This window comes from Dipodomys spectabilis, unplaced genomic scaffold (genome assembly GCF_019054845.1).
Source record: "Dipodomys spectabilis isolate Male_0828 unplaced genomic scaffold, ASM1905484v1 ptg000234l, whole genome shotgun sequence".
NCBI classification, from domain to species: Eukaryota; Metazoa; Chordata; class Mammalia; order Rodentia; family Heteromyidae; genus Dipodomys; species Dipodomys spectabilis.
The window spans coordinates 3,618,089-3,762,267 of record NW_024870911.1 but is presented as its reverse complement, the minus strand read 5'-3'; the positions used below and the strand labels follow the sequence as shown (position 1 = coordinate 3,762,267).

At 38.2% G+C, this 144,179-nt stretch overlaps 2 protein-coding genes across 4 annotated transcripts; one reads left to right on the top strand and one right to left on the bottom strand.

Moving 5' to 3' along the window:
* Nucleotides 1-31,565: 31,565 nt before the first annotated feature.
* Zdhhc17 (zinc finger DHHC-type palmitoyltransferase 17) lies at nt 31,566-103,567 on the top strand. Of its 3 annotated transcripts, XM_042698619.1 has the most exons (17): nt 31,566-31,768; nt 55,473-55,576; nt 58,473-58,595; nt 61,014-61,091; nt 61,643-61,787; nt 69,019-69,083; nt 69,711-69,873; nt 76,990-77,115; nt 83,285-83,427; nt 85,246-85,346; nt 90,543-90,667; nt 91,482-91,544; nt 94,978-95,071; nt 96,050-96,133; nt 97,509-97,666; nt 99,389-99,483; nt 100,707-103,567. In XM_042698619.1, the coding sequence occupies exons 1-17, from the start codon at nt 31,676-31,678 to the stop codon at nt 100,843-100,845; spliced, it is 1,899 nt and encodes a 632-aa protein (XP_042554553.1). In that variant the 5' UTR covers nt 31,566-31,675; the 3' UTR covers nt 100,846-103,567. The 3 variants fall into 3 exon arrangements, with proteins under 3 accessions (XP_042554553.1, XP_042554554.1, XP_042554556.1); XM_042698620.1 differs by lacking the exon at nt 96,050-96,133; XM_042698622.1 differs by lacking the exons at nt 31,566-31,768; nt 55,473-55,576; nt 58,473-58,595; ... (1 more) ...; nt 61,643-61,787; nt 69,019-69,083 and adding an exon at nt 75,684-75,793 and having other exon boundaries at nt 69,785-69,873.
* A 1,307-nt stretch (nt 103,568-104,874) lies between these two features.
* Nucleotides 104,875-122,983, bottom strand: Csrp2 (cysteine and glycine rich protein 2). The gene is made up of 6 exons (XM_042698623.1): nt 122,887-122,983; nt 111,670-111,782; nt 109,756-109,924; nt 106,726-106,855; nt 105,790-105,883; nt 104,875-105,169 (listed from the first exon to the last, which is right to left on the bottom strand). The coding sequence occupies exons 2-6, from the start codon at nt 111,779-111,781 to the stop codon at nt 105,093-105,095; spliced, it is 582 nt and encodes a 193-aa protein (XP_042554557.1). The 5' UTR covers nt 111,782; nt 122,887-122,983; the 3' UTR covers nt 104,875-105,092.
* Between the last annotated feature and the right edge of the window lie 21,196 nt (nt 122,984-144,179).

Genomic DNA, 144,179 nt, shown 5'->3' with positions numbered 1-144,179 from the left:
CAATTACTTTTCTTTCTTCATTGGAACCAATCTGAGACAATATGAAACACCAATCAGTATCTATTTCTTAAAATCACATAAAAGTCATTATATTTGCTGAGATCTGAGGTTCATGGTTTGAATCCAATCTAGAGGTTTATTTGGATCACAGTCTCCCTCAGGGTGTGTGTGTGTGTGTGTGTGTGTGTGTGTGTGTGTGTGTGTTTCTGTGTCTGTGTGTCTTAAAATTTTTACCATCTGCAGATGACATGAAACAAGAGAAAAGTGTTTACTAATACTAATGGTTTCATTGCAGAAACGTCCTTCTCCAAATATGCAGGAGAGAAAAAAAATATTTTCTTTCAACCCCAAGTTGTTGAAGGCAATTCAGCCTTGGCCACAGTATTAAACACATAGCTGAGTGCCAGTGACCCACAACTGGAAGAAAGAAGTGGAGGCCGTGGGGAATGGGGGAGGATATCATGTTCAAAAATCCAAAGCCTTTATTTCTGCAATGAGTTGAAGTTCACGCCAAATGGTTCCAGTTACATCTTTTCCTTGATAGTTTTGATGAGGAAAGGAAAGGGGAAGGAATTGGAGAGAAACTTGAAGAGAAGAGACTTCTTTTTCCACATAAAAGAAGGTAGTAAAGAGATACTCAAGCGAAACCATTTCCTCCTTGAAGTTTTGCCTGATGGACTGGTTGGAGAAGCTGGCTAAAGGACAGAGGAACTTTTTTAATAAGAAAAATATTCATGAAAATATTCACAGTGAGTAGAAATAGCTGTAAATATGCAACGGGAGAAGGAAACCCATTAAGAAACACTTATTGCCAGCCATCTGAGAAACATGAGATGGAAAATTAGAACTAGCTTACCACAAAGCTTTCCTGAGATGTGACTTTTTTCCATAGTTAAGACTATGTTTGGTAAGATTTGAGAAGATGCCACTACCCTATTCCTATTTCTACTCATAGGTAAATTCAGCTGTATTTTCTTTTGGAAGATTTTAGTGCTTTGGGAATTTTATTGTTAGAAGAAACACCTTATGACATTTGTCATTTTTGTAGATCTCTATGGGAAATAGACATAGAAAAATAACTATAGTATTCTATAGTTATTATAGTATTATTATAGTATTATAGTATATTATTATTATAGTATACTATAATAACTATAGTATTCTATGGGATTTTTATTATAAAGCTTTTTTTTAAAGAAATTGCATATAAATGATAGAAAGGCCAATATATAAGGTTTTGCATGACCTTTTCATTGTACAAGAGGAAAGCACAGCAGGAACCATCCACCTAATACTTATTTCATCTAAGGCTCACAAAAATCAAGATATTTAACCATCGTTATGGAAGATGAAACTAGAATGTAAATTAATTGGTTTCTGGCTCAGGGGTATTTTCACCACACTAAGTTGCCTCCTATATTTGCTTCTCTGTCTAAGAAGAATATTCAGTTATTAGACACTTCATTGAGCAAGCACTCTCCTTAACAATTTTTCATATATATTCGCAGATTTGGCCCTTCTGGAGTTTGAACTCACGTTTATTAGGCAAGTGCTCTACTATCCACTTGAGATGTGTTACCAAGCCCCAAGAGCCTCTCTCAACCCAAATGTGCTGTTCCTAGTGAGGCTGGCAAGCTTGACTTCTTGCATACTCATTCCTTACTGTTTTCCATATTTCCAGGCTCCCTCTGAAAGCTATTAAAGTAGTGAAGAGATCTCAGATTATTGCCATTTTAATTTACCAATACAAAAGTGGACTAAGCCTCCTTACAAGAGTGGAGAGTTAGAGAGTGTTCAGGGCACAAGGGGGTGATCTTTAATCTTATAGAGAACAGTTACAGGAACTGAAGATCAGTGACAACTTTTTTAAAAAAGAATTTTAACAGCTCAGTTACAGCTCATCAATCTGTTTGGGAACAACTGTGTTTAGGATTAGTCACTGTGCAGAATTCACACTGTTATTTGAGTGTTATTTACCAGAACATTTTTATAATTCAATTTACTAGTTAGATTTTACTAGTATTAAAACATATTGTGAGCTGGGAATGTGGCTTAGTGGTAAAGTGCTTGCCTCGCATGCATGAAGCCCTGGGTTCAACTCCTCAGTACCACAAAAACAGAAAAAGCCAGGAGTTGTGCTGTGGCATAAGTGGTAGAGTGCTAGCCTTGAGCAAAAGAAGCTCAGGGACAGTGCCCAGGCCCTGAGTTCAAGCCCCAGAACTGGTAATATGTGTGTGTGTTTGTGTGTGTGTGTGTGTGTGTGTGTGCGCGCGTGTGTATATATTACACAGATTTTCTGTGAAATTAATTATATATGATCATTTAAAAGAATGAGCTAACACATTTTTAATACAGTAGGATGATCATTCAGAAATTCTGATTTTTTTTTTTTTTTTTTGTATCAGTCCTAGGGTTTGAACTCAGAGTCTGGACAAAATCCTTGAGCTTTTCCAGTCAAGACCACAGACCTCTTATTTAGGATTACTACAATAGCTAGTGGCAGATGTATACCTCCATACCCAGCTTAAGGGCTCAAGAATTCTTTCCCTGAATTGGCTTGATTGGTACTGTGTGTCTTCTACCCCAATCTCAACTTCCTGTGTATCTGAGATAACAGGTATGTGCCATCATGCCCAGCTACTAGTTGAGATGAGTGTCTCATAAATGTTTCCCCCCCAGCTGGCCTCAAGCTGCAATCCTCTAATCTCTGCCTCCTGAGTGGCTCAGATTACACACCTGAGCCACAGGGCCTTGAAAAATTGCTTGGGAAAAGATTGGGTTTTGTAGAGTTCTTTCTCTTCAGTATGTTTACTAATGTTTGACAGAATACTATAGGAAGTTGTAGATAAAGTTAAAAAGTCTTCTTCCTGCCAGGTGCTTAACATCTGTAATCCTAGCTACTCGGGAGGCTGAGATCTGAGGATCGCAGTTCAAAGCCAGCCCTGACAGGAACATCCATGAGACTCTTATCTCCAATAAACCACCCAAAAACCAGAAGTGGCACTTTGGCTCAAGTGGTAGAGTGCTAGCCTTGAGCTGAAGAGCTCAGGGACAGCACCCAGGCCCAGAGTTCAAGTCCCATGACCAACAACAGCAACAACAACAACAACAACAACAACAACAACAAAGTCTTCTTCCCCATATATTTTTCAGGCTCTCATGGTTGCCTATACTATGATGCACAAGGACACAAGCTATGGCAAGGTGCAGGTGGAGGCTGGCGTCGAGCCTAGGTTCAGGTCATGAAACTCTATGACCTGAGAAGGGTTGAAGTAGCTGAGAGGGATGCCAAAGCTTCTCCATTGTCCTGTACTTGCCTTCTCGTACCAGACTCCTGTGTAGAATGAACCTATTCAAGGGCCAGACCACCAGAGTGAAAGAACAAGGCACCAAAGGAACTAAGAACCACATTGAATGGCCACGTATTTCTCCCCGGTAGACATAATTCCCCCAAATGCCTCTTTTTATATCCATTCTTTATTGGTCCAAATTAGGGATCAAAGGTTCATATTGGACAAAGACTACATTGACGCAATGAGTGGAAAGCCTTTCGATTAGAAATTAGGTCTTGATTATGGAAATAGGATAGGAGTGAAATATTATAAAGGTAATGAGGATGTGAATGGGAAAACCTTCACTTCTAGTTTTATGTGACACCAGAGAATGATGGGAAAAGAGAGAGAAGGAATGCCCTAGGTGTGGGAAGTCCTGCATCTGCTGCCCAAATATTTTTGCTCACCAGAGAATTCATGTCCAGCTAAATATACAGCAGTGCAGTAAATGTGGAAACATGAGAATTCAGTGGAATGGAAATTTCCATTTGGATCCAAGATCCTTTAGTAGATTTTCAAGTCTATTAAGAACAAATCCCATGTTTTTCTCATTGAATTTTCATTTTACTCTGCAGAAGGCCACTTAGTAATGGTTGTTGGTTGATGTGTTACAAAAATATAGGAACTATCTTACAACTTGTGGATTTTTTTTACTTTGTATTTGTTACTCAGTGCATAATCTTTTGCTTGTTCTTACGCTATTTTAGAAATCTTTCTCCATCACTTCAACTTAACATCTTAAATGTCAATCCCTTTGTCCAGCTGTCTTGACTGTCCTAAGATAGACCTAGAAAATAGCATAGCTAGTTAGTAATTGCAAAGCTAAGACTCAACCTCTGGCTAACTGGTTGAAAACTTCATGGTATTAAGTATGATTTGATTTACTTCCACTATTGGCCAGTATTTACATTACTTTTAGGGATGGGTGGTATAGGAAGTTTGGCTAAAGGAGGACCTGTGAAATTAGCTAATATGTCATTATAGATCTTCGCTATATTAGTTTAAGCAGCATTAGCTGTCATAACAAGGAACCCTCAATGTACCATATCTGAAATATACTATAAATTTGACTCTCACATACGTGAGGCTCAAAGTGAATGCTCTTGATGTCAGGTGACTTCCCTGTAACTCAGACCCAGCCTTCCTTCTGGCTCTTTCATCTTCACAAATGATATTTTTAGGTTCTGTGTTTAATTGAATCAAACCACAGAAAGGAGAACAACATGGAAGATTTTTATAGACCAGTCCTGGAAGGATTTTCTCTCTTCAACATTGATTAGAACTCAGTCACCTAGCCATAACTAATTGCAAAACGTTATCCAAAAAGGGCTATTTTAATTCAAAAAGTAGCTTGTAATAAATAAATACCGTGTGCCAAGTACTTTTCAAAGAACTTTGATATATTCATCATTGCTTAAGAGAAAAGCAAGTATTTTCCCCCTAATCTAAACCTTTCCCAGGACTCTTTGTACATAGCTATTGTTGATCCAGGTGTTCAGGCCAAAACCATAGAGCTTTTCTGCATTCTTGATTTTATTATAACATATTCTATTCCACCAATGAATCCTTTAGGCCCCTCCTACAAAATGCTCAATTCTACCATCTCACATTTCTTTTCTGTGGTAAATACCTTGTTCTAAGGCTCTAGAACTCTGTTTATTATTGCCATAGCAGTTAATTTTCTGCTGTTTTTATTGGCCCCCTAGTAAGTATTCCTTACATAGCAGTGACAGTGATTATGCTAAAATATAAACTAAATCATGTCTTCCTCCCTACCTTCCCAGTGGCTTCCTGTGTAGAGTAGGTAGATTGCCATCCATTCTAGTCTTCTACTGTAAAAACCCTGCTGGGATTAGAAAGTTAGAAAGTACATTTCTTTTTTAAAAAACATATTTTCATTGTAAAGATACTGTACAGAGGGGTTATAGTCACATGAGTAAGGTAATGAATACATTTCCTGTTGAGCATTGTTACCCCCTCCTTTGTTTTTCCCCTGCTATCCCTTCCCTCTCTACCTCCCCAACTCCTCCCTCCCACACTCCAAGTTGTAAAGTTCATTTTCAATACAGTGTCTTGTACATCTCATTGTTACAATGGGTCATCCTGTATCCTTGTTTCAGCATTTTGTTATTTCCCTTTCCCTCCCCAGATTAGAAAAATGTATATACAAGATGAAGGGCATCATAATCAAATACAGTAACAACAGAGGTTATACCATGGGGGAAGAACATACAAAAGAAACAAAAAAAATCACATAGTACATTAAAAACAACAGCGACAAAGAAAAAAACCTCTTGTGTCCCTATCTTGGGGTTCATTTCACTTAGCATCATCTTATATGGTCATATGTACATAGCTTTTCACCTTTTCTGATTGTCTGGTAAGATTATCCTAGATGTTTACTAATTAGTGCAAATAAGGGAAACCATGGGACCTATGTTTCTTTGGGGCAGGCTTACTTCACCTAATATAATTTTTTCCAAGTCTTTCCATTTCCTAACAAATGAGGAGGCGTCATTCTTTCAGATGGAGGCATAGAATTCATATATATATATGTATGTATGTGTGTGTGTGTGTGTGTATACATATATACATATATATCACTTTTTCTTGATCCATTTATCTACTAAGGGGCATCTGGGTTCGTTTCATATCTTAGCTGTGGTGAATAATGCTGCAATAAACATAGTTATGCTGGTAGCTTTAGTATACCCCTGTTTGTTATCATTTGGGTAAATGCCCAAAAGTGGGATTGCTGGGTCATAGGGGAGCTCTATGTGGAGTCTTTTGAGGAACCTCCATACTGCTTTCCAAAGTGGTTGAACAAGCTTACACTCCCACCAACAATGCAGTAGGGTTGCCTTTTGGCCACATCCCCTCCAGCATCTGTTGTTATTAGAGTTCTTGATTATAGCCATTCTAACTGGGGTGAGGTAGAATCTCAATGTTGTTTAGATTTACATTTTTTTTTTTTTTTTTTTTGGTCCGGTCATGGGGCCTGAACTCTGGGCCTGGGTGCTGTCCCTCAGCTCTTCAGCTCAAGGCTAGCGCTCTACCACTTGAGCCACAGCACTACTTCCGGCTTTTTTCTTTTTGCTTATGTGGTGCTGAGGAATCGAACCCAGGGCCTCAGGCATGCAAGGCAAGCGCTCTACCACTGAGCCAACTTCCCAGCCCAGATTTACATTTTTTTCTATGGCTAGAGAAGTTGAGCATTTCTTCATGAACATTTCTAATGGCCATTCTTGTTTTCTCTTCAGAGAAGTCTCTTTTTAAGTCTTTAGCCCACTTATTAATTGCACGGCTGTTTCTTTGAGGATTTGAGCTGGGGGATTTAGAGAAAGTACATTTCTTAGCAGACCCTGGTGGCTGACACATGTAATCTTAACTAATCAGGAGACTGAGAACTGAAGGTCATTGTTCAAAGCCAGCCTAGGCAGAGAAAACCAAGAGAATATTATCTCCATATATCCACCAAAAAGCTAGAAATGGAATTATGGGTCAAATGGTAGAGAGCACCAGCTATAAACAGAAAAGGCAAAGCCAGAATTCAAAGGCCTGGAGTTCAAGCCCCAGTAATGGTACACACACACACACACACACACACACACAAAACGCACATCTCAGACTGTCTTGCAGATGTCAGTTTGGCTAGCCTGAGTGTCTCACCAATTACATACACATAAGAAAGATTAGGAATGGAGAATGTAGTTGAGGCTGGGTTCTGGCTGCTTTGAATGCTGTCATGCATAAGCATGGCTTGATTTGAGTATTGGGATATCTGTGACAGTAACAAGGGATTCCCGTTCCTGGGATCATACCTGTGACAGATGTTCTTTAAATCACCCGTCCAGTTGACTGTCTTCCTGGTCAAAGCAGAAATGGCAGCTTAGCTGGCAGCCTGATTGGGTGACCATGTTCCTCATGTCAGGTTAGAGCTTGATCTTGCAAACCTTTTAACGAATTCATGAATACCCATATTCTCTTTCTAATTAAAGTCAAATATCTTCCTAATACTGAAAATATTTTATAGCTCCTAAGATTGACCCTTAACTGATATACTTCTAATCACACTTTGAATTAATCAAAACTCCTACCAAAGTCTGTCAGCCCAGTATGATAGAATCCTTACCTACTTTCTTACTCTCACTGATTCTGCTTTAAGTCATACTTGTCTTATATTTTCTTTTAATTTAAATGCATTAAACATGCTTTCAGGGACTGGGAAGGTGGCTCAGTGGTAGAGCGCTTGCCTTGCATGTATGAGGCCCTGGGTTCGATTCCTCAGCACCACATAAGCAGAAAAAGCCGGAATTGGTGCTGTGGTTCAAGTGGTAGAGCGCTAGCCTTGAGCTGAAGAGCTGAGGGACAGCGCCCATGCCCAGAGTTCAGGCCCCATGACCGACAAGAAAAAACAAAACAACAAAAAAATCATGCTTTCGCTTAGGGATTTTTTAAATCTGTTCTTTTTTGAGTGGGAAGTAGACAGTCCTGGTGTTTGAGCTCACAGCCTAATGTTGCTAGACAGGAGCTCTACCAGATAAGCTATACCTCCAGCCATCCTCCTGCTATTCTTATACCCTGACTCTATACTATGATTTGTTCATTTTTTTATGCCTGTACTCAAACATCATTTCTTCAGAAAAGTCTTTTCTAACAACCCAGCTAGAATATTCTTCACTGTCTTGTCCTTATACCTAACTTGAATTTTCTTCATTATTCTTAATACCCATGATAGTGAATAAGGTGTTTAAAGTCAGTGTGCTCCACTGGAAAGAAATCTGATCTGTTCATTGTTCCATTCTCAGAGGGTCAATTGTTACCTTCTGACTAAATTCTCATTTTACAGATGGAAAAACTTGAGGCAAAGAATGACTAACCCTGTGTATGTTCAAGGTCACTCAGTGGGAAGCAGAGCTGGGCTTTGACCCAGGCAGTACAATGTGGAAGCATTTTTTCCCATGCAGCACACCAAAATATCCCCAGGGAGGCTAGCCTTCAATCAAGCATGCAGGAAGGAGGGCTGCTAACTCTTCCTGGACAGTGGGGGAGGAGGCAGTGCCTGCCGCATGAAGGCTGAAAAATGAAAAACAGTTACTCATGTGCCCATCCAGGAGGGGTATCCTGACCTATAAACATAACTGCCTTCCTTGGGAGTTTGGCACATCCCTGCGGTGGAGACAGGTGGTAGAATGGAAAAAGAGCTGGCTCAGTGCCCCAAACTATTGAGGCCATCCTAGTAACTCCCCTGCCTCAGCCTGATTCTAAGTCACCCATCTTCTGCTTCCCAACCTCCAATTGAATGTCCTTAAAAGGCCCTCCTCCTCCTCAGATCCTTTGTATTCTATAGGTTGTCATTTGATCCCACAGGGTTGGTTCTGATGATTTCCTCACCATCCTTACTCATTTTTCCTCTCCCCTGTCTCCCTTTTCTTTCTCTTGTCTCCATAGTTTAATAATAAACAAAAACATTCCAATGTTAATTGTAGACAGTTAAACATATTAACTCATATTGAAAAAAATAACCAAAAGTATTTTTCTTGTCAATATTTTCACTTTCAGCTACCAGGAAGAGAGATTGATGGATTTGTATTCGCAATTGTTTTTATCACCAGACTAGAGTCAGGGTCATCACCATTTCTTCATGAAGCTTCATGAGAGCTATCCAGAGCAAATGGGGAAGGAGCAAAGTCCCAGAGACAGGCGAATCTCCCCTCACGTACGGCTCTGCCTCTTACTGAAGTCTCTTGTGCCAAATTTCTTACTTCTCTTAGCCTGTTTTCTTATTTTTAAAAATGGAACAACAGCTGAAATCTTCCTTGCAGACTTCTGTGAGGCTTATAGATAATGTACACAAAGAATGTGGCACAGGAACAGAACCAGTAGGAACGCAGTATTTGCTCTTCTTTTTCTCTACATTAAAGCATAGTAGCATGAAGTGACTATTCTCTGATCAAATGTGAAAATATTTATATAATTCATATTGTGAGCATATGTATCCTACTCAAGATTGTACTTACTTTTAAAGTTTTTTTTTTGTTCACGTGCCTATTGTGAGATATTTTTGCTTAAATATAATCTAAGATTTGGTCAATTGAAACCCCTTTGCACAACTAATTAAAATAGATAATTTAAACTGACACACTATTTCATCCTATACCTGAATATTTTAAAAGCTAAGACTTTCATAAAGGTAAGAAAGATTTTCATCTCAGTTTAAGTTTAATCCTATAACATTGCACTAGGCAGTCTATTTCGCTTTAGAATGGTAGAATTCACTGCAGGATTTGTTGTTGAGAACCTATACTATTTTAATTAACATGAGGCGATTATTTATAACTGATGATACTTAGTACTTATTAGGATGCAGGAAAATATTCATAAAAAATTCTGATGGGGGCCTGGGAAGGTGTCTCAGTGGTAGAGTGCTTGACTTGTAGGCATGAGGCCCTGGGTTCGATTCCTCAGTACCACATAAGTAGAAAAAGCCAGAGGTGGCACTGTGGCTCAAGTGGTAGAGTGCTAGCCTTGAGCTGAAGAGCTGAGGGACAGCGCCCAGGCCCAGAGTTCAAGTCCCACGACCAAAAAAAAAAAAATTCTGATGGAAGTATAAATTGAAAAACTTGTTTTGTGAGATTATTGATTTAATAGAGTTCTGTAATTTTTTCATTAATTATTTCCATTATTTTCCCTTCCAGAAATCTAATTTTAAAAAAATAGACAAGGTGGGGCGCTGGTGGCTCATGCCTGTAATCATAGCTACTCATGAGGCTGAGATCTAAGGATCATGGTTCAAAGCCAGCCCAGGCAGGAAAGTCCCCATGAGACTCTTATCTCCACTTAACCACCAAAAAACCGGAAGTGGTGCTGTGGCTCAAGTAATAGAGGGCTAATCTTGAACTGAAGACTAGTTGCAGATTGAGGGACACTGAGGGACAGTGCCCAGGCCCAGAGTTCAAGCCCCACAACCGACCAAAAAAAAAAGGCAAGTATGATCACTTTTTGATACTTTTGAACAAGGGTTTACCAAAGCATTCCATTAAAAATTATAAGCATCTGGGGCTGGGAAGGTGGCTCAGTGGTAGAGCGCTTGCCTTGCATGCCTGAGGCCCTGGGTTTGATTCCTTAGCACCACATAAGCAAAAAGAAAAAAGCCGGAAGTGGCGCTGTGGCTCAAGTGGTAGAGCGCTAGCCTTGAGCTGAAGAGCTGAGGGACAGTGCCCAGGCCCAGAGTTCAGGCCCCACGACCGGACCCAAAAAAAAAAAAAATTATAAGCATCCCTAACGTTAACAAATAGAACAATTAAATAAATTGTATAAATGTATTAAAATGTTATATAACATTATATGTGTATTTACATATATAAACAGTATAAAATACACACTATCATGCTCAGCATGAAAGAGGCTGCAGGTTTAATCCTCATAAATATTTTTAAATTTTTTAAATAAAGCAAAGTTATTGAAAGTATTTTTTCCTAGCTTTGTTGTAAAGACTAAATAAGTTGATAGATAGGAAGTGCTCAAAACAGTGAGTGCTTGGCACACGTTCAGTTAACTGTTAGCTATTCTTATGCATAGTGGGGACTGTCGTCACAAAATCACCTAATCACGCAAATACTGACAACTGTATTCCATGCTGAACATTGCCCTTAGCTTCAGAGAATTGCTTGCCTGTTCTCCAGCTTCCTCTCACGTACAAGTCAAAGGTAAATGGGTGGCCCATGCAAAGGTACTAAGCGCTGCCTCCTTGCCTCCATGTGGAACCACATCCCAGCTCTATATCTCCTTTTAGAATCAGCTGAGATTTCAGGGACAATTGTGTTGAAGGTTAACTTCCCCCTCCTCTCAGTACAGCCTTTCTCATAGATATATTTCCCAAGTTTACTCCCTATGTAAGACCATTCCTTCATACAATTTGGGGTCTCAGGGTCTGTTCTAAGGCAGTGTAAGAATCTCAACACTCTTCATAGGATACGTGGCTAAGCCTGTAGGACATTTTATGAGGTTCTTCTCAGTTGAACCAATTCTGTTCCTTTCTACCCTTATCTCTCACAATTCTCCATTGTGCACCTTTTCTTATAAGCCATCCTTCATGGCATTCACTGCCCTACAGTTGAGCTTTTCATATTTTTACTTATATTTTACTTTAACTCACTCCTTCCTTCCTTCGTTGCTTCCTCCCTGCCTTTCTCCCTTTTTCCTCCCTCCTTTCCTTCCTCCCTCCCTCCCTTCCTTCCTTCCTTCCTTCCTTCCTTTTCTTCCTCCTTCCCACCCTCCCTCCCTTCCTCTTCACTATTAAGAGTTTGAACTCCAGAGCTTTATGGTAGATGTTTCAAGGTAGGGAATAGATTGGGATTGGGTAAATTTTTGGCAAATAGTTTAATGTTGATTGGCATACTGAGGTGAAGGAACTTTATACAGGTAAGAAGACTATTGTCTCAGATAATCTACTTGCAGGAATTTCTGGAAGTAAACTAAAAGTTATTTATTGGCTTATGTTCTTACATTCTCTCGGCAATTTTTCCTGGAACAAGTAACTAAGTCATGGTGACACAGGTGTCTCAGTTGCTAGGCCGTATAGCTGCAGCACATTTATGCAGATGGCCACAGTTTATTTTCATACATTTCCAATTAAGGCAGAACAAAATAGACTATATCTCCCCAACTCTTTCCTTAAGATCTTAAAGTTGGTCTATTTAACAACAAAGACCAGTAATAATGCATATACTTTCCATGAGTATAGTAAGTGAATTCTATGACTGGAAAGTGAACTGAACATAGTAGTGTAGGAGTAGTGATAGGAGCCCTTATACCAGTATTATACAAACTCTACCATATCACAAATTTCTATCCACATATTTTCTAATTACCATTTCTAAAAGTACCTTCACTAGACAACACACTCAGCTATTTTTTTCAAATGTCAGACATAAAGCAATTTCATCTCTTAAATAAAAATAATAAATTTTATAACTTTTTTTTGAAACAAAGCAAAGAAAGGAAAATTTTAAAATATAAGTATAGTAAAGTGATGGCCATCATTGTGTTAACTATTTCTCAAAGGACTTTCCACACCAACACTCTGTTTACTTAAAAAAAAGTCTCGAGGCACCTTGCTACATTCTGAGAAATCTTTATAATTTATGAAATATCTTAATTAGTGTTTTGTAATGCAATGACTTTGTAAGACTTTATTCATTAAAAAGGGTTTTCTAAATAAAACTTTATGTATTAGTATGTATATTAAGGAAGTAGTAAAGTGAAGCTAATACATTTGGAAAGAAGGTGGTAAACTAATCATAAGTTTATAAAAATCTCTAAGAAATAGATGCACTTATAAATATATAAAATCATCCTTAAAAGTCTAGCATATTGCCTGAAGAAGCTTGGCTCAGATCTAATTAATTACACTAATATTTTCAGAAGATAGGAATTAATAAGCATACAAATGCACAATGATAAATAGTAGCTAGAGCCTAATATTTCACTTGTCTCAATCCAACTGGAAGTCTGTGCACAAGAACTCCGGGGGGGAGGGGAGGGTGTCCTGTCAAGCAGTTCTAGAAGTTTCTAAGGGAGAGACTAAGGGGAGCCAATCCTTCACATAACAAGGAGCTAGATTCCTATCGTGAAATAAGCATACTATTTTTCCTTCAACATCATGGCTACTTAGGCTATTTTAGGGGAGCTGAAAGACATTGGGAGAAGCTAAAGGTCTCTCAAGCTCTTTCTTACTACCATGGGTTACTCTTCTATTGGAAAGCTTCCTTTTAAGATATTTGGGGGCACAAGATTATTATACATTGTTTTCCAATTCTTGCCACATCTGTCAATTGCATGGTACAGGCATATATTTTTTCTTTTCTATTCTTTTCTTTTTTTTTGGGTCCGGTCGTGGGCCTGAACTCTGGGCCTGGGCGCTGTCCCTCAGCTCTTCAGCTCAAGGTTAGCACTCTACCACTTGAGCCACAGCGCCACTTCCAGCTTTTTTTTCTGCTTATGTGGTGCTGAGGAATCGAACCCAGGGCCTCATGCATGCAAGGCAAGCGCTCTACCACTGAGCCACCTTCTCAGCCCCTATTTCAATATTCTTAACTTGATGGTAACTATCTCTATTTAGTTACTTAGTATATTCACAGGAATAGTTCTCTAGAGAAATAGACTCAATAAGATATATCTATCTTATTAGTAAGTGTGGTGACACTAGCTCATAATTCTAGTATTCAGAAGACTTTGGAAGGTCAGGTATTTGATATTAAATTGCAAGTTTCTGTCTCACAAACAAAACAAACCTAAAACAAAAATAATTCTATCTATCTACCTACCTACCTACCTACCTACCTAACTACTATCTATCTCTGTCTGGCTGTCTGTCTCTATCTGCATGGGCAGGAAGAGAATGGGAATTAGCATAAAAATTAGCTATTGTGATTATGGGGGCGATGATAAGTGCGAAATCTGTCTAGTGGATAGGCACACTAGACCAGGGAGAACTGAAGGTACCATTCCAAAGGCCAGTAGGCATAGACTCGGGAGAGACTCAATACAATAGTACTGATGAAGTCCAAAGCCAGATAAAGAATTTTTTTTCTTGTTTAGGGAAACCAATCTCTGTGGAGTGGATGAGACCCACTGAGGGGCAGTCTGTTTTACTCTGTGCTCACTTACTTAAATGTTAATCTCCTCCAAAAACAATCTACAACCTGAGGCATAAAATTAACATCCCAACAGGTTTGCTTTTTGTGGGGCTTGAATTATGGGTCTGGGTGCTGTCTCTCAGCTCTTCAACTCAACTACTTAAGCCACAATGCCACTTCCACTTTTCTGGTGATTAAGTGGACATAAGAGTCTCATGGAGACTTTCTTGCCCAGGCTGGCTTTGAACCATGATCTTTAGATCTCAGCCTCCTGAGTAGCTAGGATTACAGGTATGAGCCACCAGCTCCTGGACCAACAGGTTTTCAATGATTAAGGTGTAGAATGTGGATTTCTTTGGTGAGACCCATTATTCTACTTACTACAAATATCTGTATGTTGATATCCATATTTGAATCCTGCATCTACCACTTAAAGTTATGCAGTTTGTCCACCTAACTATTATAGACTGCCGTATCTCAGATTCAGGTAGGATAACTGCAATATAATAGAGTAGATACAACAATAGCATTGTGCACAGTATGCTATGGTAGCAGCACAGAAGCAAGTGATGCAGTTTGGGGATGGGAAGTTCAGACGAGGAAGAAGGTCATGGCAAAGGAAAGCTTTCTAGAGGAGGGTGATGTGTAAAGTAAAATTTCAAAGATATGTGGGAGTGAAAGGGAAAGGTGCTGCTGCCAGAAAAGATAACTGGAGCATGGGGAAATAAATCCTTCTTTAGGCCTGATTTTGCATCACCTGGCAGCTTTCTCATTACAATTTTGAACTGGCTCTTGAAGGAATAAAGGAGTGAATATGTTGGTCAGAGGACATGAGTGCCAATTCTTTTGGCAATAACTTCTTTCAGTGCAAATGTCTAAATTGGCATTCAGATATGCATACCAGACTATGTGGTGTACTAGGCATTATTAGTTACTGATCAAACAACTTCGCTGCCCTGACTTCTTTTTAATGTAAGTTCGATTTCATATATTGGGGCAATATACCCAAGGAATGTGGGTCCCTTTTTTTTTAGCCCCAGGTGCTGCTTTGTAAGTGTCCTAATTCAGTTGGAATATCTGATCACTTTTGTTGTGGTTGGTTCAGGGGAGATGGTTGGCCATAATTGAGGCCACTGAGACACAAAGAAAAAGAGAAGTCAGTCTGGAAAATATTTCCCTTCCTGATTATAAAAAACAAAAAGACATCTTTGAGGAGAAGCTTTCCGTCTTCTTTCCCGCTTTCTTTATGGCTTTGTTGTTGAGACCTGGGATGATTAGAGAAGAAGAAAAAGGAGAAGAGGAAGAAGAGGAAGAAGAGGAAGAAGAGGGGGGGGGGAGGAGGAGGAGGAGGAGGAGGAGGAGGAGGAGGAGGAGGAGGAGGAGGAGGAGGAGGAGGAGGAGGAGGAGGAGGAGGAGGAGGAGGAGGAGGAGGAGGAGGAGGAGGAGGAGGAGGAGGAGGAGGAGGAGGAGGAGGAGGAGGAGGAGGAGGAGGAGGAGGAGGAGGAGAGAAAAAAATGACCTGAGCTAATACTTGTTTCTCACTTCCAATTTTTAGAACTCTCAGGTTGCAGGTACCAAGAAAATGTTTTCTTTTTACTTTTAGTGTTTTAGTGCTTACTCATTAGATGTGGAAGGGTTCAACTGTACACAAAATTTTTATCTTTAAGGACATGCAGAGATTTTTAAATTTAGGAACCATATGGTTAGTTTGCTTTTAAATTTTGCTTTGTACTTATACATATGAAAGTATATCTTCTCTGAGATTCTCTAAAAATCACAAATTTGATTGTTTAGAATGCCAAACTAATGAATAAAAACTAGAGAATATGCCTAAAATAAGTCTTCTGTTCAGCAGCTTCTTGGTTTTTAAAAAATATTTTCTATTACTCTTAAGGAACAGAAAATGTTCCCAGCCATTATTGTGCATCCTTGCATTATACATTGATTTACAGCACATTTAAGTAGCAATTATTTTCAGTTTTGTGAAATGCTGTACTCTGCTCACTCAACATGCAAAACTTCAAATTACAGTACATTAAGATGTCAACGACAAAAGAGAACATTCTAAAAATAAAATGACTTTTTAAAACATCTTACAAAATGACTCTTTCTTTTACACTGAATACATACTCTACATTCTCTCAAATGCTTCTTAGAAAAATTTATGGAACAAAATAAGGGTATCCTGACTGCAGCATTTATTACCACAGAATCAAGGATGCACAGAAATAAGTTCATGCACTTTGTTGCTTTTGACTAACCTTAATCTTTCAGTAATGGCTAAAATGGTACATTTATCTGATAACTTTAGACAAGTTTTTTTTTTTGGTTGGTTGTGGGGCTTGAACTATGGGCCTGAGTGATGTCCCTGAGCTCTTCAGCTGAAGGCCAATGATTTACCACTTGAGTCACAGCGCCACGTCCAATTTCTGGTGGTTAATTGTAGATAAGAGTCTCATGGACTTTCCTGCCTAGGCTGGTTGTGAACCCTGATCCTCAGATCTCAGCCTCCTGAATAGCTGGGATTACAGGCATGAGCCTCCAGCACCTCGCTTAGGCAAGACTTAAAAGTGATATTTTTAGTTATCACACATAAATGAGGGGGATGTTTAAAAAATAGTACTGCTTCTATGTGTTAATAAAGTTATTTGTCACTTAGTCTTGAAAAGTTTCACTGAGGTCCCTATATAGGAATGAACATCTTTATCATTTCAGAGGTGAACTTGACTCACGTTTCTGGATAAGATTTCTCTAAGTTTTATTAATATAGTATCATGAGCCATACTCCAAGTGTCCCGGCTTCCTATAAGGAAAGAAAGGGAAATTTACATAGGACTGATCCAGTAAAACAGATCCCACTGACCTACAAAAGATGGAGTGAAAGGCCACCAGGAGAAATAACTGACTTGAAGACAGGATTCTTAAGTCACTTCGATTGGCTATTAAAAAATATAGTTCTAAAAATGGGCACTACTGGCTTAGACCTGTAATCCTACCTACTCAGGAGGCTGAGATCTGAAGAGTGTGGTTTAAAGCCAGTCCAGGGAAGAAAAGTTCTTGAAACTACATCTCCAATTAACCAGTAAAATGCTGGACTGGAGGCATTGGGTCATGTGATAGAGCATGAGCCATAAACACAATAAGCTGAGCACAAGTGGCAAACCACATAATTCCATACAATAAGCTTGACTTCATAACATAAACTTGAATTCAGTAGTTCATTTATATTAGTATTTATAGTATCTATATAAACTGAAAGGTGACCTTCAAATTTCACTTTAATACACTCTTGGCTGAGTTTTATACTTCAACTTATTAACATCTTACACTATAACCCAGTCACTGGGAGAGCAGTTTATATACTCTAATACTGACTGATTTCATAGTAGAGCTTAATTATATTTTTATTGTTTTATAGATTGTACAGCAATGCAAAATTATGACTGCATTTAAAAGCATATTTTAGGGTTGGTGGCATAGATCAAAGAGTACAGTACCTATATAGTTCTGAGTTCAAACCCTAGTACTGTGAAACATAAAAAAGTATATTTTCTTTAAAGAGTGATAGCAAATGTGTGCAAAAAGAGCAATAGCTGAACAGTTGAGGGGAAAAAAAAAGAACTTATCTTGTTCGTTATTCTCATTTAAATTCTGCTCCCCAACTGTCAAAACCACTTCAATTGTGTCATTCCAGATATTTAAGCATGTACAGCTTTTCCTTACAAATCAGTTTGTTACACACATACACAGATTAGTGTTTCCTACTTAAATATTTGCCCACTCCATGAAGATATCATAATACACAAGTACTAAAACAGTTAACAGTTTCTTTATTGAAACACAATGAGAATGATTTTAGGTTTTTACTTGACAAACAGTGCTCTAATAATTTTGTAATAAAGTTTTTTTGCATGCTGATGTGATGAACCTCTAGGGTACCTTTAGAGAAATAGAATTGTTGGGACAAAGAGTAGATGCATTTGAAATTTGAATAAATACCATCACAATGGCAGCCAAACAGCTTGGACCAAACTGCGCTGTCATCAGCAGCATGTGTCTGAGAAGTCTGTTCTTAAGCTTTGCCAATCTGGTAATAAAACACAGTGTAACATTAGTAAGTATTTGTTTAATCATGAACAATATCTAGTACCTTAACATATACTTATCAATCACTCACACTTCCTTTTCTTTGAATTGTATTTTTTTGGAATATTATAGTTTTAAAAATTCAGACAATTTGGATTTCACATTAATACTTCTGAAAAATTTAAAGTATACCAATGAATTTAGAATTAGAGTGAGAACAGGTTCATATATAATAGATTTTTTTATATAAGATATTCAGTTATGTGCTGATGATGGCTCATGCCTGTTATCCTAAACTCAGGAGGCTGAGATCTGAGGATAATGGTTTGAAGCCAGACCAATCAGGAAACCCCATGAGACTCTTTTTTTTTTTTTGGTCTGGTCGTGGGGCCTGAAGTCTGGGCCTGGGCACTGTCCCTCAGCTCTTCAGCTCAAGGCTAGTGCTCTACCACTTGAGCCACAGTGCCACTTCCAGCTTTTTTCTTCTTTGCTTATGTGGTGCTGGGGAATTGAACCCAGGGCCTCATGCATGCAAGGCAAGCGCTCTACCACTGAGTCACCTTTCCAGCCCCACCATGAGACTCTTATCTCCAAGCAAAAAGCCAGAAGTAGAGCTGTGGCTCAAGTGCTAGAGTGCTAGTCTTGAGCATAAAATCTCAGGGCGTGCCCAGGAGTTCAAGCCGCAGGACTGACACCCAAAAAACAAAACCAAGAAAAAGGAAAAGAAATTTAGTTCATATTCATATCCTTGGAGCCTCTTCTTTCCCACAACACAAAGCTGTAGCCCACTTGTATCTGTGTTGTCATTCTTAATACATGGGAAGCAGAAGATTTAAATCATCTTTAAAAAGCTGCAAAACAATATGGTTTAATGTAGCCCCAGGGCTCAAAATATAAAAATCATAGGGATGGTTGGTCCAGTGCCAACAATACAGAAAGCCAGTTATAAGAGGCTACATAAGAAAGAAGTAAAGCACAAAATGATTATGCCATATGTAAAACTAAAAAACTGGGATTGTCCCAGAACTCAAATGCAGCTGTGCCAGAAACAGGCAATAGTTACATGCATTTCTCTAAGTATGTAGGGAGACTTTGAATAGTGTGATGTTACACAAAAATTAATCCAAGGTTCTATTTAGCCTATGTTTAAGTCCAAGATAAATACTATCCAACACAGAGAAACTCTTCAGTAGGATAGACCAACTGCTTTGATTTTTGTACTGTCGGTAGCTGTTTTGGAATGCAAATTTAAGAGCCCAACTCAAACTAATTCAAACTAAAACAGAATTCTTTTTTTTTCCTTTTTTTTTTTGTCGGTTGTGGGACCTGAGCTCTGGACCTGGGCGCTGTGCCTCAGCTCTTCAGCTCAAGGCTAGTGCTCTACCACTTGAGCCATAGTGCCATTTCCTGCATTTTCTGCTTATGTGGTGTTGAGGAATCAAACCCAGAACCTCATGCATGCAAGACAAGCACTCTACCACTGAGCCACCTTCCCAGCCCGGGAATAACAATTTTCAATAACAATAAATCCATGACTGATGCTTCAGGGTTCTTCTATATCCTCCACTTTTACTTGCTTTTTTTTTTTCTGATGTGAGCTTCCTTCTCAGTGGACAAGCCAGAGAAATCTCCACTCCTACATTCCCTACATGGTAGGAGAGATGGCCAGTAGCTACATGTGAATCTTATTTCAGGGCAATAAGTTAATGCTGGGTGAGCTGTAAATACATACTTGCAAAAACATGTCACCTGAATTCCTTTTTTCTCTTAATAAAAATGTATTGATTCTATTTCCACAGGATTCTAGAATTCTAACACTAATACTATTACTTATACAACTATTTCTATTTTTTTCTTGGTCAATTTTCCATCTCTTTCCATATGTAAGCATTGTAGTAAATCCTAGAAAAAAATATATATTCTTTCCTCCCTCTTTACTTTCATTTGTACTTGTTTATAACTTGATTTTTATGTTTTATTAATGGCTGCATAGTTGTTTATTGGTTCAATATATATTTTCAAAGTATAGTTTTCCTTTGGAAAATATACAGTGGTAAAGAGCTCATACTCTAAGCATGGAGGCCTGAATTATCATCAAAGGAAAGGAAAGTGTTAGATCGCCTAGAGGCCTAGCTTTGGTTTGTTTCCTGTTGTCTCATTTACTGAATATCTACTACATGACAGTAAGCATTCTGACCAGTCATTTAGACAGATAGAGATTCATATTTTGGACAGATTCCATACATGTGGATCTAACAATATGTTTATGCACATACACACATATGTACATATATATGTGTGTATATGTATACATTTCACTTAAAATTTAAAACTTTCATTTCGACGTAATTTCAGTCTTTGGTACAATAATCTTATAAAGGACTGTCATATACCCTTCACACTCTCAAATTTCTTGTTTCCCTAAATATAACATTTTATTCTTTTAAAAAGAAAATGCACCATTATCTTTAAAATACTTCATCATATATTTTCTAAAAACTGATTTATTCTTTAACCACCAAGTATAATGATCAAAACCAGTAAATAACCATCGGTGCAAAAATATTTAACTTTCAGATAATATTGAGAGTTTGCCAATTGTTCCAATAATGTCTGTTTCAACAACAAAAAATTCTGGCTCAGATATTGCATTTGATTTTTATTCAGCTTGGAATAATTCCTTTGTCTTTTTGTTTTGTTTTTCATGACATTCATACTTTCTCAGAGCACAAGTTATACATTTTATAGGATGTCCTTTAATTTTGTCAGATCTTTCCTCATGATGAGATTCAGGATGTGGCTTTTGGCAGGAATGCATGTTGTCTTCTTCTCAGTGAATCACTTCAGGAGGCTTCTGATGTAATTTATCCCATGTTCCTATTTTTAAAGCACCAAGTATCTAGGAGAAGTGACAGGCACACAGAGCAGAGACTGTGATGTGGTCTGATTAGTACAGTAAGAGAGGCACAAATGTGTTCCTGACAGCCTTTATTTTCTCCTCATATTCTCTTGGCTTCCCTTTTGCTCAGGCCTTTGCTGCTATAGCCAATTGTGCTCTCACATAGCCTTGTTTCATTGACTATCTCTTGCTTTTTGTATATTAATATTCTTTTTTTTTTTGGTCAGTCATGGTGCTTGAACTCTGGGCCTGGGCGCTTCCCTGCGCTCTTCAGCTCAAGGTCAATACTGTACCACTTGAGCCACAGCGCCACTTCCTCTTGCTTTTTGTAGTGGTGCTTCTTTGCCACTGCCACATAGAAAACCTAAAGAAACTCATCTAGTTATTTTAACATCTGCATAGACTAGGAAGAGTGAAGGAGATGACATTCACTGTGCCACCTTTTATCACTGTTGGTTAGAACCATGGAAACAATTGTGTTTTCTTCTGTGTCACAAAATTTTGCTAACTCTGAGCCACAGTTTGCAGAGCTCTTCAAGGGCTCCCAGTAGGATCAAGTTTCAGGTGCCAAATATGGACACCAGTTTGGAAACCTACCCTTTTCACTGACTTCCTTTCCTCCTCCCATTTATCATTTTCTCCCATACCTCCATTTCTGTCGCCTGGAATCATTTTCCAGACTAAACAACTGCATCCCAGCCCTCGTTTCAGATTGTCCTTTGGCGATCATAATATAGTTCATATCAGGGGTAGTTTAGAAAGCAGATGCTACCTCCCCACCCTCCTCTCCCCCTAGTACTCCAGAAAGGGCTCTAGAATTAAATATCCACTGCTGGTGGAAAGTATGGTGGTAGGGATGAGGCATAGGAGGAAAGTCATGAATCTGTGGAAGGGATGGCCACTGAACAATTTGAAGGCCATGATCATTGTAAGACCTATGGATCTGTTCACCTTTGTCGAAAGCATTGAGAATTAAAAAAGAAAAAAAAAGACTCATGCGACCAACTTTTAATTCAAGGCAAGCTTTGAAAAACAATATCTACGCCAGCATATCAAGAGATTATCTTCTATATCTACTTAATCAGCCCCACGATTGAAATATGGGTTCAAAGGAAAATGAGTGTACTGTCTTGACAAGTCTATGTCAAAGGCAAGTTGTTGGTAGGGGAAGAATGGAATCTTGAAATCTGTCATGGCAGCATTCAGGTGGACAAGCCTGAGAAATCTCCACTCCTACATTTCTCAGAATCTGTTGGTACAGGCAATTTCCTCTGTTTGGCCTGAAGAGAATACCCTCTTTTGCCTAGAAACCCTTGCAAAAAAAATCAGATGAGGCCATAGTATGTATATAACAAAGAACAAGATGTGGTTAACATTTACCTGAAGGAACAGAGTATACAAGTATGGGAGTGGATCTTGACAGTGTTAGGTCAGGAAGGGAAGAAAACAAAAAATGGACAAAAATTGACATTGGCAATCTGCAGTTTCATGACACGGAAAGGATTAATGGAGTTTATTCTAATATAGTCCTGTCTATTAGGTGCTCTGAAGCTTGGATGAGATGAAGAGGAAAGTTAAGGAAAGATCAAAAGAGTACCTTGACTTGTCAGAAGGATAAGGCAGATTAGAATGTCAGAGAAAGGTACACAATGTGGCCTGAGAATCTACCATCTATGTTCCTTGTAAAATCCAACAAGCCACACTCATCTCTAGGGCAGACATACCCTGATCATAGTGCTATTGGCATCTTTGGGATGCTCAATTGTGGCTATTCATAGTCAATAGTAAGAGGTGCTGCTATGAAACTGGACTTCTTAATACAACAGAATCAATAAACATCCAAAATAGCAGAGGCCAGATGGTGGGATGTGACTGACAGAAGGAAAATACATATATAATTATGATAATGGGCCATCAGGCCAGAGGAGCAAGCAGGATCTCTTCACTCACAGGGATCCATGATAATGACTAATAAACCATTGTGTTCCTTGGGGCAAGTTAAATGAGTATCCACTAGGGTGTTACTTGACCTAGATGTATAACTAGAAAAAAAAAAGGTGGCCAGCTGGTGAGCAGAAGGCTGATGCCAGCTGTCTCAATAGAAAATTGCAACCCCTAGTTTACAGTGCTCAAACCTAGAACTCATCATCTAAAGGGGAAACTTAAAGAAAAAACCCTGTAATGTTAACACAAGTTTAAAACTACTATTCTCCAGTAATTCCCCAAAGAGCATTTACTCATTTCTGAAGAAAATGTACATTGACAAAACAAGAACACTGTGAGTCTGAGCTAATATTAATACCTGAAAGCTAGAAGCATTATCATAGCCTCCACATAGAGGAGAAGCTCATGGAGATCAGAAGACCCTTGTTTATCACATAGTAAGTAGTGCAGTGGAGTTACAGACTTACCCTCTGTCAATAACTGAAATGTGCCCAGATAGTGGCAGGTGGAACCTTCATCTTAACTCTCTGGATTATGTACAAAGAATTAATTATCATGACAGGAAGGACCAGTGGAAACCCTTGAAACAGCACAATCTCACCGGCTAAGATAATAAATCAGAAGCAACACAATATCCTGAAATGAAGGGGTCGTGTGACTATCAAAGACTTATAGGATGTGGATATGTTGGTATACATCATATGCTTGCCCAAGCCACTGACTAAACCTGAAAAAACAAGACCTATCACAGTAAATGATGGTGAATGACTGCAAACTTGATTGAAGAATAATCCTAAGTTTGGCTACTACACCAAATGTAGTATACATACATAATATGTACACATACCTAATAACATACACTTTGAGGCCTGGTAGGTTACTATTGCCCAAGTGAGTAGGTTCTTCTCAAATCTCCATTGACAAAGACAGGCAAAACCAGTTGCCTTTTATGTGGAAGGGAAAGTGGTGCATACTCACTCTTGCTGCAAGACTATGTAAAATTCCCTCTCTCAGTGATAATATAAATAATTCACAGGACATTGATCAACTTGACAATCTATAGACTATCATGTGTCATCAAGGACACCATGCAAATTGGACTTCTTAGTTCAGTCTCTCCCCAAATGATGACCATAAATGGGTAAATGCAACAATTTTATTAACCCAACAAAGCTAAAGGAACTAAATGCTTGAGACACTACAGGATGAAGAACTGGCAACCTCCCAGGCAAACAGCTTAGACTAGGTAGTAGCAGAAAAGAGAGAGGGGGAGAAAATCCTAGTTATGACCTTGAGTACAATTACAGCACCAAAGACTCTCCATGTTTCTTTAGCACTGTTGTATGAATCCTTAAAGGTACTGTTGTCAGCTACTACCTTGAAGATCTTGTAATAGAGTAATGAAAGCTACCAGCATATTGAGTAATACATACTTGGAATAAGTCAGACATCTCATGACCATTTCATATTCATAGCTACCAGTTGAACAAAGATGACATCTGATCATTCCACAAGGCGAAAACAGAGGCACATTAGGAAGAAGAGTTTTTTCATTGTCTCTGATACCACTGTGTGACGAGTATTTACTATAGTTGCTGCAACCAGGTTGAGAACATAAAGTTTGTTGCCTCTGAGAATAACAAAACAGAAAAACGAGTCTGATAGGATCTTCATGACATTACTGAACTGTCGAGTTAAACTGAAAAATCGTTGGATCTTTATATCATGGTTGAATTAAGCTAACTCTTAACTTCTTGTGGTAAGAAATCTTTATTATGTAAGCCACCTTAGTCAAGTTTTCTGTTACTTAAAGCCAAAAATATAATAAATGATATAAAGGACACAGAAGAATATTATGTAAAGTCATTAGAAATGCTGCCTTAGAAAGATATCTGAGATAGTCTAGGCTAATGTAAAAAAAGAAGTGTGGAGGGGCTGGGAAGGTGGCTCAGTGGTAGAGCGCTTGCCTTGCATGCCTGAGGCCCTGGGTTCAATTCCTCAGCACCACATAAGCAGAAAAAGCCAGAAATAGAGCTGTGGCTCAAGTGGTAGAGCACTAGCCTTGAGCTGAAGAGCTGAGGGACAGCGCCCAGGCCCAGAGTTCAGGCCCCACGACTGGACCCCCCCCCAAAAAAAAGAAGTGTGGAACATTTTGCATAGTTAAGATGTCATATTTTGGGGCTGGGAATGTGGTTTAGTGGGAGAGTGCTTGCTTAGAGTGCATGAAGGTCTTGGGTTTGATTCCTCAGTACCACATAAACAGAAAAAGTGGTGCTGTGGCTCAAGTGGTAGAGTGCTAAACCTTGAGCAAAAGAAGCTCAGTGACAGTGCCCAGGCCAAGTTCAAGCCCAGGACTGGCAAAAAAATGATGTCATGTTTTAAGGATATATATGGATGGATATATATGTATTTATCAGACTGAAAAAGTACATCATTAAATAATTCCATTATTGTATGAACATTGTAAAGTATACTTACACAAACCTGGATGGAGTAGCTTATTACAGAGCTGAGCTATGTGGTATATCCTAGGGCCATTATGAATGAAATAACTTGAGATTAAATGATACTAAAAAAAGGGCAATCCAAAAATGCAAGGAATACAAGAACATGAGGCTGCTGCTGGAATGCCTTTTCATACTGTAGCAGTAAATCTTTAAAAAAAAAAAAGTACTAGACCAGATCCTGGTGGCTCATGCCTGTAATTGTAGCTACTCAAGAGGCTGAGATATGATAATCATGGTTTGAAACTAGCAGGAAAGTCCATGAGACTCTTATCTGCACTTATCTATTAAAAGCTGAAAGTGGAGTTTTTGGCCAGGGAGAGCATTCAGACCCTTATTTCAACACACACACACACACACACACACACACACACACACAGTACTAGGAGTCATTCTAAAAGAACAATAAAAAGTATAGAAAAAGCCAGGTCCCAGTGGCTCATACATATAATCCTAGCACTCAAGAAGCTGAGATCTGAGGATTGCAGTTGGAAGCCAGCCTAAGCAGAAATGTCCATGGATACTATTATCTCCAATAAACTACTTAGAAAAAGCTAGAAGTAGTACTGTGGCTCAAATGGCAGAGCACTAGCATTGAGAAAAAGAAGTTCAGAGACAGCACCAAGCTCCTAAGTTCAAGCCCTAGCACTGACAAAAATCTAACAAACCAAAAGTATAGTATGTTAAACTCATAAACCAGTAGCATAATCACTTACTCTGATTTTCTCTATTATGTAACGCACATAATTGTGTGTCATATTTTTATATGACTGGCAGTGCAGTTAAGTGGCTTATATCAGCTTCACCACAAATACATGAGTAATACATTGCAATATGACGTTACATTGATTGCACTGTCACTAATCAGAAAATTTCAGTGCTATTGTAATTTTATAGAACCACTGCCATATATGTGATCCATCAATGACTAAAATATCATTATGTTTTACAAAACTATATAGACCTTAAGATCTTACAAAGCTTATGATTGACCATGACTAATCCTAACTAATCCAACTAATGTTGCTGGGATGTATGAGGAAGGAAAAGAGATTTAAACTTAACTGTATTCTTACATAATTTTTTAAAACACATTTAAAGTTCCTGTAATTACTCTGGATTTGAAAAGAAGAAGAATTGTTGCCTTCCTACATTGAGAGGTAATTTGAATAGGATTCTGGGTTGTGGCCACTTAATGCTGATGCCTAGAATGGAATATTCAGAGAAATGATTTCATGTTTATTCTTCTTGAGTGGTACCATTAGCTATGTCACCTTTCCTCTGAGTTGAAGCTTAGAAAGGTATAATCTAGAATAGAAAAGCAAGGAATACCAGATACTGCAGCTACAACAGTTTAGGCCTCTTATCTCTCTAAGAGACAGAATACCCATTGGGCTACCTTTGGGTGTTATACCGTGTCTTGGCTCATTTGCCATCTGCATTAATAATTCACAATGTGAAATTAAGCCCTTCTTTAGTTTTAATTAGTAAGACTTAACCTAACCGTAAAGAAGTAGAATATTAAGATGAGGAGGAGGAAAAGAAAAAAATGGAAAGAAAAACAAGACCTACAGAATGAGGGTTTAGGATGAAAATCAGGAAAACAATGTAATAGTAAAAACTGTATCAGAACAGAGAAGAGGTTGATTACAGAAAGTGTGGAATTTTCATTATGGCAGTTCAAAAGAAAACTATTATCAGTCTAAGATGATATTGTTATTATTAGAATCATGGAGATGAAAGAAACCTTAGAAAACAGTTATTTCAAGCCTTTTATTTTACAGATGACAAAACTGAGACTGAGAAATCGGTGAAATGATAAGAAGCATACTGTAAGAGGCAACTTTGTTTTGCTGGGTCATGTAAATTAACTAAAAGTCCCCTAACTTGGTATTTCTGCTCTTGATTTGAACTCTTCTCTGCTGAAGTCAACTTTGCAATCACCTTGGGTTCTAGGAAAGAGACAATTCACTGATCAGCATCTTGTATGGAAGGAAGGTCAACTACCCCTCAACCTGGCAAAGCAGCCCCCAAACACCTTGTTTCTGTTATATTCCAGTAATAAAGTGATAATACTTCTTTGGAATTCCTCTGGGAACAAAGACTAAGACAATGGCCAATCAGGTCAAACCTGTGACTTATAGTTTTAACCCTATACTCCCAGCCTCTTATTCTCCCTGTTTAGCCTAAGGCCAATCAATGTATATACCATGAAAGATGCCTTAAGGTGTACTGAAATTTTATTTTTCCATAGCAGCCAGGTTTTAAATATGCTTTCTCTGCCCTCCACCATGTTTTCTTAAGTTGGCATATGAGATGAGTGGACAGACTTAACCTGGGACTCCTGGCCTTTGGGCCTGGGGTCTAAAAACCCTAGTTCAAGGCCACTATAAGGCTAGCTATAAAGCCAGAATCAGTATTATCCTACAATAGTTTTGCTTCTACTCTATATTTGCTGAGAATTATCTTATCTGAAGATAGCAAGAATTCAATTAGATTAAGAATTAAATTAGATAACTTTCCAAAGTCCTTTGTAAGTTAACTACATTAGTTAACCAAAGCTATAACTTATCACAATCACTTGGTGACCATAAAACATGCTAAAAGAGCTCCTGAATCCCCGAATATTTATACAAATTTAGCTGTACATTTAGGTGTGTATATTTTTGGAAAAATCTGATAAAAGCTGTAGACTCTCTAGGAAAAAAATGTGCTTATGCAGATAAGAAGGGCTTTCATTAATCACTGTTTCAGTTGAGATGAGAGCAGGGTCTTAAGCTTAGTGGATCATTTCTCAGATGATCTTCCTGTCTCTTACAGATGCTCTGGGGTTTGATTTGTTTGGATTTACAAAGCCTTGAAACTTGGCAGAGTCAAGGTTAAAAATCAAAGAACTAAATCTAATAGCACTTCCTACCATGGCAAAATTTGATTTATTCCTAGAGAAGCAAAATAATAGAATTGGACCTAGATGATTGCTAAGGCTCTCTTTGGCTTCAGTAGTCTCTGAAGTTGCCTATTGAATCATATTTATGCAACAATGCCATATTTCTCTGTCTCTAAACCCATGTCACAATTATTATTATTTTTTTTTTTGGTCCATCATGGGGCTTGACTCTGGATCTAGGCCTCTCTGTCCCTGAGCGCTTCAGCTCAAGGCAAGTACTTTACCACTTCAGCCATAGCACCACTTCCGGTTTTCTGGAGGTTAATTGGAGATAAGGGTCAAACGCACTTTCCTGCTGGGCTGGCTTTGAACTGTGATTCTCAGATCTCAGCCTCTTGAGTAGCTAGAATTATAGGTGTGAGCCACCGGCACCCGGCATTAGTTTGATTTTGAGACAAGGTCAAGCTGGCCTGGAAATCCTGAATCTCTGTCTCTATCTCCCAAGTGCTGGGATTAAAGGCAAATGCCACCATATCTGCTTTTGTTCCTGTTCTTCCTCTCCCCCCACTCCAGTTTTTCATTCAGTAACTGTTTCTATTTTACAGTATGATCAAGGCAGACATGGACCCTAACTGATTTGTTTGATCTTCTTTTCAGCTACTTTTTGTTTTTGCTTTATGTTTAAAATTATACAGTTCTAAAAGGTCATAAGTAAAAAGTCTTCAGAAGCCAGCCAGGTATCAAAAATGAATAAAGACCACTGGTTTTAGGCCCAGTAGAGGTTGAAGAAGGCCAAGTATTCCTCATATTTTCCAGACAAAATAGAAATCTAGATTTAAATGTAGATTGCCTGATTTATTGAATTTTGGTATTAAATATCTTTTTAAAAATTACCATGTGGGCTAAATCTCTCTCACACACACACATTTTTTTTTTTTGTCAGCCCTGTGGCTTGAATTCATGCCCTGAGCACTGTCCCCTGAGCTTTTTTGCTCAAGGCTAGCACTCTACCATTTGAGCCACAGCTCTTTTTCCAGCTTTTTGGTGACTAATTGGAGATCAGAGTTTCATGGACTTTCCTGCCTTGTTTTAAAACTTGATCTTCAGATCTCAGCTTCCTGAGTGGCTAGGATTACAGGTGTGAACTACTAGCACCAAGCTAAAAATGACCGTTTTCCTTCCTTCCATCCATCCATCCTTCTTTCCATCCTTCCTGTCTTCCTCTCCCTTTCTTTCTCTTTCTTCCTCCTCCCTCCCTCCTTCCTTCCTTCCTTCCTTTCTCTTTCCCTCCCTCTCTCCCTTTCCTTTCCCTCCCTCCCTTCCTTCCTCCCTCCCTTCCTGCCTGCCTTCTTGCCTTCCTCTCCCTTTCTTTCTTCTTTTTCTTTCTTCCTTCCTTTTCTTTTTCTTTCTCTCCCTCCCTCCTTCCCTCTCTTTCCTTTCCCTCCCTCTCTTTTTCTTTCTTTCCTTCTTTTTCTTTCCCTCCCTTTCTTTTCCTTTCTCTCCCTCCCTCCCTCCCTCTTTCTTTTTTTCTTCTGGTTGAATTTGGCTTAATCCTTCCATTCAGGCCCTAGGTGAACTTGGTAAGGCTGAAATTTTTCATTTTATGGCTATCTCCACAAAACACACTAATGTTCCTAATACATGGCACCTAGGATACACGTTTCTCTTGCATCTCCACACCCAGTTTCTTCACTCTACTTCTTTCAGTACTATCTCTATGCTGCAATCTCTATTTCCATTCTTTCTTCCTTCTTTTCTGTATTTGTAGGAAGCATGGCCTAAGGGTAAGGAGGAACAAGATAACTGAAATTTTGTAATGAAAACGACGTATGCCCAAGTTATCATGTGTCTGAAAGCAGTTTCATGTACCAAAGGTGAAATTCTAATTGTTATGTTTCGCACGGTTCCAGGCAGGACCAAAGGAATGAAGATCAAAAGGAGAAAAAGCACTTGTGTTGGGAGGATCCACACAAATGAAGCCAGAATCTTCTCTTTGCTACCACCATTGTGAAGCAGCTGAAGAATGCCATATACATTTCTCCCTCAGTGATTGCTACTCTTTTACCAATGAGGCCTCTAGTCTATTTAGCTAGTTTCACTGATTACTTTATATACCCCATTATTAGATAATCGAAATTTCGCCCAAGTCCAAGTTAACCAGAGCAACTCTCTCCCTAGACCCCTTTAAACCTCACAAAGAGGTCTGTGCTTCTCTTCCTGTGTTAACCTTTGCTTCCCCCCTTCCCCTCCCCGATTTACAAGTTTGGTTGGGCTTCAGGCTTCCTCCAGCGGGTCTCTGATAGAAGGCAGAACAGATCTTTCTTAACTCATCATTTCATGGCCGTTACTAAACTACCTCTGAGCTGTTCAGAGTTACCGTTTTTAACGCTAAAAACAAGAGATGCTTCCTAAAATTATTTCACAGCCCATTTCTAGGAAGCAATCTCTTCCTCTCCATCCCACAGCCCACATAAGATCATTTGAGGGGGGAAAAAAATGACTCGAGTCATGTTATCTGGGTCACACTTAAGTGAATGCCGTTCAAAACGACTTGAGCTCTGAATTCCAGGTTGCACTAAAATGCAGCCGGTGGGACGCGCGGCCTTGCAAGTGTTTTACGTGCTAGTAATACAAGCTGGAAGGAGGGCGGATCATGTGCCAAAGCCTTTCTGGAGGAAGCCCCCCCATTTCATCCTCGTCTTCCTCCCCCCCCCCCCCGCCCCGTCCCGGCAAGGTGGGGAGGCTGATCTTTTTCTTTATCCTTGAAAACCCCCAGCTTTTATTCTTGAAAGGCAGCTGGGCAAACTGGCCAAGGTCAGTGTGCTGCCCGTTCAAGATGGTACAACGATGCTTCCAAGCGACCTTTTCCAGGGTGGGGACAACCGATGCTTCTCCGTCCGAAGGAGGGACGCACGCTGGTCCCGGTCCCCAGGTGCGGGGTCGCCTGGATCCTGGACGCGGGGGTCCCCGGAGAGGACCGCGGAGAGCACGGTTGGCCGAGGCCCCGGGGCTCGGTCTGCGCTCTCCCGCCGCCGCCGGATTTCCATAGCGATGTTATCAGCCCGCGCAGCTTTCCCTGGATGGCCGCAGGCGCCCGTCAGCCCCGAGGCCCGGACCCCGCCCCCGACCCGCCGCGCCCCGGGGCCGCCGCCTCGGCGCAGTGCAGCAGAGCGCGCTCCCGGCCGGGGCCGGCCCGAGCTCGGCGCGCACGCGCACAGGGGCGCGCGTGCGTCCTCCCGAGAAGCCGACTGGGAGTGAGGGGGGAGGGGGGGCGTCACGGGGGCTGAGGGAGGCCGCGTCGCCTCCGGCGGGGCTCGCGCTCACCCTCACGCTCGCCCTCCGCCTCGCCGGAGCCCCGCGAGGGTGAAACGCTTTCTCCCGGCATGCAGCGGGAGGAGGGATTTAACACCAAGATGGCGGACGGCCCGGATGAGTACGATACCGAGGCGGGCTGCGTGCCCCTTCTTCATCCAGAGGTGAGGGACGGCTCCCGGCGCCTCCCGCCACCCCGGCCCGCCGGGGGGCCTCTCTCCCCTAGCCTCGCCTTCGTGGGTGGGTGTGTGGGGGGGGAAGGGGAGGGAAGGAGTGGGCCGAGCGGAACTTGGGGAGGGTGGGGAGGCGAAGCCAGGCCCGAGCGCGGCGGCGGCGGCGGCGGCGGCGGCGGCGGCGGCGGCGGCGGCCAGCGGATAACGGGGAGGAGATAGCGGGGCGGGCCCGGCCGGGGCGGGCCCGGGGACGCGGGCCCCGGCGGGGGCCCCGGCGGGCCGGGGTGGGGATGCGGACGGCTCGGCCCCGCCGCGGCGCGGCTGGCGGGTGCCGAGGCCAGCGGGGCCTGGGGCTGCTCGGGAGCCGCAGCTGGAGCCCCTCAGTCTGGCTCGGAGCCGCTCCGGGACCGGCAGGAAGTGCGGCTGGCTTTGATCCCCCCCCCCCCCCCTTCCCTTCCCTTTCTGGTAGGGCGAATGACACTGTCCCCATCCACTGAGGCCAGCGGCGGGGGACAGTTTCTTGGACAAAGAGATGACCTTCCGGGGTATGCTATAGGGAGAACCTCCCCGTGTCAGGTGCCCTGATTTGAGCATTTGTCCTTAAGCGTTTGCAAAGAGAGGTCAGAACTTTGAAGAGACTCACGTTCACCTCAGCTGGTCACACAGTTTCATTACTGTTGCTGTTGTTCTTGTTATTATTACTTATTTTCAAAGCATCAGGAGAGGACGGTGCAACACGTTTCCCCATCACAATCTTAAGTAGTATCTCCCCGTGCAAGCAAACCGTTCTCCGTGCCTTCTCTGGTCACATTCTAAACTTGTTTATCTCGTGAGTTTTCCAGCCGAACTAGCGCTGATGCAGACGCAGAAGCTATTCTTTTATGGATTCTGGTTTCTAATGATCCACAGTGGTTGAGGCGGGGGTGCTATAGTACAGCATCCTCAGGTACTCAGAGTGTTCGTACGGTTGTGTGTGTGTGTGTGTGTTGGTACTGGGGTTTGAACTCTGGGGCTGGGCACTGCCCCTCAGGTTCTTTCGCTCTATCACTTGAGCCATTTCGGCTTTTTGCTAGCTAACTGGCTTTTCCTCCCTAGGCCATCCTGGACTCTGACCATCAGATCTTATTCTCTTGAGGGGTTAGGATTGCAGGCGTGAGCCCCTGGCGTCGGGCTTCACGTAGCTTTCGAAGTTAAGGGATGAAGACAGATTCATTCTGGATGAACAACCCTGGAAGTCTACCTGCTTACTTGGTAGTTTGCTTTTTTTTGATCCGTTGTGGGGCTTGAACTCTGGGCCTGGGCACTGTCCCACAGCTCTTCAGCTCAAGGCTAGCCCTCTATCACTTGAGCCACAGTGCCACTTCCGGTTTTCTGGTGGCTTATTGGAGATAAGAGTAACGTGGACTTTTCTGGCCCAGGCTGGCTTTCAACCGTGATCCTCAGATGTCAGCTTTCTGAGTAGCTAGGATTACAGATGTGAGCCTCGGGCTCTGGGAGTTTTTTATTTTAGATCCGCTTTCGACTTGAGAGAGAAAACATGCGTGGCTTGCCACTTCCAGCTTTTTTGTGTGTGGTTAATTGGAGAAAACAGTCTCACAGACATTCCTGCCCACACTAGCTTCAAATCACAATCCTCCTATCTCAGGCTCCTGATTATCTAGGATTACAGTCCTGAGCTACCAGTGCCTGGCTCACTTCTGGCTTCCTTTGCTGGTTAGTTGGAGATGAGTCTTTCAGATTTGTCTACCTGGCCTTCTAACCTTGATGCTTAGATCTCAGCCTTTTGAGTAGCTAGGATTACAGGCCTAAGCCATCAGCATCCAGCTAAGAAATATTTCTGTTATTTATTCCTGTACTGTGTTTCATAAACCTTTGCTCTCTAGTATGCTATTTTTCTACTTTTAGAATAATTTTAACTATAATAAATCCAGAGATTCATTGGTATAATAGAGTGGCCGGTTAGCTCAAAGTTTAGAGACCAGACTTCAGGTTGCCATTTAAAAGCTCTTACTAGAAAACAACTTCATCCTCATTGAACATAGGAGTTGGTTTTACTGTTGTACATACCATTCTTTTTCAGCCCCACAAAGCACATGGTCTAATTAGTTTAAATGCTTTGAGTCTTAAGCTCCAGAACCATGTAGACTTGTGTTGTTGTTGTTGTTTGTAGTAGTACTGGTTTTTAACTTAGGACTTGGAGCTTGCTAAGCAGGTGCTTTAGCCATGCCTCCAGACTCTGCATTTTTCTAATGGTTAGTTTCTTGCACTTGGTATAAATCTGGCATTGTTTTGCTGCTTCCTGCCCTCGTGTTCATGGGCATGCTGCCTCTCTGAGTTTTTGTTTCATATTTATAATAGTGGGGTGATAATAGTGGGTCTTGAGACCTATCCAGCAGATTTAGATTCTTATTTTAAATCTTTAATAACTAATTAAGCTATTATTAAGAACTTAATTTCTTTGTGCCTCACTTGTGTATTAGGAAATACAGTGTTGCTTAATTTACTTGTCTATGTTGTGAAACCATGTCAAGGTTCATGACTGGACACATTGTAGATGCTCAGTTAATGTTGTTTCTTTGCTGGAAGAAAGAGATAAATGTTGCACACTTTCATTTTGGTGAGTGATTTTGACTTTTTTTTGGGGGGGGTCTGGTCGAAGGGCCTGACCTCTGGGCCTGGGCGCTGTCCCTCAGCTCTTCAGCTCAAGGCTAGCCCTCTACCACTTGAGCCACAGCGCCATTTCCGGCTTTTTTCTTTTTGCTTATGTGGTGCTGAGGAATCAAACTCAGGGCCTCATGCATGCAAGGCAAGTGCTCTACCACTGAGCCACCTTCCCAGCCCTGGTGAGTGATTTTGAAATTTGAGTTTTTATTGTGTGGAGTAGAATCTTACAGGAATATTTTGTTTGCCTTTAATCTTTAAGACAGTCATACATCTAGTTTTTCATCAAGTAATTGTTGAACAGATGACTTGTATGGAGGATGAAGAAATTAGGCATTGCCAGGTATGGTGATGCCATCTATGCATTATACCGGTAAATCTAGCACTTGGGAGTTGAGGCAGGAAGATCCCAAGTTTAAGGCAAGTCTGACTACATAGTGAGATACTTCTCCTTTTTTTTAGGGAAATTATTAATCTTTTGCTGACTGCTGGCTACTATTAACATTTTTTTTGTAAGGGATTATACAATTAGATGAACAGTGTAGGCTTTTTTTAGAGGCATGTAGAATAAAAGTACTTTACTTTTTAATGAAATAAATAATCCATTTAGTGAGTCATGTAAACATTTGTTTATAAGGTTTGAGTCAGGTATTGTGTGGGACTCTGTGTTGGAGTTAAGAATCTTTATAGTACAGTCAAAAAGAGGCAATACAGAATACTGAATAAGAACCCAGTTTTTCAGGTGGGAATTGGAGAATCTTGGTATCAGATTGCATTTTCCTGCTTACCTTGTGAAATTATTGCATTAAGAAAGATATCTTATAAAGCAGCCATCACAGATCTAGGCTGTCATGTAAATCAGATCTTTTAAAGTCTGTGGTATATAGTGAATATGAAAAGTGAACTTCCTTTTGCTTTGGTTCCTGATGAAATAGGTACTTATTTAATCCTTTTTATCATAATGGAGAACTTAAAGTCTACTTGGAAAAAGATGAATTTATTGTCAGAGGATTAGGGTGCTAGTTCTGGCTCTGTAACCTTAAGCTAGTAAGTGTTTAACTGCTCTTAGTTTCTTTGCTTGTAAGATTAAGATGTTAGACCAAATGATCCCTGAGATGCCTTCAAACCCTAATGTTCTGATTGAAAATTGAAATCTATCAGATAATGAACTTGAAAGTCTAATCACTACATTCATGGCTTTGTTCTTGATGATAGGGTTAAAATAGAATGAAAAGGATAGTGTATGTTTTCCAGAAGGCAACCTAACAGGGAACATGCATGCATATGACACTTTGTCAGAATCCAAATAAATATTGAAGTGTTGCCTATAAGCTTTTCACATTGCTATCATTTAGAATGGCTAGAATAAAGATTTTAGTAGAGGGACAGAGACCATATGGTGGTCTGCAGTTCAGCAGACTTGCTATCATTATTCTTCTTTCACTTCTAGCACATCCTCTGTAAGGCCTTTCAGCTCTTTATAGAATGAGATCACAATACCCCTTCTGCCACAGAATTGTAGGCGCTCTGTATTTCAGAAAGTTCTGACTCATAGCTTTGAATTAGATTGCTTAGATTATCTGGAGCTCTCATCTCTTGCTTTCTTTTCTCCTCAATTTCAAAACTTTTGCCTTTCATTCTAACTACTCCATTTTTATTTGCATAATAACACTTTATTTCCATTCATTTTATCCATATTCTTGTGTCACAGTTTTTCTTGCTTGAATATTAAAATGTTACCAGACTTTTTTTTTTTTTTTTTGTCAGTTGTGGGGCTTGAACTCTGGGCCTGGGCGCTGTCCCTGAGCTCTTGGCTCAAGGCAAGTAAGTGCTCTACCACTTGAGCCATTCTGGCACCACTTAAGTTCTCTGGTGGTTAAGTGGAGGAGATAAGAGTCTCGTGGGATTTACTGCCTGGGCTGGCCTTGAACCGCAATCTTCAGATCTCAGCCTCTGAGTAGCTAGGACTACAGGCGTGACCCACCAGCACCTGGTTTGGCAACTTTTTTTTTTTTTTTGTCCGTCCTGGGGCTTGAACTCTGGGCCTGGGCATTGTCCCTCAGCGATTCAGCTCAAGGCTAGTGCCCTACCACTTTAGCCACAGCACCACTTCCGGCTTTTTTTTCTTTTTGCTTTTGTGGTGCTGAGGAATCGAACCCAGGGCCTCATTCATGCAAGGCAAGCGCTCTACCATTGAGCCACCTTCCCAGCCCTTGGCAACTTCTTTAAAGCATATTTTTCTAAAGACTTCAGCAGCTGATTTCCTTTTTAATGTTGCATGTCATTTAATTGTAACCTAGAATTAAAAACACTATATATTATGCATGTCTAATATATAAAATTAAAATGGGACAAATTGGTGACCTCATGGGTTCTAGCAAATCCAAAATCGAAAATTACTGACATAGAAAACAAAATTTTTTTTGTTTAGTTTGAGGAATGGTCATTTTTCTGTCTGCTTATTATTATTGTGATTTGTGAGTATTATCTCAGAAGTATTGAGTGGAATGGGCACATAGGAGAACTTATAGTATGAATAGTGATGTTAGGATGCTTGTATCAAATCCCAGTTAAGTTATTTAGTACCTATGTGACCCTGAGTAAATTACTTAACTCACTGTCCCAGTTCTCCAAACTAAAATGGAGATACAGTAATACTAACTTTATGCAATTGTAAAGATTATATGAACTAATACTAAGTTCTGTGTCTAGTGATTAATAAACATAATAAATGTTACTTATGTAATATCTCAAGTTTTTAAATCAATAGTGTCAGACAAACACTAACAACAACAGACTGAATGGCTAAAATAATATTGATTGTCTCTGAGGATTGAGGAGAGGATAGGCAGAAGGCTATTATAAGCCATTTTTGCATTTGATTTCCTTCCTTCCTTCCTTCCTCCCTCTCTCTCTCTCTATTTCTCTCTCTCTCTTTCTTTCTTACTTACTTTTGTCTAATGGGGCTTAAACTCTGGGCCTGGGCGCTATCCCTGAGCTCTTCAGCTCAAGGCTAGTGTTCTACCACTTGAGCCACAGTGCCACTTCTGGTTTTCTGGTGGTGTATTGATTATAAGAGTCTCATGGACTTTCTGCCTGGGCTGGCTTTGAGCCGCAGTCCTCAGATTTGACCTGAGTAGTTAGGAATACAGGAATGAGCCACTGGTGCCCAGCTGCATTTGGTACATTTTGATATGGGGAGTGCTTGTTGAACATGTAGGTATGGCCTTGACTGGTAGGCACAGAGTAATATTTGCAAAATAACACTTTGTAAAATAATTTTGCCTAAAGCTTTCAGATACCTTGGGATAGAAGAAGAGGGTATATGTCTGTTCACATATGTATGTGTGTTTAATTAAAAATGAGTTGTAAGCAGAGTACCAGTAGCTTGTGCTTGTAATCCTAGGTACTCAGGAAGATGTGATCCAAACTGTCTGGTTTAAAGCCAGAAAAGTCCATGGGTCTCCATCTTCCAAATAACTAGCAAAAAGCAGGGCCCAAAGCATGGGTCAAGTGGTTGAGTGTTAGCCAAGCAAGCATGCCAGTCTAGTTCCAGGTCCTGAGTTCAAATACCAATACTAGCAAACAAGAGAAAAGTCTTTTCAAAAAATGAGTTGTAGTCCTCCTTTCTTCTTAGAGTGTCCTAAGGGCCTGTAAAGATAGTCAGGGTTAATCAGCTAATATGTCTTCAAACTATAGCACTCTGTTTAAGTCTTTAGTAGTTGTACAAAGGATTTGCCATTTAACAAATACTTTATGGATAGGATGCATTTTGATCCATGGTCACACTTTATCCTTCTTCCCCATTGCACTATTATTATTATTATTACCACTACTACTACTACTTTTGTATGTATGTGTGTGGTAGTCTTGGGGCTTGAACTCATGGCTTGGGTGCTGTCCCTGAGCTTCTTTTGCTTAAGGTTAATGCTCTACCACCTGAGCCACAAGTCCATTTTTGGCTTTTGGTAGTTAATTGGAGATAAGAGTCTCATATACTTTCCTGCCTAGGTTAAATTTGGACCACAATCCTCAGATCTCAGCTTCCTGGGTAACTAGGATTACAAGCCTGAGCCACCGGCACCTGGCATGCAATACTATTTTCATAAAATACATACAAATAAAGTTTCCTTCCAATAGGTATATTCATCCAGCTTTGGGATGACATTAAAATTTTTTATTTTTCAAAATAAGAGCTATAAGTAGCTGATTTTGAAAGTACAGTGAAACTTCAGCCTTCTGTAAGGGAGATAATTGAAGAACTTTATATCCTGAGTTGTAAAGGGTTAAAAGTCATTAATTTCTTCATGTTGAAAAATTGCCAAATGTATTACTCTACTAAAGTTAATAATTGGATAATCAGAATATTGTGTCTTCTTAGGATCTTTTTGATTTGTCATTGTTGGTTTTGAGGAGATGGACATATAAGGTTGGAGATACCTAAAGCATTTTTTGGCATATATCAAATAGTTCTTTCACTTGTGCTTTGTTTAGTTTTTAGTGGAAGTAGAGTCTGAACTCAAGGGCCTTGGGTTTGCAAATAAGTAGTTGTTGTACCACTAAGCCATGCCTCTAGCCCTGAAAAATCATGTGAAAGATAAATTCTTACTGAGATGTTACTATACTGTCTGAAAAACATTCTCTGTGAATAATCTAGATGAGGAATTGGTAAACTTTTTTTAAAATAAGATCATATAGTAAGTATTTTCAAGTTTATGTGTCATATGCTTTTTTAGCCACTTCTGAACTGTGCCATAAGCAGTGTAGAAATGAATAGGTATGCTGTGTTTTTATAAAACTTCATAAAATCAGATGATAAGGACTCAAGGTAGGGGAGGAGGGCAAATGGAAAGATGAAGAGTGGCCAAATACAGTCATAATTCTCAGTGCACATATGTGAAAATGGAACCAGGTGATTTGAAGGGGGGATGGATGCATTTGAGATAAGGAGGTGGAAGAAGAGTGATGGACAAAGTAAAATTGATCTGTCTTGATAAATTGAAAGATATGTATCAAGAGTCGCATAAACTGACATGTTGAATTACAATCCCTTTGTGCAACTATTTAAAGATAATAAAAAATCAGATGCTAGATCAAGGGTCCTATTTTGTCAACCTCTGATCTAGATAACCAACCGAAACTAAAAAATTGGTATTGAATTATATTCCCATTAAATTTTATTAATCTCTGGCATATAACTTTAGAACTATACTCATGGGGAAGATAAGTTGCATGGAGAGAAAAAGAGAAAGAGTTATTTATTTTTCCTTTTTGGTGGTACTTGGCTTTGTGCTCACTAAGCAAGTGCTATATCACCTGAGCTACATTCTTAGTCCTTTGTGGCTTTAATTATTTTCCAGATTAGGGTCTCACAATTTTTTCAAGACAGTGACCTTAATTGCTCCACCTATTCCTCTTACATAGCTGTGATTACAGATGTGCTACCATGTCAGCATTCATGTGGATATCATGGTAACTTTTTTTTTTTGTCAGTCATGGGGCTTGAACTCTGGGCCTAGGTGCTGTCCGTGAGCTCTTCATTGCTGTAGAGCCACAGTGCCATTTTTGGTTTTCTGGTGGTTAATTGGAGATAAGAGTCTCACAGGGAAAAAAAAAAAAAAAAGAGTCTCACGGACTTTCCTGCCCGGTCTGGCTTTGAACCCAAGTCCTCAGATCTCAGCCTCCTGAGTAGCTAGGATTACAGCTGTGAGCCATAGGTGCCCAATTCATCCTAACTTTTTATCTAGTCTGGCCTTGTATCTTGATCCTCCTTATCTCTGCCTCTGGAATAGCTGGGATTGCAAATGTGAGCCACTGCACCCAGATCCTGTATTAGAATCTTATGGGTAGCTTTGTGAGAATATACACTCTTCCATGCATAACCTTTCAATATGTGGGTTTGTGATCTACACACATAAAAATCTTTTTTTTTAAAGTTCCAGGGGCATTCTGATAAGCACTGCTCCATTTTTATCCTTCATTCTCCAATACCCACTTTAATATGTAGGAAAAGTGGTATTATAATAATAGGAGGAGCAATGGCACTAATTTTACATTTCATGTATGAGACGTTGCATAAACTATTTTTTTAAATGTATGGTAGGGGTATATGTGTATGCCAGTCCTAGAGCTTGAATCTAGGGCCTGGGTGATACTCCTTAGCTTTTTTCCTCAAGGCTGGCTTTGCATCAGTTTGTGTGACAGCTTCACTTCCAGCTCTTTGGTTGATTGGAGATAAGAGACTAAAGGACTTTTCTGCTCAAGCTGTCTTCGAACCTTGATCATCAGATCTCAGTCTCCTGAGTAGCTAGGATTATAGGCTTGAGCAACCAGCACCACTTTGTATGGAGTACTTTTAATGGGTTTCTCCTCTGTATGACACATAATAATAATGTTAACACTTACCAAATTATAACTATGAGCGAGGCATCTCAAATATACATGCACATTAAATTCTTAAAACTTTTGACATCTATTTGACAGTTAAGGAAATTGAAACGTTGAGAGATCAAGCAACTTTATAGTAAGTGGCAGGACAGCATTAAATCCAGGTCACCTGTTTTTAGTAGCACAGGACAACATGATAAAGATAATGATATTTAAGATAGAGAGTTGATTACTATTTAGAGGTCACTACTGGATATGGTTTAAATTTAAAATTTTTTTAGAGTCATTTCAAGTTTTATTCTACAAAGTTGAACAAGGAGTTCCCATCTACCCTCTCCTTCTACAGTGTGTTCCTCCTACCGTCAGCATTCAGCAGTAGGGTGCTACATTGGTTAAAATAGATGGATCTACATCAATGCATCACTCATTTAAAGTTCGTACTTTATATTAGTTATCACTCTTCGTGTTGGGCGTTGTATGATATTTAGTGAATGTAGAACAATGTGTTTCTGCAAGTGGCACTGTGGCTCAAGTGGTAGAATGTTTGCCTTGACTCAAGCTGAAGAGTTCTGGGGCAGCACCCAGGCCCAGAGTTCAAGCCCCATGACCAACAAAAAAAAAGAAAAAAGAAAAATGTGTTTCTAACATGACAGGTCTGCCACTTAAATTTTTTCTACTTACCATACAAATAGGAAAAAAAATCCATACTTCATAATTTTTTATTTAGATGTTTTTTTTCTGGGATGGCAATATGCAGGTACTTTTTTTATAATGCTGGGTTAGGCAGAAGACCACAACTCTCAGCAATGTAATCGTAAGAATATACCTAACTTGCCAGGTGCCAGTGGCTCACGCCTGTAATCCTAGTAACTCAGGAGGCTGAGATCTGAGGATTGCAGTTCAAAGCCAGCCCAGGCAGGAAAGTCCATGAGACTTTATCTCCAGTTAACCACCAGAAAACCAGAAGTGGCACTGTGGCTTAAGTGGTAGAGCACTAGCCTTGAGCTGAAGAGCTCAGAGACAGTGCCCAGGCCTAGAGTTCAGGCCCCATGACCAACAAGAAAAAGAAAGAATATACCTAACATATTCTAGGCTAGGTGAATCAAATGCATTTTTAACTTATCATTAACTTAAATTGTCATGCGGAATAGTTTCACTGCCTTAAACATTCTCTAATCTGACTGTTCCTTTGTCCTTATTCCTTAGCTCCTGGTAAGCACTGATTATTTTTAATCTAAAATTTTATTTTATTTGTGTTTATGTTTATGTATGTATATGTATGTATGCATGTATGCTTGTATGCTTATGTATTTGCCAGTACTAGGGCTTGAACTAATAAAGTTAGTTTTCATAATCACATTGGTGAAAACAAAAAAGTGTGCAAACATCCAACATTTTTTATAATCTCATGTGTGTAAGCACGTGCGCGTGTGTGTGCACCAGTGTTAGGGCTTGAACTCAGGGCTGGGTGCGGTCCCTGAGCTTTTGTGCCGAAGGCTAGAGCTCCAATGTTTAAACCATAGCTCTACATCAGGGTTTTTGGTGGCTAATTAGAGATAAGTGTCTAAAGGGCTTTCTTGCCTCTGCTGGCTTTGAACCATAGTACTCAGAGCTCAGCCTCCTCAGTAGCCACAAGTGTTAGCCACCAGTGCACAGCTGCTATGTTGTTTCTATTTGGTTTTAAGGGAGAGTCTCACTGATGTTGTCCTGGCTGGCTTTCAGCTCTCTATCCTCCTTCAAGTAGCTTGTATTACAAGTGTACACCAGTATTCCCAGCTAACCATCGATATATTTACTTTCTATAGTTTTGACTTTTCTGGTATGTCATAGAGAATGCTATAATATGTAGCTTTTCATATTGGCTTTTTAGGCATATTTCTTTTCAGTTTCTTTCATGTCATCATGGCTTCATAGGTCAATTCTTTTAAAAACACTGAGTAATATTTCATTGAATATCCCACACTTTAGCCATTCATCTACTGAAGGTCACTTTGTTGCTTCTCAGCTTTGGTCTTTTATTTTCATCGTAGTTCTGCATAGTAAGTGCATTTTATTATTTATTAAGAAATAGAAGTGAAGTAATTTGTTCAGGTTCATATCTTCAAAGTTGCTAGTTTGTCTTAGAACCTAAACTCTCTGATTGTCAAACCCATGTTTCTCTACTATATAATTTGTAGGTTGAAGTATCATCTTTTATTATTATTTTTACTTTATAGTAGATAAACTGTCAATTCTGATAAATTCTTCTATGATACTAAAGGACTTAAAAGATGGAGATCTTATCTTGACTTTAGTCAGTGGTAGTGGTTTTGGGCTGCTAACCTTCAGAACAGTGAGATAATAAATTTTTACATTGATTTAAGCTATTAAGGTTGTGACAGTGATGATAAATTAACACAAATGCCATCACATAATACTTGTTTGTAGCAATGTTTAGAGTAGCAGACCTCTTGAGGGAAATAAGAAAGGCTTTGGTGAAGTTTGAATTGTGAATCTAAGAATTTATAAAAAGCTAGCCCAAGCTTGAGATGTGATACATTTATGAATAGCAATTATGAGCAGAAATACTGAGGTTTTTTTAAAGTGCTTCACTGCTAACCATGTAGCATTTGTAGAGGGAATGGTGGATATTAAAGCTGGAAAAGGTAAATTGAGACAGATTCATAAAAGCTTTTGAATTACTGCTACAGTGGTATCTGTTTCTCCTATATGTGTGATTTTAAGAATTTTAAGTAAGTTATAGGGACAGTAATATGGAATATGGAATAACTACTTGAAAATATATTAACAGGGCAATAGAAGGGGGCCAATTGTTTTGAGAAAAGGAACATAGTGGTAATTTGTAAATAATTGCTCCTGAGACTTGAGGGATAAGGAGTCAAGGTCAAAGTTGAATATATTTTCTAGCTTGGATAATAGAAATGCCTAAAAAAAAATTGAGACAGAAACTCATGTAGCAGGCTGGCCTGGAACTCATATTTAGCCAATGCTGGCTTAGAATTCCTGCATCTGCTTTTCTCTTTGTAGGAATTGCAGACTTGTGCCATCATACTGGTGGGATATAAACACCTTTTGATAAACAGGACAGGGACTCAGTGGTAGAGTGCTTGGTAAATGTGAACAGTTTGGGTTCCATTCCAGGCATAATACCTTCTTTAAAAAAAAAAAAGTATGGAGAAAGAATAGGTTTTGGAGGTGTTGAGAAAATAAAATTCATTACATAATTTAAAAAGGTTTCAGCAAGTATTTATTTTTGTATAACAGGGTTAAAGTATGAGTGAAATAGGAAAAGAAGAAAAAATAATTCCTGTTCCTCATGCAGAAAATGAGATTTAAAGACTCGTAGGTGATCTTTAAAGTTTTATATCTAATCCTGTTATTTCCTTACTTAAAACTCTGATTACCTGGCCATAGGTGGCTCCCACCTGTTAATCCTAGCAATTTAGGAGACAGATTTGAAGATTGTTATTGGAAGCCAGCTCTTGCAGGAAAGTCCCATGATACTCTTATCTCCAGTTGACCAAAAATAAAACCAAAAACCAGAAATGGAGCTGTGTCTCAAGTGATGGAGTGCTTGCCTTGAATGAAAAAGCTAAGAGACAGTGCCCAGGCCATGAGTTCCTCAGAACCAGCACCAAAAGAGAAGAAAAACAACCTCCCTGAGCTCTAACCTACTGAGTGAGAGTGCTAAATGTATGTTTATTCTCACTTGAAGGTAGGATTTTCACATTACTCTAAGAAACTGTACAGATTCCTGTTGCCTTTTTGGATTTTCAGCCCTGTTTCTCTACGTTTTTGTATTTAAATAATTTAATTTACATGTGCATGTTACTCATATATTAATTTTTTTTACAATATTTAAGAAGTGCTCCCTCACAATTTTCCAGAATTATTTTTTTCTGCTTCAGCTTTCTGGAACCTAATTGGAAATGTGTCCAAGACTTGAGTTTGGGCTGCTGGTCCTTTAGCTTTTTCACTCAAGGCTGAAACTCTGCCACTTGAGCAACAGTTCTACTTCTGGCTTTTTGGTGGTTAATGGGAGATAAGTCTTAGAGACTTTCTGCTTTGACTGGTTCAAACCAGAGTCCTTAGACTCAGCCTGTTGAGTAGCCAGGATTACAGGTGTGAGCCATAGGCACCCTGCTTAGAACTAGTTTTCAAAGAAGCTAAAGATGTATGAACATTTTCCTAGTGCAAAATTTTCATTTATTATTACCATGCCAAACATTCTCGTTAAGTTGATATTTTGACTTGAGTCAATGGTGGTATTAAAGCATAAAGAGAACCAGTGTCATAAATTGGACTCTTTATTAGAACCAACTATCTAATACTCTTCTTGAGAGAGTGGCGCTACAGCAAGAATATATTATATGAGTCTGGTTTTGACTGAAAACTTAATTTGAAATCTTGCCATTCCACATTCCCAATTAACCAAGTCATTTTGGTCCATTCTTCCTTAAGTAGTGCATTAAAACCAGAGTTAATGAAGGATTGTGACATGAAAGTAGTGCCATCTGTTGACATAGTAAATGAATTACATTTTAAAGGAACATTTCTTTAAAAAAAATGTCTTACTAGCAGCTGGTTTTCTTTGCTATCTATTGCCATTTATGTTCATTATATTAATGTAATTCATTATATGAACTTAGGGCCTAGGCATTGTCACTTGAGGTTTTAGTTGTTTGTTTTTTTGTTTTTGGTGCTGTTCCTGGGTTTTGAACTCCGGTCCTGGAGCTATCTCTGAGCTTCTTTTTGCTCCAGGCCTAGTGTTCTACCACTTACGCCACAGTTCCACTTCTGGCATATTTGGTGATTTTTATTTTTTTATTTTGGAGATAAGAGTTTCATGGACTTTCCTGCCTGGGCTGGGTTTGACTGTAATCCTTAGATCTCTGCCTCCTGAAGAGCTAGGATAACAGGTGTGAGCCATCAAGCACCTGGCCTGAAGGCTAGCCCTATATCATTTAAGACACAGTTATACATCTGGGTTAGTTGTTAATTTAGTGGAGATAAGATAAGAATCTCGTGGACTTTCCCATCCAGGTTGGCTTTGAGCAATCATCCTCAGATCTCAGCCTCCTGATTAGCTAGGCCCAAAGGCATGAGCTACTGGGACCTACCCACTATTCCTTTTAAAAAGTTGATATATTATTTCCAGAGGTTGGTTCATTACTACCTAAATTTTCCTTTCTTGCCAGAATTGTTTACATGTTTCTGACTGTGGAGTGAGTACATTTATTTTACAATAAAAGAATGAAGTTTTATTTCCAATGAGCTTCATCTGTATGCTTTTTGTTTCATTTTGTTTTAAGAAGATTTCACATTTGGTTCAGTATTTTCTTTCCATTCAGCAATGCTTTATAATGTTGTAATAGTTTTATAAACTTAATAGAATTAAATTTGAGCAGCTCAAATAAATACTTAATTTAATTTAGCTTCTCTGTTCAGAGTCTTAACTTACTAGAATGATAACTGGCAGCAGCCATACAGTGCAAGTCAAGAACAAAATATGGCTGAATACCTGTGGGCTTGTTTACATACCTATGTATGTGGGCTATGTCCTAAAGGCAGCAGCAGCTAACCTGTATATTGTGGCACACGCGCGTGCGCGCGCGCGCGCGCGCACACACACACACACACACACACACACACACACACACACACACACACACACACACACACACACACACACACACACCCCTATCATTTTATTGGATTGTTTTTCACTCCTCTTCCCTTAACCCTTCTCTCCCTCCCCCCCCCCCCCCCCATGCCAGTACTGGAGTTTGAACTCAGGTCCACATGTTTGCTAGGCAGGTGCCTGTTTTGGTTTAGGAATTTATTTATTTGAGAATTGGAGTGTCTTTTCTTATATATTTGTTATTATATTTTACTGTCTCTGAATTAATTATATTTTGCCTTCCAGAAATAAACTGTTCATGAGTTTTATGTTCTATTCCAAGAAACATGATGAAATCTATGTAATGTAGCTCCATTTTGTATAGGATTATATATATCCTTCCTTTGTCTAGTGTATCCATACTTTATATACAATGTGGCCTTTGGTTCTTTGGTAGAAATGTCAGTTACCAGATCAAGAAGTGTCTCAAAGTGATTGTGTTCAGACTACCCTTACTTTACTTAATAATTTCACCAAAGAATAAAGGTTATAATATTGGCAATTAGATCATGGCTAAAAGAAGCAATAAATAAAGGAAAAGGTAAAACTTCTTAAGGTCAGAAAAAGGTTGTAGGCTGAGATTGTTAAGATATAGGGTAAGAGTCTTCCATCTGTGAAGCTGTGAAGAAAGAAAAGTTTTGCTATCATATTTTAGAAGGCAACAGTTAAAATTGCTGTATGTAAGAAGTTTTTAGTCAAAATGGAAAAGCCATGTGTAAAAAAAAAGCTGTACATAAAGTTCATTATTTTCTGGTATTTTAGGTATCCATTTGTGCGTGCAGACTCTTTACATTGTACCATTGTGTAGAGGGTACAAATACTGTGTAATTCTACCAGGGCATATGAATGAAATTGTAATACCATCTTGACACATAAACTAGCACTGGCTCCCCACCTGCTCTGTAAATTTGAGAGTTTGAATCCTGTCATAATATACTGATTGATTGATTTCTTTTTATGTGTGTATATGTGTGTGTGTAGCACATGTGCCAGTACTGGGATTTGAACTCAGAGCCTCACACTATTGCCTTTTCTTGCTTAAGGTTGGTGCTCCACCTTTTGAGCCATACTTCCTCTTTGAGCTTTTTTGTGGTTAATTGGAGATAATAGTCTTTTGGACTTTTCAGGCTGGTTTCAAATTGTGATCTGAGCCTGAATAGCTAGAATTACAGGACTTGGCTATCCTGGTATCCTTTTACCAGCAGTATATATTTGAGTGAGTGAGTGAGTGAGTGAGTGTGTGTGTGTGTGTGTGTGTGTGTGTGTGTTCCATGTAAGATTTTACCAGCAGTATATATTTGAGTGAGTGGTGTGTGTGTGTGTGTGTGTGTGTGTGTGTGTGTGTGTGTGTGTGTGTGTGTGTGTGTGTGTGTGTGTGTGTGTGTGTGTTCCATGTAAGATTATACCAGGTCTTCTCATTTCTGTCTACACTTGTAGTGTGGCTTATTTTAGAGGTAAATGTTCTCCTTTGAGTCTGTTCAACAGCTGACAAAACCAGCACTGTCAAAATCTGTGGCTGACAACTAGATACATGAAAAATTTTGCCAAGTATCTTCTGTTTTATATATAATTTTATTGTATATTAGTCTTAGAAAGAAAGACTTGTAACCTAGAAATTTATATGTGTTTTTGCTGGGTTGAACCCTGAGTCTCGTGAATGCTAGGGAAGTGTTTTGTTACATCCCCAGCAAAATTTCTGAAACTTTTTGGAAAGCAAATGAATCTTTTCAAGTTGAAGAAATCTACTTAAAGCCCTAAATAAAAGAGATTTAATTGAGAGGTCATTAGGCTGAGGTGGATCTAATGCTTTGGGTTCCTACATCAGCAAACGAAAATCTAATTTGGTGAAAACGGAAAAATGTAACTTGAACTATATCAATCAAAACCTGCCGATCAACATCTAATAAAAACTTTGCCAATTAGCTGTTACCTGGGGACTTCCCAATAGACCATGTCTAAATAAAGCCAGTGACTAGTAGCCAAGCAAGTAATTAATTTTGCTTTTGAGTTCAGCATACAAAGGCTGTCTGCTCTCATTCCGGTTCTCTTATAATATTAATATTGTCTAATCCAGGAATTGTTCTTTGTTCAAATACATTTTGCTAAGTTTATCTAAACTTGTTTCTAACATCTAGTGTTTAAAAGCGATAAATAACAAAAGTACCTTATTTTGTTTTTTTTTTAAATTTAATTTTATTGTTAAGGTGATGTACAGAGGGGTTACAGTTACATAAGTAAGGTAATGAGTATATTTCTTATCAAACTTGTTACCCCCCCCCCATTTTTCCCCCACTTTCCCTCACCCCCAACTCCCACCCCCAAGTTGTACATATCATTTCCAACATATTGTCTTGTGAGTATTGCTGTTGCATTGGTTCACCCTTTGTCCTTTGTCTCACCATTTTGTTGTTCCCCTTCCCTTCCCTAATTCACATATATGTATCTAAATACCCATGGTACCAAAATCAGATACAGTGGCAATGGGATAAACCATAGGGAAAAAACACAAAAGAAAAAAAACCACATAGTACATTTAAAACAACAACAACAAAGAAAAACCTTTTGTTCCCATGTTTTAGAGTTCATTTTGCTTTGCATCATCTTATATGGTCATATGTACATAGCTATTGAGATATTCTTTTCATCTACTAGGACTATCTTAGACATATACTGATTACTACAAATGATAGAAATCATGGGTCCTATATTTCTTTGGGTCTGGCTTACTTCACTTAATAGAATTTTTCCAAGTCTTTCCATTTCCTTATGAATGGGATGATGTTCTTTCTGATGGAAGCATAGATTTCCATTGTGTATATATACCACATTTTGTTGATCCATTCATCCACTGAGGGGCATCTGGGTTGCTTCCATATCTTAATTATGGTAAATAATACTGCAATAAGCATACTTGGCTGGTAGCTTTAGTTTGGTCTTGTTTGTGGTCATTTGGGTAAATGCCCAGAAGTGGGATAGCTGGGTCATATGGAAGCTCTATGGTTAGTCTTTTGAGGAACCTCCATATTACTTTTTAGATTGGTGAACAAGTGTACACTCCCACCAAGAGTGTAGTATAGCATTCCCTTTTGGACACATCCCCTCCAGCATCTCAAAAGTACTGTTTAAAAAAGCGTTTATGCTTAAGGCTAATGTTCTACCACTTGAGTCACAGCTCCACTTTCATCTTTTAGTGGTTGATTGGAGATGAGAGTTTCACATACTTTCCTGTCCAGGCTAGCTTTGAACCATGATCTTTAGATCTCAGTGTCCGGAGTAGCTAGGATTATAGGTGCATGAGCCACCAGCACCTGGTTAAAATTCCTTTTTGTTGAAAATATTAATAATAATTATATATCAATTAAAAGGTGGTAATCAAATTGCTTGTCTTCTAAATTTATGGCTCAAATTAGTTTTAGAATTTTTAGCACAAATTGAGTAGTGATAGTAAAGCATAGATTTGTTTCCAGTGAAATCCCCTTACTTTTGTGTTATTAAGTGATTGTGGTAGGTGATGTGACCAGAAAGAAGTGAATATAAGTTGTTTTAAGGATTTCTTTCTATCTACATATTAAATGATTTATCCTTTATTCATATTTATATATTTATGCCAGAAAGATACCAAACAATACAATTTCACTGATGGAAGAAGTAATTTGTTAGTGCTGTAATATTCTGAGGAAGCTGACTATAGCAAATTTTGTATTTTAAATAGAAAATTAAAAATAGTATGTAAGCTTTGAATGAATGTAGTAGTCTTACTGCCATGTAATTAATTTTTATGTAATATTACATTTGATATTTTCAGAACTATCTTGATGAGTTGCTTAATGAATAGGACATGGTCTGAGATGTTAGGTGACTTCATCACCATGTGAATATCATAGACAAATCTCGACAGTGTGGTTACAGATGTGCTGGCTAGGATCCTTTTGTGTAACTCAGATGGAAATCATGAGTAGAAGAGGAATAGCACTTCTAGGGTTGGTAGTCCTGGGTCCTTAATTGATGAAGGCTTATGAATTGGACCAACAGGTTCAGAAGCTTATAGCTTCAAGCCCTGAAATTATATAGGTCAGAGACCTATAGCATTAGATATACAGTCTTATCACTGTGAGCCTTAATTGCCAGTAGCCTCGCTCTTTGCAGCTAGTAAATCTCTCAATTCTAAGTACTAGTTACAGGTAGCAGTAGCATCAGCTACTAGCTACTACTAGCATCAGCTAGTGTTGCAGCCTTGGGCTTTGAGACTCTTAGTCTTCAAAGCTTCGCAGCTTCCAGGAATTCTTCTAGTCGCCGAGGCTCAGTCTTGTGCTCACCACTTTTTGCCATCTTGACTTTCTGTCTTGTCTTGCCTTCTTTATGCTTCTTCCATCCTCTGTCACCCTTTCTCTCCTGCTTTAGATTGCTTCTGCTCAGCAGCTATTTTCTACAACTCTCACCACTACTGCTGGTGTAAACATTTGTTGCCATCAGCCTACTGAGGCTCTGTTGTCTCTTTTTTTGTTTGTAGCTCAACCTACTGGACTTGATTTTTAAGAAAAGTAGACCTCATAGCCCTCACTAGGTGATCTCTATCTCATCTTGTAAGTAGCTGCAGATGATTAGGCTCACAAAGGCTTGCCTTACTTACTTGTCTTACTACCTTCCAAGTCTAATACAAGTTGTCTGGAATGCTTCTGTTTGGAACCAGGCCTTTTGGTATAGGATTTCTGGGTGCATTTGAAGTTACATTGGAATTAGGGTGTCTAATATTAGAGTGGTTATCATAACCCAGCCTTGCAGCTGGGTTGCTGCAAGGGCATTCTGGTCAGTTGGCATTTGCTGACAGTTACCCACTCAAGGCTACCAAGCATGAAGGAAAGAGTGTATCCACTACCATTCAAAGGCCTGAAGGCCTCACCAGCAGTTTGTTTCATTCCATAAAAGGCATTATAGAATGTTTATTCAAATGAAGAGTTAAAACTTAATGTAAAACTAGCATTCTCAACAGCACTTTGCAGTAGTTAGCAGCATTTAATAATGCTATTTAGTTCTTAACCCCTGCCTGAGTGCTTTTGGGAAAATTGGATACCTTTATCTGTAAACTTAGATTTTTTTTAAAATTTATATATTTTTTGTGAACATACTGTAAAGAGGGGTTACAATTACATGGGCAGGATAATGCGTACATTTCTTATCAAGCATTGCAGCCTCCTCCTTTGTTTACCCTTCACATCCCTTCCCTACCTCCCCCTTACCCCCCCATCTTTCCCCCTCACCCTCCCCCACCAACGTTGTAAAGCTTGTTTTCGACATGACCTTGTACTTCTCATTGTTGCAACAGGTCCACCTGTATCCTTAAACGACTTGTTTTTTAAACTTAGATTTTTAAAATATGTATCTTATAACCTTTATAGATTTTTAAAATTTTAATGTTTTTATTGTAAAATACTGTACGGAAGAGTTACAGTAATATGAGCAAGGTAGTAATAAGTACATTTCCTATCAAGCATTGTTGCCTCCTCCTTTGTTTTTCCCCTACCATCCCTTCCCTCCCACCTCCTCAACAACACTCCTCCTCCTTCCCCTCCTCCACTGCCTAAATTGTAAAGTTCATTTTTCTACATAGTGTCTTGTACATCTCATTGTTACAATGGGTCAACCTGTATCCCTATTTAAGCTTTTTTTTTTTTTTTACCCTTCCCCTCCCCAAATTAGAGAAGTGTATATACAAGATGCAGGGCACTGACACCAAATACAGTAAAAACAGGGGTTATACTGTGGGGGAGAAACATACAGTGAAACAAAAGAAATCACATGGTACATTATAAATACCTTAGAAACAGTAGCAAGAAAGAAAAAAACCACTTGTGTTCCTATCTTGGGGTTCGTTTCACTTAACATCATCTTATCTGGTCATATGTACATAGCTTTTGCCCTTTTCTGCTTGGCCCAGACATATACTAGTTATTATTGCAAATAAGGGAAACCATGGGACCTATTGTTTTTTGGGGCCTGGCTTACTTCACTTAATATAATTTTTTCCAAGTCTTTCCATTTCTTAACAAATGGGGCAATGTCATTCTTTCTGATGGAGGCATAGAATTCCATTGTGTATATATACCACATTTTCTTGATCCATTCATCTACTGAGGGGCATCTGGGTTGGTTCCATATCTTAGCTATGGTATGTAATGCTGCAATAAACATAGTTGTGCTGGTAGCTTTAGTATGGTCTTGCTTGTGATCATTTGGGTAAATGCCCAAAAGTGGGGAGCTCTATGTGGAGTCTTTTGAGGAAACTCCATACTGTTTTCCAAAGTGGTTGAAAAGTTTACACTATTACCAAAAATGCAGTAGGGTTCCCTTCTGGCCACATCTGTTGTTATTAGATTTCCTGATTATAGCCATTCTAACTGAGGTGAGGTAGAATCTCCATGTTATTTTAATTTGCATTTCTTTTATGGCTAGAGAGGTTGAGCATTTCTTTATATGTCTATTGGCCATTCTTATTTCCTCTTCAGAGAAATTTCTCTTTAAGTCTTTAGTCCACTTATTTATCAGGCAGTTGTTTCTTTGAGGATTTGTTGTTGGGGAATTTAAGTGTTTGATTTCCAGGTATATTTTAGATATGAGACCCTTATCCATTGTATGGCTAGTTAAGATCTTCTCCCAGTCTGTGGGCTTTCTATTGATCTTGCTAGCTATGTCCTTTGCCATGCAGAAGCTCTTCAACTTCATGCAATCCCATTTGTCCAACCTTCTTTGATTTGTTGTGTTTCTGGGTCTGTATTAAGAAAATTTTGGCCTGTGCCAAGGAGACCTAGGGTTTCTCCTGTTCCTTCCTGTAATATTTTCAGGGTGTCTGCTTTGACTTTGAGGTCTTTGATCCATTTGGAGTTGATTCTAGTACAGGGTGATACAAGGATCTAGCTTTAGTTTTCTACAGGTGATTAACCAGCACCATTTACTGACAAGGCTGTCTTTCTTCCATTTTGTTTTTTTAGCTCCCTTTTTGAAGATTAGGTGGCTCTAGGTCTGTGGGTTCATTTGTGGGTTTTCAATTCTATTCCATTGGTCCTGAGGTCTGTTCTTGTGCCAGTACCAAGCTGTTTTTATTACTATGGCATTGTAGTAGAATTTGAAATTTGGTATTGATATTCCTCCAGCACTATTCTTTCTGTTAAGGATTGCTTTGGCTATTTGGGGTCTTTCATTGTTCCATATGAATTTTTGGATTGCTTCTTTTATTGAAGAATGAGGTTGGAATATTGATATTTGTAGATAGCCTTGGGAAGTGTTGCCATTTTCACAATATTGATCCTTCCAATCCAGGAGCATGGGAGGTTTTTCCACTTCCTAAGTTGTGCTTTGATTTCCTTTTTCAGGGTTTTAAAGTTTTCATCATAGAGGTCCTTCACTTCTTTAGTTAATTCCTCAGTATTTTATTTTTGTGGGGCTATTACAAAAGGAGTTGCTTTCCTGGTTTCAGCTGCACTCTTCCCATTGTTGGCATACAGGAAAGTTATTGATTTTTGAGGGTTAATTTTTGGGGGGGGGGGTCCGGTTGTGGGGCCTGAACTCTGGGCCTGGGTGCTGTCCCTCTGCTCTTCAGCTCAAGGCTAGCGCTCTACCACTTGAGCCACAGCGCCACTTCCGGCTTTTTTCTTTTTGCTTATGTGGTGCTGAGGAATCGAACCCAGGGCCTCATGCATGCAAGGCAAACGTTTGCTCTACCATTGAGCCACCTTCCCAGCCCATTGAGGGTTAATTTTATACCCTGTGACTTTGCCAAAGTTTCGAAACAGCTTGAGTAATTTGGGGATGGAGTCTGTGGGATTCTTTAAATACAAGATCATGACATCTGCAAAGAGGGAGAGTTTTACTTCAGCTTTCCCTATTTGGATCTACTTTATGTTTGCATCCTCTCTTATTGCTAGGCATTCTAATACTAAGTTGAAGAGAAGTGGAGAGAGTGGACATCCTTGTCTCATTCCTGAGTTCGGAGGAAATTAACCTTTAAAGATTTTGTTTATTACAAATCTGTACAGCACGTTACTGAACTGAATCCAGTAGACATTTGTAACATTATAAGTACTTGTATATCTAAACATAGGAAAAGTACAATATTGGGTGCTAGAATTTTTTTAGATATAGTATAATTTTACAGTATTACTATACATGTATTCCATAACATGTCTGAAATGTTATGATGGCCATGATTGTATTCAAATAGACTTAGATTTTATTAGAATTGCACATCATTTCTCTTGTTGTTGGTCATGGGGCTTGAATGCAGGGCCTTGGCGCTATTCCTGAGCTCAATGCTCTGCCACTTTGAGCCATAGTCCCACTTCTGATTTTCTGGTGGTCAATTGGAGATAAGAGTCTCCAGGTCTTTTCTGCCTGGGCTGGCCTTGAACCATGATCCTCAGCCCAGGCTCCTGAATAGCTAGGATTATAGACATGAGCCACCAGCACCCTGCTCCATTGTTTCTTATTCAACTTGGTAAATGCTTAGCAAGTCATAAGCATAAACTAGTTTAAGTAAAGGTAATAGCTGATAATAATAGAAGAGGAATATTCTTACATGTTAGATTTTTCTGTAAGACCATAGGAATTCTTTTCCTTTGTTAGGATCTTTATTTGGAAAGTACGTTAGAATCTTATACTTGGGAGTTGCGCAGATAGAGTAATAGGAAAATGGATCTGAAAGGGGAAGAGTTGATTTCTTGGAGAGTTCTGTAGCATTAAAGATGAATTTCAGCTGCTAAATTTATCACACATTTCTAATCTTAGCATTTAATTTTCGGAATATCAACCAGGGGTAAATATATTTGATCATGCTTTTTCTCTAGAATACGGACTCCAGAATAAGGTAAAGCTTATTCATTTGAATAATAAACATTTTCCAACTAGCACAAATGAAAATATTGAAATGTTTTTTTACTTTTCATTCCTTTGTGTGTGATTTTTCTCTTTAAACAGGAAATCAAACCCCAAAGTCATTATAACCATGGATATGGTGAACCTCTTGGGCGGAAAACTCATATTGATGATTATAGTACATGGGACATTGTCAAGGCTACACAGTAAGGATTTTGTTGTAATTATTTTCTTCTTTGACATCTTTTTTTATTTTCCAAGTGAAATATGAGTCTCAAGTTATTGTCACCTTGGGAAAATTTCAGCATCTCAGCTTCCTCATCAATTTATTGAATATTGCTTTAAGTACTTGCTAATCAACTAGTTTATTATTGTGCCCTAAGAATATTAAGATTGATTATAATTATTTGGGTTAAACCAATATAAAAATAGCTAATGCATAAAAAGTTAAATATGCTTAGTATATAGAATATACTCAATGCTACATATTTTCTCTTGAAATATTCTTTTTTGTTTTTGTCTCTTGATAATTTGGCTATGTCTTTTTGTTTATCCTACTTGGAATTTATTAAGCTTATTAGATGTATTCATTATACATATATTTTATAGACAGATAAATAAACCTTGGATTTTCATCAAAATTGGGGAGTTTGGAGCTACTGCAAATATTCTTCAAATATTTTTTTCTGTTCCTTTCCCCAGCTGAAACTATAATTATATTGGTCATATGTGATATTTATTGCTCTGAAACTGTTTATTTTATCTTTCTGTTCATCACACTGTACAAACTCAGTTTAAAAATAAATTTTGTGCTATTCCTTCTACTTCTGTTTATAATTGAAAATTTTCATAATTAAGAAATTACAAAAATCTTATCACACAGTGATAAAAAATCAGAAGCAAGGGGGGGCGTGGATGGGAAGGCATGGTAAGGGGAAACAAAGGCGGAGGCAACAATGCTTGATAAGAAAAGTACTCCTTACCTTGCCCATGTAATTGTAACCCCTCTGTACGGTATTTTCACAATAGAAATACAAAACCAAAAAGAAAAAGAAAATCAGAAGCAAGGATGAGTCTCTCTGTATGTGCTGATGAGCATGTACTCTTTCCCCCAAAACACCTGTTTTTGTTTACCTTCAAAGAATCCTAAGACTTAATTACACATCGATTCTTGATTTTCTTTTTTTTTCTTTTTCTTTTTTTTTTTTTGGAGGGGGGTCCAGTTGTGGGGCCTGGACACTGTCCCTTAGCTCTTCAGCTCAAGGCTAGCGCTCTACCACTTGAGCCACAGCACCACTTCCGGCTTTTTTTCTTTTTTGCTTATGTGGCGCTAAGGAATCAAACCCAGGGCCTCATGCATGCAAGGCAAGCGCTCTACCACTGAGCCACCTTCCCAGCCCCTATGTTTCTTGATTTTCTTCTAATCACTTAAGTGTTTTTGTTACTTATTTTTATGTATGTGATATTTTTAGTGGTGTGTATTTTTATAACCTTCCAGTGTTTTGTAGAATAAGTGGTGGTGGAGGAAAATAAATAACATTGAAATTTTATTTCTGGTATTCTGTTTACTGCTACCTCATGAGAGTTTTCATTCTTGCAAATAAGATTTTGTGTGTGTGCATGTACATATGCTGGTCTGGTGTGCATAAGCAGGACCTGGGTGATGTCTCTTAGAATTTTGCTCAGGATGAGTGTTCTACCATTTGAGCCACAGCTGTGCTTATGGATTTTTTCTGATTAAGAGTTTGCTGATAAGAGTTTCACGGACATTCCCTGCCTAAGCTGGCTTTGAACTACGATCCTCAGATCTAGTCTCCTTAGTAAGATTATAGGCATGAGCCACCTATGTGGTTTGAAGTTATGTATGGTAGGAAAGTTGAGACTCTTCAGTTAAGCACCAAAAACAAAGCTATAAGTGGAGCTATAGTTCAAGAGGTAGAATGCTAGCCTTAAGCAAAAGAAGCTCAGGGACAGTGCCAGGGCCCTGAGTTCAAGCCCCAGGACTTCAGAATATGTGCCCATGCCCACATGTACCCACACCCTTTATTTATTTGTTTATTTATTTATTTACTTACTATTGTAAAGGTGACGAAGGGGGGGGTTATAGTTACATAAGTACCGTAATGAGTACATTTCCTTTTTAACACTGTGACCTCCCTCCCTCATTTTTCTTCCATTTTCTCCTCCCCACTCTCCTCTCCCCCAAGTAGTAAATTTCCAATGTAGTGTCTAGTGGGTATCATTGTTGCATTAGTTTATCCTTTGTCTTGCTGTCTCTGTGATTTCCTTTCTCTTCCAAGGATCAGATAAATTTATATACAAGACAAAGGGTACAGAAAACTAACACACACACACAAAATAGAAATAACTGCAAACAACATAATAAAAACCTCTTGTTTCCACTTCTTGGAGATCATTTTGATACCTTCATTGTATATGGTCATATGCACCTAATGATTGGCCTATTGTGATCCTTTGCTAAGAATGTTGTAGGCATATTCTAATTATTACAAATGAGGGAAACTTTGCAACCTACATTTCTTTTGCCCTGGCTTGCTTCACTTAATGTAATTTTTTCCAGATCTTTCCATTTTCTTATAAGTGGGGCAGTGCCATTCTTTCTGGTAGAAATATAGCATTCCATTGTGTATATATACCACATTATCTTGATCCATTCGTGTACTGAGGGGCATCTGGGTTGGTTCCATATCTTAGCTATGGTAAATAATGCTGCAATGAACATGGTTTGTATGGCCTTGTTTCTGGTCCTTTGAGTAAATGCCCAGGAGTGGGATTGCTGGGTCATAGGAGTGCTCTATGTTTAGTCTTTTGAGGAACCTCCATACTGCTTTTCCAGACACACCCCCTTTAAAATAGATTAGTAAAAGTTGCTGAAATATTGGTATTTTCAAAGAAATGTTTTACGTTTTATGAATACTTTTCTATAATGTTTATGAATAATGTTTATAATAATGTTTATGAATACATTTTAATCTCTAAATATGGAAGTAGACTGTGATTTTCTTCTGAAAATGTTACTTTTAGCTTTAAATGTATTGTTAAATGGTAACTGCTTTTTTTTCCTCTCTCTCTCTTTTCAAGGTATGGGATATACGAACGTTGCCGGGAATTGGTTGAAGCAGGTTATGATGTACGGCAGCCAGACAAAGAAAATGTAACACTTCTTCATTGGGCTGCCATCAATAACAGAATAGATTTAGTCAAGTAGGTGTGCTTTGCATTTTTGACTACTTAATAGTTGATTTTATCTTAAAATTGTTGAAGTTTCTAATCATAAAAATAATACACTTTAAACTGTATATTCTGCATATCTTTTTTTCTGGAAAAAATGCTTTTAACACATTGGCAGCTTCTGTGGTCTGGTAGTATACTGTGTGATTTCTCATGTAACTTTTTTTCACCTTTTTTTTCTTTCTTTCTTTCTTTCTTTTTTTTTTTTTTTGGTCAGTTGTGGGTGCTGAACTCTGGGCCTGGGCGCTGTCCCTAAGCTCTTCAGCTCAAGGCTAGCGTTCTACCACTTGAGCCAGAGAGCCACTTGTGTTTTTTTTTTGCTTATGTAGTGCTGAGAAATTAAACTCAGGGCCCTTGTGCATGCAAGGCAAGCACTCTACCACTAAGCCACCTTCCCAGCCCTCGTGTAACTTTAAAAAAATCTTATTCTTAAAATAACCCCATATGAAATATAACAGTTCTGTTTTGCTGATGAGGAAACTGGAGTACAGAGATTAAATATGCTGCCTAAAGTGAAATTCATTAAAAATTGTTTGCAAAGGGGGAAGAATGATATGAAACAGAATGATAGGAAATTTGATCAAAGTAGATTATATGCATCTTTGGAAATAGAACCAGGAAACCACTTTTTACAATTAATATACAATAATAAAAAAATTTTCAAAGCCCCATTACCACTAGCAAACAAATAAAGAAATAAAATAAATTGGCTACCTAATGACAGAAACACAATAAAAAGTTTAATAAAACTTGGAATTCAGTTTAGGCAATTTCATTTGGTACTTATACTCTGAATGTGGATTTTTCAGACAAAGCAGCAGAAAGAAAGCCAAAAGTTGAGACAGTAATAGATCACACCACTATACATAGCAAATACTTCATATGCTAAATATAAACTGTTTTTATCCCTTTCTTTATTAGAAAGTCTTTCCTAGTCATCTTTAGTAGTCTGATACTTGGGACAGATTTTTCAGATAAAGACTGAACTGTTTGCAGCTGTGCAATTAAGCACAGCCTGCAGAATGGAAAGGGAAGTAAAGTACTAATGACAAGTAAGAATTCGTCCTTAAAATCCTAGACGAATATTAGCCAAATGAATAACTAAAAATTCAGTTCCATGCTAGTTTGCTTTACTTCAGTGAACATGTTTCATACTGCCTTCAGTATGGATCTCCTCATACCAAATTTATTTTTGTTATAAAATATTTTCATGTCATCTTTTTTTTGAGGAAAGTTTGTTTTGGTGTTTACCATTTTCAGGCTTTTATCTCTGACTCTTATTAATCTCCAATCTGAAAGTGGTAGAGCACTATGCTAGAGCACAAAAGCTCTAGTGCCCAGATCCTGAGCTCAAGCCCCAGGACCAGTACCCCACTCCCAGAAAATTTCTGTATTAAAGATGATTTTATTAAATGTTTTGAACTATAGCCTAAGTCCGTCATTATTTAGAACAGCTTGAGAGCCTCAAATACATAGATTTGACTTCAGATGCCTTGAAATCATTTATGTTCAAGATTCATTGTATTGATCAGTTCCAAAGAAATTATTGTAATAAGTGGTAGATGATGCTCATTTCAGAGAATACCAAGATGTTATGGTATTAATATATAGGCAACATGATTACTTTTTCTGTTTAAGAACAACATGCTTTTAAAGGCATGACAAATAGAAGGCATAATAGGGAATTTTATGTTATAACATACAGCTCATAAAATTCTTTGTATGTTCAATCTACAGTAATCTTAGGAGAAAAATAAGCTTACAAAGCTTCCCTACCCAAAGAAGACTATATCCTACCTATTTTGTAACTGTCCTGATTCCAAGGGTCTGTAGGATATTTAAATCTTTGTGATTATTTAACCACCTTCCTTTTATTTATCAATTTTTGTTGGTTTATTTTTTTGTCAATTGTGTGACTTGAATTCAGGGTCTAGGCACTGTCTCTGAGCTCTCTGCTCAAGACAGAAAGTAGTGCTCTACTACATTGAGCCACAGCTCCCTGTCTGGTTTTCTGGTGGTTAATTGGAGATAAGAGTTTCCCAGACTTACCTGCTCCAGCAGGCTTTTTGAACTGTGATCCTCAGATCAACCTCCTAAGTAGTTAGAACTATAGGGTGAATCACCAGTGCCCAACCCGCCTTCCTTTTCATACAATTATTTGGCATTTCTATTTTTTTAAATCTTTTGTAAAACTATTTCTAGAAATTTTTTTCTTCTAGAAACAATATATTTGATATAAAACAAGTTTTTTTAAACTATCTGAAAGATTTTTTTTTTTATAAACAAGGCCATTAGTTTGATCAAGATCTAAAATGGTATACATTATTTTTTACATAATTCTTAAAATTGAAAATGAAAGCTACTTAAGTTGTTACAAATTTTGTCTTATAGGTACTATATTTCTAAAGGTGCTATTGTGGATCAACTTGGAGGAGACCTGAACTCGACTCCATTGCACTGGGCCACAAGGTTTAAATTTGCTTTGGAATATTTTTCTCTTTGGCTTGTCTTTTTTTAATGATATGCTAAAATGGAATAATATATTATGTCAATAATTAATATCATTGCTATGCCAGGGTGGTACTATCCAGTGTTACTTGTAGTAGAAGAAAATTTTATTGTCCAGTGTCCTTAGTGAATTAATTATGCTAAATCTAGTTAATATTGGCTTAAATTTTAGATTTTAAGTATACTATTTTTGCAGCTCATGTGTGTATATATATATATATATATATATATATATATATATTCATAATTACAGAACAAGCTCAGTTCTTGGGATGATTAGTATCATATTGATAGAGCAATCAAGTTATCAAAGACAGATACTCTAGTTAAGACTTTTAAGGCCCATAAAATTCTCTTAACATAAATCTTATTTTAAAATAACATATTCAGTAACTTAACTAAAATAGTAATGTGTGTGTTATCTTACCACCATCGTCTTGCTTACTCTTTTCAGAAGATCTTGTTTGAAATAACTACACATCTAAGTATTTATCTTTTTTTTTATGTTTTAGACAAGGCCATTTATCCATGGTTGTGCAGCTAATGAAATACGGTGCAGATCCTTCATTAATTGATGGGGAAGGATGTAGCTGTATTCACCTGGCTGCTCAGTTTGGACATACCTCAATTGTTGCTTATCTCATAGCAAAAGGACAGGTAAAAAAAAAAAAAAAATGACAGTGATGTGGATTTTAAAGAGATGTTCTTCATGGCTTAAATTCCTAATATTCTATTACATTTTTAGTAGTCTGGTGATAAGTAATACTTTATTATGGATAAATTTGATTAATGCTCTTAACACAAGAACAAATGTAAACATGAATCAGATAATGTTTCATTGAGTGTGATGGAAATAAACTCTAGATGGTAGGGGAGAAATTTAAATACCTGTTTTCCCTTACCTTTTTCTGAATATGTTACTTGAATTCATCTAAGGCTTTTGACATTGCTTATTGGTTATATTCTATTTTAATACCTTTTGAGAAGAATAATTTCTTTAATATGATTTCTCATTGTTATGCAAAATAATTACAGTGTCAAAAATGGGCAATAAAAATTCTTTTTTTTAATTTTAATTTTTTTATTTTATTGTGAAAATACAACAAAAATTCTTGAAGTAGTTTCAGATTTTTGCTGAATGCAGCAGTGACCATGATCACATTAAATATTATCAGTTTATCTTATTGTTGTAATAATTATATTTTGTTGAGAGTATTATTAGTTTTTCTTGAATGAGATGTATCACAAGAAAAACAAAGAAAAAATGAGTTCATTGATAACACATTTTTGTTATTATAATTTAAAATTTCATACTGATTTAGAATTGAGTAGTTTCTCTTTAAATGAGTTTTTAAAAGGTATTGTTGACATTGTCAAGGAATAGCAATTGTGTATCGAGCATATAAGCTTAGGAAAAGAGGCATAGATTGATTAAGTTAATTGCTGGAAGAGAGTTTATTATAAATGATCATATTAACAAACTAACCACAAAATCAAATGATTAAATGTGGCAATGGGCATTTGTAAATCCTAGCTACTATGAAGGAGGTATCACAAAGTTAGTGAGACCATCTCTTAAAAACAAGCAGGTTATGGCCATACACATCTACTTGGAAGAGAGGTTAAAAGAGAGAACAACTCTTGTTTGAAAGCAAAAGGCCTTGCAGGATATGGCTCAAGTGGTAAAGTGCTTGTCTAGAAAGTGGACGGCACTTAGTTAAATCCCAAGTAATATTAAAAAAATAACAGCAGGGGCTGGAAAGGTGGCTTAGTGGTAGAGTGTTTGCCTTGCATGCATGAGTCCTGGGTTCGATTCCTCAGAGCTGCATAGGCAGAAAAAGCTGGAAGTGGCACTGTGGCTCAAGTGGTAGAGTGCTAGCTTTGAGCTGAAGAGCTGAGGGGCAGGGGCAGCGTCCAGGCCCAGAGTTCAGGTCCCACGACCGACACAAAACAAAACAAAACACCAACAACAAAGGACAATCTGATGATTAAAAACAGCACCAAGCATTCATAATATTTTACATTTCTTTGTAAAATATAATATCTTTGGGCTTGGGTGGGTGGTTCTTTTCCTTGTTAATAATGGGTGAGGGTTATAGTCATCTGAGGGCTTGACTGGGCTGAAGGGTTCTCTCTTTTATGTGTGTTAAAAGAAATGACAAGAAAACTGTACTGACAGAAATGGTTAGAAGACTGTTCTTAGCTGAGCTGCTAGGACTACTATGCCTCAGTCTTTATCCATGCACTGGAATACCGTAATGCAGTTAGACTACTCCAGGTAGTCTTGAACTGGGAACTAGACTTTTTACTTGCTGCCTCATTGAATAAAGGTATAACTTGTTCTATACCTATTTAAGTCTTAGCAACTGACACACAGGTGGCACAGGTCCAGCTACTATTCAGGGTAAAGAAGGGTCAACAGAAGGATGAAAACACTAGGTGAGGTCTACTGAGATAATCTACCATAGATGATGGTAGTTATCCCTATTCTCTTACAGTTTTTTTGTTTTTATTTTTAGAACAAGGGTTGAAAATTTTACGATACATATTCAGTTTTTTCATATTTTAATTGGGAAAGAAATATTTTTGGATCTTCATAGTCTTTTTTTTTTAAAACAATGGATTTTCAGAGTTTGGGTGATTATTAGCAGGCTATAAAAATACCAAAGGGAAGAATTTCCACATATAGTACTTTTTGTATAAAAAATACATTATGATAATGATGTGTCTGCCAAATAGTTTTTTTCCAATGAGTAATTTTTCTTCTACATACAAAAACAACATGCCTATTATAAAACATGTAGGTTTAATAGAAGAGTATGATATAACAAATTAAATCCCTCTTCTCCCTTTGTCTACCCCATACTGAAATCACTTACTTTGGCAGTTTAATATATGTATTTCTATGTGTACACTGGCACTTTGTCAGAGACACTCTAATAATGTGTGTTATATTGAAATGGGGTCAAAATTCTTCTCTGTCTTATGGAGTAGTTGGTAGGTGTAGCCAATGGAGATCTTTTAAGTTCTCCTACTGTCATCCTTTTTCATCACTCTGCTTCAACCATAGTGCTTTTTCTTTTGATTCCTGAAGCAACTCTGACTTGCTATTGTCTAAGGGCCTTCTTGTATGTGCTGTTCTACCTAGGATATTCTTTCCTCCTACTATAGTTACACTCTCCTCTTCCTTTCTCTGTTTATAAGTTCCATTTCTTTATTATAAGTAACAAGTAAGATTAGTGTTTTTAATTATTTTCCATCACTGACTAGTTAGCATTATTTTTCTTAATGTTAATTTGTGATATATGTAATTACATTTATATCTTGGTTTTTCAGCTTTAGATAATACCCTTTGACTCATAGCTATTCATATAGCATTTCTTCCCCCCCACCCTTTTTAATTCATGGTTTGGTTACAGGTACCCATTTCTATTTTTAGGGTATATAACATTTCCACTCAGTTTTGGCACTTTGTTACATTATCTCATTTAAGTTACATATATATTCAGAGCTTACTACCAATTATTCTGGATAGTTTTCAGGTGAAAGAGAAATGTTAAGTATAGAACTCTCTTGATCATGGATTTCCCATAGTGCTTTTGATCTGAGCTTATTAATTCTTCCTAATGAAAAATACACATATATCCAGTCTGAACTTGGGGGAAAATGCAAAATTTTAAGCTCCAAACACAAAGATGGAATAGATAGAGTTTTGTTTTTTTTGTCAGTCGTGGGGCTTGGACTCGGCTTGGGCGCTATCCCTCAGCTCTTCAGCTCAAGTCGAGCACTCTACTGTTTGAGCCACAGCGCCACTTCTGACTTTGAACCGTGATCCTCAGATCTCCTGAGTAGTTAGGATTATAGGCATGAACCACTGGCACCCTGAAAGTTTCATTTTTTTGTACTACTCTACAGATGTTACAATTTTATATTTCTTTTTCTTTCTTTCTTTTTTTTTTTTTTTTTGTCGGTCGTGGGGCTTGAACTCTGGGCCTGGGTGCTGTCCCTGTGCTCTTAATCTTAAGGCGAGTGCTGTACCACTTGAGCCTCAGCGCCACTTCTGGTTTTCTAGTGGTTTATTGGAGATAAGAGTCTCACGGATGTTCCTGCCCTCGCTGGCTTTGAACCGTGATCTTCAGATCTCAGCCTCCTGAATAGCTAGGATTACAGGTGTGAGCCACCGGTGCCCGGCAGATCTTTTTTTTTTTTTTTAGTGTGAAAATACCATACAGAGGGTTACAATTACATGGGCAAGATAGTGAGTACATTTCTTATCAAGCATTGTTGCCTCCTCCTTTGTTTCCCCATACCATCCCTTCCCATCTCCACCCCCCCATCCCACCTCCCCCTCCCTCACCCCCCTCACCCTGCCAAAATTGTAAAGGTCGTTTTTCGACATAATGTCTTGTACATCTCATTGTTGTAATGGGTCCACCTCTATCCCTATTTAAACAGTTTGTTTTTTCCCTTCCCCTCCATAAATTATATCAATATCAAATACAGTGAAAGCAGGGCATATACCATGGGGGAGGTACAAAGCAGCAAAGAAATCATTTTATAAATATGTTGGAAACAATTGCAAGAAAGAAAAAAACATTTGAATCTTTTTGCCTAACATCAACTTGTCTGACAGTGTTTCTTTGTCTCAGACATATACTAGTTATTGCAAATAAGGGAAACCATGGGACCTATATTTCTTTGGGCCTGGCTTACTTCACTTAATATAATTTTTTCCAAGTCTTTCCATTTCCTAACAACTGGGGCAATGTCATTCTTTCTGATGGAGGCATAGAATTCCATTGTGTATATATACCACATTTTCTTGATCCATTTATCTACTGAAGGTTAATCACTTGTAGAAAACTAAAGCTGGATCCTTATATCACCCAGCACCAGAATCAACTCCAAATGGATCAAAGACCTCGAAGTCAAAGCAGACACTCTCAAAACATTACAAGATGGAATAGGAGAAACCCTAGGTCTCCTTGGCACAGGCCAAAATTTTCTTAATAGAGACCCAGAAACACAACATATCAAAGAAAGATTGGACAAATGGGATTGCATGAAATTTCAGAGCTTCTGCATGACAAAGGACATAGCTAGCAAGATCAATAGAAAGCCCACCGATTGGGCGAAGAACTAGCTATACAACGGACAAGGGTCTCATATCTAAAATATACCTGGAACTCAAAAAATTAAATCCCCCAACAACAAATCCTCAAAGAAACAACTGCCCAATAAATAAGGGGGCTAAAGACTACAGAGGAATTTCTCTGAAGAGGAAAGAAGGATGGCCAATAGACACATGAAGAAATGCTCAACCTCCCTAGCCATAAAAGAAATGCAAATCAAAACAACAGTGAGATACCACCTCACTCTAGTTAGAATGGCTATAGTCAAGAACTCTAATAACAACAGATGCTAGAGGGGATGTGGCCAGAAGGGAACCTTACTGCATTGTTGGTGGGAGTGTAAACTTGTTCAACCACTTTGGAAAGCAGTATGGAGGTTCCTCAAAAGACTCCACATAGAGCTCCCTCCCCTATGACCAAGCAAATCCCACTTTTGGGCATTTACCCAAATGATCACAAACAAGACCATACTAAAGCTACCAGCACAACTATGGTTATTGCAGCATTATTTACCATAGCTAAGATATGGAACAGGCAGATCTTTAAATTAGCATACATTAGCTAACCAAGGGGGAATTTCATTGATGTTTTCACACATGTGTACAGTATATTCAGTCTACTCACCACTTTCTCTCATCACTGTCTGTCTTTTTATACCATTTTAAGAGGTTTTGTTTTCTGTTGATATTTTAAGTGCCTTTACTTTTTGAAAAGGATATAGAAAGATTTGTAATTAAGAAGAAGAAACTGAAACACAAGAATTTGCAAGTTTAAGGCCTAGGGTTGTATGTAGTTCAATAGTAGATAGAACAGTTAGTTGGCGTGTATGAATGAAGTCCTGATTTCATTCATCTCCAGCCCTGCAAAGAAAAGAAAGTACTTTAAGAACAAAAGTGCTTTGAGCCATCAAATTTGACTGAGCTTTCTTGAAATTAATGTATTAGGAATAAAATATATTTTATATAAGTAACAGGCAAGTTGGTTGTTTCTTCAGAAAATACTTTTTAAGTTTATATGAACATAAAAGAACAATCAGCTAGTGTATTGGAACTGTTGAATGAGGCTGTAGAAGATACTCTTGGTGACACTGTTAAACTAATATATTATTCCTTATATTTCTGCATAAGCTAGAGAACATGTTTATTGCAGTATTCATGGTGAAGAATAATGACATCAGAGGAAACATTCATTTTCTAATGCAGTGTCTCAATTTCTTTTTTCTTTAGTTCACTTGAGTAATGTGCACATTTGAGACATTTTTAAGTAATGGTGTTTCAGAGAACTGCTGCATGAAGGCATGCAGTGTTTTAAAGTGAACTATCTATGTTATCTTTCCACTAATTGATAAGTAATACATCTTTGATTTAAACTGCCGTATAGGAGATGGGAAGAGAAGCAGAAGAAAAGTAATATTTAATGAATGTCTTAAATGTTCTAAGATTATAAAATGAGTACATTTTTTGGTTGGTCGTGGGGCTTGAACTCTGGGTGCTGTCCCAGCTTGAGCTGTTTCAGCTCAAGGTAAGTACTTTACTACTTGAGTCACAGTGCCACTTTTATGTTTCTTTTTTTTAACCTTGTTGCTCCTACCTTAGTTTCTTGAGTGCTGGGATTAAGATGTATATATCACCAAACTTAGCACATTATTCTATTTAATCATAGCAGGACCCTTAGGAAATCATTTGTGTTCATATTTTTGATGGAAAACCTGAGGCTCAGAGTTAATTTCTCCACAGTCTCATAGTGATGAAATGGAGGATAGAAACTCTGTATTATATTTGCCTCATCCTAAAGTCTTTTCTCTCCCTAAGCATAGACTAAACTATAGATAGGAATGTTATCAGGATTGGGTGCAGTCCCTGAGTTTTTTGCTCAGCATTACATACTACCATTTGAGCCACAACTCCTCTTGAGCCACAGCCTTTTGGTGATTAATTGGAGATAAGTCTCATGGACTTTCCTGCCCAGGCTGGCTTTGAATCGTGATCCTCAGATCTCAGCCTCCTGAATAGCTAGGATTACAGATGTAAGCCACCCATGCCCAGCAGTACTGTTGTGTGAACTGAATCACATCTTGCCAAGCAGGTTCTCTACTGCTGAGTTGCACCCATACTTCTGAGAAGTTCTTACTTAGTACACTGAACAGAAAAATAACACTTAATATTGAAAAATCAAGAAGTAGTCATTTAAAGATCTTTAAAGATTTTATTTTTTTGAAATAATGAGCTAAGAAAAAGTAGAAAATTGTGGAATGTAAAGCAGAGGATTACTTTTTTTTTTACAAACTTTATGGAATTATTTAACTGAAAAATGTACAGGTGTAGCAATAAAATACCAAACACGAGAAGAATACAGTAAACAGTTCTGAGTCAGTTAAAAAGGTGGGGTCTTTTTGTTTGGAAATGGCTATGAATATATAGGGTTTTTATTTCTCCAGTTCACATTCGTATAAACAAGCTTAACCTTAAATTGCTTAACCTTCCCTTTGTGGCTGAAGGATCAGAATAGGTAAAGACCTTTAAATGTAAAATACTGCATCTTGAAAAGGGCAACTATAAAATATAATAATATGTAAATTAATTCGAGTATGCAGTGGCAATACTTTTTTTGTTTTAAAGTTAAGGAAGAGGAAGTTTTATAAATCATCCTTGATTGAGTAGTATTATATTAGCTTCTCCTATGATATATAAATTAGATGCTTCCAAATAATTTGGGTTAGGATCTTAAAATCTTACTGTTTGACTTTACTCTATCAGGATGTAGATATGATGGATCAGAATGGAATGACACCTTTAATGTGGGCAGCTTATAGAACACATAGGTATGTAACCATTATAAAATACTCAGATCATTCCAGCATAATACATTGTAAAACAATGATTAGAGAAAGCAGTAAATGTTAAACTTACTAATACTTGCAAGTTTTATGATGAATATTATATATAAGAAATTACCACTTTGGATGGTTCGGTGTCTATGTTTACCTGTACTTCAGTAATTATAGCTTCTTTAATCTATTCCTCTTTAAATAATTTCTAAGAATGGAGAAGAGATTATCTTCTTTTAAAAAGTAATTTTTATGTGATTTACAAATTGGCAAATTTAATACATTTGTAAATTGTCTTAAATCATTTTTGGAGTAGTCCAAATTAAAATTAAAAACTTTAAATTCTTTAACTAAGTATTCATGACATCAATTTTTAAATTAAAAGTAAAAAAAATGTCAGTAGCAATGCTATCCCTTGGAACCATATTACTTGATTTGGGGGTCATGCATTCTTAATATTTCATATTAGAAAATTGTCTCATTACTGTTTGAGTAGATTAGACTGAAAGTGTTCCAAGATGAAATGAGAATGCACCCACAATCACATTAGTATTTGTAATGATTTTGATAATTGAAATTAGGGTTGTTGTCTGTTGTTTGTTTGTTTTTTTTTCCTTTCAGTGTGGATCCAACTAGATTGCTTTTAACATTCAATGTTTCAGTTAACCTTGGTGACAAGTATCACAAAAACACTGCTCTGCACTGGGCAGTACTAGCAGGGAATACAACAGTCATTAGTCTTCTTCTGGAAGCTGGAGCTAATGTTGATGCCCAGAATATAAAGGTAAAAATACCCTATATTGATGATCCTTGTGGCTAATGCATCAATTCCTCAATAAAACAGTTTTTTTTTAAAAACTGTGAAAGTTGGGAAACCGATTTAGTGCTACTCTTTTCTTTCATGTAGTAGTTGTTGAAAAATTGAATCACTTGCTATTCTTACAGTATTTTAGTAATATTTGTCAGTGGCTGTTTCATTAATGAATTCATATGAGATTTTAGAAATTATGTATTTGTATTTTTTGTTGATGAAGTAAAATAGGTTTCTAATTTTTCTAGAAGATCATTACAAAAAATATAATAATTTGTAACTAAATCACATAACTTATATTTTAGCAATAATTTTAACTTGGCCATTTTATATTGTCTTATTTTTTTAACAATTAAGACTTTATATTTGATAAATACCCTTATGATGTTTCTAAGAGAAACCCCCCCACCCTACCCAAATGATGACCTAACCCAGGATAAGTATAATAAATTATCTAAGAGAAATGCGTAATTAATACGTAATCTCTGGGTCTTTAAAAATATGTACACTTTTTATGAATACATAATGAGAATCCATATGTCTTATGACAACAGACTCTACATCTCTGAAATGACGTTAAATATTAGTATAAGATAAAATTGTGTCTATTGAGTAATGTTTTTAAATTTTTGGTTGGAATTCATAGTATTTTGGGAGCCATGTTTCATAAATGTCTAAAGAATATGTGCTAGCATGAAGTAATTAAAGCCACAAATTAGTCTGAAATGGCCAATCAAAAAGTAGGTATCTCTTGCTGGATCAGGGCATTTCTTAATGTTCCAATGAGTAATTCTTCAATTTGGTTTCTTTAAGAAGAGAAGGTTAAGGTATAAAATGAAATAACCTAGACCTAGAATTTGATTCTTTATTTATAGTATAACCAATTTTTAGAATGAAGCTAGTTATAAATATCATTTGTACTTAAAAAAGTGAATATTGGGAACTTAGAAATTAATAAAAATCATATATTTTCTTTTTAAAACTTCAAGTCCTCGTATCCTACCCAAAGTGCTCAGAATGGCCCAGTATCTACTGTTGAATACAAGAAAAGAAAAGTCAGTATAGCATAGTGCCTGGCGCATGATGGGCACTCTGTTTATTGTCTAAATGAAGACTTCTGCATAGTCTTTCATTTTACCTAAGCTGGCTGTCATGACTCTGCCAGTCTACTTTTCTGCCTCTTTATATATTAGAACGATGTTTGTTTTATATATATAGTAGGTTTTGAATTACTTTGTAACACTGGATTAGTAAATTAGGCTGACCCCAGGCCAAAGAATAAAAAAGGAAGAAGTTTGAGTAACCTGACAAGTATTCCCATAAGAAATATTTAGTGAGATTTATCATGTTCCAGTATCTAAATTGCTTTCTAGTGTTACTTTCTTTTCCTTTGCTGCCAGATGGACATTCCTAAGATGATCATGTATCATGAATATATTTCAGTGTATTTGTTGTTACATTATTTTAAAAAAAATAGCCAATCTTATGCTAGCTTGCCAGTGGTGTGCTCTTCTGTATAGAAGTAAATGTTGCCTTGCTGAGACAAAAGAAATGGAAAAAGAACTCATATTATCAGTATGGAAAATAGTCTCTGTATACTTTCTGTCAATAGTCATATCAATATATAAAAATGAAGGGAATACCAAGAATTATGGCAGTAATAGAGTTCTGTGATTTGAAATGAGTAATATGTGTGTGTGTGTGTGTGTGTGTGTGTGTATATGTATATATGTATTTATATGTATATGTGTATTCATATATATATATATGTATATGTGTATTCATATATATATATACAGACACATATATATATACTTTTATTTTGTCAGTTGTAGGGGCTGAACTCTGGGCCTGGACGCTGTCCCTCAGCTCTTCAGCTCAAGGCTAGCGCTCTGCCACTTGAGCCATAGTGCCACTTCTGGCATTTTTCTGCCTATGTGGTGCTGAGGAATTGAACCCATGGTCTCATGCATGTGAGGCAAGCACTCTACCACTGAGCCACCTTCTCAGCCCCAATTGTATTGGTTTTTAATGTTAGTAAAAGAGTTAATCCATAATTAATTTCAACTGAAAGATAATGGTAAAAATAAAATACTTGAATTATTTAAGTGCTTTTGTGCCTGTTTAAAAAAATGTCTTTTAGGTTTAGACACATTATTTATATGGTACCAAGACCAGAATACCTTGTGGGGTCTACTGTGTCCAGTAATTGAAATCATATTGTGCTTATACATCTTTTATTTTAATTCATGACTCTTTTTCATGCCCACATTTCTTTTCATTGTTAATTATCTCATATATATTTAGGTTTGGCTATTAACAGAAAATGTTATTTTTTTTATACATTTTTATTTTGAAAGTTAGATCTCAGGATGCTTCAAAGGAAGGGTAGGATGCCCTCCCCCAGTTACCCCCCTTTTTTTGTAGTACTGGGGATTGAACCCAGGGTGTTGGACTTACTAGGCAGGTGCTCTACCACTTGAGCCATCCACCCACAGATTTTTTTTTTTATGTAATTCTCTGATAGTTTCTGGAGTGAGTTGACCTCCAAAGAAAAGGAATTCCAGGGAAGTACTTCCTCATGCAATATGTGTACTTTCTTGGGAAAATTATCTTTCATCTGCTTTGCTGATAAGTAGTTTTCTGTTTTAAAATAACTTTTTATGTAATTAGAAGGATGAAATAAGTATCAGATACTTTTTCTCCTGAAATCGAGCATTTCCATTATTCACAGAAAAGCCGTATTTTTCTTCATCCTACAAACACTGTTTATTGTGAGTAATGACAATGTTCAAGGCAGGTAAGGGCCTTTTTCTCTCAGAACTTACAGTCAGTCTGTTGAAGAAATAGACAAGTAACTTTTTTAAAACTAGATGATTGAATGACAGGGCTGAGGGCCAGAGGAAGTGAGCATGATTTGAGAATACCTCTGAGGAAGTGACATTTGTTTTGAAAATTAAGAATAGGGGCTGGGAAGGAGGCTCAGTGGTAGAGCGCTTGCCTTGCATGCCTGAGGCCCTGGGTTCGATTCCTCAGCACCACATAAGCAAAAAGAAAAAAGCCGGAAGTGGCGCTGTGGCTCAAGTGGTAGAGCGCTAGCCTTGAGCTGAAGAGCTGAGGGACAGCGCCCAGGCCCAGAGTTCAGGCCCCACGACCGGACCCCCCCAAAAAAGAAAAGAAAATTAAGAATAGTGCTTTGAAACTTACATGTAAAAAATTGCATGTAGAGAATCAAGTGTAAGCAGGGGTAGGCTTCTAAGTGCGATATGGTTGCCATGTGAAAAGTAGAAATAAGTACAGCTTAGCCAGGGTATAGTGAGCAAGGAGGTAAGTCAGTTGAAGCAAGTAGGTCAGGCAATCCCACAATAAGAGCTTTAATTTTACTTTCAAGTGATGGGATATACTTACATAGGATGGCTGTGTGGTATGATTTTTGTTTGAAAAGACAGATACTTCAAAAATACTATTTTGTTATAATGAAGAATGCATTGGATAATTAAGAAAATTGGAATGTTGAACAATCAGGCTTTTCTATTTAATTAGGCAAGTGATGTGTTAGTTTGCCCTAGGATTCAAGAGTAGAGATAAAAATGAATGGATTTGGATGTATTTTAGAGTAGAAATGAAAAGATAGATTTTATTTGGGTATAAAAGAAAGTACCACTGATGATGTAGGTTTAATTTTTATTGATTGTCTTGATATATGCTGAGGTTATGAAGACTGAAGGAGAAATATATGGGAATAAGGATGATAGGTTGATAAGGATGATTTGTTTTGATAAAATTTAATTTGAAGTGGTGTTTTTTAAACCTACATTGTATTAAATTAATGAAAGATTACAGCAGATTTTGAAAGGAAACAGTTTTATTTTAAAAACTTTTATTTTCTTGAGAAAATTGACAAAGTGTACCTGTACTTACAATTTTTCAAATTTTCATTTTAAAACATTATATTTTTTAAACTTTAAGAGTTAGGAAAGAACTTTATTGTCATATAAAATGGTAAAATAGAGTTGGCATTGGTGGCTCAGGCATATAATCCCAGCTAGTCAGTGGCTGAGACCTGCAGGAAGCAGTTTCAAAGCCAGCCTTGGCAGAAAAGTCCTCAGGATTCCCAACTCCAATTAACCAGCAAATGCTGTATTGAAGGCAAGCATGGCTCAAATTGTAAAGAGCAAACCATGAGCAAGCAAGCAAGCTGAGCCACAGCTTGAGGCCCTGAGTTCAAGCCCTAGTGCCAGCATTTAAAAAACAAAACAAACAACCCCCCCAAACCAAATGTACAATCTAGGCTACAAATCTGGATTTGATTGCAGGAGCTACAGAATGTTATATTGGTCAAACTGAGTAGCTAGGATTACAGTCATGAGCCACAGGTGCTTAGCTTCTTTTTCTTCTAAAATGATTTTTTTGTGTATGTACCAGTCCTAGGGCTTGGAGCCAGACACTGTCCCTAAGCTTTTATGATCTAGACTAGTGCTCTACCACTTGAACTACAGCTCCATTTTTGGCTTTTTTTGGTGTTTAATTGGAGATGAGTTTCACAGACTTTCCTGCCCAGGCTGGCTTTGAACCATGATCCTCAGATGTTAGTCACCCAAGTAGCTAGGATTATAGGCATGAACCACTGACACTTGGCTAAAATGAAATTTTCTTCATAAGATTTTTAAGTTTCTTAGAAATCTTTCTTTATATTAACTAGAGATTTACCCCTGCAAATTAGTTTCTGTATAAGGAATTCCATTTTTGTATTAAATGAATGAGTCTTTAATCAAAATAAAATGTAACCAATTTTGAAGACAATTAATATTAAAATGATAGTCGATACAAGATAGCTGTTGGAATCCTTGGGAGAGGATCAGGAATAGCTAAAAACCCTAGTTGGAGATTGTCACTCTTGATTCTGACTTTGGATGGGGTGAGCCCATGGATACCTTGCATTTTTCTGCAGTCAGGCCTAGTGGCTTTCAACAGATACAACTCAATAGAATATATGAACCATGGTCCTAGATAATAGTTAACATACAAATTTGAGTCGTGTTCAGTAACAACAATAGGGGGACAACTGATTTGACATACAAAGAAAAAATTATAGACTTTGCTTTATAGACTTCTTGTGATATCTCACGTGTGAATTTCTAGAAGATAATGTTTTATTCTATACCATATGATTTTGGTTAAATGAGGTAAATTTAGATGAATTGAGTTTGGGGAAAACAGTTAATCCAGGGCTTTCCCAAGCTTTCCCCCCCCCCCCCCCCAAAATTATCAAAAGGACATAAATTTTGGCTTGTGTAGAATACAAATTATGGAGCTCTGCTAGTATATTGAAAGATCTCTTGGTTTCTTGAAAGGAGGTAAGAAATATTTCACAAAGTAGTTTTTTATTACCTCTCAAATACCTGACCTAGATGGTCTCTAATCAGTTTTCCTTAGTTTTGACAATAAAATTCAATCTCAGGCAAAATTTTAGATAATATTTCATCATAGTTATGATGTTGATCTGATCAAAACCCTTGAAGAATTTATTTTACCAGTAACATAGTCTGTAAATACTCCATGTGGATTCTTACTGATGTTACTGTTACTACTTTCTTTGACTAGGACATGGAGTGATCAAATATAGACTTGAATCAGAATCCCGGTTTTACTATAATTCTTTAAGTTAACTGCTTGTTTATTTTACCAGCTGAATAAAAGAAGTATTAAAAACAAACAAACAGTCAGATGACTAGAGGAGTAGTTGAAAGATTTTTTAAAGCTCCCTCAATCTTTTTGTCTAGGCTATCCTTAGGTGTCACATGGCCCTCTAGTGGAAGGGATGCTCAGCTGGACCGAGGCAACTGCAGGATATTCTCTGGGAGTTGTTACCCAAGGGATTGCTATTATTCAGGTAATATTTATAGTTTGGATTAATTTAGCTGGTTCTGACAATTTAGGTGATGGAATTCTGGAATAAGCAAGGAAATATGGAAAATAAATATCCCTATTTTTAGAAGATTCAGTTAGATTAGCCCATTCTTTATTAAACATTATTAGTTCCTTAATTAAAAGATTGGTTGAGCTTTTGTTGTTACTTTTGTAATAGCTGTTGCCATTGGTGGTAGTGGTTATGTTTTATTTCATTTTTTTGTGTTTTTTTAAAAATAAACTTTACTCCATATTTGATAAGTAATCATCCCTCATAAATAAGATATCTTAAGATCTCTTAATCTTGTATTCTTTTTAACCAGTATTTTGAAATAAAATTTTAAATTTTAAAGTAATTTGAATATCATCTAACATTCTTCAAAATTAAGCAAACAATTTTAATTTCCTAGTTAAAGAAGTAGATAAATAATGGAGGACACTAAATATTAGACTTAAACTGTAGGTATGACCAATTTGCAAAAGGAGAAATCATGATTTTAAATTAGTAAAAGCAAAATGAAGCATATGTATAGGGTTTGAAATATTTACTTGTTATTTCTTACTTTGATATGTATTAGATCTATTATACTCAGTGGTGTTCTTTTCTTGGTGTTAAGGGACTTTTTAATTTCTCACTTGAACTAAACTACTATTTTGTTCTCTTTGGAAATTTCTGTATAAGTGAATGAAATTAAGGTATGTCAAGAATGTTAGTAGATTAATAGGAACTGACTCTTTTTCTTCCATATTCTCTTCTTAAGGCTTTTCTCATCACCAAAATAAGGCTGAGAGATACTTTTTACAAGTTGATTTATTGCAGGGTGGTTTTCAGCAGTAGGTATTACTTCTGAAATCTGTAAAGAATATAACTCATAAACTTAGTAATAGCCTCTGATCCAGCAGGTGCTAAAATACCTACTTTTTGATTTGCTCTTAAAGATGTCAAAATGCTAGGAAAGATATAACTACAAAGTCAGTTGAAAAAATACATTTTGTATTATATTTTGGCTGGGAAATGGTAATGAAGGTTTTCATTTAGATTCTATACATTGACTTTACTCAATGTCAAAATAATGTTAATGAATTAATATGGTCAGCTTATTTTTATGGAAGTTCTTAATTACTCAAGTTACTAAAATAGTTATTTTTAATGTGAATTTTGTCTGTTTATATTATCAGGGTGAATCAGCACTTGATTTGGCAAAGCAGAGAAAAAATGTGTGGATGATCAACCATTTGCAAGAGGCAAGGCAAGCAAAAGGATATGACAATCCATCTTTCCTCAGAAAGCTAAAAGCCGATAAGGTAAACTTACGACTAAAGATTTTCAGTCTATAACCTTTCAAGTAAGATTCATAACCATATTTTCTAGCATTTATAGTCACAGACTTCAATTTTGAGATTTCCCAGCATAATTTTTAAAATACTGTTTCAACCAGAATAAAGTCAGGGTAAATAATTTTTCTGAGGTTTTTTGGCTTGTGGTCTATTTGAATTATTTCATAATTAAGAAGGATAAAAATGTATAAAATTATATCTCTACAGGTTACTAACTTAAGTTTTAGTTTACTGACTCACCTGGCTTTTGTTAAATAATCATAAAAATAATGGTTGTCAGCTAGGCACAGTGGCTCACACATGTAAGTAATCCTAGCTACTTGGGAGGTGACCAGGATGATTGTGGTTTGAGGCTAGCCTGATCAAGAAGTTAGCAAGACTCCCATCTCACCTAATAGTTGGATGTGCTACTTGTTAACCTGCTACATACAAAGCATAAATCAGAGGAACTAGGTTGGTTCAGGCTGGCTTATGCAAAACATGTGAGGCTTAACTATAAGAAGCAAAAAAAAAAAAAAAAAGCCTAAGGAATAAGTAGCTCATGTGGTAGAAAACTGACCTAACAAGCACCAAGTCCTAAGTTCAGCCCCTAGTGCTACAAAATAAATACTCTAAATAGATGGATAAAGTAATAAAATAAAAATAAAGGTTGTCCCTGTATATGTTTATTTTTTAGTGTAGTAAATTGTGTGAACTATTGCAGTCCTAATATATATATCCATTTTGGAACTAACAACTGTAGCTCCAATTGAGGAGTTTTCCATAGTCTTGTGACATGCTATCAATTTTTTAGAGAGAAAAACTAGTTTTGACTATGGACAGTCTTTTTTAGGTTTTCCACATAACTTTAGGTTATACTGTATTGATATTGGCTCACCTGCCTAAATATAGTAATGTAAATTCAAAACTTAAAAACATTTCTCAAAGATGGGCTGGGAAGGTGGCTCAGTGGTAGAGCGCTTGCTTTGCATGCACGAGGCCCTGGGTTCGATTCCTCAGCACCACATAAGCAAAAAGAAAAAAGCCTGAAGTGGTGCTGTGGCTCAAGTGGTAGAGCGCTAGCCTTGAGCTGAAGAGCTAAGGGACAGCGCCCAGGCCCAGAGTTCAGGCCCCACGACTGGACCAAAAAAAAAAAAATTTCTCAAAGAGCAGAATCTAGCTTCCTTAAAATATTTCTACTAAAAGAAAAGTTGACTGATTGGAGTTGATAGTTAATGAACTTGCCCTGCTTTCAAAGCCTGAGAATAATGAATAGTTCTTGAATGCTGTATAATCTGTTTAGTTAATATTAGAAATGACAGAGCAAATTATTTTTATTTTGTTCTGTCATCCAAACTTTAGAGCAGTATTTTAAACAGAGTAAAAAAATGGCAAATGTCTTATAAGTAAGCTAGAAATGAGAATGTTACGCTGGAAAATCCCATAATTTTTTAATAAGTTTTTTATTGTGAAAATACTTGTACAGAGGGGTTACAGTTACATGAGCAATGCAATGAGCACATTTCTTATCAAGCATTGTTGCCTCCTCCTTTGTTTCCCCTACCATGTTCAGTTCCCCCTCCTAAACTGTAAAATTTATTTTTCAACCTAGTGTCTTATATATTTCATTGTTACAATGGATCAACCTGTATCCCTATTTAAACATTTTGTTTTTCCCTTCCCCTCCCCAAATTATACCAACATCAAATACAGTGAAAACAGGGGATATACCATGGGGGAGGGACATACAGAGCAACAAAAAAATCACATGGCATAACTTTTATATTTCCTTTTTGAACATAAGTATTCTGGACTTGTACTTTAATATGCATAGTCAGATCAAAATTACTTTTAAATTCTAGATGTTGTATTAATGTGTAAAGTTAAATTTTATAGCACAATCCATAAAAGAAAAGCAATAATAATAAACTAGCCTTAATGGAAATTTAAAACTTTTTTCTCTTTTGAAGACCCTATTAAGAGTGTTAGAAGAGGCTGCCTACCACCAATCAGGAATTCAAATACCAATCTCACTAAATAAGTGAAATCTACTCACTCTGCCTTTTTAAAAAAATAGACAACCTACAAGCTAAGTGGGTAGCACATATCTGTAATCCCAGTACTTGGAAGAACCTAGTGTTCAAGGCCAGTCTGGACTACATAGGGAGATCAAACTAGCCTGAATAGTATCTTAAGACCCTATCTCAAAACACCAAGAGTTATTGATACAGTTCAGTGCTATAGAGCACTTGCCTGTCAAGTGTTTGAGCCTTAATTACTACGGGAAACAAAAACAAGCAAAATAAAACAGCTGCATGACTAGGCTCATTAAAGTGGTAGAACACTTGCTTAGCAAGCACAAGGGCCTGTATTTAGTTCCTAGTTACACTCATACTCACCAAAAAAAAATTGCTAGTGATGGGGAAATAATATTGGCAGGACATGTGTCCAACAAATGATATATCTTTATATATCCAAGGTATATAAAGAACTCTCAAAACAACAATAAAAAGAACAAATAATCTAATTTTAAAATGGGCTAAAGAAAACATATTTTGCTAAGGAAAGTATGCAGATGGCAGATAAAGACAGATATTCAATATCATTAGGGAGTAAGTGAATACAAATTAAAATCCTAGTGGTTTACATGTCAGGATGACTACGAATTATAAGTTAGCAACAATGAACATCAGTGAGGATCCAGAGTCTGTATAAAGGACTCAGACTTTGTCCATGGGAATGTGAAAGAGTAAACAGTTTGGCAGTTTCTAAAACAACAAGAGAAAACTAAACATAATTGCTATTCATTCCAGGAAAATTTAAAACACCTTCACACAAAAACTTGTACACTAACACTTATAACATAGTTATAGCCCCAAGTTACAGACAACTACAGAATGTAGTAATTTGGATGAATATTGGAGCATAATTGTATACATGAAAAAGCCAGTATCATAGGTTACATATGATATGGTTTCATTTATGTTTTTTTTGTTTGTTTGTTTTTGGGTCCGGTCGTGGGGCCTGAACTCTGGGCCTGGGCACTATCCCTCAGCTCTTTAGCTCAAGGCTAGCGCTCTGCCACCTGAGCCACAGCGCCACTTCCGGCTTTTTTTTCTTTTTGCTTATGTGGTGCTGAGGAATCGAACCCAGGGCCTCATGCATGCAAGGCAAGCACTTTACCACTGAACCACCTTCCCAGCCCATGGTTTCATTTATGTAACATTCTTGAATTACAGAAATGGAAAGCTTACACTTTAGTGATTTCCAGGTAAAAGAGGTACTAGAAACTATTTTTAGTGATTGAATATTCTGTATCTTGACTGTATCAAGGCTAATAGTCTGGTTGTGATGGCATACCTAATTACAACAAGAGTTGGATATAGATTACTTGGAATCTATAAACACATTCCAGGTAATATGTTTATATAATTTATTATAATTTTGTGTGGATCCATATTTCAAATGAAAGGTAGAATTAGGTTACTGAGTTGGGTACCAGTGGATCACACCTGTAATCCTAGCTACTCAGGATGCTGAGATCTAAGGATCACAGTTTGAAGCCACTCTTTGCTAGAAAGCTCATAAGACTCTTTTCTCCAGTTAACCACCAAAAAGTCAGAAGTAGAGTTGTGGTTCAAATGGTAGAACATTAGCCTTGAGCAAAAATAACTCAGGGATAGCACTTAGGTCTTGGGTTCAAATCCCCAGGACTGACACACACACACACACACACACACACACACACACACACACAAAACTATCGGTTATTGAGTTGTAGAATCTAAGTGATGGGTACGCAGGTATTCATTATAAAATTCTTCAAATTACTACAGAAATGGAAATTTCCATTATAAAATATGGAAGGAAATAGATTTTTGATATGTATATAGCAACATATCACCAATACATCTTTATAATATTATGTATAGTAAATGATAGTTTGAAATTTTTTGAAAGATTTAATTTGACTTAAATGTCCTGCATAGAAAATAAAATAAACAACTTCATGAAAAAACCTGTATGAAAATGCTTGTAATGGCTTTATTGATAAGTCTCCCAAACCAGAAACAGTTCTGATCTGTTATATGAGGCATGACTAAATATGGTATATATATGCAATAGAATTATTTTTTTCTTTTCTCTTTTTGGGGTGGTGGTGGTGGTTATATTGGAGTTTGTACTCAGGACTTTGCACTGGTGTTTTGCCCCACTCCTTTTTGCTTTGGTTGTTTTTTGAAATAAGATCTTACATTTTTCCTAGCCTGGACTACATTGTTTCTCTTTATGATCCCCAAGTAGCTGGGATGTCACCACACCCAATTTTTTATTGGTTGAGATGGGGTCTCAGACTTGTTGCTTGGAGTGAACTCCTAACTGATCTTGAGTAGCTAGGATTATGGGTGGCTTCATGTAATAAAATTCTACTCAGCACTGAAAAATGAAAATGATTGACACACAGCAACATAGATAAATGTCAAGCATATTCTCTGAATGACAAGTGGCAAATACCAAACTTAAAAGGCTACATTCATTATATCCCACTTATATGACATTCCTGCAAAGAAAATCTTACAGGGGTGGAAATTGGATTCTTAGTTTTCTTGATCTAAAACCAGAAGTTTGGGGGGTGGAAGGGGGTTGCGTTTGATATAACTGTTAAGTATTTTGATTTTGATGCAGGTTATAATACTAATTAACCAAAACTTCAAGAATTGTACACACCAGAAATCATAAAATATTTTATATATTAATTTTTTAAATGAAAAATTGTGATAAATGCTGATGATGAACAAGTGCCTTAACTAAAACTAAATTCAAAATAATTTTAGAAAATACTGTTTCAGATTGCAGCACATCTACCTTCTCTCCAATAGTTACCTACTTTCTCCTCTAAGTTTTAAATCTTCTCTAATATAAGCTTACACACACCATGGATTTGTTATTGTGGTAACAAAAGGAGACTCTTAAAACTTAACATTTAAATTAATTAGACTAAGTTAAGATTATATATTTAGTTGGTAAAATCATGGTCATTTTTATGAAAAATTATTTCACTAGAAGTCAACAATACAAAATAGGTACTAAAAGTGTGTGATATAATCTTAGTTCTCAGAAAGATATTTGAAGAAGTAATATTCATATATTGAGCTTTGTTAGACCACAACTAAAAATTACATAATTTGTTACCTAAGGTAATTCAGGAGATACTCCATAGCCGATAAGTTTGTAAAGGCTCTTATTAGAAAGAAACAAGAATAGTTAGTACTGTTTTGTTTTTTGGGGTTTTTTTTTAGTTTTTTTTGGGGTCCGGCCATGGGGCCTGAACTCTAGGCCTGGGCACTGTCCCTCAGCTCTTCAGCTCAAGGCTAGCGCTCTACCACTTGAGCCACAGCGCCACTTCTGGCTTTTTTCTTTTTGCTTATGTGGTGCTGAGGAATTGAACCCAGGGCCTCATGCATGCAAGGCAAGTGTTCTACCACTGAGCCACCTTCCCAGCCCCTTTGTACTGTTTTGAAAGTGCACTTGTGGTAGGTATTACAAGGAAGAACATAAGTTTTATGCTTCTAAGTATTGGTTTTCTAATAAACAGCATAAAAGTGAATTGGAGCTAACTACCTCTAAAGTTTTGAGCACTGTGCCTTGATAGGTATTCAAAGGTACATATCTCCAAGCTCTGAGACTCCATAGATTGTTTGGTTTTATTCTGTATCTGATTTTAATTTTTAATATATTTGGAATATCTTGTCCATATTAGTATCCTCAGCTTTCCTTATCTGATATAGTTCATGGATTATACACTGTTATTTTCATTGTCTCTATAGATAACAATGCCTGGATTGAAATGGAGTATTTGTCATGAATCATCTTCTAGCTAGTCTTTGTGTTTGCATGGAGTACTGCTATCTTCTGTATCTGACTTTGTAGACCCAACTCATAACTTCTCATTTTTTTTTTTACAATCATAACCAAGTCCTTTTGAAGTGTTTAATATATCTCCAGAGATCCAACATATTGAATACTATCTGCAAAAAGGCATATATGAATAAATGAATTAGTTTTACCCTCAGTTGCATGCTTTCACAAAGATAGCCATGATTCAGATTAAGGTTACTTGAAACATACAAAAGCTTTCTAATTGTTTGTTTCTGTACAGGAATTCCGGCAGAAAGTAATGCTAGGAACTCCTTTCCTAGTTATTTGGCTGGTTGGGTTTATAGCAGACCTAAATATTGATTCTTGGCTCATTAAAGGGCTAATGTATGGTGGCGTTTGGGCTACAGTACAATTTCTTTCAAAGTAAGTGTGTTGTTTTTAACTATATTTTTAACTATACTTGAAAGAATATAATTATGCTGCTATGTAAAAGTTATGTTTTATATGCTTAGAAAATTATGTAGCATGAATACTTAAATTTTTGCTTAAAATTTAAAATTAAAAGTTGATGTGTAAAATCTTTTTTTAAAAGTAGTTTTATTGTTATTAAGGTGTACAGTGGGACTACCATTTCATAAATTGGGTTATAAGTACGTTTTGTGTGAAATCTTCAAAATTTTTTCCATTGTTATCACATGATTCTGAAGGTCTAATGACAAAAGTATGTTATATAATTTTAAAGCTAAAATACAGTTTTAGAAATATTTAAAATATTTCAGTAGAAGTAAACTTGAGTTTATTAAACTGTAAATTTAATATACATACTACTTACTTCTAGGTAATTATGATATTTGAGCTCATTTTTCTATAGGTATTATATTAACTTTGGTCATAAGCAGAAAGCAAAAACAAGATTTTTTTGGGGGGGGGGAGGGGGGTCCGGTCGTGGGGCCTGAATTCTGGGCCTGGGCGCTGTCCCTCAGCTCTTCAGCTCAAGGCTCGCGTTCTACCACTTGAGCCACAGTGCCACTTCCGGCTTCTTTTCTTTTTGCTTATGTGGTGCTGAGGAATCGAACCCAGGGCCTCATGCATGCAAGGCAAGCGCTCTACCACTGAGCCACCTTCCCAGCCCCAAAGACAAGATTTGATATTATTAGTAACCATAGTTAGGAAGCAAGAATGCTTCCTTTTCTTTAAACATTATGATCATTTTCTTTTCTGCTTGTCCATAGGTCCCAAAGCTCTGAAAGTTTCCCCATTCAGTAAACCTAGGAAGGTGACTCTTATCCAGAACTTCCAGATTAATTTCTATTCCTTTAGTATCTTATTTTCAGCCAGTATATTCCACCATTTTTAGAAGACATACACATACAAAATAATTCGTATAGGACAGGGAAGTACAAGATGTCTTAACTCCAGGCACTCTTAACATTCTGAATCGAAATTCACCAAGACCATTAAATCTGCATCAACAATGATTCTATTTATGTTTAATAACAGTTAATACTTCTTCCTAAGTTCTAAGTAATGTAAACATGAAGTTCTACTAAAGCAGACAATTCATTCTTTTGGAAAGATGTGCCTAACTAACCTTAACTGAATTCCTGTAGGTAAAAAGAAGTGATGAAACAGAGAAAAAGTTGAGCATTATTTTATACTTACTTGTCGAAATATGGTACATCCTTGAATAATATGGTAGATGATTATGTTGCTATATACTTAAAAATGAATTATTGGCTTAAGGAAATTGGAATACACTGAAATCTTGAACATCAACCAGTACATGGATATGTACATGTAGTATGTATGCAGTACTGAGATTTAGACTCCAGCCTTGTACTTGCTGAGCCAGGGTGTCTAGTAATTATGTGTGTGTGCGTGTGTGTGTGTGCTTGCCGGTATGCACGTGTGTGTGCTGTCGGTTTTTCACATCGTCAAGCTAGGACAACAGAATTGTGTCACTGTGTCTAGTTTTCATTTGAGAAGGAGTCTTAACAAATTTTTCTGCCTAAGTTTGCTTTGAACCATAGCCCTTCCAATCTTAGCCTCTCAAGAAGTTAGAATTACAAGTGTGAGTCACAGTGCCCTGCTTAGTTTTAATTCTTAGTAAATTAAAAGTAATTTCAGAATCTTGTATTTTTGTTAGGCTAATGCTTTCTACAGAGTTTGTATAATTTTAATTAAGTATTCAGTTTACAGTGAAATACAGGGCTCATATTTGATAAAATTTGTGTTTTACAGGTCTTTTTTTGATCATTCAATGCATAGTGCATTGCCCCTTGGAATATATTTGGCAACCAAATTCTGGATGTATGTGACATGGTTCTTTTGGTTTTGGAATGATATCCTTTGGTTATAATGAATATATTTAAAACAAATTTTGTTTATTACTTAATCACATTATCAATAATAAATAGTTTATTCACATTTTGTAAGTTAGTATTATTGCCTCCATTTTATTGAAGGGAAATAGTGCAAAGCTACATAGCTATACTCTGGTAAAGCTGAGATTGAACCATTTCTAATTTTTAACATGTTTTGAAATATTCTGTCAAGCTGAATTTTTTTTTTAATGTTTCAATATCAAACTTGTTTTCTGTGGATTTTCCTAATACCACAATTTATTTTACTTTGGCAGATGGTATGTAATGTTCTTTTTTTTTGGCGGGGGTGGGGGGGCGTTGGTGGAGTCAAGGGCTGGTATTAGAGCTTGAACTGAAGGCTGGACACTTAACTTTTTCCTCTTAGCATTTTCCACTCAAGATTGTTGCCTACCACTTGAGCCACAGCTCTACTTCAGATGTATTCTCTAGAGACTTCATCTCATGCTTCACTAAAAGATTGTAATAACATAACTTTAAGAATTTGCTAATGCCATCAAATTGACAGTATAATGTGCTTTTTATTAAGTCGCCTTGTGTTTTAGTTGAAAGCAGTTTAATTTTCTTTTAGACTCTAGTTGAGAAATCATAGCCATACTTGGAGTTCTCATATTTTTTTAAATTTTTTTATTGTGAAAATACCGTACAGAGGGGTTACAATTACATGGGCAAGGTAATGAGTACATTTCCTTCTTTCTTTCTTTCTTTCTTTCTTTCTTTCTTTCTTTCTTTCTTTCTTTCTTTCTTTCTTTCTTTCTTTCTTTCTTTCTTTCTTTCTTTCTTTCTTTCTTTCTTTCTTTCTTTCTTTCTTTCTTTCTTTCTTCCTCTCTCTCTCTTTCTTTCTTTCTTTCTCTCTGTCTCTCTCTCTTTCTTTCTTCCTTTCTTTCTTTTTCAGGTAAGTAGTAGGTTTACTCATCGTTCTGGCTGGCACCAGGACATCTTGGCCCTCCACGAGATGGGGAAAAGCCTGGGAAAGAGAGCTGGGAGAGCTGGGAAAGAGAGAGCTGGAAAAGAGGTGGGAAAGAGAGAGAGAAAGAGCTAGAAAAGAGAGAAAAGAGCTAGAAAAGAGAACGTCAGGGAAAGGTAGGAAAGAGAGAGTTAGGAAAGAGAAGAGAGCCGGGAAAGAGGAAGGAAAGAGCTGAGAAAGAGCTAGAAAAGAGCAGAGAGAGAGCTAGAAAAGAGAAGGGAGAGGGCATCTGGGCCTGGGCTAGGCCTTATCTAGGGTATGGGCGGAGAAAGGTGTGGCCACATCAAATTCAGATGTGACCTCAGCAGATGCAGATGTGACCTCTTCCAGGTGTCCCAGTTGCCTAGGTAACGCAGGTACTGGGTGGAGACTTTGCTGCGAGGAGGGTGGAGTCTGCTCGCCATCCAGGAGCAGACTTTACATTCCAGCCTTTTAATAATCATGAAATAGGGCACTGATTCTCTCTGGCTACTTCCTGCTGACAAGGGGCATCGACAATAAGGGTAAAAGGCTGGAATTTGGTCCCCTCCCAGAGAAGGCAGTGAACAGCAGCTGTCCCTTGGTGGCGGGAATCCTTAGATGAAGTCTGGAGAAGCCTCATGAGCATTGAGGGGCTGAGAACAAATAAATGGCAAGAGGAAGGACTTGGGGCTGAAAATGTTGGTAGAAATGTCCCTAGCTACTTCTGAAATCTGGCGACTAAGTAGAGAAGTCAGGTGACAAAGGCAAGAATATAAATTCCTATTGTTAATAGGTAGACAGGTATGGACATTGGATGGGCAGGCTTCTACTGACCTCCCAGCTCTGGTTAATTTTGAAAGGACAGGCATAAAGTAGCTGATGTGACATCATCTCCTCTTACTCCTCTCCATGTTCCCTTGTTCCCCAGACTGGCTGAGTCTAGGTGCTCATTGCTGGGATGGCTTGTCCCAGTTGGTATTCAAGGAGGATTGAACTCAAGGCCTGGGCATTGTCCCTGAGCACTTATGCTCAAGGCCAGCACTGAACCACTTTGCGTTATAGTACCACTTGCAGAGTTTGCCTGGCTCTTTGCAGGTTAGTTGGGAGGTGGAGTCTTAGGGATTTTTCGGCCCGGGCTGACTTTGAACCCCAATTTTTGCCACAAAAGCCCCTATTATTTCCAATTAAAGCAACAAGGAGATCAAGTAGAATAAGTAGAGCTTACCTGCTCCTTATCAAGAACTGACCAACAAATATTCTGCAATGACAGAACTCATTAGATGTGATGAGAATTTTAGCATAGATTTGCCCAGTATTTTAGAACCACGTAGTCAGTAGTAGAATACACAACACAAACCACAAAAGGCTAAACTCAAAACCTAAAATTTTGACAATGTTTAGACATCTTTGCTAACAAAGCACATCAGATGGTTGGGCCTCAGTTATCAGGGCCTGTGAAAAGAGCAACTTGTTAGCAAGGCTCCTTAGAATAGATGGATGGAGTAGTAAGCTTGGTGGAAGGTTAAGGGTCAGATGGGGCCAAACCCTTAACCCACCATATGGCCAAGATGGCGAATTTCTTAAAAAAATGCAAAGAAATCCTGAATGTAGATCAAGCCTACATTGGCCAGCCTTTGAGAGGGAACCTAGAGGGGGGTCCCCGGAACCCAGCCTGCGTGGCACTCGTCAAAGCACAAGCCAAAAAGTTGTAGAGAAAAGGGTAGAAAGTTGGACATGAATGGCAGAGAGAGCAAAGAGAGCCTGAAATTAAGCAGACTTCTGACCATTTACCATTGCAGTAGCAAAAACTGTGTACATCTGAGGATGGCATAAAAATTAGGCTCTCTGGCTTTCCAGGGAGCGCAGGAAGCATTTCAAAGGGGCTTCACCGCACGGGCGTGACTCTCAGCACCCCATTAAATGTGTAGGAGAGTCAGTCTGGTGAGTAAAGGAGAGCTGACCAGGCAGAAGCGGCGTCCCGACTTCTCCCAGAGCCTCTAGAGAGAAATGGCCAAGCCCCCAAAGCCAAGCGTCCTCAGCTTCAGAGGTGACAGGCCTTTCAGCTAAAGGCCGTAGGAGCTCTTTGTCGTGGTGCCACGTCTGGACAGAGACTGAGCAACAGAGAGCCGTAGAGAGTAGTTTCACTCACCAGAGTAGAGAGTAGTTTCACTCACCAGAGTAGAGAAGTGGTGTGGACGTGGATGTGAAGGTCAGCAATGGTATCGATGCGCTGTGTCCGCAGCAGACAGATGGGTTCGCAAAAGGCCATCAGAACTGTGTGTATTCCTCAGAGCAAAAAGGGAAAAACAAACAAAAAAGAAAAAAGAGGAAAAAAACAGAGGAATCCCACCTATCCTGACTTTAAGCCCTTTATCCAAGTCACGGCACCATTTATGTTAGGTTTTTAAAAAGAGGTAGCCGAGTAAGAACATCACCACGCACGTGGTATTCAGGTAAGGGGTAGGTTTATTCATCGTTCCAGATGGCACCAGGCCATCTTCGTCCTCCACGTGGCAGGGAAAGGCCTGGGAAAGAGAGCTGGAAGAGGTGGGAAAGAGAGAGCTGGGAAAGAGAGAGAAAGAGAGCTAGAAGAGAGAAAAGAGCTAGAAAAGAGAGCGTCTGGGAAAGGTAGGAAAGAGAAGAGAGCTGGGAAGGAGAAGGAAAGAGCTGAGAAAGAGCTAGAAAAGAGCAGAAAGAGCTGGAAAAGAGAAGGGAGGGCATGAGTGCATTTCTTATCAAGCATTGTTGCCTCCTCCTCTGTTTCCCCTTCCAAGTTCTCATATTTTTAAGTAAGTGATTATTTTTAAAAAGCACAGTTCTTTGCACTTTTAAAATAGTTCTTTGTGTTATGTCTTACCAAACACATATAATATGAATAAAACAGATTGCTTATTTTTCATTACCTTATCTATTTTAAATTTGGAAATTCATTGACTTCTGAAATGACTTAGTATCCTAGACGTATTTGCTAAATTGGACATTCAGTTTATATTAAAGGAAAAGACCTCAGATTCATATCCCCAAATAATCTAAAACTTACTGTATTTAGCTGCAGGCTGGTGGCTCATGTTTGAAATACCTGTCAGGAGGCAGAGATTTGAGGATTGCAGTTTGAAGCCAGCCAGGGTAGGAAATTCTGTGAGACTTCTCCAGTGAAGTATTCAAAAAGGTTGAAAGTGGAGCTGTGGCCTAAGTGGTAGAAGAGGCATAGAGACAGTACCTAAGCCATAAGTTCAAGCCCCAGGATTGGCACAAAAAACAAAACAACCAAAAAAAAATCCCCTCTTGTATTTATAATCTGTTAAATATAAGTAAGACTGGAAAAGTAGCAAATTACAAAAAATGAATAGTGGCTCATGCCTGTAATCCTAGATACTCTGGAGGCTGGGAGGCTGAGATCTAAAGAGCGCAGTTCAAAGCCAGCCTGGGCAGGGAAGTCTGTGAGACTCTTATCTACAATAAACCATTCAGAAAACGGGAAATGTCACTGTGGCTCAAGTGGTAGAGTGCTAGCCTTGAGCTGAAGAGCTGAGGGACAGCATCCAGGCGCAGGCCCAGAGTTCAAGCTCTAGGACCAACCAAAAATAGAAAAGAAAATGTTTGAAAAAGTAATCACATAGTATAGCTTGAATGTTCTCCTTTTTTTATTTGGTTTGGTTTGGTTTGGAGATAACATACAATATGCAAGTTTCCAAGCTGGACAATTAAGAATAAAAGTTAAATTTTGAAGGAAGGGAAGAGTCAAATCTTATTTAAATTACCCAATTCATATATTTGTGCCTTTAAGATACATTGATATGTATTTTATTTTTTAATACATTAGATACATTTTGTTTGTTCTATCTTTCAAATAAAAATATAGTATTAAAGTACTTTATTTACACTTGTTTTCTTAAGTAGAGATAGTAGTAGTACTGTCTCGAGTTCTTGAGCTTAAGACCTCAGCACATACCTGACATGTAAATAGTGTTATAAATCCATGTTATTTATGATGGCTTTGAAAATCAAATTGAGTTTTATCTAAGAGTCTAATAGACTTTCCTGTTCATTTTGGCTATGAACTTCAATCCTCAGATCTCAGCCTCCTGAGTAGCTAGGATTATAGGCATGAGCCACATGTGCCTGATAAAATTTGTAATGTTGTAACAAATGTTTTGTGGTAAAATCTTATGAATTAAAATTATATAATAACTCATCATTGCTTCTTTAGATTCCTTAACTTTAAGTACATCTCAACTTTTTATCTATTCATCTTCCGTTCCTTGCTAATAGTGTTGCACTTTTCTACAATTTTGGAAAATCTTGGAAATCAGATCCAGGGATTATTAAAGCTACAGAAGAACAAAAGAAAAAGGTACAGTTTATCGTATCTATAGCAGATATGTAGAATACATAGTTAAGAGTCTTTCTTTTACAATATAAAGAAGTTCCATATCAAATTAAGATTATGCATAGTTAATTTGCTCACCCTTTGGGCTTTTGAAATACCTGTCTTACATTTTCATGATATTTTATGTTTATGTTTCTTTGAAGCCTATTGTGATTGCTTTGAGAGACAAATGTATTTTTTTTTCTTCACTACTAGGGATTGAATACAGAGATTGAATACTTAGGCAAATGCTGTTATCTTTGTAAAAAAAAAATCTCTAAGTCTTGAGTAAATACTGTGCAATCAATAAATGATTGTTGACTAACTGTTAAAACTGGCCACCAAACTGATTAATAGCTCAGAAATCCCAGCCCAGTAAATATAATATTTCTATGTATGATCCAGGATATGTTTTCTATAACCCATATGCTTGAAACTAGATTCATAAAATATGCTTTATAGAGAATTGAACTGAAAGCATGTTATGTTATTTTAAGAGCTGTTTTCTGACCAGAATCTAAAGACTAAACAAATTTTAAAATTTGTCCAGAATAAATGGGCAGTAACAAATTCTAATGCTCTAACCTCTTTTTCTTCTGAGCTACTTGAATTTGCTGCTCTGACTGTACTCATATTGTAATAAAATTTTAATCAAAAGATTTTTTTTTGAGTTGAAAGTTCAGGGAATGTAAAGATGAGCATCATGTTTAATGCATGGTAGTGATTTGTAGTGATGGCATAAGAGTTGGTGAACATATTCAGTTTTGAATAAAATAATATATATTCTTTTAATTCACAGACAATAGTTGAACTTGCAGAGACGGGAAGTCTGGACCTCAGTATATTCTGTAGTACCTGCTTGGTAATATTGTCTTTTCTGTTTTCCTCTCTTTCCTCCTGACAGTTGTTTAATACATAGGATGTGAGGAGCAAGGAAAGTTTCTTTATACCCTTCTCCTCCAAAATATGTTAGCCCATGGTACAAGAGGAAAGACAGAGGATTTCTCCTTTCCAGTGTACCTGCTTCTTTTAGTAGACCTGACATTCATTCAGTACTACTTTTCATTCATATTCATTCTCTTTCTAGTCTCTTAAAATGTAACTCAATAAGCTTAAAAATCAGTGATGAAATACTTATAATTTAAAATATTGTTTTCTGAACTACATTTTAAGAATTTTAAAATTTAAAACATTGAAAATTTATTAGATCACTTTTCAGACAAGATAGCTTTCCAACAAGTTCTATTTCAGTACTATTTGTGTAACTGAACATTATTTTGTCATTGATTCTAAAAGCAGTCATCTTTAATAGGTCATATATAATCAAAATAGTATGAAGTGGAGTAACATTTGTTTTATAGTCCATTTTAGTAATAGTGACACTTTATTTTGTTGTAGACATCAATTTTTTATCAAGCAGTACTTTTCTCTTTTACTTAATTTTGTATAGTATTTGGGGGAAATAACAGATTATTGCAGTGATTCTTTTAAATGCTTTTAAATGATTATCTTCATTCTTAGAGCCCATTTGTATCAATATCCCTGTAAGTTCAAATTACTAGAGTATTTTTTCTTATATGTGATTGTTACAATGCTTTAATGTGTTTTTTGTTATTGGGTGGTTTTTTTTTGTATGTTTGTTTTGTTTTTGCCTGTCCTGGGGTGTGAATTTGGGGCGTGAATTCAGGGCCTGGGCACTATCCTTGAACTTTTTCACTCAAGGCTAGCACTCTACCACTTTGAGCCACAGAGCCACTTCCAGTTTTCTGTTGTTTAATTAGAGATGACTCTCATGGACTTTGCTGGCTAAGCTGGCTTTGAACCACAATCTTCAGATCTTAGTCTCCTGAGTAGCTAGGATTACAGGCGTGAGTCACTGACATCCGGCATTAAATGACTTTTTGCCATTGAAATATCCTTAAATCATATGTGAATATCCCCAGATCATATATGTACTTTATACATCACAAGTAATTAATACTTTAGTGTTGGTTAATAAGAAAGTGGTTGACTTAGTTGAAAACTATGGAATAGTTTTTGGCAACGGAACCCTAATTTCCTAGATTAGGTGGTTACATTTATGGTTCTTTGATCAGTTCAGATATTGACTGCTCAAAATAAACTTTCGGTAGTACTTTTAGGGTATTACTAGATTCAGTTTTGTTTTCAGGAATTTGTTTATAAGGTTTTTTTTTTGTGTGTGTGTTTTACAATGAATAATTTACGTGCTTGATACACTACTTTTCTATGGAAGTACTCATCACATATGATGACACATTATACAGTCATTCAATAAAGGTAGCAGTGGGAATTGTTGTTCTGGCTGATACTAGTGCTTGAACTCAGGACATGGGTGCTATCTTACAGCCACAGCTTCACTTGAGTCTTTTTGCTGGTTAATTGGAGATAAGACTTTCACACTGTTTTCCTAGACTGACTTTGAACGGCAATCCTCACATCTCAGCTTCCTGAGTAGTTAGAATTATAGGTGTGAGCCACTGGTGCCCAGCTAAAGTAGCAGTTTTATTATTAAATATATATCTGCTGACAAGTTCAAGACATTTTGTCTTCATAACAGAAACCTTTTATTATATACTTTTAAACAAAGTCATATTCTTTGGGAAAGCTAATGTCTTGTAAAGAGCATATTCTCTACTATAAAATGATTTAAATCTAGGAGGTAGTTGTCACTGTATGGGTATCCTTCAACATTGATAAACTAATCCCTAAGAAAAATATTGATCACTTTTCTAAAAATGCATTGAATGTTAGTGAGCTAAGAATACTATTATGTTCAATAATCAGACATTTAACCTTTTCTTTTTTTTTTTTTTTGGGTCTGGTCATGGGGCCTGAACTCTGGGCCTGGGCACTATCCCTCAGCTCTTCAGCTCAAGGCTAGCGCTCTACCACTTGAGCTATAGCGCCACTTCTGGCTTTTTTCTTATGTGGTGCTGGGGAATCGAACCCAGGGCCTCATGCATGGAAGGCAAGCCTTTACCACTGAGCCATCTTCCCAGCCCAATAATCAGACATTTGAGTCACTTCTTCACCAGTTAGTCTCTTAGTCATATTTTTGTTAGTGTTTCCCAAAGGGAAAATATAGATGAGGTTGAAAGTTCTCTCGTAAATAAATTAATCTCAAATCAGTGATGATGAACAACAGCTCATCTTTTCTTTTTATCCACAGGTTTTTTTTAGGTATAAGAACTATTTTTGGAGGGAAGGGAAAAAAATCAAATCGTTTAAATAATGATACAGTAGGACCCATTGCAACAATGGGATGTTCAAGTTGTTATGTCGAAAAATGAACCTTGGTGGGGGGGGGGGGAGGATAGGGTAAGGGGTACGGGGAGGATATGAGAAGGAATGGGAAGGGGAAACAAAGGAGGAGGCAACCATGTTTGATAAGAAATGTACTCGTTATCTTGCCCATGTAATTGTAACCCCTCTGTATGGTATTTTCACAATTAAAAAAAAAAAATGTGCTGGTAGAAAAAAAACAACTACATTGTCTACCTGAGCCTTTTCCTGTTACCTCATTATAGGGTATAACCTTATACTGAGTGATAGGAAATGGCACTGCTTTTATTGAAACACCAATGTACTTAATTGGTGGAGGATGTTAGAAAAAATGTACTCCTGTCTTGGGGTAAAAACTCTAGGTCTTGTCATATAGTTAGCATTGGAACTGCAACTCTGAAAATCACCAATGAGTTTTGTATTTTCTTGTCTAATTTTGCACAGAGGGTAAAAATCATTGCAAGACACTCTAAAAAGACAATTTTTGTTGCCTGTGGAGCTGAGTAAGGGATTTTACATTTCTTCTTTTCATTGTAAAAATCAGTGACTCAATTCTGAGAAGGGAACATGATGAACTTTAAAATCTCAAGAATCACTTAAGGAGAAATCAGTGTATACATACAGGACTAATTATAAGAAGGCAATTTTATTAATAATGACTTTAAATTTTAAAAGGTGCTTTCACTCACTAGTCTTTTTTTAAAACTAAGGAACAGTTTTACTTTGTAGGGACAACCAGTAATATGGTCACTAATGAGCTTTCAGAATATTACTAGTTTTTTATTCAGAGGTTTGAGAGAGATAATTAAATATCAGCTTGGTCGTTAGTATCTTTTTAAAGTCTGTGTTGTAGTAGTTGTTCTTACATTAAAATAATAGTAAATTTTTTATTTTGTTGCTTTTTGAAACAATAAACTAGTTAAAAACATACTTTATTTTTTCATAATTATATTTTGAGAAGATAAAAATGTCCTTACCATGCCTTTTAACAGATTCGGAAACCAGTGAGGTCCAAACACTGTGGTGTGTGCAACCGTTGCATAGCAAAATTTGATCACCATTGCCCATGGGTGGGTAACTGTGTAGGTAAGTAGTAATTTCTAAGTATATTGTGCATTTAAGTTAATGTGAGTTAGTAGTTAAAAGTTCATTCTTATGCCCCCTCTTTGGCCTAAAACAGCAACTCAATTGGGAGAGAAAAAAAGTTAAAAATCGGTGTCTAAAAGAGATTGACGAGGACTAGGAATGTGGCTTAGTGGTAGAGTGCTTGCCTAGCCCTGGTTTAATTCCTCAGTGCCACATAAACAGAAAAAGCCAGAAGTGGTGCTGTGGCTCAAGTGGTAGAATGCTAGCCTTGAGCAAAAGAAGCTCAGGGACAGTGTCCAGGCCCTTAATTGAACCCTCAGGACAGAGAGAGAGAGAGAGAGAGGTTTTGTTACCATTCTCTCTGGTGCCTTTGTTCTGTCTTCTCTTCTGGGTAACAATGACACATATCTCATAAAGAGACTTCTTGTTTTACATCAAAACTACAGTAAGTAAAGTGATAATACTTGAAATGACAGAGGAATGAAAGGTAAGAATTCTGCGCACTTCCATGTTCAAGAATAATCATCCTTCATTGTAATCTGAAGAGATGGTGAAGTTATCTGCAAGATGGCCTAGGAAATTGGTTGAGGCCATAGAAGGGAAGCATTATGAAAGCTTTGACTGTAGGAGAGAAGCCTCTGAAGAGCTGGTTATAAAGAAGTAGTATTATAAGATAAGATTATTTTGAATCTGTTCCTCAAAAAAAAAAAGACTTGGATTTAAAGTCGACTGTTAATCAGATTCTTGGGGACTTTTACCTTTGGAACAAACATCATTGCAGTCATCACATCTTTGTGTATAATTATAAGCATTTTTATTTTAGGACTTATTAAAATATTTATTTTCTGAAAACCAGTTTTTAAATAATAATGTACATTATTATCTAAATTGTATCACACCTTTCATAGCGTACCCCTCAAAGGTGTTTACCAGTTGTTTTTTCTTAGCTGAAAAAAAAATTGCTTCTGTGTTCTTTAGGTGCAGGCAACCATAGATACTTTATGGGCTACCTATTCTTCTTGCTTTTTATGATCTGCTGGATGATTTATGGTTGTATTTCTTGTGAGTACAATTAGTTTTTTGGCTTCTTAAATGTTTGTATACTCAGGTTATACTTAACTGGATTAACAAATTAATGTAATGATAAAAGTCTTTAACAAAATAAATGGTTTGCACAAAAAAGGCCAGAAGTAGAGCTGTAGCTCAAATGGTAGAGTGCAAGCCTTGAGCACAAAAGCTCAGGGATAGCATCTATGCCCAAATTAGAAGCCCTTAGGACCATCGGGGGGGGGGGGGGGGGGGAGATCTATATATATATGGTTTGGGGCACCTGAGGAATAAAAAAAATAAGGTAGATTAATTATATTTAACATATAGTATAAACACTTCTTAGTGTATACATCTTTTGTTGGTTTAGTAGGCTTTGAAAAGCTCCTGGGTAAAATACACTAACATTTCACTACACATGCTTGCATGACTCTAGTAATATGTAAACACAGAGATGGTGTTAATTCCTCTTTTTTACCAAATATTTGAAAAAATAAAACTAAGTTTGTACAGTACATAAGATGTTCTGAAAAGCATGATTTAATTATTACCTTATTCTTAGAAGTTACCTTCTTAAGTTGTTACTCTTGATAATGAGTTTAGTGTCTTATGGGAAAATTGGGTTTTGCATTGAAAACCCAAGCTGGACTTCAAAGTACAGATGTACTACATCCTGCCTTAAAAATAACTCTTAGAAGGATTCTTAGTCCTCCTACCCACTAAAATATTTTGGCACAACATATGAAAGATGAAAGCAATAAAAAGCCAATAAAAGCAATTCTTTTGGTAGCAGTTCTCTGAGAACAGGGAGTTTTGTTTGTTTTGCCAGTCCTGGGGCTTGAACTTTGGGCCTAAGTGCTGACCCTGAGTTGCTTTTGCTTGTGGCAAGCACTCTACTACTTGAGCTACAGTGCCACTTCTGGCTTTTTTGAGTATTTTATTAGAGATAAGAGTCTCATGGAATTTCCTGCCCAGGTTGCCTTCAAACCACAATCCTCAGATCTCAGCCTCCTGAGTAGTTAGGATTACAGGTATGAGCCACCAGTGCCCGGTTAAGGTGCAAGTCCACCTGAAATGATCCTGTTCTAGATCCTCCAAAACATTTTCACTTTATCTTTGACTCTTCTTAAGTATTATGTAGATTTGATATCATAGAAAATAGTTAATTTTAACATGCAGTTCATTTTTTAAGATTGCTTTTTTATTTCTGTGTTCTATTTTTTTGCTAATAAGTATTAAGATTATTCAGGGACATAAAAACATTTGTTCTTATGTATTATCGGTTAAATATAGATTGTTAGATTGTGCTAAGTGGTACCAGTTCAGATGTCTACCTGAGGTAGTTGGATGATTATAGAGTGAATCTCAATCACATGTCTTCTGACTTTAGATTGGGGACTTCATTGTGAGACCACCTACACCAAGGATGGATTTTGGACATATATTACTCAGATTGCTACTTGTTCACCTTGGATGTTTTGGATGTTTCTGAATAGTGTTTTTCATTTCATGTGGGTGGCTGTGTTACTCATGTGTCAGATGTACCAGGTATGTGTAAGTGCATTTTGTTTCTTCAGTGCTTAAAATCCTTTAAAAATTCCTTCCCTGCCTAAAAGACAATAAGGTAATTCTCTCTTAACTTCTCTGGCTTTTTAAGGATTAATTTTATTTTCAAAAAATTATTTTTCTGCCGGGTGCTGGTAGCTCACACCTATAATCCTAGCTACTCAGGAGGCTGAGATCAGAGGATCGAAGTTCAAAGCTAGCCTGGGCAGGAAAGTCCCTGAGACTCTTTTTTTTTGGGGGGGGGGGGGCGGGGTCCGGTCGTGGGGCCTGAACTCTGGGCCTGGGCACTGTCCCTCAGCTCTTCAGCTCAAGGCTAGCGCTCTACCACTTGAGCCACAGCGCCACTTCCGGCTTTTTTCTTTTTTTTGCTTATGTGGTGCTAAGGAATCAAAACCCAGGGCCTCAGGTATGCAAGGCAAGCGCTCTACCACTGAGCCAACTTCCCAGCCCCATTGTTGTTTGTTTTGTTTTTGTACATACATGGTTGTAAAGATCTTTTTTTTTTTTTTGTCAGTCATGGGGCTTGAACTCTGGGCCTGGGCACTGTCCCTCAGCTCTTCAGCTCAAGGCTAGCGCTCTACCACTTGAGTCACAGCGCCACTTCTAGTCCCTGAGACTCTTATCTCCAATTAACCACCAGAAAACCGGAAGTGGTGCTGTGGCTCAAGTGGTAGAACACTGGCTTTGAGCTGCAGAACTGAAGGACAGAGCCCAGGTACTGAGTTCAAGCCCCACGATCGACAGGAAAAAACATTTTTTTTTCCTTTTTACCTCCCTCTTTTCCTCCTTTCTCTTGTATTATGAATTTCTGACTTGGTACTGCTTTCAGTAGAAAATTTTGTTACTCCCAATTTAGATACATGCAGTTGAACATGTCGTTCACTTTATATTATATATCATTACTTACTCACAGAGCTTACAAACTAAGGATTTTGTTTTCAGTTTTTTGTTTTTTTGGTTTTTTTTTGGGTCCAGACGTGGGTCCTGAACTCTGGGCCTGGGCACTGTCCCTCAGCTCTTCAGCTCAAGGCTAGCGCTCTACCACTTGAGCCACAGCGCCATTTCCGGCTTTTTTCTTTTTGCTTATGTGGTGCTGAGGGATTGAACCCAGGGCCTCAGGCATGCAAGGCAAGCGCTCTACCACTGAGCGATCTTCCCAGCCCCCAGTTTTGTTTTTTGAAATCCTGTATTGCCCTCTTGAATTGTCTATCTACACTTACAGTCAAGTGCCTGGCTGAGCTGCAGAGTTTTTTTATTGTGCTGGTACTGGGGCATGAACGCTTTTCTGCTCAGTTTTTTCCATTACAGCTGGTACTCTTACACTACTTCTCCAGTTTTACCTTTTTGGTGGCTATTGGAAATGAGAGTCTTGAGAATTCTAGAGTGACTGAACCATGATTCTCAGATCTTAGCCTCCTGAGTAGCTGAGATTATAGGCACTCACTTAAATTGTGGATTTTAAAGAAAACTCATTATAAAAACGGCTAGAGATGTTGTCTGTGTACACACACAGTATCCATGTGTATAAGGCACAATTACTGGTTACTTGTTCTAAAATATTTTTCATATTTAATTGACTTATTTTCACAGTCAGTGATACCATGTAGACTGGCTTGATGGGAAACAATGCTAGTCCTCTTGAGAATTAACTTTTTACATTAAATATTAAAACAAAGTAATGAGTTCTGTTCTTTTTCTTTGTAGATATCATGTTTAGGCATTACAACAAATGAAAGAATGAATGCAAGAAGATACAAGCACTTTAAAGTTACAACAACATCTATTGAAAGCCCATTCAAGTATGTACATATTTATAAATTTACTGTTTTCCCTTGTACATAAATTGTCTCTAAACAAATTCAGTAATTGTCTAGTGAATACATCAAAGAAAGTATTGTCTATAGGGATGGCAATAGGATGTAAAATAAGGAATATTTCTTTTATCTAGCAATATGTAAACTGCTTTTAAACATTACTGAATTCAAGGCTAGTTGTGGTGGCTCATGCCTATAATCTTAGCTACCTAGGTGATTTAGGTTGGAGGATCATGGTTCAAGGTCAGCTTGGACAGAAATTTCACAAGAACCCCCAGTCTCAACCAGTAAAAAGCTGAGCATTGTTGGCACACCAATCATCCCTACTACTCTATGGGAAGTACAAGTAGGAGGATTGGGTCTAGGCCAACCCAGGCAAAAAGTGAGCTCCTGTCTTAGTGCCTGCCTAGTAGCTAGGATTATAGGATTGAGCCACTGGCTCCCAGCTTCATTAACTTCTTGAGGGAGTTTGAAATCAAGTTTGCTTCAGCCTCCCTCTCAGGAGGCTGAGATCTGAGGATTGAGATTCAAAGCCAGCCCAGGCAGGAAAGTCTATGAGACTCTTATCTCCAATAAACTACTCAGAAAAAGCCAGAAGTGGCGCTGTGGCTCAAGTGGTAGATGTCCAGTTCAAGTTCCAGGACCAGCCCACCCCCTATGTCCCCCCCAAAAAAGTTACTAAATTTCAAATTTTTGCTGAAGTAGAATTGGTTAGTTCTTAATACTATAACAAAGAATTAATCTCATTAACTGTACATGTTTATGGTATTGGTTCATGTATATTTTGAGAATTTACATTTAGTTTAATGCTTTGAAATGGTAAATAGTAGTGTCATAATTATATGAAATCCCAATACTCTTTACTCAGGCTTTTGTAGTATAAATTATTGCACACTTCTGGGAAGCTAGCAAATCTTTCAATAAAAATAAAGAATTCTTTAGCAGGTATAATAATTACACAAGGTGTAAAACTGGTATTTCTTCAGATTGTTACTCTTAGAGCCACTGCTCAGTTCATGTTGTGTTTGTCTTATATTTTCTTCCTCAGTTATAGAGACATCATTTGTCTCCTTATCCAAAACAACCAGTAACAACCAGTTTTTAAGTTTAGGAAAAAAATGTTAACATAAAATTGAGTTATTTTTATATTAAATTTGAATTAAAGCATTTGTACTAATTAAGTCTTTTCTGTTGGGGGTTGTTTTTAGCCATGGATGTGTAAGGAATGTTATAGACTTCTTTGAATTTCGATGCTGTGGCCTCTTTCGTCCTGTTATCGTGGACTGGACCAGACAATATACAATAGAATATGACCAAATATCAGGATCTGGGTACCAACTTGTCTAGCAACATCTTTATCCAATGAAGCATATTGCTGAGTGGTGCCTGAAAATTGTGTCTGTCTGTGTCTCTCACACTCAAATCCACATCCTTGGAACAATAGCATGCTATGTGTAGAGCTAACAGTGAATTTTACAGTCTTTTTTTTTTTTCAACACTTTTATTAATAAAAGTAAACATGGACAGAACACACTGCCACTTCTGGAAAGAATAAAGATCATAAAAATAATTTTAATGGTTCTTAATGTGGGAATTCACAACATACTCAACCTTTGGTTTTTGTTCTCATAACATTTTTCACAGAGTGCACTTACTCTGTTGATAGACATGGCATACTGATCAGAAATGTTCCGTTCTAACCAAAACTAAATTTATGTTATGTGGTAAACTTTATGATGCAATACTAGGGAGTATTTCATCTAATTCCAAGAAGATTGTCTTAAAGTGATTGATTAATATTGTGTACATTTTAGAATGTACATGTGAATACTGTAATGAGAATCATGTGGTTTTATTAGGGATCTACTATAATGTGTCTTCAAAGACACAGGAAATAATGTTCACAAAGAAATGTGCTATTTTGTTTCCATCAGCTGTTGCAATGCTGGCCTATTTCTAGTTCAGTGAAATAATTTGTAGTAACCTTGCTCTGAGGTTTTATGGTCTGATAATAAAGCACTTGCATGAGAATACTAAGTCATATTATTCTGTTGAAATTTAAATGCCCTACTAAGTGCATGATACACTGCATAGATTGTATATTATCAGATAATATCCAGTGAAGCATAAATTACAATTTAATTTCATGTGCAAACCTTCAAATTTTTAAGAGTTGGGATTTCCAACAAAAGGCAAAATAAGCTCGTGCAAAATTCTCAGTAATAGAGATAGATGGATGTATTTTTCAAATTCTGAGCTGCAAGCTGAAAAACAAATTGTAGGAAAAAACCAACAGTTTAAGCTGAAGATGGAGCATGACCTCTGTACATAGCACATGTGAATAAAAGAAAAGCTAATGGTACATTCCTGTGTTTTTAAATAACCTAAGAAAAAGTAGAATTTAACCCCCCAAATCATTTCAATTTTCTTTCCAGTATTGAATGTTCTGAAGTTTGTTAATGCTGTCAGAAACAATTTCAGGAAGATTTTGTTGCTGTTAAATGTGATGCACTGATCAGTTTTTGTTGCAGCATTTCCATATCCTCATGGTGAACTACTAGTCACTGCTTCATGAGTATTGTTTACAGAGTGAGACTTGGTTTAGTCCTCTTTAAATGCTGTAGCAAACTGTGGTTCCAGCAACCTGTGGGAAACCTGTGAGAGGGAATAGGGTAGAGGGAGGGTCCAGGGAGGGAGGTCAAACTCATGACAGATGCTATACCAGTGTAAAGAATGTGTATCTGTATATAAATAATTTATCAAGTAGTTTTCTTAAGTGTCTGTGTATTAGTGTTTTTAATGCTGCTCATCTCATTTTTTCCAACCAAAAAAGAAAAGGGAGATATTAATGAGCTTCCAGTGATGTTCAATATTGCTGTTAATAGGCATTATACTCTGCAAGTTCACTGCATGCCTGATGCTTGGTAAAAATTAGTATTCCCTGTAAAATGCAAAAAGTACAGGTATTAAAGCAATCTAGTGGTATACCCGCCCCTTGCCTTAGTAAGAGGAGCAGTGAAAATGTATATAGTTGATGTTCAGTATTTCCAAGTACTACCATTTTTATATAGTAATTTCTTTGACCACAGTCAGACATCAAAAAGATGACCCTTAGTGTACCTGAGTGTTTTAATATTAGAAAATTGGCATATGTACTTTATTTTTGAAAAGGGAAGAGATGGGTGTGGGGTGGCAATAGCATCGTGGCATTTTGTCATAGGATGTAAAAAAATTGGTTTAACTGTACAAAAGTCTCTGATAGTTTTGATTAATAATTGGGGGAAATTTTAGATAATTTTTTAATTCAAAGTTATTTATAAAATACTAGGATTTGTTTTAATTTTTTTGTATTTTGATCACTTCACATGAAGACTCAGTTGTAATTTTTATCAAATACATTTTTATCTACAGTTAAAAGACTGATGGTTTTCTCGGAATTATAGTAAGAATGTTGTTACCATGTGCTTTCTTTGTGGTACGATATTCTTTTCAGTACAAAAGAGATGCCTCTCAGTTAAACAGGGGAAAAAAAACTCTTTTAATTGTGTTAGTTGAAAATACTTGCAAGGAGAATCCTTTTAGTACTAACCATTTCATAGCAGCAGTGAATCTACAACTCAGAATTGTCAGATGGCTGGGAGCCAGCTTTGCAGCAGTATGCCATCTGCTTAATTATTTCGTAGGTCCTGTGTTGAACTAGTAACCTAGCTCTAAAGTTGGCTATGAGGTTAAGTTTTTGGGAATAGTTGATATATATTAATTGGATTCTTTCAGGAAATAAGAACTTAATTCTCAGCTGTAAACAAGAATTACTTCTTTGGGGTTTTTCATTCATTTTGTTGTTTGTAGGAATTAATTTGAAATATTAACAGACATAAAATGGCATCATACTTAAGCTATGGATGTTTTTAATTTGTGTTTATTTATAACTGTGCCAAGTATTATTTTGCTACTTACTGTGTTACTTTGTGGAAAGGAAAACCTGTAAAGTGTTTAATAAATTAGTTCTCCTTATATAAATCTGTCAAAATTTTGTAAAATATTAATCAGAATAAATATTGACTCTTAAGTGTGTGCTTGTTTATAATTTCACTCAGTTCACTTGAGGAAATTGATGACACATTGGTTGTGGTACCTATATGAATATTAATCCTATATATTTATATACTATTAAACTAGGAATAAAGTGACATAGGCTTTAGGAATTTGCAAAAGTAGATCATATTCTAAAAATTCCCAGTTCTCGAATTTTCAATTCTGTGTGTATGCATGTGTGTAATGTTTTAATAAAAGTAATTTTTTCTTTATGAATTCTGGAGTTAATTTTGGAGTTACTTAGGATTCTCGGGGTCTATATGAGCCTGAGTTTTAAGTGTAAGTCAAAATGCAGTATCTAAAATATTGTATGGTAAAGCAATCAAATTTAAAACAAAAGATTTCCAAAAGCAAGAATTTTTAAGGGACTCGTTCCCATTGTTCCTGTGGTTGTTCAGTTTGAGGACCAATAGTATTAAACAAGAGCATTTTCAGAATGGTCCAATTCTTAATTCATAATTCTTTTATGGTATTGAAAAAAAAATAACTTCCAAGATGTCCAGAGCTTAAGTCCCAGTATTTTGTAGGACTTATAAAGTGAAACAGGCCAGCAGTTTTCATACCCATCAGGTACTTTTCTGTCTTCATTATCCACTTGGTGTTCATCCCAGAATAAATGTTTCTAGACAATGCAAGGTTGTTGGCTTCTTGCAAAGAACTTGCTACATGCACAGAACTGAAACTGAATTAGAAGTAAATAAAGCACCTCAGTTTTCAGGATGTAGTTAAGTCGTATCTATTAAGTGGAGTTTCTAAAAAGTCCTGTTAAGCCTCACATTCTATAGTTACCTGTAATGATGTTAAAATACTGATAAAAGAACTTGAGGGTTTGTTTTGTTTTAACAGTGTTACAAGTCTGGGTCACTGCATTTTTGAGAATCTTCTTAAAAGGGTTCCTGTGGCTGACCTGCCTCTAGAGATTCTGCTTTGGTAGAGATAAATTAGGCTTTTAAATTTGCTTTTTAGTACTCTTAAGTGATGCGAATTCAGATTGCAATAGAGAAGAGTAACCAGGCTACAATATATAATAGGGCAGGAAAGAATGAGATGCTGTGTTGCTGAATGCCAGTTCTGAGGAGATGAAATGATGCTGTTGCTTAGCAACCCTCACTTGAGGCATACTTGCCAGCTTAACAGAGATCCTGTCATCACCTGTAATGCACACATTCACAGAATGAGTCAACTGAGTAATGAAGCTGAATTCTGTTAACAAAATAATTTTCTACTAACAGAAATCATAGCAATTCTTCAAAAAAAATTAATTACAATGAAGACAAACACTTAAATCAAGCTGAATTTTATTTAAAATGGAAAAGAAATGGTTCCCAAAAAGTGGATGAATAAATCAAAAAGATACAAAGTTAGCCAACCTATATGTACAGCATAATGTACAGTACTTAAGGCTGGTAGAATTTCACAGTAGAGTTTGGTGTGATCAGACTGTGTCTAGATTGTGAAGGGATTCTCAGTGTGTGATGCTTGGTTTTGGGTTTACTCCTTTACTGAGCATGAACAAGAGCTCCTGCTCCTTGACCATAGCCAAATCCCTTAGGCCCAAAGTTCTTTGCATAGCATCCTACAAAGGAAAAAGAACAATATAAATCCATCATCAGGCTTTTTTTAGCCCTGCTTAAGACAAATCTCCATAAACAAAGAAAACCATAAGGTGTTCCAAATTACTTAAGGCAGATTGTGCTTTCTTGTGAATATCTTCATGTGGTGAAGGTATGTCCAATCATTCTGGTTCCTGTGTTCAGCTAATGGCCCCACTGAGTTAAAAATATGAAAGCTAAGCAGCTTAATTTTGTCTTTCATTGTGTGCTGTTAGGTTCTTTTTAAAAACATGGAGTCAAAAGAAGACTATTTGTGGCATGTTAATCTGTGGGAAAATTTTCAAGGTTTGTTTGCTTTTCTTTTTCTTGTAGTTCGGAAGATTAAGCCCAGGGTTTCACAGATTCTAGTTAAGTACTCTTACCACTGAGCTACAGAGTCCAGCCCTGTGGGAACTTTTAAATGGACAGGAATTTAAGATTATAATTCTGTTCATTTGTAAGCATCTCTGACTCTGCATCTCATTTTCAAATAATGATACTATGTCTACTTTTCTGTTTGCAGAGTACTTTTTAAAAATGATGTCACTTTACTAAATAATACAATGAGACACCTACATGCATAGTGTTAAGAAATCGGCTTTACCTTTACAATAGATTTCACCATCTTTCTCGGTCAGAGTTGTTGATTCAAGACTCTTGCCACATTTGGCACATCGGAAACAGTTTTTGTGCCAAGGCTGGAAGAGACAGATTTGTTAGTAGGTTCAAGAGACCCATTTCTTGCAATATGATTTAGATGTGACAAGAAAGTACTTGGGAAGATCAAGTCACAGCAAGCCCATGATGCTAGAACATTGAAATTGGCTCTCTTTTGCATTTGTATTCTGGCAAGCCACAAAGGGCTATCTTCAAACTCCATTCAGAGACCCTGACTGGGAGCTCTGCTGTAGAAGCCTGTTTCCCTAAGAACAGTCTCTACTTGTGCAACACATAAATAGAGTCAAGTTGTTTCTTACTGAAAACTTAGCATTCAGAGGTGATAGTGCCAATAACTTTTTCATATCCACTTTGCCTAATTAGCATCTAGGTTCCTGATCTTGATTATATTGAATAACCTGCAGATTCCTGATTTTTTACAGCATAGCCTTTTAAAATTAACCTTCAGGAACATCCTTATGAAAATGAGTTGTTGGGTTTTGCCTATAATGAGGATAGGGGGTTGAACTCAACCCTTTATGCTCACTTTGCTTGCTTGCTCAGTTTGTGTTTTACTATTTGAACTATACCTCCAGCCTGGCCTTTTGCTGGTTATTTTGTATGGAGTTTCATGGACTTTTCTGCTGAGGCTAGCCTTGAACTATAATCCTCCTGACCTCAACCTCTTGAATAGTTAACAGCATGAGCTGCTGATTCTATGTTTAAAAAATTAGTCAAATAAAGGTATCACTTTCATTAATGATTCTGATGAGAATTCAGTTAAATAATTACTTCAAAGTAAAGGACTGTGCCTGAGTGGGATACAGTTAGAAGAGAAAGGGGGTGGAGAGGGGTCATTCACTTATATAAAACAGCACTGTACCTTTCCAGCTCCAATTATCTTCTCAGCTGCATATACAGAATCCCCACATCTGGAACATTTTTCAGCGCCTCCAAATTTCTGAGCAAATTTAGAAGTGTTTGGATTTGTTGTAGGCCTGTGAGGCTGAGCACTTGTGGAAAGGAGAAGAAAAAGTGAGGCAAGATTTCCCAAAAGACCTCAATAAAGACCATATGCCAGAATGCTGGATGGAACTCTGGAACTCAACTGCTAACCTATACCAAAAATAGAGATTTTAAGGCTTAGATAGGGAAAAGACTAAAGTCAAAATTATTCTCATGTGCTGACCATAGTTATTTAACTTGTTTTTTTTTACTTAAAAATATAGCCAAGTCCCCAAACTTAAAATTGTCTGTGTAAATAATTCATTACTCCCCAGTAATAGCCTATCCACCAAACAATTACTTCTACCCCAACTTCATGTCCTCAACACCCCTGGAATCATAGAAGAGAGAAAAATCAGTGTTAAGCAGCCCTGCAGTTTAAAAATTCTACAAAAAGGTCAGGTAATTTAGGGGTCTAAAGAGCACATGTCTTACAGATTTAGTTTCCCAATCCATCTTTATTAGGTTAGGAGTGAATAAACTTTTCTTCATGGGAAAAAAAATTTAGAAAATTTGTCTACTATATTGCTTTGTCCTACTTTTTTTTTTTGAGGTAAAATAGTATATTTGTCAATATTGGCAGATCACCAGGATAAACTCTTTTTATCAGGCTTTTTTCCCCCAGTCAATAAGTAGGTATACTTAGCATATGAGTATGGGTTTTGAGGCCATTAACCGTACTGACTGTATTGAACAAGTAAAGACAACAAACTTTTCTGGTATTAATATACATGTGTAAAGATCAAAATCTTAATTTAGAAATACTGTCTTTTCATAAAGCAAATTAAGCATCTTCATCTCCAATTTTTATAATTTAATAATTTTTCTTTTTCTAAAAAAATTTTAGTATCTTTAAGTGGTTATACAAGGAAGTTAAATAGTTTTTCATACCCATAAATATACAGCAGTCTTTGAATCATTTGTTGCCAATTCAAAGTATTAATAGTATGTTTCTTAAAAATGTCTTTAATGTGGGTGTATTTTCAAGAAATCTCCTTATCCTGCTGATAGATAGTATGCTTACTTCTTAAAATGACCTTTAAAAGATTAAGTGATGTACACACTTGTAGTTATTAGCCTGCCTGAAATTTTTAAAAACTTCACATCATATTATTTCTCATCTGTCTTCAAACAACTTTATAGATTATAGGTAACTGTTAACCTCTTACTATAAATGAAGAAGTAGTAATTCAGATGTTCAATAACTTCCAAAGAGCTGGAAAACTAGTGAAAGTTGTGAGCCTGCCTGAATGAAAATGTCCTCCCATTCAGGGGTGCCTGTCAAGGAGACCCTTGAAAGCATTTTACTGTCCATGAGTACAATTATATGCTACATGGCTATTTATAGTCACTAAGAAAGGCTTCTTGGGAAACGAAGTTCTGAAGAAAGAATAGAATGTGGTCTAAGAAGGTCAGACAGAGTTACATGGGGACACTGGTTTGCTAGTTACTGAAGAGGAGTAAAGAAGCTCTTCATGACTTTAATTGTAGCCACAATCACTGACTTTGTGGGTCATGGGTGAATTTAGCTTTCGTTGAGAGAGTACACAGGTATATGTAGTTTGAAAAATTTGAAGTAGAACCTTTGGAAACAAGCCTTTGGAAACAAGAATGGGTTTAGCAAGTTGGGAAAGGAGAGCAGAACAAGTACATAAATTTTAACAAAAGAGAAAGCTGTTCCTTTGAATGATGGTGAGCTACAATGAACAAGACTGGCACATGTACAACTGGTGCGCAATAAGGCACTATGACCTAGTGGGAAGAAAGCATTCTGAAAGAAGTCAGGTAAGCACCCTTTACAGTGCAGAGAGCCCAAGGTTTGGAAAGAAAAAAGACAATACAGATCTTGGTTCCCTCTGTGACCTAATCCTAAGTGTCTTCATCTGTAAGAACAAAATAGTGACAACCCCTACAGAATAAAGAGTTGTCTACAGTGGAAATTCCACATACCAGTTACTACTTTAGCTGTAATATACCGAGTGTTTTACATCACCAGCTTTAGGGTTAAGGGTAGGTTAAGTTCCAGGTTCTATAATTAGCTGCAACTTTAGGGCAAATTACCTAATTCTTATTTTCTCAGTTTATTCTTGAATTTCAAAACAGGAAACCCAGCCCTGTAACACTGTGGTGATTATAAGAGTTAATATGCTGACAGTGCATGTGTCTGGTGTAAATTCACAGCTTGTCCGAGGAAAGACACTTCCTTTGAGAATATTACACCAATCCTGCTTTCTCGAATATAGAATGTATATGAAAATTGTTCATATGAAAATGGGAAGAAATTCAATATGGAGAAATTAGTTTAGCCTAAACATGAAATACTGAGAATGCACAAGTTTGAAACCCAGAACTTTTTTTTTTCCAGTATATACACCTATTGTTTAAAGATACTGTAAAGAGGGGTTACAGTTATATGAGTAAGGTAATGAGTGACACCCAGAACTTTTTAATGGAGCCTTTAAAGTTTTATATTTATACCTCAAAAAAAATTCAGGAAATAATTTGTCTTTAAGCTTGAGAAAAGTAGTTTTTGATGAATGATTCTTACATGAAAAGAATGACTATTTCCCACTGACTAATTGCTTCACGACTCAGATACATCTCCTTTAATTGCACAGTATCGAGTTCCCAAAGTACAAAATACAAGTACAATTAAGTTGAGTGTTTTTCAGAATATCCTGACTACTGATCTGTCTTGAAATCTACCAAACCAGGTCTAAAACCCCTGGACTAATTGGTAAGAACATTGTTAAGTCCAAAACTGTCAAGTTGAACAGCAGTTTACATTTTACTGAGTCATATTTTGTTTGTTTACTTTAGGCTCAAATTCTGGAAACTAAGGTACCTGTCCACCAAGTAACATTAATTGTTATAACTAATTTCTGGAGGTAATATTCTCCTATCTTACCTCTCTGGCTTTATGCCTAGCCTCTCACCACGGTCCATGTTGAGTGTGCCAGCACCTTGGCCATATCCATAGCCTTTTGGCCCATACTTTTTTCCATAGCAGGATTTGCAGTAGATCTCTTCATCATGAATTGCCACTGTTGTACTATCTAAATTTTTCCTGCAAACCACTAAAATAGGAAGAAGCTTAAGACATAGTCCAGTAAGGGTGTAGAACCACTGTAGCCCCCAATAGTTCATAGTTAGGCCTATGGTTTCCCAGAAGCTAGACAGTATCTAGGCTGGTCAGCTACACCTGAGGTTTGTTTAAAAAATCCATAATTTCAACATCTTAAGCTTTTCCAAATGATCTCCCTCCTTGATAAGAAAGATATTATATACTTGCATGCAAGAAAGACTAAAATTAGCAATGCCATATTCCTCAAACCCTTGCTCTCAATCTTTAACACTTATCTTTTTAGGCCTTTCATACCAAGTATTGTTACAGCACAACCGGACAAAGAAAAATGGGAGGTGAGCACCATGGGGAGTTGACTGTATCTCCTCTTTCAAAAAGTGTTCCCGGGGATAAAAACAGTTATAACCTAAATTCTAGTTTTCACTAGGATTAATCTCTCTTCTCCCCTCTAGCTTCTCCAGCAGTGCTAAATAAATGTGTCTGAAAATCATCAAGAAGCTTGAAGTCTGCATTTGTTTTCCCTCTGTCTCAAAGGGGAATGCATTCCTTCTTGGTGAATTTCTTGCCACAAGACCTTTCCACATATCCCACTTCATAAAACTGCCAAGTGTCATCATTTATCCAGACATTATTTCACTTTCTAAAACTTCATTTAGTCTTGAGAAAAAAAAGTAAATTGTGAGGGAAATCTACTGGAATCAGGCAGCTAAAAGTAAAGATTAGTGTGATAGAAAAAAAGTTTAAAAAAGGTAGGAAGGAAGACAAAATTTAAAAAATGGAAATGGGGGAGGATAGATGACCAGCTGTCTGATGTAGAATTAAGTTAGGGGGTTTCTAGTGTCTTAAAGTCTTCTCTAATAGAATAAACAACATCTACTGAGGAGCCAACTGTTGAGCCTCAAGCACTGACATGGTTGCTTAAAAACGGCTAATTCAAAACAAAACACTACTAAAGAACAAACTCTCTAAAGAGAAGTCTTTTCAAAAACCTGCAGTGTGGGCACATGTACATACAGGAAACTTTCCTAAAAAATAACCCTGTTTCCCCAGCCCTCATTGCTGTTCTCTGCAGTTAATGTTCATAGAGCTGTAAGCTACTTAGATTCGAGTCAGCAAAGCCAAATAGTAGGAAGAAATAGTAAAACTAAGTGAAGAACCTAAGGTCTAGCAAACACTGACTTTAGTGTGGTACAGCCATCACAGCTTTAACAGGAAAGCCAGAATCATCTGGTTGTCTCCACACTTCCTTGTTTCCAAGCCTGGTGAACAAGATACCTTAAGGAAAACAAAAAGCAAAAGGCAAACCATAACCAGTTACTCACTACTAAAAGACAGAATGGCTAAGCAAGCTTGTCTGAGAAGCAATAGCTATTATGGAAACATAGGACTTACTCTGCAAATGTTGCAAAATGTATTTCAGAGTTTAACAAGATCTGAGACAAAAAAGGAATAAATAGGGCCAAGTGACTCACACCTATAATCCTAGATACACAGGAGGCTAAAATCTGAGGATCACAGTTTAAAACCAGCCCAGGCAGGAAAATTTGTGAAACTCCTCCATTTCCAATTAACCAACAAAAAGCCTAAAATCTAGATATGGCTCTAGTTGTAAAGAACAACAGCGCAGGGACAGTGCTCAGGCCCTGAGTTCAAGCCCCATCCCCGACAGGAAAAGAAAAAAGAGGTGAATTCAGCTTTTTTCGACAAAGGCCTAGCCAGGGCTAGTGCGATACTCACTGCACAGAAAGCAGCAGCGGTGGAAGCTCCTTCCGTCGCACTGCACCTCTTCTGCATGGTACACGGTCCTCCCGCAGGCCCCACACTTATTTCCACCTCCCCAGACAGGCATTCTGTGGGAACAAAGAATCCCTTAGCCAGGTCCCCTGTGCTTGTTTTACAAGCCCTCCAGAGGGCTCTTTTAACCCAGGAAGCATCTGCAAATCTTGTTCCTTTATGAATCACTCAAACTGTATCTTTCAAAGGCCAGTGTTTCTCCAAAATAACCTCCACTTTTCTTGTCAATTGCAGCTTTATTTAGGAAACTGCCTTGTTCTGCACAAGGCTTCTTTCCCCACAGGAGACGAAGGACTGGCATTCAATGAAACAGTACAGGTTGCCAAGACAAAGCAAACGATGCTGTTAGAACCCACAGGAGTTAAAAAGTGTGGGGAGTAGAAAGGCAAACATCACCCCCCCACACACAACACCTCCAGTATTTAATGACCATTTAAAACAAAAAATTAGCTGGAGATATTTACACTCTGGTGCTTTAGTTTTTTTTTTTTAACTACATACATGCAATTCACTGGAACAACACTGAATTCTGAACATTTAACATGTACAAACTGACACTTGGTAGGGAGAAAGCAAGCATGTTGTCTTACAAAAGCAAGTTTTACATTTGCCTGCTAGAGTTCTCCCCATCAAGCATGCACAGCTGAGTCTTCGACTAGGAACTACATGCATGGTGCCTTGCCATCACCTTTCTCTCTCTCTCTCTCTCTCTCTCTCTCTCTCTCTCTCTCTCTCACACACACACACACACACACACACAAGGCTGCCATCTCCATTTCTATGCCCTTCTAAATCTCTATGTGCACTAGTTCAGCCAACAGTTGCTTTTACTCTTTGTAAGTCATACAAAAAATGCTAGCAAGTTCCTCTCCCCAAATCAATAACTACAACTATGTCAGAATAACCTCCCTTACCCAATCATGCTTCTGGGACAATTTTAATACCTGATTGTGAATGTCAGCTGTCTAAAGCCAGCTCAAATCATCGCTGTTGCTAAAGCATTATGCCTGACCTGCCTGGACTGATGTGCAAATGGGAGAATCCATTCCTTTTCAGACTAACATTATTCATAGAACTAACCACACCTCACCTGGCAATACCTTTCCAAGGCTTTCTTCCTTGGAAGGGAACTATCTCTCCTAGTTGATATGGTTTAGATTTACTTACAATATCAGGGATAGTCCACCATAAATGCTGCTGAAGCATGGTAATCAGCCAAAATTCAGGCAAGCAGTTAAAAACATCAGGTTTGAATATTGCTTGTCCTCAACCATGCAGCTCCTCTTCCATGAGCTAAATGTGGTTCCTTTGAGAGTAGGTTAGCTGTCACAAAGCACTCAGCTCCTCTTATCTCACCTGTTTGGACACATCTACATGTCCTTCCACTTTCTACCATGCATGGAGAACATGTGGCCACCAGAAGCCAAATATCTTGGCACCCAATCTTAAAATCTCCTTGCCTCTTAAACTGTTATCAAACTGTTATCAAAACAAACATCTTTATATTAACCCAGTCTGTTACAGCAAAGGAAAATGGACTAAGACAAAGCTTCTTTACCATTTTATACCTTAACACCAACAGCAATTTATCTTGTTGGATCAAGAGTCAATGTGTACTTGGAAATAACAAAACAAAACAAAGCAAAACATTGTGTCAGAGCGGTGTGTAAGAAAGAACCTGCCATCAGCTGGGTGTTGATGGCTCTCGCCTGTAATCCTAACAACCAGGGACACTGAGATTGGAGGGTCACAGTTCAAAGCCAGTCTGGGCAAGACAGTCTGTGAGACTCTTCCCTATAGTTAGCCACCAAAAAGCTCAAAGTACAGCTTTGGCTCAAGTAGTAGAACATTAGCCTTAAGCATAAGAAGAGTTCAGGGACAATGGCCAGACTCTGAGTTCAAGCCATGGGACAGGCACCAAAACAACCACCACCACCACAAGAACCTGCCATCAAAGATGGAAGAGTGAGGGGCTAAAAGGCAGACAAGTCTAGGGTTGCATACAATATGGGGACTTAAGGACAGAAACAGTTGAGCAGCCACAGGAACAAGGGTCCTCAAATCCCAAGGCAAGAAACAGGTATTTTTATGCCAAATTAGACAAAAGTGGGCTATAGCCCACAGAATGTATCTGGCCGTTCTCATTCTCATGCTATTAACTTGTCTAATGTTAGTTAAAAATCAGATTGGGTGCCCGGTCCAACTCTTATCTATCTTAAAGTCTTTGATAAGATTGTGGCTTGATAGCAGGGTCATCTGGTAGGTGTATGGAACTGGGGTCAGGATGGCTATAGTCCTGTCAAGATGAATTCTATACAGTCAACTGCAAGGAGCTCAAAAAACACCTGTTTAGCTGGTATTGACCCTCCCATTATCTTAGCTTGTTTTTTGATGCTCCAACAAAATAACTGAGACTGGATCATTTATAGAGAACAGAAATTTCTCACAATTCTGGAAGCAGGAAAAGCCCAAGATCAAGGCACCAGTGCATTTGGTTTCTGGAAAGGGCCTGGTCTCTACTTCCAAGATGACACTTTGATTACTGATCCCACAGATAGAAGGAACCTTGTCCCTACATGCAGGAGAAGGGTGGACAGGGACAGAGAGAGAGAGACAGAGAGAGAGAGAAAGAAGAGGGGGAGAGAGGGGGGAGACAGCCTCTCCTACAACCCCTTATAGTGATACTAATTCTCTACCATTGCTAAAGTCCTTCTACAAGGCCCCTCCTCCCAACACCATTGCAGTGGATTAAGTTTCAACCTAAGCTTTGGAGAATACAAAAACACTTATACCATAGCAACCCCACCTCCAGAGCTGGCCATGTGGTTCAATCATGGCCAGGCAGATCACTGCATTTCTGTTTCTTGCCACAGTTATCCGCTTAGGAACATAACCCAATTCCCCTTCAAAGGAAGTTAAACCCAGGCCTGTGGTTTAGAACTATGACTATGAAGGTAGAGATGTTTGTCCAGCCACTGTAAGGAAATAATCTAAAGGATTAGATAGAGGAAAAAATAGATGTGTAGGCCCCTAATTCAGCTGTGCCTCATCCAGCACCTCCCTCAGTTATATAAGCCAATAAATTCTCTTTTTAAACCTCTGTTCTGGAATAAACACCAACGTCTTCCTCCATTCCCCCGCCCCAGACTAGTTATCAGTAAACTGTTGGAATCAATTTGCACAAAACTTACTTCTCTACCCAAGAACAAAAAGTACTTTCCAAGGGCCCACAAATGTTAGCAGGCTCACTGTGAAGGCATCCACACAGGGTCACGTTTTGCCACAATGGGACATATTTGTAGGCTTTCCTTTTGTTGCTGTGTTAATCTTTTATTCCCCCTGCCTGGAGACAGGTGCTCCATTGTTTCCTGAAGCAGCATGAAACTTGAGCCTGACTGTAAAACCCACAATATCAAAGTCCAGCCTCCTCTTGACAGCCTGTTCCGGCTTGAGTTTGGAGTGCAACTGGCCATACTGCCTTTGCCCTTCCCTCAAACCCTACCCATGTTCCCACTGCTTGTGGACTCAGACATCTGCTGGGGTTGCCCTCATCAGTCTTAAGGACTTTAGGTAATGACACTACAATTGCTTGTTTTGGATCGCAGCATTAGCCAGCCCTTAAAAATACTTGGCGATTCTTGAGGCCATCTCTTAAAGTGAACTGTTTAATATCATCCTGTTTTTGGCCATTTCCACACATATTTACAGCAGTCACCAATAAGGAGAGAATTCCCATCAAGACTAAAATTAAATTGTCTTTGAAAAACATTGAAAATACATATAGGTATCTATATAGGTATGTATGTATACATACACACACGTACACACATACCTATTTTTTTTCAATGTTTTTAAAAGGCAATTTAATATATATATATATACACACATATCTAGATAGGTATATATTTCTGTATGCGTGTATATATACATTTATGTATACTCATACCTATATTTTTTTTAATGTTTTTCAAAGACAACTTATGTTGATTTTGAAAATATATTTATTTTATATATATATATATATATATATATATATAAACACACATGCATACACATATACTGAGTCTTGTACTGAGTCTTGAACTCAGGCCTCAAAATTGCTAGACAGGCTGTCTTCTACATACTTACCCCTTTTTTGCTTTTATATTTCAAGGTTCTTGTACTTTTTCCCCAGGCCTATCTCAGACTCCTACGTTTATGCCTCTTGTTTATCTGAGATGACAGGCATGCACGTGCACTACCAGGACCAGCTTACTGATGTAATCTAACATTTTTGCCTGGGATTGCCTCTGGCTGAAATCTTCCCAATCTCTCCCTCCAGAGTAGCTGATATTACTGGCATGAGCAACCACTCTTGACCTCCCCATCCGGTTTATTCTGAAATAACTTTTTCTGTGATGTTAGTCCATGTAATAGAAGAGCATGTTTAGAAAGCTTGAGCTGGATTTGTGTGTGTTCTTAAATATGATGGACAGTAATTTTTATGATGGATAGTAATATAGTAATACTTCTCATTGGAAGGCAGGCAGGAAGGAAGGGGAAGGAAGGAAGGAAGGAAGGAAGGAAGGAAGGAAGGAAGGAAGGAAGGAAGGAAGGAAGGAAGGAAGGAAGGAAGGAAGGAAGGGAGGAAGGAAGGAAGGGTAGGTAGGTAGAACAGTCTAATTGGGTTAATGACTCTTATAAGGGTTGTACAACCTTGGGCTTTGTTTTCTTATCTTGTAAAAGGGGAGTGGTAGCTCTCGCTTATAGAGATGTCATGAAATGAAATCATACTTTAGCAGGAAAACCAGCAGTGCAGCAGAGTTGTGGAGCTACAAACAAGACAAAACCTTAGCTCATTAGCACAATTGTAACAATAGTTCCACTTACAGGGATGACTGTCTAAGAGATGACGTTCAAATTTAATCTTTCATTCTGAACCCCCAAATTTGGCAGGAGGATGTGATGATAATCCATTTCTGTCACTCTTGGCGTTGCTTTATTTTCTTTTTTTAAATAAATGCAAGGCTTCATTTTTCTTACAAGCCTTTGGCGGCGCCACTCCATAACAGCTGTCATTAATCACAGCAGACTGGATCTATGCTGAACAGTCTGGGCCGCATGCGTTTTGTAAATCCTATGCAGTCATTTCCAGAATGGGAACAGCAGAACTAAAATCCCACTTTACACCCATCTTGCAACACTGGCTGGTCACGGGCTTATTCTGTTTCCTAAATCTTCTTTTCTGTGTGTGACAGAAGCTCCAGGACTTGGAATTAGCCACTGTACTTGAATAAAAAGCTTGCTTTTTACATGTTCAATTTCTCCTTCCTGAGTCTCCCCTATCTACCTCACAAGCCCAAATTCATAAGACCTAATCTGCAGGGAAATTACTGGGTCATCTGTGCACATTCTGACCCATCTTGTGGTCAAGTTACTATTCTCTAGATTACTGAGGGTTACAAAAAGACCACATGGGTCATCTTTACACTACCACACAGCCCGCAGCTATGCATTTCAAATCTTATGTAAGCCACTTACAGTTGAAGTTACCTGGTCAGATGCTGGTGGTTTGAAGCAAATTCAATAAACAAGCAAGTGCATGAATCCAGATTTTTAATGCTTCCAGAAATTTTGACTTTATATGTCTATTAGATCAGAGCCTGGCTATAGTCAGTTTCTCAAAAGAGGGTGTTTTTATAAACTAGTCTCAACTTCAGCTACATCCAGGAAATAGTACCTTGTTAAAGAATATAAATTAGTTTCATTACCTTAATTACAGTGATTATTTTAGCACAGAAGGTATTTGAGTGCCATAGCTATTAGAAATTAATCTTTACATGATGCTTGTCCCAAAGTACTTCTTTTACCCAAACTGACTACTTACACACCACCTCACTTAGCAAATGACTACTATAGAACCAAAGAGGGAGTCATGGTGATCTGCTAATTCAATCTGGCTCCTTCTTTTGGAGCTCAGTGTTCATCCTGGTCTTTAAGACAGATCAGCTCAAAGGCAAAGTTGGAGCATGAGTTTTGCAGTCAACAGATAGTCAATACTTCATATATAAAACTAGACAGTAGTACCTTCTTTAGAGAGTTACAAGAATTGGGTGAGATGCTTACACAAAAGGCCCCTACTAAATGAAAGCATTTGTCATCAATACTCTGCAACATTCAACCTTCATAATCAACAAACACTCCTTTCCCCTCTCCATCTCACACAACATGTCCATTCTCTCATTCCCCTCTCCATCCAGGCAACACTCTGAACCTCCCTCATTCCTCCTGACCATTTCTGAATCTCAAGTAATTCTACATTGGGCCAGCTTATAAACGTTGTATAATGCTTTACTGTTGAAGAAGTTCTCATATATAAACTTAATCCAGCAACAATTTCTGGGGGGCCAGAGATGTAGCTCAGTGAAAAGGATTCTAGGAAAGGGTCTCTTTTCCAGAGAGCTCTATTTTGGAGGTCAAAGTATGGAAACAAGTAAGGGCAATACAACATAATCAACAATACCAAGGAGGCTTTACAGTCTGCATGATTTAAATGTTATAGGGATGGCAAAACAGACTCATCCTGCAGAACTACTGCCAGTGGCTTCCTGGAACTATGTTGAAAAAGATTGTAAAGTTCCATTCCAGGTTCTGCACTGAAGATTACTGTGATTAACAATGTCTGCCATGGAAACTGCAATGCACATGAGGTTTGAAATGAGTGTAGGACTTGGAACTAGACAGACTTCAGTTTGAAAGACAGTTATCACTTCAGCCATCCTGGCCAAGAGTTCCTTAACCTCTGTACCTTCATTTCCTCAGCTGTAATTTGGAAATGAATCAGAACTATTTCACAGTAAAGGATTTAATGGGACAGCGTTTGTAAAGTACCTGGGAAAGTGCCAGTACTTTACAATGCTGGCTTCCTTTTCCTTCGGGACACACCGCTGGGCCCAAGCATGGCTCTCGCTGAGTTTATGTGTTAGGTAACAGATGCTTTGAGTTCACTGGACTCCAACGCAGAAAACCATGTTTGGGTTTTGATTCCAAAACCACAATACTGTATCTGATTTTCTGCAAGAAAACTTAAGGGGTGAAACTATTCACACCCCTGAGAATGATCAGTCCTTGAGTTGCCAAGGCAGGTTCAGAGGAATGCCTTCCTCTCCATCTAATCTTAGTCTGTACAACCAAGCAGTTAGCAAGGGACCTACACTAGCCAACCTCCTGTCCAAACAGCTTCTTTCCACCAGCAACATCTCTACCACTACGCTCTGCTAAACCTGCCCTCACTACAGAGACAATCTCCCATCTAGTAAACTGTCCCTCAGGCTCACCATCTTAACTAGCTCTATATGTTATCACTTATGTCTTCAACTTGGATTCTAGCAAAATGAAAAATCTTTGACATAGATTTGGATCACTTCCGGCTGATCACATATTGCAATGAAAATACAATTATACTATAAACCTGGCAATCCTAGCCTCCAACACCTGCCATGGCAATCCACAATCTGTGCAAACTACAAGACACCCAGTTATTCAAACCATTTCACATATGTATGATTTTATAGAGCCAGACCTCAATTCAAATGCCAAGACTCCTCTCCATTTGCCAAATGATCAGAGGCTGGCTATTTGATCTGCTAAGTTTTTTTAAATTTTTATTTTAAAAACAAAAATATAAAGTGTCCATTTAGAATATAGTGTTTGCCTCATGACAGGTGGTAATAATTACAAATATTTCTATCAGGTTTACTGTATCTTTATTTTTGTTAAATAGTGTTCTTATTAATTTAACAGAGGAGGCATTTTTTTGTTGGTGGTGCTAGTCCTGGGACTTGAACTCAAGGCCTGGATGCAGTCCCTGAGCTTTTGTGCTCTACCATTTGAGCCACAGTTCTGCTTCTGGCTCTTTGGTGGTCAATTAGAGATCAGAGTTTCATGGACTTCCCTGCCTACACTGGTCAAACCATGATCCTCAGATCTCACCCTCCTGAATAGCTAGAATTACAGACATGAGTTAGTGCTGAGCTAATGCTGAGCTAAGAGGAGGTATTATTGTTCTCATATTATGCATGGAGAACCTGAGACACAGACCTTAACCACTTCATAACTGTGAATAATCCACTTTAAAAATACCAATAAAATTCATATTTGGCTGTTGTTTTGCTAAGAAGAAACCAGTGTATCCTCTCCTCTGTGTTTGTGACACAGGTCTTCTTTTTAAAATTGTTATTATAAAGGTAATATACAGAGGAGTTACAGTTACAGACGTCAAATTCTTTGGACAATGTCACCTGAAGTCTTTTTTTTTTTGTCAGTTGTGGGGCCTGAACTCTGGGCCTGGGCGCTGTCCCTCAGCTCTTCAGCTCAGCTGTCCCTCAGCTCTTCAGCTCAAGGCTAGCGCTCTACCACTTGAGCCACAGCGCCGCTTCCGGCTTTTTTTTCTTTTTGCTTATGTGGTGCTGAGGAATCGACCCAGGGCCTCATGCATGCAAGGCAAACGCTCTACCACTGAGCCAACTTCCCAGCCCCCTGCAGTCATTTTTAAAGTAGGTATTTCCTACACTGCTATGTGCTTGACAAGGATTCAGCTCTCCATCTTTCTCTTGTGATGCCACCACGAAACCTCATGTGTCACATGGAGTCTATCCTTAATTTATTAGTCAAAGACAATTAGCACTGGTAGCACCAACTCATTAACAGAAATACAAGAGACCTGACAGCTTGCAACCTGACGGCTTGCAACTGACTCATCACAAGTTTGAGGCCAGCCTAGGAAAATGTGCAAGCCCTTGTCTCAAAATGAAAAATTAACAGGGCTGGGGAAGTGGCTCAGTGGTAGAGACCTTGCCTAGTGCACACAAGGCTCTAAGTTTGATCCCAAGAATTGACGAATAGGGGAGGGAGAACCTTTGGGAAGACTAGTGAGAGCTCAGAGACACAAAAACAAATCTCTATCCAGGTGATCAACGCCCCAAGGAAAGCTTGCAATCCTTGCCTAGTAAGAACTCAAGGGAGGGCCCTGCAAACACTAGCCCAGGTAATGACAGTGCTAGGAGAAAACCTGTGACTACTGCACAGGGAGGAAAGCAGGCCTTGAGGCAAAGTTTGGAAGCTATTACTCACGTCTGAGTCAGATCTCTCCTAGAGACTCTGATAGCTATTACCCCATATATCCAAAAAAGTGCAGAACATCATCCAACTGCCTGAATTTCTTCCAGCCGGCTTGCACTTTGTACAAGCATTTCTCCTAGTAGTCTTGTAGATCACTCATACTACCAGCTGGAATAATAGGCCACCGGTTCAGCTAACCTGCCCAAGGGCACCAAACCAATGGGGGCTGGAGGCAGGATATCAACTGGGAATCTGACTGGCTTCAGTTCTCTGTTCCTGCCATTTCAAGCTGGTAGGATCTCGATCTCTCTCTCTCTTCCCCCCTCCCCCCTTCTCTCTCTCTCTTCCCCCCCCTTCTCTCCCCCTCCCCTCCCCTCCCCTCTTTAGTTTCATCTTTGAAAGCTCATTCACAGCTTTCCACTTTCCCCATACATACATTCCTGTTGATTTCAGGTGAAATACAATTTCCTCCCAACCCAACTTCACCAGAACAGGCCTTCAATCAACATCTTTCTGAATGGTACCTAGCAAAAACCAGTACTGATCAAAACTTTCGAATGCATTAAGAAGCCATTGAAAATTTACCATATAAATTTTGGATCTAAACTGCTTTTTAAAAAAGCATATAAATTGCTGGAGTCAAATCTTAATTATCCACAATTATGTCTCATTTTCTCAATTCACTTTTTCATTCAATGAACGAGTGTGGTTCAACTATATTCAAGGCAACTAAGCAGACAGCAGGGCTCCTATGATAACAGGGCTCTAACTAGAATGCAGAGGAGAAAGAACCGTGGGAAATGCCGATGGAAATATTGGCGTTGACAACGGTGGAGGCGAGGGAGTACTTTATAAAATCGTCTATACTTTGGTATGTAGTTTTGAAATTATGTGATTCTCCTTTTTAAAATCACCCAGCTCTCCCTTGAAAATTTTGGGCCAAAGTATATGTTGTAGTTGAATTCGTTTTTAATTCTTCTTGAAACTATTCTTGATGGCTGTATTTTTTTTTTGGGGGGGGGGGGGTAAGGAGCTTTGAAATAGAGTAGGAAAGACCCTAATTGATGCTATTTTCACTACCTAAATTAAAAGATTACTGCCCAGAAAAGATTACAGAGAAAGTATTTATAAAGAAAAGATGCGTGCGTCTGCAAATCAAATAAATGGTTACCTAAAATAAACTTTGGAGTGACCATTTACACAAGTACAGTTCAACAAAGTCCTGGCTTTAAAGAGGAGGGGAACCACTAGCTTAGGGCCCTCCTCTTCCCTACGTGGAACTCCCAACACCAGCCCAGAACCCAGGTAACAACTTCCAGAACCTGTTGCAGAATTTTGTAACCAAAGACTCTGTGTGCCTGAATGGTGGAAAGTTCGGGCAAAAGCTGGAAGCAATCCACTGACATTTCACTGCTCTTCTTTTCAGCACATACGTTTTGAGGCACGGTGGGCAGAGACCAAACAATGCGGATAACAGGAACTCGGCTCGGGCGCAGGGGCGGGGGTCGGGGCGCGGAGACTGGAGGAGCCCCGGTACCCCGTGGTGCGGATCCAGCCCGTGCTTAGGTCGGCTTCTGCGCGCACACACGCCAGATCTCGGGGCTGGGAGGTGGGGGGGGGGGGGGAGTGCCCAACTCGGAACCCCCCCGCCCAGGAGGAAGGGGGCCCCAAACTGCCGCAAAACTGCGGATCTGCCGCCACCAAGAACTCCCGGCCCCGCCTCTCCCGGGGTGAACCGGTCAGGATAAACTACAGGTCACGCCGGATTGTTTACCTGCCCTGCGGGCTGGATCTGGAAGACCGCGGGGAGAGGAGAGGTGTGCTGGGGTGTCGGGGAGAGGCGGGGAGGGGGCGCTCGGAGACGCAAGGAAGAAGGATGGGTGGGGACACAATGGGGGCCCGATTGTAGGCTGGGGGGGGGGGGAGGGCGGGAAGGAGAGAGGGATCAGAGACTACCAGCAGGATGGCGATGACCCGGGAGCCGGCGGGACCCGCACCCCCATCCCGCTCGGTGGGCTCGGGATGCAGACGTCCTTCCCCGCCCCACCCCTCCCCACTCACTCGAGTCGGAGGCGGGAGGGCACTGCCTGCGGAGCTGGCGAGAACTGGACGGGAGGACGGAGCCCGCGAAGAGTCCCGGAGCCGCGAGGCCGCTCCCGGGAGCCTTTTAAAGCCCCCCGCGGGGGCGTGGCCTGCCTCGGCCACGCCCCCTCCCCGCCGCGCCCAGCTGGATTCCCAGCGCTCCGAGCCACTCAGCCGGCGGCTGCTGGCTGTCCGCTCGGGGACTGGGAACCGCGAGACAAAAGGCAGGAATCCCGCCTCTTCCTGCCGCTTCCCGCCGGCCCCGCACCTCGGCCGTTCCCGAGACCCCCCGCCGCCGGCCTCCCGGGCACCCAACAGCTTCGAGGAGATCCGGGGACGGAGGGAGGGATCCCGCCGGGAAACCGCGCTCGCCGCCGGCCCGCACCTTCCCGGGACCGGGCTGCGGCACGCGAGGTTTCCGCCTTCTGGGTCCTAGAAGTGGACTGTGCCCGTCAGCTTCCCCGCTGCTACCCGAGAACCGCGGCGGGCTTTTCAGCGCCTGGGACTCGGTTCCTTTGCTGTGGTTAAAGCGCGCAGTTCCGCGCCCAGACTAAATAAATGACGCCATGAAAACGCCCCGCTTCCCAAGCGTGTCTTTTTCCCACCGCGCCTGCCTGGCTGGGGGGGACGAGCCCTCCCTCCTCCTCCCCCCCCCCACCCCCGCCCCAAACCCTGGCGCCACAGGGCTCCTGGTTTCCATTTGCTGATGTCAGAAAAAGCCAGGGATTCCGATGACCACGGACAAAGGAAGGGACCTGAAAACCTGAGTTGCGGGGTGATTCATTGTGGTAGAAGGAAAATAACGCCATCTGGTTCACATGCCAGGCCTTCCCGTGACCTGCCCCTCGGTCCTCATGAATAATCCCTGACCATATGGGGAGCCCCAAATCCACAGTGAGCACACTAACTTCCCACGGCACACATCAGTCACTGCTGGTCCCACACAGCCGGCCGACTCCGCACCGCTGACCTCGTGGGCTGGATAATTGTTCCGTGGTGAAATGCTGTCTGCGTTGTAGGTGCCTCTGCCTACTAGATGCCAGTGGCACCCCGGTGGGCGCGGGTGGCCATCAAAACAGTCACCATATACTCCAAATACTCCCTTGGAGGAGGGCAGGGTACAATGGTCCTGGTATACGCTATATCCGTATGACAAGGTACAGAACTGGGCTGTTTTGTATGCTGGGGCCAATCCAAAACAAATTCATTGTACTAGTATGATTCTCTGTCTACGGTACTGTGCAAAAAAACACACTGTTTTGACTGGCATCTCCTTATAATGTGGCAGAAGTCTGGAAGTATTGGGGGCGGCTGAGAGTTTGCCCAAAAAGGAGAAATCCTTGAGTGACATCAGCTGGTACAGGTGGTGATCCAGAAGCCAGTCTGTACACCCCAACCCCTACTTCATTTGCTTTGTAGTTTAGCTGCTTTATTTTTTTTTTCTTGAAGCTGGGTTTATTTCAGACTACAATGACTTTTCTTCTCTATTTCTGTGGGCATTATGTTTCAATATATTCCACAATATGAAAGCAATGGATATTTGATTTTTTTTTATTAACTCTGTATTTTTTATCATTACATTGATAGTGTTTTGGTTTAGTTTTTGGTTTTGTTGGGTTTTTTTCCCAGTGAGAGGATCTGAGTTCAGGGTCTCTTGCTCTTGCTCAATTTGCTTTCTCCACCGGTATTCTGCCACCTGAGACACGCCTCTAGTCTTGATTATTATTGGTTAATTAAAGGTCGAGTCTCTAGGACTTTTCTGCCCAGGCTGGCTTTAGACTACAAACCTCCACATCTCAGCTTCGGAAGTAGTTTAGGATTACAAGCATGAGCAACTGGCACCAGACTAAAAATTCTCAAGATAGGTGTTTATTGTTGTTTTGTTTTGCTGGTACTGGGGCTTAAACTCAGGATTCTCTCTCACTTGCCTGGCTTGCTCACAGAAGTTTTTGAATACAGTGATCTTAAGAAAGACTGTGGCTTTGGAATCAAGCACGTGCTGACAAAGTACAGCCCTGCAATCATTGTACTTTAGATTGGAAGTTCATCCCAAATGGCCTAGCCACTAGAAGGAATAGGGAGGAATGGAACATTTAAGAGATAGGGTCTAGTGGAATGTCTCAGGCCATTGGGGGACAGGCCCATCCTGGGGCCCATCCTAGGTTTCTCCCTCTGCTCCTCAGCCACCCTGAGGTGACAGAACTTTATCCATCACATGCTCCTGCCACAAAGTAGGTGTTGAGTTACCAGTGGACCAAAGCAACCCAGCCCATGTCATGAACTGAAACCTCCAAAACTGTAAGCCAAAGTAAACCTTCCCTCTATATAAGTTGTTTTATCTCGGCATTAGTTACAGTAATCAGGAAAGCTAAAGATCACCTGTTAGGTCTGTGAGCTTTGGGCTAAGTATTTAATATCTTAGCACCTGTTTCTTATCTATGGCACAAGGGTAAGACACACCTTTATGGTATTATTAGGAAAATCAAATCACGTGATATACGTGAAATGTCAAACACAGCACCTAGCCCACAGCAAATAAGCAATGATGGTTGTTATGTTGGGCAAGGATATCTTGATGTTCTTTTCTGCCTCTTGAGAAAGTAGTTGACATTGTACTTTGCTATTCACTCATGTTATGTTGCTAAGGGTTTGATAGTAAAAAGGTATTAAGTGTTTTCTAAAACAATTAAGAGCAGGTGAGTAGAAAGCAATCTGTGTGCCTTGTTAGTGGGAGAAATTTCTCTCCTGGAGAAAAATAAGCCCTTCTTCATTCCATATGGTTCTTGTCTGTTTGACCCCTTCAGCCCTGTAAGAAACAAAACTGAGCATTAGAGATGTTTTGCAGGATATTTCCTTCTCCCACTCAAAATACATATTATCCCTTCATTTTCTGGAGCCAATTAACCAACTTTTTAAATCAAAGTCCTCTGTTGAGGTCAGTGCCCTAAGGCAAGTTGACCCATGATATTTTTTCTACATGAGTTGGGTTCCAAGCTTAGATTTTACATTTATTATCTTTATTTCATGCTACTGTTTCTTAGTAATAACTCTGATCCAGTTGAATATGCATATAAGCACAGGGCTTTATTTTATTTTACAGTAAGAGTTCTTTCTAGAGACCATCTTAAACTGTAATGGAAAAGAAACTTTTAGTATACATTAAATAAAGAGGGGGAATTCCTGATTTGCTAATCTACAACACAAGAGTTAGCGACATGCTGGGAGATGAAAATTACACATTCTTGCATGGGATGGCGGTTCACTTCTGTCACCTTAGTCTTAGCTACTTCGAGGAAGAAATAGTAAGATCAAAGCACACGGTGAGCCCCAGGCAAAAACCACATGGCCCTACATGAAAAAACAAAGACTAAAGCAAAAATGGGCTGGGTATTTTGTGGCAGAAATGTTGCCAAGCTTTAGCAAGGCTCTGAGTTCAATCTCCCAAAAAAGGGAAAAAATGTTGTTTATAGCCAACCCTAATTAATGTTTTGTAATGAATTTTCTGACACAGTAAACCATAATGTGAGTTACATGAGCTTAAATTCTGAAAGGAAGTTTATAGATTGTAGTATTTATTTTCTTTTTTTCTTTTTTAGTGGGATTTGAACTCAGGATCTTATGCCTTCCTTGGCTTACTTATTCAGCTGGCACTCTTGAGCCACACCTCTAACTGGCTTTTTGCAGGTTAATTGGAGATGGAGTCTTCCAATCTATTCTGCTTGGACTTTCTAGATCTCCTAGTTTGTTAGGATTACAAGTGTAAGTCACTGGCACCCAGCTAGATTACAGCATCTTTTTTTTTTCCTGTCATACCTGTTTTTCTCAATCTGCATAGACTCAATTTCCTAACCTTTTTCCTTCAGTAGACAACTTCACTGCTATTATCTGTTAAATAAATAACATTGTTATTTATGTTTTCTTTTAGATCAGAGCTTTCCATCTCTGCTTATGCTTTTTTTGTAGTAGTGGAGTTTCCCCCCCCCCCCATCAGTATAAAAAAAATACTATGAATTTTAACTCTAAGACAGCTCATTCTTCCAAGTGATCTTAGCCCCTCAGTACTTGGTTTCAGCTTTCTCCCTTATTTTCCATTGGTGACATCCCGTTCTTCTTCAATCATGTTCAGAGCACCAGGCAGCGTTTTCTCATCCTTTTTCCACTTCTTCCTACATCTATACCTGTTGTCTCTGACCTCCGAGGTTCTTGTACACCACAGCATCTATTCTGACTGGGTTTTTGATCCAATTCTTTGACTTTTTTTAAACCAGTACTGGGACTTGGGCCTAGGTGCTATCTCTGGTTTTTTACTCAAGGCTAGTCCTCTACTACTTTAGCCACAGCTCCATTTCCAGCTTTTTGCTTGTTAAAAGTCTTATGGGCTTTCCTGCCAAAACTGACTTTGAACCACAATCCTCAGATCTCAGCCTCCTGAGTAGCTAGGATTACAGGAATGGGCCTGCAGCATCTGCCTTTAAAAAACAAACAAACATCAAAATCCAGCAAGTCTTAAACTTTTATCCATAAGTGGGCCTTTTGCTTCAACTTCTCAACTGTTTGGGACTACAGGTATGCCCCATCCTACTTTGGCATTCTGTAGACCTGGTTCCTTTTGAAATAAATAAATAAATAATATGTTATCTACCCTATGGTCTGAAAAGCGGACAGAAATGTCCTTGACTCCTGTAGTGGGCATTCATGATTGGCTCTGCATCCATTCTTCTCCTTTCCAGAGGTCTGGATTTCTATTTGGAGGTCCCCATGGATTCCGGAAAGTGATTCCACAGCCTTAGTCTGAGGCAGAACACTGGAACCGATCAAAGCATTCCAGCCACTGGCTTAGGGTGGGAGAATTGGCAGTTGGGAGAGATGAGGGGGTGAACTCTGGTGAAGCAGTGAGAGTGGTATTCAGGGGTTTATTTGTTCTGTAAGATGCTGGGTGCCCATAGGAGGCCTTTGGGAGTTCCTGTTTTACTTGTAGGAAGCCAGACTGAAGATACTCTACATGGAAGACAGAGAAAGGCAAGCAGAGCTGCAAATGAACCCCTCAAGAAGCTTACCTCCTTGCAGAATTTTTTTCAATGGAACAAATGAGTTTCTATTGTTTAGTTCATCGTATAATGGATTTTCTGATACTACCGTTAGGACTCCCAACTTACTGTGGTGGTTTAAAATTGTATTTACAAAGATTTTTCTTTTGATATTCCTGTCCTCAGTAGGTTAGTTCCTCTTGTAACTTGCTTTTTTATGATATTGAAGGAAGTCAAAAAGGGCTTTAGTGGCTTCTTTCTCTTTCTTCCTACCCTCATCCTCATCTTTGTCTCTACTTCCCTGTTCCTACCCTTTCCCCCATCCCTTGTTCTAGTGGAAGCTGGCTTCCATGTCAGAAGGATATTCAAGCTGCCTAAGGAGGGTCATCTGGCATCTGGCCAAAGAGCACAGAGAAACTGAGGGAGTATCTAGAAGTGTTCAGTCGTGTGAAGCCTTGAAATCCCACCAGCCCTGGCTGACACTTTGACTATAGACTGGCTAGGGACTCAGAGACTTTCACTGTGGCTATCAGAGAGACTAATCGCCAAACCACTTGCTGTGTTCTGTCCTTACTCTACCTGACCCTCTGGTTATTAGAAAACCTGGAATAAACTTGGAAAAAATAATATTATGTGAAGTAAGCCAGGCCCAAAGAAACATAGGTCCCATTGTTTCCCTTATTTTCAATAACCAGTATACGTCTAGGACAAGCAGAAAAGGTCAGATAAGATGATGTTAAGCGAAATGAACTCCAAGATAGGGACACAAGTGGTTTTTTTCTTTCTTGCTATTGTTTCTAACGTGTTTATAAGGTACCATGTGATTTTTTTTGTTGTTGTTGCCTTGTGTCCCTTCCCCACAGTATAACTCCTGTTTTCATTGTATTTGATGTTGGTATAATTTGGGGAGGGGAAGGGGAAAAACAAAGTGTTTAAATAGGGATACAGGTGGACCCATTGCAACAATGAGATGTACAAGAAAGACGCTATGTTGAAAAACAAACTTTACAATTTAGGACAGGGGAGAGGGGGAGTGTAGTTGAGGAGGTGCGAGAGGGAAGGGATGGTAGGGGAAAAACAAAGGAGGAGGCAACAATGCTTGATAAGAAATGTACTCATTACCTTGCTCATGTGACTATAACCCCTCTGTACAGTATTTTCACAATAAAAAAACTTATTTAAAAATATGATTGCATGCATGGGCACATAATAGAATCTTCTAAGGACAGTCACACTTCTAAAGCTTCATGCAAATGCTAACTCTGCCTTTAAATACTGCTCTAATGGGAAATATGGGTCAATCCTCAAGGCTTCTGTCAGGAGGAAGCTTCTTTTTCACTCCAAAAATATTGTAATGTGAAGACTCAAGGGTGTATGCATCAGATGATTTTAAATTACCTCACTGTTCATTAGAAATACTAGCTACTTCAAAGAAAATAAAATCTTTCTATATATACTTTCTTTTACAGGTTAAAAAAATTCTTGCAGAAGACTTTAAGATGAATATGGGTTGTCTATCACATTTCAAAAAATTTAGAATTTGCAAATTTCTGATTATGCAATATCAAAACAGTATGTTTTTTTCCACTCCCTATTCAGGAAAAGACAAGCTAGAAAATCAGTCTGAATTCAGGATTTAAAAACGACATTTTCAGTGTACATTTCATTTTAAATGTAGTTAATGAATTCCACATGTGAAAATCTTCTTCTTTGAAACAAAACTCGAGAGAAAACCTCATAAAAAATTTCCATTTAAAACAATGTGTGTGTGTGTGTGTGTGTGTGTGTGTGTGTGTGTGTGTGTGTGTGTTTCTCTGGGAAATGATGTAAGGAAAATTAACTAGATTTGGAAACAATGCACAGTACTATAATTGATAGGTCCTTAATTGCTTATGGCACCTGCCTGCAAAGATTTTTTTTGTATAATCCCCACATATGGGATTACAAGTCATTTGTAAAATAAACCTTTTCTTGTAAAACCTGTCATGTTGCTGAAGATCTCACCTCATAAGAAAGCTATTGAACTATAAAAAAAGTTAATGCTTTTTAAAAAAAATCTAAAAATTCTATAATTAAATGCTTATAAAGAGTGTAGGCTTAGATTTTACTTTAAACATTATTGACCTCCAGGGCTCCAAAAGGATTATGGGAATATTCAGTTCCCATTCCTAGTTCTGAAAAAATGCCATGTGTTAAAAGACTCAGCTTTTGATTTACTTGTCCCTGTGTTCACCTCAGTGATTTAAACTGGAGCTCTGAGCAGAACCAGCTCCACTGATCTCTCAGTGGGTGGGTATGAGTATGGGCTGCCTCTGACCATTTTGTGCTCCTATTGCAGAATCTAATACTAGGTACTTTGTAAAGAGCTGAGATTTGTTTCTCATAGTTCTGGAGTCTGGGAAGTCAAAAGTTAAAGAACCTATATCCTGGTGTAGGAAGGCAACTTAACATGAGAGAAGAGGTGTGGGGGATAGAGATAGACAAGAAAGATGGCCAAACTTGAACTCATCAGGAGCCGAGTCTAACAACAACTAACCTACTGCTGGGATAATGTAACTGTTCATGACAGCAAGGACCATTTTTCAACACTGATGCATTGGGGAATTAATTTTCTAACACAAAATCTTTGGGAGAACGTGTTCAACTTATAGAAAATTAGCTGGTAAAGTCATTTTAGGTCCTCTGTTTTAGGCGATCCTCTAGGGCTAGCTTCTATTTAAATATATATAACTATAAAGTTATATAGGAGGAAAACCTGAACTACACACCATTGGCTGTCCTTTAAGTCAGCAACATATATTTCACCAAATAACAATAGCTGTTTGAGGTGCTTTGCATGTCAAACATTACAGGAATATTTTTTCTGCCCTACACAACAGACTTGTAAGCTTATTATCTTTCTTTTCATTTTATATCCCAAGAAGAGAATCATGGAAATTGAGTGGCCTGTCCAAGGCTACCAAGTTAGTAAGTGGCAGGATCAGAACTCAAATCTAGTCTGGATATAAATGTTAGGTCCAATAAGGACTTTCAACAATGATTTTTTGTCCCTATCATACCAGTAAAACAAACAAACAAAAAGTAGCATTGCTTAAAGACCCTAGTTGTTGCTAGCTTTTGGAGTGGGGAGCCTCAACAAAATCAAACATAAGCCTTTCTAGTCTGAGTAGACCTCGATGTCATAGGCTGATGCTGATGAAGCTAAGATGAGTATTGTTACCGTGGAGTGGTTTCTCTCATCTTCAAACAGAGCAGGTCTGGAAATGGGGTCCCTGCTGAGGAAGGTGGTAGACACAAAGGAAGTGAACTCATGAGAGAAAAATCTTCACACTGAGCCTGCCTGATGATGGATGAACATATTATGTTAACACAAAAAATACCAAAGTGTAACTTGGGGGCATATCCAGGCAGCTACTTGTCTCCCTCTTCTTTGGAGCATAAGGGGGATATGGATTCCTTATAAAGAGCAAGAATGAGAAGACCCCATGTGGTCTTGCTTCGGCCACTGCCTATCTATAGAAAAACTGAATGATTTTATTGAGCTTGATTTTTCTAATGACGATGTTATCCATAGAGTTCCACTTTGCTCTAGAATTCTGAGTCTACTAGTAGTGGAATTTGTATGATACTATGTCCATGTGCTTTATGAACAGTGAAGATATTCACAGCTATCCACCAGCTTTATTCATTGCAGATACTAGAATTTTTGATGAGGGCAGCAAAGCAAACAGAGCTATGGAGGCCGGATGATGCTCCAACTCAGGATGGCACAGTTCTAAAGGAAAGCTCGCCATGCTACCCCATGCCTGCGTGTCAGCAGCTGCTAGGCTAGGGCTGGAGAACCTTCCTTTTCAGTTGCTATGAAATCTGGTCTCTGGACATAGCTATCACCTTGTGTTTCTAACTTGCCATCTAAATCTGGATCGGGGTATTTTTCATCATGGCATAAGAGAAACTAGGTTTTGCATAGAACTTGAGTTTTCAGGAAATCTTGGAAGGGCTTATGTAGCTTTCTATGTCTTTGGAGTGCAGGAATCTGTCTTTGAAGAGTGGGTGGGTGTTAAGGAAGCATGTATAAGTAGTAGAAGTAGGAAGTACTATCTGCTCTGTCATGTGTCATTGCTGTGCAAAAAAAAAGAAGAAAAAATATGCATATCATAAGTACTTTTACACATAACCCATGCATCATTTAGTGACTGGGATAGTGTATAAGAAATATATCACTGAAGAATTTCATTGTATGGACATCAGAGTGTTACAGAAGAATGCTGCAGTGTCACAAGTGATATGATGTTATGTATCATTGTATATATTGACCACTGTTGAATAAAACATCGCTGTGCAGCACATGACTACATATAAAAGATAAGTTGTAGTAGATATAGGTCAGTGGTAGAGCACTTGTCTAACACATTCATGGCCCTGGGTTCAGTCCTACGAAGAGAAGAAGAGAGAAGAAATTGAGACACAATTCAATTTTGTCCCTTCTTATTTCCCTAATGGATAGTGATTTTCTTCCAACTAAAAAAAATGCTAAAATAGATTTTACCTATTGCTTAACTGATGCTTCATTTTGAAATTGGAATAATAGCTTATCATATTTCTAAATCAATCTTTAATTGTGACTCATAAAATCTAACCTAAATCAGTGCCATAGAGAATGCAATGGATTTTAAATTGGCTGTTAGACTTTGATGTCTGTCTTATTAAAAATGGTCAATTAAAAATTTTCAAGTTGGATAAATCTAAATAGATCTATTTTTAAGTCCCTGCGAGACACTAAGGACATTGTTAGTCTTTGAGAGTTACAGCAGTTAGGAAGGCTTCTCAAAAAATTTTACAGTTTAGGAGAGCCAAGATAGTTATAAAACCTTGTAAAATAGATTATAATATGAGACTACTGCAATAATGGAATGAGAGCTTAAATGGATGAAGATTTTGATACAAGGATGCAGCAGGCAGATGGTTTTGGAAGGTGTAGGAAGGAATGGCTTTGGGGAAATGAGAAAGTAAGTGAAGGTAGACCAGTCACTCCACTGACAGAGTCTAATCCCCTAGGGAAACTAAGCTATGATCTGGACACATGAGAATTATTCTACCCAAGGAGCTAAAGTGTTTATTCACAACCTTCATCAGTTTTGGATCAGGAACTTTCTGGAGGGAGATACTTTTCAGCACTTCTATCCTGCCTAGCAAATGGGCAGAACTCAGGAATGGAGGAAGTGCTGTGCCAAACACAAACTGCTGCTGGCAATTGGAAGTCAACCTGTGATCCCAAAGGCAAAGTTGGATGCTTACACGTCGTGGGAAGGCTGATTCTGAGGCCCGAGGGATGTGGAAGCCTTGGAACCTCAGGGACAATGTGGATCTTAAACAGAAGCCTAAAGAGTGAGGACATCACTCCTGCAACATATGATTTGGGCATAACAACCTCCTACTGTTCTGTCATGCTTCCATCTCCCCAAATGGATCTATCAGTTTCTGTTACTGGCAGTTCGTAATCTGTTATTTGGAAGTTAACATGTTTGCCATAACTGTATAGCACATGTTTACCAACTTTTGTCTCTCTCTCTCAGTCCCCCAAACCTCTTGGTAAAAACAAAGCAAAACAAAAACAAAACAATTGAAGTCATTCCTTTAAAAAGATTTGCTTTGCTAATACCAAAAATACATTATCACCCTTTTTCTACAACTACATATATATATATATATATATATATATATATATATATATATACATATATATACAGACACTTTCTTTTTTAGTGTTGAATCATGATATAAATTTTTGAAGACCTTTATATATAATTAAACTCAATATATACATTACCAAGAAAGAAAGAAAGAAAGAAAAGAGTGAGGACATCAGTAGATACAGGAAAGGAAAAGTCATTTCAAGTATGGAGAATAGTTGGAAAAGAGACCAAGAGAAGTGAAAGTTCAGGATAGTTTAGATAACTAGCATAATTGGTATAACTCTGTCTTGTTTTTTTCCTCTATTATTTTATTCTTTTTTAATTGCTGCCTAATATTTCATTATGTTAACTCACTCTTTGCTTAGACATTCTTCAGTATTTCAACATCTGGGCTGCATTAAAACATTATAAAAAATGTTCATAGCCAATATGTGTATGTTTCACTAGTATACGAAAGTGGGCAGGACAAATCAAACATCTTGTTGAGTAGGTGTCTTAGCATGTTTGTTGAATCACAGCTATCTCGGATCAATTGGGTCATGGTAGTTCTCAGTCATTCCCCCTGGACAGAACAGGCAGGAGCACAGGTGGTGGTATGGTCCTCTTGTAGGCAGGACATTGGCTTCTTTGTATTTTAAACTCTTGTAACTGTCATACCACCTGGTACATAGGAGATGCTGAGTGAAATTTGTTGCTTAAGGGGGAAAACCCTTAAGTAGAGTGTGAAAGATGGAATCAGAGAACTTAGTTTATATATTTGTGTAAAAGAATTATTATGATTTGCAGCACTCTTTCTAAGTTTCCACATGTCCTGAAACCTCAGATGTATTTCTTAGATACTTCCTTCTGTGAAGCATTGATTTCAGGAGGAAATCTTCCTTGGGCCCACTTCCTAAGGTCATACTTCATGACTAACATCAGAATATATAAAAAGATCTCTGCTTTAAATTCTATATACAAATATTATTTATAGCATGAGCATAAATAAACACCTGTAACATAGAAACACCTGTTCAGGCTTCTGACTTTCTCTTGATTTTATTTCAGTCATCAGTCATTATATACTGTTTTATCTTATTTAATGTTATCTCCCATTGAAATAGTTCAGGAATCCCTTTATGATTTTTCCATGTAAGCTATATGTTAAGCTTATTCACATAGAGATTCAATTTCCTGCTGAATTTAAAAGGACACCTTTTTGAGTCACCCCTCAAACTTCTATTTTTCTTGCTAAAACCCATTTTTTTAAGATCTCTGGCTTCTCCTTTATTTCTACCTCCTATTCTTCCTCTTCTTTTCCTTTTCCCTCTCTTCTTTTCCTCCTCTTCTTCCTTTCTTTTCATTCTCAAAATTAATAGCTGATACTACTTTCTCAAATCAAATATTTTTGTTACTATACAGACTGTAGGATGAGCAACAAACTAGAAAGCCACGTTGGGTTATGCGTTGTGGGCTGGAGACTGAGCTTATTCATTAGCTGAGTGACTCACACTTCAAGAAAACTGCCTTGCTCAACAGAACCACAAATTATTCCAGCAATGGAACTTCTGATAGTTAACCCTGAAAATGTTAAGCTTGTAAGCCAAGGGTCTACTCTAGTATTTCCAAAATTGCTTTCACAGTGGCATTAGATTTCTTCAAATTGCTAAGAGGTATATTGCACAAGAAAATTATTCTCTGGCTAAATTAGTTTGGAAGACCCTTCCTATTCTTTTGGAAAGTTTATAAGGCATAATAGCATATTACAATGGTTTACATATTTACCTATATGCTGTATTTGCAGCTTAAATAAGACGGAATAGTTTCTCTTCCTACCAACCTGAGCAGATGAATCTTCTGATTGATGAATCAAAGGTACTCACTAGGGGGATAAAGTGATCCTTTGACTAAAGGCTTCCTTAATCCTAGTAAAGCTCAAAAGCAACTCTTGAAAGGGTCAAATCATTTCTAAATGACACAAGGCTGTCCTAGAATAAATCTCAAGAATACTGATAGGCAAGTTCATAATGACTAGCATTGAATAAAAATGTGCCAGACATACAAAGAAACAGAAAAATGAAACCCATAATAATGTGGAAAATGAGTAAATAGAAACAGATTAAAATGATATATAATTGAATTATAAGCAAGAACATTAGACAGTTTTTCCACAAGTTTGTATGGTAAAGTACATAAATTATTAATCATGTTAAGTAGACATATGGAAAATATAAAAAGCATCCAATCTGAGATTCTAGAAATGAAAATGCAATGTCTGCAATGCAAAAGGAGAAAATGTACAGGATAAAACATTAAATAACATAAAGATATAGCAACAGATACTATGAAAAATAAAACTCAGGGCTGGGAATATGGTAGAGTGTTTGCCTTGCATGCACGAAACTCTGGGTTCAATTCCTCAGTACTACACAAACAGAAAAAGCCGGAAGTGGCTCTGTAGCAAGTGGTATTGAGCAAAAGAAGATCAGGAACAGTGCCCAGGCCCTGAGTTCAAGCCCCAAGACTGACAAAACAAAAAACAAAAAACTGAGATGACAAAAGAGTGGAACAAATGAAGAGGGCATTAGTTATGAAATGCTCTTAAATGACTTCATGTAGATATTTGAAGCCCAAAGAAAAGGGTGCCAGAAAGAATATTTAGAGCAATAATGATCAGATATTCTCCAAATGACATGTAAACTGCAACCAACAAGCTCCAAGAACAAGAAGAAACGGGAAAACTATACCAAGGCATATCATAGGTAAATTATTTAAAATTAATGCTATGTCTGTGAAAGATCTTCAACATTTTTAATAAATTTCAAGTAATTATACAAAGGAGGTGCCATTTGACAAGGCAGTCTATGAATACAATGAATCTTGACAACTGTCACACCTTCAACATGGTCATCCCCTTTCAATCATTCCCTTGTGGTATATACAGTGAATTTAATTAATTTTGTGGTATATACAGTGAATTCTTAGTGGCATCTCCTCCCACTCCCCCCTTTATTCGTCTTCCCTTGGCCCTACTCCCTTCTTGCATGTACCCATTTCTGGTGTTGATTTTGTGTGCTTTGAAAGATTCTTAAAAGCAGCTGGAAAGAAAAATACCATGGTCAATACAGAGAAAGGGGTAACAAGCATAATGGCAGACTTCTTGTCAGAAACAATGCAAGCAACTAGACAGTGGAACATCTTTAAAGTGCTAAAAGAAATCAGTCAACTGTGAATTGAAAACCTAGCAAAAAATTATTTATATATAAAATGAAAATGAAGTTTCTTTTGTGCATATAAAACCTGAAATAACTCATTTCAGTGGACTTGAACAAGATATCTTGTGAAAAGTAAGTTCTTCAGAGAAATGGAAAATTATATAAAAAGAAATCTAAGCAGGGCACTGGTGTCTCATGCCTGTAATTCTAGTCATTCAGGAGGCTGAAATCTGAGGATTGTGGGTCAGTTCAAAGCTAACCTGGGCAAGAAAGTCCATAAGACTCTTACCTTCCGTTAACCACTGAAGAGCCAGAAGTGTATCTGTGGCTCAAGTTGTGGGACACTAACCTTGAGAACAATAACTCCTTGAATTCAAGTCCCACTACAGGCATCAAAAAAAGAGGGGGGGGGGGAGGGTGGAGAGAGACAAAAGAAAGAAAAGAAATCTGTACCTACAAAAAGATTGAATAGTCCATGATACAGACATAGAATCCATAATAAAGATATAAACATGAAAATGTTTTTTCTTATTTAAAAATATGTGATATTTGCCAGGCACTGGTGGCTCATGCCTATAATCCTAGCTACTCAGGAGGCTGAGATCTGAGGATCGAGGTTCAAAGCCAGCCTGGGCAGTGAAACTCTGATCTCCAATAAACCACCAAAAAACCGGAAGTGGTGCTGTAGCTCAAGTGGTAGAGTACTAGCCTTGAGATGAAAACCTGAGGGACAGCGCTCAGGCCCAGAAGGCCCACGGCCAACCAAAAAAAAAAAAAAAAAAAAAACATGATATTTGTCATTAACAAGAACTCTCTTACATATATTATATAGAATGTTTATGATGTTTATAGAGTAAGATGTATCACCATAGTAGCAAAAAAGCTTACAAGTGGAAAAAAATGTGCTGTTGCAAAGTTTTAATACTGTACAAGAAACTGTAAAACAGGCAACTGGTGGTTTATGCCTTTAATCCTAGATATTCAGGAATGTGAGATCTGAGGATTGTGGTTTGAAGCCAGCATGGGTAGAAAGCCTATGAGACTATATCTTTAATTAACTACAAAAAAAATAAAGCTAGAAATGGAGAGGTGACTCCAGTGGTAGAAGGCTAGCCTTGAGCAAAAAACTAAGGGACAATTCATAGTCCTACTACCAGAAAACAAAACAAAGCTATATATTAGATTGTTCTAAATTAAGGATGAATATAATGCTATCAAATAACCACTACAACAAAACAAAACAATTATAGCTAAAAGAAGTATATCAAAAGAAGTATACTGAATCATAAAAATACTCAATCCAAGAGAAAGCAGAAAATATGAAAAAGGAGTAACAATAACAACAAAAACAAATGAGTCAACTAAAAAGCAGCAAGAGGGAGGGCTTTAAACCACATTGAGGAACCCAGCCTGCTCTTCGGCAAGTGAACAAGTTAACTTTGATCTCCTATCTGCATTAAATTTCTCTCACAGAGTTGTACAGCTGAAGGTTAGAAACTTGAACTAATCATGGTTACAACAGCAAAGTGATCTTGGCAGTGGTTCCTTTGCTGACTTAATCATATCATAGAAAGATGTCTAAGTTCAGCCAAGAGACACTGCTGAAGGCGCTTTCCATTGCTTCTACTGCAGAGGACTTACATAATTTCAATTGCTATAATGTAACAACCCAGGCAGTGTTTAAAAGGAATTTGTACAGTAACTATTTCATCCTACAAGGTCAAGACATAGAAAACAATATGACAAGGACTTTTCTTTGTCCTCTTGACACCAAGGAAGTGGGCCAGAGTATTATCTGTTTGCTCTTTTGGAGCCCAGTGCTTGAGGATTAAGTAGCCATATGCATGTCATGCATCCTCACTTAGAGTACATTTGCTTCTTTTCAGATCCTGCTATTCTCAGACTCAGGATCTGGTCTGAGGATGCCTTTTCTTCCCAGAACACTTTCTTCCTCTCCATACTGGCTCACCTCATTTCCATTCATCTTGAACATCTTAATTCAAAAATCTGGCACTACCTGTCCTCTGATCGCTAGTTCATCCTTCCCTGAGATTCAGATCCTGTTTTGAAGTCATGGATCATAGAATATGATTGAATAATAGAGATGGGAGTAAGACGTTCTAAGTGCATTTTATCACCTTCTTTGTTTAAGTCTTCTGCCTGTGGGCTTCTCCCACCTCCATCTTTTTAAAAGAATGCCTGAGCTTTCTCATATAGAGTTGGAGAAAGCATGGAGGTTTGGAAAACTTGAGAAACATGGAATGCAAGAAACTGGGGAAGGATAGATAGTACTAGAAGTGAGAGAAAAATGGACCCAGACAGAAGGAGTTGAGGCACAACACAAGAGGGAGAGGAAAGAGCAGCAGGGATGTGAACTAGGGTTGGGGTTTGGTGGGGGGGGAGGAGGGGAGTAATAGGATATGCAGGAAGATATTGGACAACTGTCGGACCTGTATACCTTATCAGAGTAAGAGAAAAGAGAGGGAGAATATCTAAGTGCATGTCTTTAAGCCATACATGGAATCCCGTTTGACAGTCCTTGAGAGGAACCATGAGGACAGAATTGTCTTTAGCAGGATTTGGGTTGCTGGATTCGGCTCCATGAATGAGAACATTCCAACGTGCATTGTGGAAGAGAGTTGCTGGAGTATTCGGTGGACATTGTTCATTTCCCACTTCTTTTGCTAAGGCCTCCCAATTTCTTCTGGGAACTGACCCTCTTACTTTTGCTTTTCGTGGAATTGATTTGAACTCCAACTCTAATGAAGAGTGAAGCTGGCCAATCAAAACACCATATGGATCCAGGCACCGGCAGCTCACACCTATAATCTAAGCTATTCAACAGGCTGAGAACTGAGGATCTTGGTTCAAAGTCAGCCCAGACAGGAAAGTCTGAGACTCTGCTCTGCAATAAAGTGCCCAAAAAGCCAGATGTGGAATTGTGACTCAAGTGGTAGAGTGCAAGCCATGAGCAAATGAAGCTCAGGGAAAGTGTCTGGCCCTCAGAATCTCAGCCAATAGTCCTTTTGAAATGTGTGTAAGTCATGTTCAGAAAAGTTAGGAAGAGAGAAGCACTTTTTGCCTTTGATCATTCCTTTGGGAATGACCCCAAAGGTAGATGGGTTGGTCTATAAGGAGAGGTATGAGGTCTTATGACACTGTTTGAGCCCTATACCAAGCCATGCTTACCATCAGCCCTTGGTCTTTTCGTTACATCAGCCAATAAATTTACCCGCCCCCCCCCCCCCCCCCCCCCGCCCCGTTGGCTTATACAAGTGTGAACAGTGATTTTGGCTACTTGGAAAAAGTTCTAATTATACGATATCCACTTACATCTTTTGTCACATATGATGAAAACTTGTTCCCATGATTAAATGATTTAACTCCATGGGGACAGAAACAGTCTGTTTTCTCTACTGTCTGTCCACCACCTCATACAATATCTAGAATATTCTTTGGATATGTGATTAAATGCATCCTAATCAACACATTGCACAGTGATTGAGTTTTGTCCTGTTTCCTGGTAGACTTTTTGCTCTCTGAGGATAAGGGCTCTTTGTCTTGCTCATTTTTACTGTAGAAGGTTTAAAACATCTTAGTTACTTCATAAATATTGGCAGAATGAATGAAGCAGGGAAAATATAAACTCAAGCCTCAGCAAGGGATTATAATGTCCATATGAAAAGGCTAGTTGACTTGCTTTTCACAAATTGATATCCCAGATCTATATATTTTATGACTATGATATAAAACCTTAGTTGTTATGACAGATTTGTTATTTATAACAGACAGATATTTAGAACTTCTTTTCCTTTCTCCGTCATTTTATATCATTGAAAGAGAAGATAACTTTTTACTAGTATATTCTTACAATTCTTTGATCTAAGAAGGCCTATAGCTCTCTGTGTGTGAGACTGAAAGTCAAGCGATACAAGCTATCTTTCTAGATACTTAAAATTCTAGGCTGTTAAAAGTATAAAAAATGAATACCTTCACAAGCCTGTCTTTCTCTTCCTCCACCTGTAGACCTATTCCTGCAGTGGGTGTATTTTGAGAAAGAGGAAAACTTTTTTTTTTTTTTTATCATTTCTCTCCATGTTCAAATATTGTATGAAGAAAAGCAGAATTTCCTGGAAAAAAATTGGATAGTGTGAATTTCCTGTCCATCTTTACTGGGAGATGGGGAAGCTATGGCTGCATGAACGTGTGTTGGGTGGGGGACATTTTTTTGTGAGGGCAGTGCAGCACGGGGGAGCAGGTCCCTAACACAAGGCAAAGCATTTTTCTGCTCCAATAAGCTTCATCAAATCCCAAGAAACAAGAAGCAAAGAGCATTTCTAGTTTGTCTTCTCCCATCCATTCTACCTTTCTTTGCCTCTTACAGTGAAATGACCCATTAACTTCACAGAGTTGAGCCGGTCATGCACAGATGTCTCAGATTTCTTGGGTTGATTTTTATCATTTAATGAATGCATGATGTTGTTGGAAACTGTGGCAGTACATTCTCATTCTAAAGAGTTGAGAGATTATATAAAAATGAAAAAAAACTGAAAAGAAACGTAGTTTTAATGGAGCATGATTATAAACAGATCTGAAGGAGACAATTAACATCCTTTCCCTTTGTGGTGAAAAAGGATTGAAAGCTGGAAGAGGGACATGATTCCTTCTTTTTACAGGTTATATAACATTGATGTTCCTTTCACATCAGGACAAAAGAAATATGACTCACTCTCTGCTACTGTCCACTTTACTTTCCGCTCTACAGAAAGGATTATGGAGTAATTCTTTTCTTAAAGAGAGGTAAGAGAAGTACTTGCTAGGCAACAGAGCAGTGACACTGTAAGTGTTCTGCCATGATGTTTATATAGCTGCTATATTGAATCCTTCATAATGGTTTTTACTCTAAGAGTATTTTATTTGTGCTATTAAAATGACATAGTGTTGCTGGGTGTTAGTGGCTCATGACTGTAATCTTAGCTACACAAGAGCTTGAGATCTAGAAGATTGAGGTTCAAAGACAATCCAAACAGAAAAGTCAAAGACTCAGTCTCCAATAAATTAGCAGAAAACCAGGCTAGGAGTATGGCTCAAGTGGTAGAGTACCAGCTGAACAAGCAAGACAATCAAGAACATGAAGCACTGAATTCAAGCCCTAGAACTGGCAAAAAAAAAAAAAGAGAGAGAGAGAGGGAGGGAGAGAGACAGAGAGAGATACTGTCATATACTGCCAATCATTTTTATATTTCTTTATATGTGTCCTAAGTAGTTAGTATACAGTATGTACTTAAGTATAGTCTAAATGCTTATTAAATATGTATTTGTTAAATAGTTTCTCTAATTTTTTTTTTTAGGTCATAGGGCTTAAACTCTGGGCCTGGGCTCTGTCCCTCAGCTCTTCAGCTCAAGGCGAGTGCTCTACCACTTGAGCCACAGCACCACTTCTGGTTTTCTGATGGTTAATTGGAGATAAGAGTCTCACAGACTTTCCTGCCCCGGCTGTCTTTGAACCGTGATTCTCAGATCTCAGCCTCCTGAGTAGCTAGGATTACAGGTGTGAGCCACCGGCGCCTGGCTCTAATTTTTTTTTTTTTTTTTTTGGGGGGTGCTGGACTTTGAACTCAGGCTTCCATGTTTGCTAGGGAGGCCTCTGCCATTGAGCCACACCTCTGGCCCTTTTTTGAACTGCTTTGTTTTTGAGCTTCAATCTTGCTTCCTGCCCAGGAGCATACCTAGACCACAATGCTTCTACTTTGGCTTCCCTTTAAACTTGGATGACAGACATGTGTTACCACACCCAACCTTTTCCATTGAGATGTGAAGCTCACAGAATACTTTTACTCAGGCTTGCCTCATACTGTGATCCTGGTAATCAGCTATGCCTATAATGTAGCTCTGTAGGAACATAGCTGATTATAGGCATAAACCACCAGTACCCAGTTTCACCTATACTCTTGTCTTTTGGGGGGGCAGTTAAGACTAAACTAGTAAGATTTAATGTGTACAACCCTTTGCAATCATTTGCCTAGAGGGCCCATAACTATCTCAAAGCCCATTTGACAACTTTTTAAGCATTACATTTAAACATTATTCAACATTATTAAAACTTACAGTTTTAACAGCCTTAAATTGCCAACATTGGCTAATGGTTCCTCATACATAGGAGAGATTGTTTCTCAAGGTGAGTTTTGCAAGTTAACAAGGAAAAAGAAAGTTTGATCAAGTTGTATCATCATCAAATAATATTTTTAAGTATTAATTTTGTAGGTAAATATAGATTAATTAAAATAGTTGGTTATCAGGGTTTTTTTTGCTTCATTTTATTTATTTGTATACTAATCTGAATCTTTGAGATGTATTCTCTTAAAGGGTGGACAGGGATAGACTTTTCTCTTATTGACATTGACCTAAAAGATTGTGATTCCTCTGGGTACAAGTGGCTCACGCCTATAATCTTAGCTACTCAGGAGGCTGAAATCTGAGGATTGTGGTTCAAAACCAACCTGGGCAGGAAAGCCCGTGAAACTCTTATCTCCAATAAACTACTCAGAAAAAGCTAGAAGTAGTGCTGTGCTCAAGTGCTTGAGCACTAGCCTTGAGCAAAAGATACTCAGGGATAGCGCCCATGCCCTGAGTTCAAGTCGCAGGACCACTTTCAGATACATAGTCTTGAAACTCAGCCACCATGCTGTGAGGTAACCTACACACAAAGGTGTGTAGGATGTTCCAGACCACTGCGTTGGCTGATTTCCCAGTCAACAGCCAGAACCAATGGGATGGGTGAAAGAGGCAGCCTTCAAGATGGCTCCGGCACCAAAACCTGTCAAACTGCACAAGAAAAAAAAAATCAAAACTCCAAGAAATATTGTCCATCTGAGCCAAGTCAACCTTCAAAATGATAAAAGTTAGTAACGAAGTGATTGTTGTAGTTTTAAACTCCTACTTTTTTGTTTTTACTGTGCCTCATGCAGCAATAGATAATTGCAACAAGATAGAATGAAATTCTCTTTAATTTTCTAAGTAGAACTTGGTATCCACACTAGCTAAGTTGGAAAAGAGTTTTATCTGTTGATTATATAACATTCTTTTGATCACAAAACAATAAACAGTGGAAAGAGAAGTCAGATTGAACTATCAATTACATAGCAACTCATGTCCATCTTATCTCAGTAGTCAAGCCTACTGGAAAAAAACAAAATCTTGACAAAATTGAGAACTTAAAAAAATTAGGACATGGAAATAGCCATCTAGAGACTATATGCAAATTAGACTATCTTATTTGACTTTTTAGAATGCATTTTTGTGTATAATTAAGCTTACCATGGGCATGGACTTTTGTCTGTTTTATTCATGCCACA

Excerpts from the sequence above, each read along its gene's own strand:
- Zdhhc17 (XM_042698619.1), top strand. The coding sequence starts at position 31,676 with ATGCAGCGGGAGGAGGGATTTAACACCAAGATGGCGGACGGCCCGGAT. Across the intron at positions 69,874-76,989 it reads TTGATGCCCAGAATATAAAG|GGTGAATCAGCACTTGATTT; the intron begins GTAAAAATACCC and ends TTATATTATCAG. Across the intron at positions 96,134-97,508 it reads GATTTATGGTTGTATTTCTT|ATTGGGGACTTCATTGTGAG; the intron begins GTGAGTACAATT and ends TTCTGACTTTAG.
- Csrp2 (XM_042698623.1), bottom strand. The coding sequence starts at position 111,781 with ATGCCTGTCTGGGGAGGTGGAAATAAGTGTGGGGCCTGCGGGAGGACC. Across the intron at positions 109,925-111,669 it reads CCGCTGCTGCTTTCTGTGCA|TGGTTTGCAGGAAAAATTTA; the intron begins GTGAGTATCGCA and ends TTCCTATTTTAG. Across the intron at positions 105,170-105,789 it reads TGGTGAAATCTATTGTAAAG|GATGCTATGCAAAGAACTTT; the intron begins GTAAAGCCGATT and ends TTTCCTTTGTAG.